General features: G+C 35.2%; 3 protein-coding genes across 4 annotated transcripts; all 3 read left to right on the top strand.

Moving 5' to 3' along the window:
• Positions 1–6,730: 6,730 nt before the first annotated feature.
• Positions 6,731–44,278, top strand: LOC138712405 (scm-like with four MBT domains protein 2). Its single transcript, XM_069844175.1, has 16 exons — positions 6,731–6,832; positions 8,278–8,353; positions 13,278–13,351; positions 13,654–13,983; positions 17,761–17,850; positions 20,428–20,551; positions 24,041–24,168; positions 24,931–25,150; positions 27,797–28,070; positions 30,155–30,292; positions 32,396–32,683; positions 33,521–33,699; positions 35,545–35,760; positions 40,995–41,262; positions 42,764–42,992; positions 43,912–44,278. Exons 2-16 carry the CDS (start codon positions 8,284–8,286, stop codon positions 44,062–44,064), a joined length of 2,781 nt encoding a protein of 926 aa, XP_069700276.1. The 5' UTR covers positions 6,731–6,832; positions 8,278–8,283; the 3' UTR covers positions 44,065–44,278.
• Positions 44,279–55,271: 10,993 nt separating this feature from the next.
• Positions 55,272–98,293, top strand: Kpc1 (Kip1 ubiquitination-promoting complex subunit 1). Its single transcript, XM_069844176.1, has 22 exons — positions 55,272–55,653; positions 61,325–61,424; positions 62,606–62,844; positions 64,968–65,063; positions 67,048–67,192; positions 70,285–70,528; positions 71,633–71,887; positions 73,632–73,813; positions 74,445–74,602; positions 75,308–75,444; positions 78,560–78,845; positions 80,983–81,260; positions 81,445–81,639; positions 84,220–84,421; positions 87,045–87,207; positions 88,518–88,708; positions 91,336–91,475; positions 91,856–92,044; positions 93,440–93,605; positions 95,211–95,351; positions 97,377–97,554; positions 97,804–98,293. Exons 2-22 carry the CDS (start codon positions 61,327–61,329, stop codon positions 97,931–97,933), a joined length of 3,813 nt encoding a protein of 1,270 aa, XP_069700277.1. The 5' UTR covers positions 55,272–55,653; positions 61,325–61,326; the 3' UTR covers positions 97,934–98,293.
• A 7,975-nt stretch (positions 98,294–106,268) lies between these two features.
• On the top strand, positions 106,269–118,554 carry mRF1 (mitochondrial translation release factor 1). Of its 2 annotated transcripts, none has more exons than XM_069844177.1 (7): positions 106,269–106,821; positions 107,328–107,413; positions 108,488–108,674; positions 111,986–112,149; positions 115,621–115,738; positions 117,461–117,597; positions 118,265–118,554. In XM_069844177.1, the coding sequence occupies exons 1-7, from the start codon at positions 106,467–106,469 to the stop codon at positions 118,469–118,471; spliced, it is 1,254 nt and encodes a 417-aa protein (XP_069700278.1). In that variant the 5' UTR covers positions 106,269–106,466; the 3' UTR covers positions 118,472–118,554. The 2 variants fall into 2 exon arrangements, with proteins under 2 accessions (XP_069700278.1, XP_069700279.1); XM_069844178.1 differs by lacking the exon at positions 106,269–106,821 and adding an exon at positions 106,840–107,053 and having other exon boundaries at positions 118,265–118,553.
• Positions 118,555–126,049: the final 7,495 nt, after the last annotated feature.

The raw sequence follows: 126,049 nt of genomic DNA on the forward strand, positions 1-126,049 counted from the left end.
GTTGTCACCACTTCACAGCTCAGACCTTAGAAATACTTTCTGAGAAACCATCCAAATATCTTAGAGCAAAAGGTTTTTTTTTCTAGCAGTGAAGTTATGGACAGGGAAGGGTGCGGAGGGCAGGGTATGGCTTAGCTTTAACCGCGTTTGAGGATGCGACCGTATATTCTTATACTACGACCCTTCTTTTTGGGTGGTGGAGACCTTGTCAGAGACTACAATACGAATTTTCAAGTAAGTTACCCTTGCAGCCTCCTTAAATGCAGTTCATTGGTGATTTTAAAAGATCAGAATAAATGAAATAATAAATAATTTAAAATGATATAATAAAAAATAAAATGAATAGAAATCAAAATTACATGAAAATAAATCAAATAAGTTATAATAAAACACAAGAATTAGCAGGACTTTCAGATGACAGGACTGCCGAAAGAATATCGAAGTTGTATTTGATCATTTAGAAGAATTTAACTGTAGCAAGGAATGAATTGCGTATGCTCTATTATTATTATTATTATTATTATTATTATTATTATTATTATCATCATCATCATCATTATTATTATTATTATTATTACTACTATTATTATTATTATTATTATTATTATTATTATTATCATTATCATCATTATTATTATTACTATTATTATTATTATTATTATTATTATTATTATTATTATTATTATTATTATTATTATTTTCTGTCTTGGTCATCAGTCATCAATCTCATATCCTACATACAAAAAATATCACGAGTCGCCACTGGTTTTGGTACGAACTTCCTATCTCTAGTCAATTTATTTTATTGGGTTATTTTACGACGCTGTATCAACATCTAGGTTATTTAGCGTCTGAATGAAATGAAGGTGATAATGCCGGTGAAATGAGTCCGGAGTCCAGCACCGAAAGTTACCCAGCATTTGCCAGTATTGGGTTGAGGGAAAACCCCGGAAAAAGCCTCAACCAGGTAACTTGTCCCGACCGGGATTCGAACCCGGGCCACCCGGTTTCGCGGCCAGGCGCTCTGACCGTTACTCCACAGGTGTGGACTCTCTAGTCAATAGGATCACAAGAGAACATTAAAGAACAAATATAACACAAATAGAAAGAAAAAAAATAGAGAATGGGGCCTAATACACGTAAAGGATAAAACTGGTAGTAGCTATGACTGATAAGCTAGTTATTACATGTAATGTGACTTAAGCCTAAGTTGTGCAGCTTAACAACTTTTTAGCAAGCAATTCCATGAAGAAGTATGTGGTTCTTTAATTTAGACAACAGTTGAAGTCCACACCTGTGGAGTAACGGTCAGCGCGTCTGGCCACGAAACCAGGTGGCCCGGGTTCGAATCCCGGTAGGGGCAAGTTACCTGGTTGAGGTTTTTTCCGGGGTTTTCCCTCAACCCAATACGAGCGAATGCTGGGTAACTTTCGGTGCTGGACTCCGGACTCATTTCACCAGCATTATCACCTTCATTTCATTCAGACGCTAAATAACCTAGATGTTGATACAGCGTCGTAAAATAACCCAATAAAAAAAAACAACAGTTGAATTTTGATATTGTCCGACAGTTTCTTAGTTTAAAATTGTAAATTATTTTAAAATAAGTTGTAAGAGGTTTTTGGGCTAGCAATTTTAGTTTAATATAGGGTCTACTAGGTGAACAATCCTCCGCGCGCCCGCTTCCACTGCTTGCGAGTCAAGCCAATAACCGCGGTGAACAGGTATCAGGAAGTCTGTAGTAAATCTAACTACAGTTTGTCTCGTAGGTTATTAGTTATTACCAGGCTTAGGATCCGAGACAACTTAAGAATGAAGTGAAATTACAGTGCAACGGAGTACAGATGGAGTGAGGTGGCGCGTTGAGTTTTGTTTACCTGTTCGTTAGTGTACAATCCGGTTCGTGATCACAGGTACAGTATTCTTCCGTCTCTCCCTATGAAACGAAATCAGGCCAACACAGTGAATTTTCAATTCATAGTGAATAATTTTTTCGAAATAGTTGCAAGTATGTACATAGTGGTTCATTGTACGCTAACGCCTTCAACGTCACCGAGGGACATGATAACTTGTGAGGTATGTATCCTACTTCATTTTCCACCGTCACTAGATTGTACTATTAACTTACTGACGCACCAAATTTTGGAAAACATTAGGTGGGCTTAAACATTCCAGATATAAGTTAAACAAATCTCATAAGTATAATGATAACACGACAAATTATTGGATGGAGAACCCCACGAGCCTATATGTTGGCGCCACTGACTATTACAGTAACAGTATAATATAACGCAGCACATTGATGTCGTCGTTTACATTCACAGTATGTCTGTCTACTATGTTCAAGGAACTCTACTGGGTGTTCATTTCAAAGTGTGTCATGACGTCACTGTTGTTGGGTCACCGATTTGAAGCGAGTTTCAGCTTATATGTTAGAGAAGTTGCCTATTATTTAAGGCGTTCTTCAATCTGAACTTGAGAACGTATAACTTGAACGTCGTAGCAACAGATGGCGGTCTGTACGGTCTGTGTGCTACCATAACCTCTTTCGAACTGTGTTTTGCGCCGGCAAGTCGTACGCAGGGTATTTGTTATCATCGGTTGCGTACGGTAACATTCCATAACACAAATCAAATGTTCCGTGTCCATGTTGACCGTCGAAGTTAATGTCAACAAATACGTAAGTAATCGTCTTAACCCTCTCCCCATATCCCGACAGTACGCATTTCCAAACAGTTCACATTCCTGCCACTACCGGCGTTACCGTACGTATCTGTACGTACTCTTCAGAATGAACGCCGTACTTGATAGGCAACTTCTCTGCCTCTTAGGTTATACACCTCTGCGGAAGTGTAGGAAGATTGAATTCTCTAGGCTCATCGGCTAGCTACATGACAGCATACAGCGAGCCATGACACATTTTGAACTGAACACCCAGTATAGTCAAGTTGTGCGTACATTGGTTGCTAAAGTGTTCCGGATCCTAAGCCAGGTTATTATTAATAAACACTTTAAAAATAAACACTAATAGACACAAAAAATCAACCTATAGTTTGTTGTAGTAAGCGAAAGGACATAACTATCTACCTACTTCTTTAAGGGAAATTTATATGTGCGTTCCTTATGCCTTAACAGAGACCGCTAAACGGAAGGAGAAAGTATTGTAGCTATATAGCTACTAGAATGGAACAACGATCGAGAAACAACGATCGGGCCTGGCAGCGCCCGCAAAGCCGAAAACCCGCACGACAATATGTATTGCTTACGTCGCATCGTTGATGTAAAGACTGCTTTTGACTGTTTCAAGACATCGGGAATGGTCGACGCTCAAACGTCAAGCAGCCTTGAATGGTCACAGTTGTTTATACCATACTGAACTTTAATCTGTTCTGGCAAATGTTTGTAAGGAAATGAATTAAGAAAGCAACTATTGTTACACCATAAACAAAATATATGTGCCCATGTGTTGTAAAAAAGATGTCAGCTCTATAGCTTCAGCAGGTTTCGAGTAAATAATTTAATATTCTGATGGTAGGAAGTTGCTCACCAACTTATATCTGGAAGTTGCTTAAAAGCATAATGCGATAAGAGTTTTGTTATGGAATATCAGTTACACTTAAAATATATACAGTACCTAGGTAACTTTGCTTTGTACTATAATATTGTTTTGATTAGTTAATTGATTAGGCCTAATTTTATAAGGCTAAATATACCATCAATATCAATTCCAAATTATCATGTCATATTCAATCCCTTTTTTTTTGGGGGGGGGGGGATATCACTTTCTTTATGAATGATGTACAGTAAAGTATAGTTGTACTACTATGGAATTTATGTGAATATTTCTTCTTAACTCTTTATTATGTTATTGACATTTAAAACATAACTGCAATATTAAGAAATTGGTATTAGTACTTTTATTTTACAGACATTATAGATATCAAACAGAAAGAAGCCATATAAAATAATGACATAAAATTTCACGTTCCGTTTGAAGTTTGTGCACCACTGTTTTCTTAATCCAACAGGTGCTTATTCCTCCTTCCATGCCTAGCGCTTGATGCCCGCACACGACGTCAAGGTAAAAAAAAAATGCGCTTGCTTTGACATCACTGGTTTAGACCATTTAAATATATTTCTGGAATATCTCCTTTTGTTATATCCAGAATAAGTACCGCATATACAGTATCTCGTCCATCCTGATATATAAATAAAAGACTAATGTGAAAAATGACAGAAAGAACTGAGTGGTTTGTGGACTGCGCTGCGTTCCGTCTTGCATTGCAACTTAATTTGAGCAAGTTAATCCATGAACAAACCCCTGCGGTGGCTGAGTGGTCAGACTCCAGCCTGTCACTCAGGGGACCCGGGTTCGAGTCTCGATCAAATCTGGGATTTTTCTTGAAAAATCCATAGTGACACTTGTGGCGGATAAGGCCGCAGTTGAGGTTTTTCTCGGAGTTCTCCTGTTTCTCCCATATTAGACATCTACATCATTCCGTCACTATTTCTCCACTTCGTCATCATTCCATAGCACGGAGGGGTTGGCCTAGGAAGGAGGGGGTTGCCTGCTCGAAGCTTGGATACGCAGCGAACTTTAGTATAGTCAGCCGGTGTGCTTTTTGGAGTGCGCCTAGCTTCAGGGTTAGCGCAGTACTGTCTTCCTCCGACGAGTTTAGCGCTCGGACCTGAGGTATAGTACTCTTGCCATCGGTGCGGGGGGGTTGCAGGTAGATTCTTTTGTTGCTACAGCCAAGCCGAGCCGAGCGGAATGGGAAGTATTAATCGTCCAAAAATATGCAGTCTTCAGTTTGTAGTAGCGTGTGAATATTTCATATACATATTGTTTACCTAGGCCTAAATGGTTTCGTTATTAATATATTAAATATGTTGTTGCAATTTTTGCTCAAACATCTCCCTGATGTTACCTATGTTAATATTATATGAATTACTCATATTGAATATTTCACCGATATAAGTAATTTTTAAGGAAACATGCTATGGAAAAGTTTTTCGTTTTATTCTGTTGGAATTTTAGAATATGTGTTATTGATATCGTGAAAAACAGATTCCTATAATGTCATGCGAAAATCATTTGTTGGTGATAACTTAAAATACAAATCAAGTAGTTTTATTTCTCAAGTGAGTTCAGCAGTACAGTATATTTAAATTGATTACACATTTAATTCAATTCTACTAAACACTAAATTGTATAGTATGATTCTTCTTTTCATTTAGGGTCAATATTATTATAGTTTTATTATGATTTTTCTTTTTATTTATTTTATTGTATTTGTATTTCTGGTGGTGTGATGGCCTTAACTTCACCAGAATAAATAAATAAATAAATAACATTTTCTACAATACTTTCCTTCTCTGAACACATAAGTCCGAATGGTTGTAACTCTATCTCGCCAAAAATACGTTAGAAAACTAATAGGCATCTGCACTCGTAAATTGGGCGAATGTTTCAGAATGATTGTACTTCCTTCCAGACTGCCGCTGTCACTGTTCCCTCCCACTCCAGTTCCGCGCTAGACTAGTCGGAACCGCATTCCTCTCAGCACTAAACTCCTCAGAGGATGACAGTAGACTAACAGGTCGCAATGCGGGGCCATAGTGCCTCCCTCCAATAAATTCCATTCCATTCCAAATCCATGAACAAGTTTGCGTGTGTGGTAGGCTTAGCGACAAGATTAGGTAGGGTTTAATGAAGAAATATATTATCTAAATTGGATCACAATAACAGTGATCAAAATGTTATTATATCTTGAAATATACTCTCGATAGAATTATGTTGTATTGAACTACACTCTTGTTAGAATTAGGTTTGTTCTTTATTATATTTTGAAATAGGGCATATTGACGTTGACATTACATATAGTACTGTTGTTCGTGGCCATAGGATGCGATCAAGCAGGCAGTGTTTTATCCATAATTGCCTTGTAAAAATTTTGATTGTCTTATGAAGCATAACAAAGTAAGTGTATGTAAATGACATTGTATAAGTAGGATAAGTCAAACGTAGGCCTATGTTTGGAAACTGGACATGTAGGTATTGCAAATTACGATAAACTTACCACAAAAATATAATAATTATATCATCCCTATTTGTGACTTTAAAAAATTCCGGTACCGGTACTTAAGAAATGAAAAAAAAATCTTTAAAAAATACGATACATTCAGTGCATCTCGTATGGGTTAAATCATCTGTTTTATTATCAAGTTTATGTCAGCGGTCGAGTTAATTTCTGAGGAAATGATATGGAGTCCGACACGTGATAAGATCTGCTCTAAAAAATATTGCCCCCCCCTCCCCGAGCAAAAACTGAAATGACGTCCTTGTTCTTGAAGCTACTAATTTTGACTTTTCTCACAGGAAATACGTGCAGAGTTCAAATGATGCATAAATACATTAAGAAATAAATTGAGCTTGCCATCCATGTTCGAAAAATAAAGTCAGGAGCAGGAGGAATTAGTAAGTTTATTCTTAGTTTCTCTAACATTATTTTTTTAGATTAACTGTGTGTAAAATTCTTGTATGATTCTAAGATAAAATTATCACGAACCGTATACAGTTACTGTATAGCGTAGGAATATCAAATCATTTCGCTCATGTGTTATACAGTAAGTTATAATAAAATTTATGTATTCGGCCGTGATTCTGCAAACCTTAACCTGCTTGCCGTTTGAGCGCTACTGTCGCGCCAGCTGTCAAACGTAGGCATACGTATGGAGTTGCTCGACTGTGCTGTACTCCGAATAGAAGAGTAACATTTATGAACGCATTCTTGAACAACAACTTTTCGTCTGCTGTGGATTTCAAAGAGAAGTAAGTGAAGATACAAATATGTTTTAACGTAAGAAATTGCTGTAATTGCAATTTTAAGGGTGATTCATCAGAATGGTAACAAAATTAATAATACGTTATGAATCTATATAATTTGGTTTATAAATGAAACGAATGAGTGCTCCTAGTCAAGTGAATATCAGTATGCGAATGTGGGGATCCGCGAATGTATATTGATATCTTTCGAATATAATTTTATTATTAATACACTTCAATCTTGCTGTGAAATAGTGATTAATTTTTTGTAACACGCAACTTTTACTAATTAGTTTTGTATTCAATATTTCATCACCTTTTGCAGAAAGCGCTATAATTTTATTAATGTAATTATTCGAGCGCATATCTATGAAAATGTCAATAGAAGTTGTAGTTTCTTCGTGTGCGTAAAATAATGTTTCAATACTCACGGAAAAATATTACTAATAGAATTGAGTAAATTTACTGTGGCACCTATTCGATTTCATCAGATACGACATACAGAAAGTTTACAATAAAGTTATTAGATTATTTGTTACCACATTTTCTGATAGGTTCCGCTTTGTGTTGGAGGGTATTCTGCAGTTTACTAGGACGATGTTTCATATTCATATTATTATTTCAATGATCCATGAGAAGTGCAATTTTCAGATAAGTCTAAATAGCCTACTTTCATTGTACCCATTTCGTTTATTATTATTATTATTATTATTATTATTATTATTATTATTATTATTAATTCTAATTACATTTATGTATTGTTATCTCTGACAATAATTCTTGTACGACTCAATGTATAGCAAAGGTTTTCTTTGCTTTTGCGATGAAATTTGCATTATAATTAATTATATATATATATATATATATATATATATATATATATATATATATACAATCTTGTGATAGCTGTGATTGTTAATTATAATCTCATCTATTTGTTTCTTTCTTTCAGATGTTTTTGTATGTTCTCATCAACTCGTTATTAGCTTTATTTCTGTATGCCTACTCGTTTATGAATGTGTTACAATTCGACAGAAGCCAGAAATAGTGTGAAATCTAATATCCAATGCTACCGATATGTCCAATCTCTTGGTACCGATTTCTAACCCTTTAAAATAAAATTGAATGACTTGTGACAATGTGGAATAGTTAGCCCACAAACTAGTCTTCTCACATTTTCAACCAGTTCTAATAAAAACTGATCTTAATGAGTGACACTACACTAAAAAGAAAAGAGATAATATTTTAAAACATGTTTGAGGGACTTTTTAATGTAATTTATTGCGCATTTTTTCATTCTTTTACTCCTGCAAACAGTGTATACTTAGTAGGCTATACATTCAGTTGATGTTAATGCAGATTGTAGAGGATAATAATGATGTTTCCTTGGAATTGTTTAAGATAAATTCGTACAATGCTATTTCTAATTACAGTATGTTTTGTTGTTCCAGGTAAAAATGGCAGGAAGTGATTCAGATGTGTTGGAGATAAATGTTGATGTAGAAGAAGAAAAGAAAAATTATGAAGGTAGCCTAAACTTCATTTCTTGGATGTACAATTATTAGGCTACAGTGGTCACGATAAGAATTTTTTCTTTTAGGTTCAATTTCTCTATATTATAAATTTGAAATTGAGGTATTCATGACTCTTTTGAAAAAATGTTCAATTGCGCAATCTTTTCAGACTTTCACTGATTCATTGGTGGACCAAGCTGGGGGGAAAATTTAAAAAATATATATTTGGAGAGAAGCACAAAAATTATTTTACAAAATGAATTTGCCTCCCCCCCCCCCAAATGAATTATTTTAAATTGATTTCCTTTGATTTAGAACAATCCTAAATATGTGTTAAATGTTTGGAATTTCAGAAAGTTATGTAATATACAATTTGAAATGTGAATTTTCTTCTTCTATTTTTTTCTTTCAGCTAGGGTGTATTTTTTTTTTCAATATTTTTTTATTTATTTCACAAAAATTGTTGGTTATGCAGTTTTGTAAATTTTCTTTGATTCAGAACACAGAGTATTTAATTTCCTTTAATTTTATGACACAGTCATTTAAGATGCTGTTTGATGAGTGTTATTGTTTTTGGAAATTAAACAAATGCATAAAAATCAATAAATGAGAAAACAAGAAACAAACTTTGAATAGATAAATTAATTGCCATCTAGTGGAAGAATTAGCAACTTTATAGTATGAGAAATATTATTTCTTCCTTAGAAATCGCGCCAAATTTAACTTATTTGTCACAGAAAAAACCTGCAAATGACAGTTGTGCACTTCCAGACAGTAACGTCCGGTTGAAGGAATTACTGCTTCCAGTTAGAAAAATGCTAATAATGGACAATTGGAGCAAGATATTATATATAAACTATATATATTTGTGAAGTGGCTGCAAAAGGGTATCTGTCGGATACAGGGGAGAGAGCCATTAATCCTTCCCATTGAAGGCTTTAAGGAACCAACCTTGACAAATACCCAATGTCCCATCCCTACCTTCCCGTGGTGCAGCTGTTAGTAAGCATAATTTTACAAGCTGAACTAAAGGGAGGGGCTACTCATCAATTAGCACTGGTCAGTTTGATGAGTTAATGACTGAATTTGGTATAATTTTCCTCTATCCAATACCTAATTCCCTCTTTACCCTTTCCTATCCAGTCCTCTGACTGAACTCTTACTTTCTTCGACCCCGACGGCATTAGAGCATTCGAGGCCAAGGAGTTCATTTCCCTTTCCTTCCTCCTCTTTCTACTTTTCTGTTCCTAGTGCTGACCTGCTATGACACTAAAATCGTCCTCCAGTGGCTTAAGGAGGGAAAGCTGGTGATCAACAAGATCTCCCAGCTAGGTCCAATGGACCCGTCGACCAACAGCAGGTGTGTCCTCCAGATATTCTGGGGGTTGTGTGTGAATGAAGTAGCCACTAAAACTTTAAAATATGGTGTTCACTTAAATCGGCTACAACTTGCCATTTTCACCCTCAAAATCTGTGCTTCAATGGCTGGTCATGATAATATCTTTGAAAAATTTTGGAGTGCAAGAGGTCAAATGACTTTATTGTCAAACGCCTGGCATTAGAAAACAACAACATATTTGTAAAGTATAAATAACAAGGAATCAGAAAATACCAAAATTGGAAAATTTAAGATTTTTACCAAAACGTTAATTTAAAGAGTCATGAATACCTTATTATATGGTTTTTTCTTTCTGCGATCATTGCAACACTAATAACAATAAAACAAAAACTCGTAAAATTTTTTATCATAATGTTTTCAAAAGAGAATGCTCTTCAACATAATCTCTCGATGCACCATAGACTTTTGTCACAGATTTGAAGGTAAGGTTATTCAGTACCAGTATCACTCTTGTCAGTACCTATTTCACAAAGCTTCATTAAGCATACAATGACAGAGTAGTGGAACGGAGAAAAATTCTTTCCAGCACCAGGATTTGAACCCGGGTTTTCAGCTCTACTTGCTGATGCTTTATCCACTAAGCCACACTGGATTCCCATCTCGGTGTCAGATTGAATTGTCTCAGTTTAACCCATATATGCCCAGAATAATTTTTTGTTTTCAAATTTAATAAAATTGAATTCCTGAGTGCATTAGCATTTATGAACGTAGAATTTTCAGAAATTTTTGTTATCGCATTTCTAGTTCCTGAGATATGATGTGTTGCGAAAACGCATCACCGGGCACATAGGGTAGCAATTATTACACACATTGTGTTTTTAATATGGTGAGTTATTAATTAAACAAGACGACATATTTTGACCTAACCTATTCTATTACCATGCACAGAATGTATTTTACATGATCTGAGATGTTATTTCTGAAAATTAAATTCTTGAAAATATTTAACACTGGAATCAACAAGATGAAAAGTTTTCATTTTATCTCATTACTTCTGAAAAAAAAAAATTCTTGGAAATATTTAACATCGAAAGCAACAACATGAAAAATTAACATTTTGCATCATTAGAGACATTATTTTTGAAAATTAAATTCTTTGCAAGCAACACCATGAAAAGTTTATATTATTTACATCGTTAGAAATTCTTGGAAGCATTTATCGTGGAAAGCAACATCACATTTTAGACATGGTTTAGTTGTCTGAGATTTACAAACAGCACACCTTGTTCTCTTTTGCTGAGTGACTATAATATGGCTCCTTTCATCAAATCGAACACTTGGTGCTACTCTGCTGCTGACAGACTAGGTCTTGACTTCGGTGTTCCTTATTGTCTCTGATAGCCCATTGTGATACTTCTACGAAATGACAGAAGATCCATGTCTTCCATATGACTGACTATAGAGAAGCGATGTGTTTTGCACACTGACACCTAACCCCCACAAAAAAAGACCACCATCACATTTTGGGACGTATATTTTTTCGATAGGTACTCACATTTTGATCCATGCGATCAGTTCCACCCATATTTATATTGTAATTTGTGATGGCTGCTGGTTGAGAAATTGCCACATTCTTTTTCTGAGAGCTGGAATTTCTTTGTACGTTACTCACTGGCAGTACACTGTCACAGTTTGACACAAAGTCACAACAGAATTGTCATTCCAGCGACATATCAGTAATTCAGAACCTTCATCGTACTGCATATAAAAGGAACCGAACCTCTCTGTTTTCTTCATATCAGCCAGATTTGTTAGTGGACACTTCTGTCCCTGTAAGGCCCATGTCTATTTCTGTGAATCTATCTACAACGTTCAGTGCATTTCTCTAAATGAGGAAAATGAAAATTATGCATAGAGTAGGCAACACTGTGAGAGAATAAATCCAGTATTGACGAGGCTATGATACTTTATTTTGGAAGACATGGACTAAAACAATTTATTCTAGGAAAGCCAATTAGGTTTGGCTACAAAGTTCACTTTCTCACATAAGTTCATCTAGAAAGGGCCTCAGCTTAGACAACCTATCGCTCTTGTCAAGTTGTGTTGCCATTTAGATGAAGGTTTCTCATTATTTCATCAAATCTATTGCGTCTCATAGCTCTGACTATTGATTAATTTCTTGCGTCACTCCTCTCTTAACTGCATATTCGATGGCTTGCGACTTTAGTATATCCACTTACAAGAAGAATCCCAAGGAATGTTTTGAAATCATTTGTGGAAAAACTAAATTTATCCCTGCCTTTCTGAACCGCATAAGCAAAACTTTGGTTTACAATATCAAGTACAAAATTTTCATGGAAAAATAGCCTAATTGAAAAATATCAATTGGCAATAAGTTCTTTTAATGTTGGGATTCGACTCACAATTTTCAATTTCCTCATTTACTTTTCTTTTCAGTTAACAGTAACTTGATAAATCACTCTTTTTCCATTTTCTTACAATAGTACCTTTATCTCCTGACAGGCTCTGATATTTCACGTATTTCTGCATCTTCTGGCATCTATTCATTCTGTGCCTGATTTTATATTATTATATATTTTTCCATATACTGAGGACCACTATCCCTTCAGTCCCCAGTTGATGACAATTTAGATTATTTATGTTTCCATTGAAGTCCTCGTCAACACTGTCTTCATCGGTATCATTTCTAGCTTCCGGTGGAGATATGAAAATATCTATAAAATCTGGCTGAATTTTTCGTTCTCTTCCATGATTGTCGTTATTTCATGTACACTCAGACCCCTTGAATATAAAACATGAATAGAATAACTATTTCGTGCGAAAAATCGAATTCCATGTGTAAATATACACAATTATTTCACTAATCTCAGAAAGACAATTATGATATTCCATGTGCCCGGTGTTGCGAAAACGAACACCAACATTCAGGCCCACATTACAGAAGTAACGTTTCATGCAATATCCAGCTACTTTTACAAGAAGTATGTTAAGAGTCTTTAGATTGTAATATATAAAAGAAAAGGTATAATAATATTATAAAAATAAGCAAAAATTACATTCCTTTATGACAAACTGCAGATATTTCAACATTTGTAATAATCACTTCTTTCCTTCTCAAGTATTGCGCCATCAATGAATCAGTTACCAAATGTTTTCAATAAACCAGGTCTACCAACATCAGTATAATAGATAATAAGTGCCATAAACTTAAAAATACTAAAAACCATATTTCACACACGTTTAATAGCAAAGAAGTAAAATGTTGCGAAAACGCATCACCGGGATAATATGGGTTAAGTTCCACCTCTTGGGTTCCCTCTAGTGGCCTGCCCGGGTTCAAATCCCAGTGCTGGAGAGAATTTTTCTCCATTCCACTACTCTTTCATCGTACAATGACGCAGAATATCTGCATGGGAACATCATATGTACTTCGATACATTAAATAATATATATTTCATTAAGCATGATAGAATGGAATATTCATTCATTTTAAACTTGTCAGTGTAAATCAACAGTGTGACTGGATGTTACATTATATTTATGTTAATTTTGCTTTTTCTTAAACCTTTCATTATAGAAGAAAATTTCACTTGGCATGATTATCTGGAAGCAACAAATACAGATGAAGTCCCACAGACATCGTTTATGCATGTAAGTATAACATAATTGTCTTGTAATGATTTGTACACAATTTGATAATTTTTTACTTTCATCTCAACCTTACGGTGGTTCTAATAGAGACAATAGAACTTTTGATATGATGATATAGCAATGACGGAATGAACATGGCAGGAGAAACTGAAGTATACTCTAAAAAAACCTACTCCAAAGAAGCATTGTTCACCACATATCTCAAGAACTAATGGAAATTCAGTATTAATCCCCTGTTATTGTTATGTGAATTATGTTATTGATGTTCCTTGTCTCTGTATTAAGCATATATTGTGTTGCAGGTTGAGCAAAGCTTACAAAGTGGTCTGCATGAGGGTATGATGCTGGAAGTACCAAACAAAAGCAACCCCAATACTTACTGGATAGCATCTATAGTGATGGCGTGCGGTCCATTGCTTAGACTCAGATTTGTTGGTCAAGAAGAGGATCGAACACAAGATTTTTGGTGTGATCTTACTAAAGTACAAGTGTATCCCTTGGGTTGGTGCAGAGATCATCATCTTCGTCTTCAGCCTCCAAGTGAACTGCTTCCAAAACTTCTCGACTATGAAGCATTTGTTCTAAGGGCACTGCAGAATGCTGAATCAGTGCCACCAGAATTGTTATCTGGTGTAAGTAGTGACATATTTGAATAATACATTATGCAATGAGCCTATAATGATAGTAATTAAGAAGCGAGTATGGATGTTTATGAAACGAGCGCAAGCGAGTTTCATAATATTCATACGAGCTTCTTAATTGCCATTATAGGCGAGTTTCATACGACTTTTTATGCTCGACCATATTTCTAACTTGAAATTATTCAGATGTATACGTTTTATTTGTATCTGACAAGATCGGAAGTGACCTTGTTCTAGGTCGTGAATTGTGAGATGTGCGCAGATGCGAAAGTATTGATTTTTTCCGAGGAACAATAATGTCATTGACCTTGATGTAATCCCGTTAAACTTGATATAACCTTGATTATTGAATTCGACATTGAAAAACGAGATGAAAAATTGAATTTATTTGAATGTTATTTACAATTAACGCTAATTATTACAGTAACAGAATATAACCTTCTGCGACAGTATAGGATTTCCAGCCTCCGTGACTTTTCGCTAATTCTCTTTCGATTGCACATCCGAGAATAATCGATACTTGCGGTTTTATAATGGTACAAAGCTGACTTCTCATTGGCTGAACACCTGTACTTTAATGACATGCATTAAAGGACTGCTACCAGGTGCATAATTACTACATTTCGGCATGATCGAGCATAAAGTAATTTATGACGTTGTTTGATTTAATAATTTTAATATAATTTTCTGTAAGTCCTTATTGTCGTGCAAGATACAAACATGTCTGATAGTTTCAGATAATTTGTCATATTGTCCACATCTGTGAAGTAACGGTTAGTGTGTCTGGCCGCGAAACCAGGTGGCCCGGGTTCGATTCCCGGTTGGGGCAAGTTACCCAGTTGAGGTTTTCCCTCAACCCAATTTGAGCAAATGCTGGGTAACTTTCGGTGCTGGACTCCAGACTCATTTCACTGGCATTATCACCTTCATCTCATTCAGATGCTAAATAACCTAAGATGTTGATAAAGCGTCGTAAAATAACCTACTACTACTACTACTACTACTAGTACTACTTTGTCATATTCTTTTAAGATGACTATAGCGAAAATATTAATGTAAGGAAGGGAAGAAAACAGGGCAAAGAGAAACAGGAAAAAATAAAGGTAAAGGAAGTTACATGGACCAATCTTTCTATTAACTTTATATTTCATAAACTTAGAATCCATGACTTTTCTCTATATCTAAATTTCATTTCAGAGATGTCTATGAATGCTTTCTGCCACATCTTTTTTTGAGAATCCCTTGTATGTCATTTTATCAAGCAGTCAACCCTTGTATGTCATTTTATCAAGCAGTCAATCTTCTTAATATACCCAGCAGCATGCTGCATAGGGTCTACTGTAGCCTAGTCCTAAAGAACACTCTTAATCTCTCTATTTGGTATTAAATAAGTTTAAATAATCTGGGTAATTGGTTTCTAGATTATCAGGTTCATCTGTTATGAAACATAAACCAAACTTACACCCATCATTAATTAATTCCTTACTGTGCATCTTGCATAGAGAGGAAACTATCACAGAAATAACTGATTAGTATGACATATTTGTATCTAGTCAGTGATGTATGCAATGGAGGAGGAAAGGAACTGGTCACTCCACCCCATTATCTCGTGGCTTAGTTGCCTCATAAGTGATGCCTTGTTGGTAACACTTGTGAGATTCAGACCTGCTTCGGACAGTTGACTAAACAACAGCAATGGCATATGTCCTGCACTATAGGACCGTGGTCTAAGGCATCATGCTTGGACTTGCATTACAGAATGAGCGCTGGTTCGAGCCCTCATGGGGAAGGAACTTTCTCATGAAATTTAGGCCAGTATATGGAATCGGTGCCCATTCAGCATCATGATGAATTTTGAGAGCTAAGATAGGTAGAAAAATCTGGTTCTAAGAACCAGCTATAATGGCTAGGGGATCATCTTGCTAACCACACAATATCCCTTACTGGTTGGATGATCATTCACCTCTTCTGAGGCATGTGAACATGAGGCCAGCTGGTGGCTGATTGGCCTTGATGCTCTATGAACTCTTGTGCCCAGGATTATTAAATATATAATAAATGTTCACTTTGGATTTATATATAATGGAGATTCAGCTATATGTGATGGGAAGAGGGTTGATAAATTGTTAGCCCAACACGAAACAAATGATAGGATTTTATTCTTATCTTCATAATCATCTTTTAATTATTCAATGCATTTACTAGGATATACAGGAATCTTTTATCCCCCTCAAAATTCAGAAATTTTTTACTAAAAGCAATTATTCATTGCTTTCTTCACATTATTATTGCTCTCGAATTTCCTGCCTTTGCTAAAATCAATCATTCATTGCTTTCATCACATTATTATTGCTCTGGAATTTCCTTCCTTTGAAGTCTTCCTTTGCTAAAACCAATCATTCACTGCTTTCATTACATCATTATTGCTCTCGATTTTCGTCCGTTTGAAATTCTTCTTTGAGTTTTGGGACCAGAAAATAGTGTGATCAAGCTAAATCTGGTGAAAATGTGGATGACACCATAAGTTTAAACCCACAGTCTTGCAATACCACTTGAATTGTAAACTTCCTGTTGAACAATGACTCCTTTGCTCAGCTTCCCTCGTTTCTTTATCTTCATTGATCTTCAGTTCTCGCATTCATCTTAGAAGGTTAGAATAATATTTGTCAGTGATTGTGATATCATGTTCCAGTAAATCAACCATTGTAATACTTTCTGCGTCTAAAGAAAAACTGAAGCCATAACTTTTTTAATTATTTCTGCATCTAAAATTTTTCAAGTAGGAAAAGAAGAATGCTTCTTATTTTCATTTATTGTTGCTTCAGAGTCGAAGTAGTCTACCCACGTTTCTCCTGTATTGACATACCTTCCCAGAAACTTCGTTTCATCTCTCTGAAAACACAGGAAAGTCTCAAGGCAATACTTCACCCTTTCTTGCTTCTGAATAGCATTTATTGCTTTTAATACTGGTTATGATACCCATTGTCATGAGCGACAGACTAAGATTTTATCAACTCCGCTTTGTATATATTTGACAACTACAGTAGGAACAGAGGCTATATCATTATAATGATATTATATTTCTCTTGTCACAAGTTATTTTAGTAATGTTAAGATCAGCTTCGTTTCTTCCGTTGATGAAATGACAATAATGGATAAATGGTAGCAAGAAAATTACACGGAAGGAAGCCCATCACTCTGCTAGCTGGTCTACCTTACGATATCTCCTGTAGGTCTAATTCTGAGCCCTTTGATCATATATGTAATATTTCCATTGTTCAGAAGAATTCTATAACTCATGCCTATAATATTGTAACAGTTGAGCCGTTCAGAGCAAAAGTGGTGTAAGTCAAAATTGGGTGATGAGGTTTAAAGTAAAGTTCTGTAAAATACAGGGCAAAGTAGCAATTAATATGGCCTTCTTGCTATCCACTGACTACTAATAGTTTAAATAAACTGAATATTAATTGCCACTTTGCACTGTATTTTACAGAATGTTTACTTTAACCCTCATTACCCATTTTTTACCCACTTCTGCTCTGAACGGCTCAGTTATTATAAATGAGTATGCTAAGCAGTATGTTTTAAAAACTTCCTTCAATATTTTTTATTATTATTTGTAGTTTCTTTGCAATAATATACAGTAATTGCAATTATTGAGAGTTTTAAGAATCAACTACATTTTTATCCCTGTTTTTTTTTATTACAAATTATAATAATTCTATATGGTGTTTTGCACATTACTATGAAGAAAATGTCCTTTTACAGGATGGTTTTACACCAGTTGACAGAATTAAACAAGGAATGAAGGTGGAAGTGCAGGATAAAATGGATCCTCATCAACTTTGGGTTGCTACAGTAAGTGCTTTTATGATGATTCCAGTAGGTTTTATTCATGTGATGTTTTCTAATGTTCTCACATTCTACAGCATACTCTTATTATAATTCGGTTTTGTGTTAAAATCCCTGCCTCAACCGTGATGTTATCTAATCCTGAGAAATGGGCGAATTATGGTAATGACTGGCAAGAGCAATTCGTACAGATACTAGTGATGCAATGAACATGTCACCTTACTTATTCAGATTTATCCGATGAGTTTCAAAATTCTAACTCTTCACACGATTAATTTGGAGCCAATGTTGCTAAAAACTTCATTGACGTTTGCATCTATAATAACTCCATCTCTTACCCGATATATGTTGTTGCAGATTTCACGTCAGTCTTGTGGAGTGACGTGATTCAGAACCAAATGTGTAATCTGATAAATTTCTTTCATTGCCAAGAATCGAACCTCTGACTGCTTAGTTGGAAAGTGTACACACTATCCACATAGTCACCATGGCAGACACTGGAATAACACAGAAACATTATTATCAATAATAATAATAATAATAATAATAATAGTAATGAAAATGACAGTGTTGTTGTTGTGATCATCGTTCAATGTTCAACTCTTCGACAAGGAAGCTATTTGCCTTCTTGTGGAACAGTATTTTTCCAAGATGTCGTTATTATTGAGGGGCTTCATAAACAGTAGGTACAGTTTACGAAATATGTAGATTTAATATATATGTAGTATATATGGTGTAATGGGTAGTGTTGCGCCTCCTATAGCCTCTCCTACCCAATTCCCAACCTCAACCTGCCCGTGGTACACCCTGCTTTTAACAGATGAGGATCTGGGGACCGAGTCACAGCGGTATAACTGTTTCATCTAAGATGGAGGAAATGCCATTTACATATGTGCTGGCCTATCACAGCACAACAGCGTCCCTCAGCGGCACATGAGGGAAAGGTCGGTGGATCTAAATAACATCTATTTAGTCCTCCCGGCTAGGTCCGAAGGACCCATTGACCAACGACAGGTGCAGTCCCCCTTGCATAATGGGGGTGTACATCGGGTGATGTAACTGCCACATTGTAAAAACTGGTGCCCGTTAAGAAAACAGTTACATGAAAGCCACACTCCAAAAAGTTAATAAGATTGTCCATCTCCAATGGATTCCAGCACACTGTGGAGTCATGGGGAATGAAACCGCAGACACACTTGCAAAGAAAGGCACAACAATAAAACAAAAGCCTAAATTTAATTTCTCATATTCCTCAATAAAACGCTTGATCACTACAAAATTTTCTCATTCATACCTACAAGAAATAGAATCAAATGCTAAAGACAAAAAATGGATTACACTACTTTCCAACCCAGATGTAATCCCCCAGAGACCAAGGAAAACAGCAGTTGCAGCCTTCAGACTATCGACAAATCATGACTGTCTAGCAAGTCATCTCTACAGAATAGGTATCTCAGCTTCACCCATATGTGTCCTGTGAAACGATCCAGCAGAAATGAATGAAGACCACTTGAAGACTTGTGAAGCATTAAGATCAGAAGAAACTACAGTTCAAAAGTATTGGAAAGCATGACTGCTAATGGCTTCATTGCCAAATGCAAGGCACTAGACAACAACAACATATATGCTGTGTCAGACAGTTATATACAATTAAAAAGATGAAAAGCTCCAGGAATTGAATAATTTCTTTATTGTTCTGGAATGTATTTTAAGTAGGCACTGAACAATATATTCCCAGGATTTACCTTTGGCTGATTCTTTAGTTTTGTTCTCAAAATTTTTTCTGAATTGTAAACAAGAGAGACTGTCCTCCAAACGAAAACAGGACTTATACTGGTTTTTATTAATAAAGTTCTTGAAATTAAAATACATTTTTATTTTATATTATACTTGTGATTTCTATCAGCACAACTGGAAAGATGTGTTACAAGAATGGATTCTAGAAGAATACCTAAATTAGTGCTGAATTATCATTTAAAAGGGAAAGTAAATTTAGGAAGCTCCCTTAAAAGTTGGAAGAATTCTGTAATGTAGTGCTCATAACAACTTAATAGGCCTAACACTAGACAAGATGATGATATGATTTCTGTCTATTTTCACTTCCTGTCTCTGAATTCTGCCTTAATCATTTCAGTAAATGTGAAAACGAAAAGCGTGGAAATCATGATTAGTGTCTAAGCGTGAATGATGAATGTGATGATTTCTTGTTCGTAGTAACTCGAAAGAAATAATAAATGGGCCTCTGTCTCTATGGTTAATATGATTACATCTGTTGTATTTTTCTCTTTCTACTTTCCCTTATTTCTCCTGCTCTTTCCTTTCTTGCTTCCCTTATCCATCTCTTATTTGTGCTTGCTTCTTCGCATTGTCTTCTCACTTTTCCTTCACTTATTCTCTAATTCTCTTACCTCTTTTAAAGAGGAGGTTATGCTTACAAATAACTTAAACTATTTCTTACGATAGTCATACATAATGATTTTCATGACATAAACTTATTTCATTTAATTTTATTGTGTATTTATTTGTTTGTTCATTCATTCTTTCATCTACTGAATTATTCATTCACTCACTCTGATGCTTCAGATAATAGAAAACGTGGGAGGACGACTACTGCTCCGTTATGACACTCCAGATTCTTCTTCTCCAGATTTCTGGCTCTTCCATAGTTCACAAAGACTTTTTCCCATGAACTGGGCTACAGAAAAAGGTAAAAATAAAATGTTATTGCTGGAGCAGTTGAGTAACATACTTAATTGGTCCAAAACTAAATCAATATGTAATACATATTATTTATGAGACAGTATTTGAGAATAGTTGAACAACTACAAAGTATGTTACCGTTTGTTTGGCCGAGAATACCTCATCATATAAAACTTTCTATGCAATATAGAAAATTACTCAATATTTTCTGAAATTATTGTTCGTGACACTTTTATAAATAGTGTATGAATCTGAAAAAGTAGAATAAAACTAAATATTTTAGAGCAATAAAAATAATTTTGGACTTATAAATAATACAGTGAGAAAAAGTTGAATATCTTGATTCAATAGGAAGACTACATTGATCTAAAAAAAAGGCAACATTATGTGAGATATCAATATAACTAAAATAGCAACTCATTAAAACTTTCTTCCGCAGATTTTCTTCATCCTTTCGAGGGATTTATCTTGTCAAGGGATGATTTATGACTCTTGTCATGACACTGAATAACAACTGTCGATATGTTCAGAGTAAATAACAAAAGCAAGCCATGAACTTTATAATTGGAAGGACTACACTGGGGGGGGGGGGGGGGGGCAGGAGAGTCGTTCCCCCCCCATTAGTGGAAACATTTCTAGATAACAAGAATTATATTTACTAAAATAAAATTTGTATCAGCTACCAGCATAGCTCAAGGATAGGCCTAATGAGTTGGACTTGTAACCCAAGGCTCTATGTTTAATCAACAGTCCGACGACTGATTGGAACATAAGTGACAAAAATAAGGCATCACTAATGAGTAGGGCAAGGCAATTAATGATTTTGCATCTTTTTCTTATGAAGGTTTAAACATTGCTAGCATATATGGAAATGTATGACATTAAAAACCGGGTTAAATAAAAGCAATTCGTTAGGGCATTTTTTTTGCATTTTCTTAACTTTTTTTATGGATATGTCATTTTTTAGCAATTTTTAGGTCATTTTGAGCATTTTTTACACTTTTCAGGAAGGCTGTGACATTATTTGTATTTGATTTGAGATTTTTATTATAATTCAATATTTTCCTTGTCAATACAATTTCTTGGAATTAAGTAGATGTTTGCTAGCTTCTACCCCTATTTTTCAAGGTATGTATATAATGAACTTGCCCACTTCTAGGAATTTTATTCAAATTCTTAGAGCGTATGCTAGCTTGTACCCCTATTTTTCAAGGCATAATGAACTTGTCCACTTTTAGGAATTTACCCACACTCCCACAGAGATTTCTTTCTCCAGGTAAACTGGCATTGTTATGCTGTTAATTGAGGTGGTCAGTTGTTTCTAGTCGTCTGTGTGAACAGGTCAAGAGCAAAATGCCTAAAGTAAAGTGCTACTGTTAAATTAAAGGCATTTGTTTCAAAATATGGAGAAAATATTTTTTCAACGGATGGTCGTATTTTATTCTGCAAGATCTGCGATGTGAGAGTGGCTGCTGAAAAAAGTTTACGATAGAACAACACATGTCACGGGAGAAACATAAACGTGGCCTGCAGAGACTTGAAAATAAATCCAGTGTAAACTTACAGCAAATGCTTCTGGGGGATACATGTTCAAAGGTTTCGGCATTTTGTGAGAAACTATGTGAAGCTTTTCTATCGGCTGATATTTCACTTCACAAACTGAATCATCCTAAGCTGCGAACTTTCTTAGAAGAGGAGACCGGAAAATTAATTCCAGATCCCAGAACTTTGAGAAGAACATACATAGCTCGGTGCTATGACAAAACTTTGAAAAAAATAAGAGAAATGATTGGAGAAAGAAATGTATTCATATCCATTGACCAGACAACAGGCTCTATGGGCCGTTATGTAGCTAATGTTATTGTTGGAGTTTTAGAAGCACACAGCCCTGGAGAACAATTTCTACTACATTGTGAGCAGCTGGACAAAGTCAACTACTCAACGATCAGCTTAGTATTTGACCATGCATTGAGAATACTTTGGCCTGATGGGATTCGAAATTCCAATGTATTGCTTTTTATAACAGATGCAGCACCCTACATGATGAAAGCAGCTGCTTTTTAAGTGCACTGTACCCAAAAATGGTACATGTGACGTGTTTAGCGCATGCATTACACCGGGTCGCGGAAGAAGTACGTGCAAATTTTCCTGAAGTGGATAAATTAATTGGATGCGTGAAGAAAGTATTCTTGAAAGCCCCCTCTCGAATTTCAGCATTCAAAACAGAAGCTCCAGAAATCCAATTGCCATTTTCACCTGTTTTGACTAGATGTAGAACATGGCTCCAAGCTTGCAGTTATTATTGCAAGAATTTCGATGTTGTGAAGAAAGTGGTTGATTCTTTTGATAATTGAGTCAGTGTCAATAAAAAAGGCGCAAGAACTGTTAGCTGATAAAGAAATTGCTGGTAAACTTTCTTACATAAATACTAATTTTGGATTCCTTCCTGATGTCATAACTGCACTGGAAAAATCCCAAGTGACATTAGTGGAACAGCTACAAATAGTGGATAAAGTGGTGAATGATTTGAGCCGTGCATGTGGTAAAGTGGGTGATGCAGTGTCAATGAAAATGAAAAACTGTCTAAGCAAGAACAGGGGGTACACAACATTGTGTTCAATTGGCAGAGCTTTGTCTGGTGAAAATTTTTCTCTTCCTGACTAAATGAGTTAAATCCAGGAGATATTGCTTGCTTTCAGTTTGCTCCAATTGTTTCCGTTGAAGTAGAGGGAAGCTTTTCCATTTATAAGTCGGTACTAGCAGACAATAGACAATCATTTTTGTTTGAAAATCTCCGCCAAGTTTTGATTGTTAACTGCAATTCAGAATTGTAAAAGTGCACTTGAAATTAATTTTCTGCAATACAAGGTACTGTAACATGTATTTTTTTAAATTTTATGTAGTTCAGTAATCAAGTGAGTACTTAACGTAATTAAAAGTATTTTTATTGCCAATGCTTTACTTTTTATTGGTCTTTTTTTTTAGGTCATTTTTTGTATTTTTAGGTCATAAATGCATTTTTTATTTTGCATTTTTTATCAATTTATAGGTCATTAAATGCCTTGCCCTACTAATGAGGCAACATGGGTTCAAATTTCTCTGGAACTAAGTTCCTGGTTGGGTTTTCTGAGATCTTCTCCGAGTGCAAGGCAAATGTCAAGAAATATCTGTTTTAAAAATTGTATCTGTTATCGTAACTTCCTGTTACATCAAATGAATGGTTAAATAAAAGGTGTTCTATTAATGTTGAGCCCCACCATGCAATGAAGTGCTAAGAAAATGAGTTATTGAAGGCCGAAGCCAATTGTCAGAGAATCATTCTGTATTACACAATAAACTTTCTGTCTGTAAAAGGATTTGTTTAAAATATGTTATAAGAAAAGCCTTATTGTTCAGTTTCACGTGTTTTAGAATACATAGGTTGCGAATTGTCTGAGACTATACACAATTACTTAAAAATGTATAAATCGATTATTTGGTAATCTTTTCTGCTTAGGTTCTCCATGGCGTCTTCATTGGCCTAGTCACATGAAAACTCATCATGGCCAGGAGGAGTGGGAGGCAGTCATGGAGATGGCAAAAGAAGATGCACGCCGAGTGCCATTACCTCCTGATCTTTTTGAGGTTTGAATGTCTAATTTTGCTTTAATGTTCATGTAATACATACTAGATTTTCGGCATGAATTGAGTTAATATCCGCATCTGGTAAAGTCTTTGCATTTTTTAAGCAATTTCGAAATCTTTCCTGTACCACTATATAGTCAATCTGATATCTGCTTTCGTCCCTTGGGCATGTCCATGTGTATCTTCGTTTATGTTGTTGGAATAATGTATTTCCAACAATCATTGGATTTCTTTTACAGAAATTCACCAAGGAATTCTCCTCTGTTATTTCTTTTTCCCAACTGTTCTTTCATCTTATCCTTCTTCTACTACTGCGTTCCAGTTGCCCATTACGATTATGCATGCTCCCTTCTTCTCCTTCTCAACTATCTCTTCTATCTTGTCATAGCTTTCTTCCGTTTTTTCGTCTGCTAATCCACTACGTTTCATGTAAATTTGCACCAAGTCTATTTTCTTCCCTAGTAGTCTCACCATTATCATCTGATCATTGTATAACACACTGATATCACTTTATCTTTCACACATGGTCCCAATAATACACCAACACTATGTCATCCTTTGCACTCACCATTAGAATAAAACAACCTAAATTCATCACTTATTAATTCACCACTATTTCTGATATTGCCATCACATCCACTTTGTTTCTTAAAAAATATGGACAATGTACTGTTTTAATTACTATAATTTAATTTTCCTGCGAAAAGAATATACAATACCCTGCAATTTAATAAGATTGTATTTTATGGTCTTCTTTTCCAGAATAATTACTACAAAATTCCTGTCCACAATTTTACTGTTGGAATGAAATTAGAAGCTGTTCATCCACACAACATGGTAGAAATCTGTCCAGCTAGTATCGTTAAAGTGTTCACCCCATATAACTTCCTTGTCCAGATTGACAGTTATGCTAAAATGGAGACTGATGAGACAGAATCATACTGGCTATGCACAGTGGAACATCCTTACATATTTCCAGTTGGTAAGTCAGTACATTATACAGTATTCTGTTTCTCTTGTAATAATGCTTTACACTCTAATTTTATTTCACTGTTGCAAAAGTTGATGATATTGAGTAGATAAGTCATTTTCATTATATAGCAGTCATTAAAAATATTTCAAAATGATGGTCCCTGCACATGTTTGAACAGTTTTCGAAATGAAATATTTATGTGCCTACATCTGGAGTTGAATTTTGTCCTCATGCTTCTTGAGAGCAGTTTTAACTAAAATCCTTCCAAGTCACTAATCAAGATCAAGGTATACAATAACACCAGTGTGCTTAATACTAAATATAAAGCTCTTGCAAAAGTGATCAATTCTAGAATTAAAGTGATAATAGTAGATACTCTGCGGCATTTTCACCTGTAATGTCATCACAAGCTTACGTTACCGTACTTCAGTTGTTTCAGGCACTGCTAATTTTGGCAATTTATTTATTTATTTGTTTATTGTTTTTGTTTGCATGCTTTCTGTTTGTTTGTTGGGCAATGATTGTTCTAATAAGTGTACGTGGAATTTTGTGTGTTCGGGTTATATACACAAATGCATTTACTTTCCTTAAAATAATATTTAATTTAACTCCTGAAGAAGTAATATTCCTAGATCTTTGTACTGTTTTCACTTTCACTTTTTGGACGAATTTTGCTTAAAATGAAACCTCCATACTAGCTGCGAATAATTAATGAACTTTACATTCAAATATGATTCACCTCTTTAATAATAAATTATGAAGAGTTTAAATCTCTGGAGCCTAGCCCTTGTTGTGTGACATTAAAAACACTTGGGTATGTAACTGAATGCTCGAAATTATGCGAATGTTAATCATCCAGGAGAAATATATTGGCACATGAGTTGGCAAAAAAAAAAAAGACGATTAATATGCAGAGCCTTCAAATAGATATTTATCTGTGAGTGTGCGGCCACACGTGGCAGCTGGAATCACGCTGTTTGCCGACAGAGTCGGATATTCATAGCTCCTTAAGTCAAACACATAGATTGCTCATGCAAATTACAATAACCACCTACCTTTGTCGTAGAAGATGTTGGAAATAATGTTCTTGTGCCACCACATATATCTCACACCTTTTAAGAAAATTTGCATTAACACACATTGATTTTTCTTCTGGAATTACTGCACTTTCCTTTCTTACATTGTCTTTCAGTTCTTCAAACATATGCGGGTTATTCTGATATGCTTTATTTTATTCATTTTTTAAGTTCCCCGTAACTAGAAATCGCATACAGTCTTACAGGAATATCCACTGTCGTTGTTTAATCAACTGTCAAAGACAGGTTGAACGTCATAAATGACACAAATAATGCATCGCTGATGAGGTAACTAAGCTAGGAGATAATAGAGTAGAGTGGCCAGTTCCTTTTCCCCCCTCCATTGCATACATCGCTGACTAGTAATTTCACTAATCAGATTTAAGATGTATACAAACAATATTGTTTTTCCACCCATACATATTGTCAAGTAAGATGTACTGCCCGATAATAGATGTACGCATCAGCCAGAATCTCAATCAGAGACTACAAGATTTCGAAATTAATGTGCCTAATAAAACATAGCTATGTACCACTTTATTTGTTCAGAAATTGCAGCTACATGATAATGTGAGTAGAGTAACTTTCTGTAATTGTCTTGTATAATGTTAATAATGGCTCTGTTGATCCACATTTAATTTTTTCACGGATGAAGCATAGTTTTATTTACATGGTCTCGTAGCAACACAGAATAACAGATACAGGAGTACAGAAAAACCCAGTCTTGTGTATGAAGTGCCATTACATGACAAAAAAGTGTGTATGGTACACAGTGAATGCTTACAGAATTATAACGCCTATATTAAAAAAAAAAATACCGTGAATGTGCAGAGGTACAGGAATAACATAATCACATCATTCCTGGAAAAATTATTTGACATTGAATGTACGTAGGTATTTTTTCAACAAGACTGTTTCAGCACATACAGCTGATCTCTTGTTAGCATTAATTGCGGAATTTTTTGAAGATATGGTCATCAGTAAGGGAATATGGCCAGAGCGATCCCAATATCTTAATGTATGCAATTTCTATTTATGGAGGAACTTAAAAAATAAAGTGTATCGGAATAACACCTGCATACTTTCGAAGTACTGAAAGACGATATAAGAAGAGAATTTGCAGCAATTTCAGAAGAACTAATGCGTGTTAATGTAAATATCCTTAAAAAGGTGTGGGAGGTGTGTGACAGTACAAGGACAACATTTCCAACACCTTCCATGAAAAAGGTAGGTGGTTAATTTGCATGAGAAATCTATGTGCTTGACTTAAGGGGCTATGAATATCTAACTCTGCCAGCAAACAGCTTTCTTTCAGTTGTCACATCTGGCCGCACATCCACAGATGAATGTCTATTTGAAGACTGTGTAGAATTTTGGCAATATAATCTAATTTAATGGTATTAAATAGCAAACAATGCTTAGCAGAAATTATGATAGTCAAGATTTCACTATATGTGCAATGTCTCGACAGGTGTCTAGTTTTATAGTATTCTGTAAGTAATACTAGTATATTTTTCTTATGAGTGGTTTGATAAAATTTTTAATTCTTTAACCTAGATTGTTATTATTCTACCTGCAGGTTGGGCACAGGAACATGAACAACAACTGACTCATCCTCGAGGATGGACAACAAGTAAAGAGGAATTTGATTGGTCAGAATATTTAGAAGTGACAAAATCAGTTTCTGCACCAATTACATGTTTCCCACATCGAAAGTCAGCCACGGAACTGGGATTTTCCCAAGGAATGAAATTGGAAGCTGTTAATCCAGAGAACCAGCATCAGATTTGTGCTGCATCAATTAGCAAAATTATTGATCATCTTCTCTGGATACACCTAGAGTCTAATGACAGGTATAATCATTGAAGATTGCTGCTGTTAACAATAATTAGGAGAAGCTAATGAGTTGTAAACAAATCCCTTATATTGTATTTTCTATTAAGGAATTTTCGTTTATTTTTATATTTTATCTCATAATTCGATGTTGCTATTAATTAACTAAAATTGCCAATAATTGGCATTTTGTGTGTGTGTGTGTGCGTGCGCGCGCGCGCGCGCGCATTCCCCCCTCCCACATACACCTGTCACTTATGTTTAATGAAATTCAGATACATAAAATCGGTACTGATAAAAAGAAAAACTCTCAAAGTTTTAATACCTTGCCTCACAAATGTTCAATATGAGCCCCCTTGATAACTTGACACACATAAAGCCTATAGCCAAATTCCTCCCAGGCACATTGTAGCATAGCAATATCGATTGATGTGCTGACTCCTGTGATGTGTGCTCATAGATCAAGCATGATCTGTGGTAAAGGTGGCACATAGACTCAGTCTTTAACATACCTCCACATCATAAATCAAAAGGGGTTAGGTCTGGGGAACGTAGAGACCAATGTAGAAGTTCACTATCATTACAATCAGCACAGCAGATCCACCTATTTGGTAGTCAGTTATTTAGCTCACTTTTGACTTTGTTGTGAACGAGTGTGGGTGCGCCATCCTGTTGGAGGATAAAACCAGAATGTCCTCTTCCAGCTGCAACAGGAGCCATTGGTGTATCAGGTTCAGGTACTGAATTCCATTAATTGTTTGTTCAGTGGGAAAGACGGGACCATACACTTTCTCTTGGCTTATAGCACAGAACACATTCACCTTAGAGGAGTCGCACTTATGCTCCATGTAGTAGGGATGCGAATTTTCTGATCCACAGATTATGACGTTATTGTATCTTTGCTTTACCGAAAAATAGAATGTGGCTTCGTCAGTAAACACTAAGGATTCGACAAAATCATAGGTTTCCATGATAGTTTGTATACTCCTGCAGAAAGCACATCACAGCATTTTGTCCTCCGGTTTTAGGGCCTGCAGCAACTGTAGTCAGTACAATTGAAATCGAAACTGCTTGTGCAGAATCTTCTACGCAGTCAACTTCGGGATTTGCAGCTCTCTGCTGGCTCTGGTAATAGACTTTTGCTGATTACGTGAGAAGCTTGCGTGGACCTGTTGCACTGTCTCCTTGTTTTATTGGTGGGTGTCGATTTCCTCTTATACTCATAAATTCATCCCCTTACCTTATAATCGGACTATGACTTGCAAATTGTAGGCCCACTGGGTGGGTCTGCAATAGATTTTGTTCGGAAATATGTTTGGACCTAATAACAGACTGATCATCATCATCATCATCATCATCATCATCATCATCGTCCTTGCAGGTATTAGGCCTAGTGACCTGTTACAGTCTCCGTCCATCTTTTCAGGGGGCGTCCCAAAGATCGTCTTCCCTGTGGTATATAGCGGAGAATTTGTCTTGGAAGTCTGGAATGGTCCATTCTATTGACATGGTTAAGCCAATTTTGTCTATAATGGTTGAGATGTTCATAAATAGGTGTAATTTTCAATTCTTTTGTAATTAGTTCATTCCATTTGTGGTTAAGCAAGCTGTAGCCAGCAGTCCTCCTTAGAAATCTCATTTCCGCAGTTGTTAGGCATTGAACATCTGAGTTTCGGACAGTCCAGGCCTCACTACCATACATGAGGACAGGTCTTGCTAGAACTTTATATGCTTTTAACCTGGTATGTTTTTGGGGTTTCGTGGTTGTGAAAACCTGGTTGATGGTAACAGACTGATTAACATAAAAATCTTGGATACAAAATGCTCTTCTGTCCTCTACAGCAGCCATTTCGTCTCAACAATGAATAGTACAGCAGTGTTACCATGATGTACTAGAAGAAAAACGAAATAAAAAAAAACTTTGAGAGTTTTTCTTTCTGTCAGTACCAATTTTATGTATCCTAGTTTCATTAAACATAAGTTGCATATGTTTAAAACTCAATAGATTATTTGTGATAAGATTCCATATTTATTAATAAATCACCTTAATTATGAAAATTTATTAAGTTCTTAAAAATAAAATATGTATGCTCTTTTTATGTAGCTTTCATCCTAATCATATAGTCGACATGGACTCTCATGAGATATTTCCTGTTGGATGGTGTGAGAGCAACTCTTATCCTTTGAAGCCACCACGTTCCTATCGAAAATCAATAAAGCATCAGAAAAACGAAGTAGGCGTGTAAGTATAACATAATGCTAATGCAACTATCTGCCTTTATATTTTGATTTCAATTAGTATAACTTATAATGGAAATTTAATTCAGCATTTATTTATGTTTAAATTCAGTGGTGTTTGAGTTATTTTTTTGTGCTAATGGAGTTTTGTTCGCCAGGTGAATATACAAGTTAAATTTTATAGCTGGATGTGTAAAAAACAAAATAATACTAGCATATGATATGTTTTATCTGTGTAGAAAATTATTTGCAATAAGGATCCAAAGTTTATTTTCATTTATCTCAAAACACTTTTTTTATGACTTACTTCCATCGAATTTTTATTTTTTTCCTTCTATTTACAGAATATTATTTCCGTTATCAAGAAACATGTGATATATATTGGTTAATCCTTCTAAGTAAAATAAGTAAACTGAAATGACATCTTTAATTTTTTTTCAACATTTCATAATGATTAAGTGGACAATAGATATGTATTGAAAAGTACAAATTATGATATTTTTGTAAACTGACCATAGGTGCAGTGTATATTTATATATTTACTTTTACTATGTCGTATGTGTAATTTGGGATTCTGGAGACAACATCAAACCTGCTACTTAATTATCGTTATTTATTTACATGTTTAAAAAGAAGTTTCATACTGTTCAATTGGCGAATTCTCCATTGCATTCTAGATTCATGAGGGGAAAATTGACGGGAGGAAAGAAAATATAGAAGGTACAAATAATGTTCGAATACTATGCAAGGGTTCTCGAGACTGTTGAAATGCCTTTACTTTATCCTAGTTCTTTTGGTAGGACATGTAAACAAGCGATCCAGTGAAATGGTTGAAAAGTAAAAAAAAGTGGGCAGAATAGTTATTGACCCCCTGCATTTGCAGTGGAGGGAGTGGAGTAAGATTATCAGAATTTCAGTACTATCTGTTTCAAGAGTTGCGACTGTGAATGTTTAATGTTCTGTTTTTACTGTATTGTATAATGAATTAGTAGGAATGTAGACAATTTATATTTTATCATCATCATCATCATCATCATCATCATCATTTTTGAGGTCTTTGGGTCTATGAATGAAGAGCCTTATTTTGTCTCCATTGTCCCAGATTTCATCCTCAATTTTTCCTCCCCTTTTTTCCACGTCTTCCTTTATCTGATTTATCCATCTAGATCTTGGTCTTCTCCTTCGTCTCTTTCCATTTACAAAGTTCCAGGACTATTTTTTTATTTTTTTATGTGAGCAAACTTTTTTAATTTTAATCTGGAAGGGATAATAAAAATACATCTTCATTACCAACCTTGAATAAGATGAATTCTATTCAAAATCTTATAATTAATACAGTTAAGAAGCTAAATTATAAACTTTTCAAAATATTGAACCAAGAATCTTAAAACTTCAACAATGAGGCAATGAAATACTTAAGTATGAAAACATGCAATAATGAGATACTATTTAGGATATACACTTCTACATGCATACATGATTTATCTATCTATCTATCTATCTGTCTGTCTGTCTGTCTGTCTACCTACCTACCTACCTACCTACCTACCTATCTATCTATCTATCTATTTTCATTAATTATCTACTATGCTACTTCCATAATTTATCATTTTGTTCCTAATGGACTGTTGGCTTATCATTGTGAAAAATTTCAAAACAGCAGCTGTAATACATTCTAAAAAAAATATGTGTATATATTTAAAAAAATGTGTTTTTTACAAAGCTTTCAAGAAATACCTCGTGCTACTTTGCTGTATGTAAGTGTCCGTTAAGTTCAAAATGTAACTGCGAAAAATAAAAAATTATATTCATAAGTTTTTATGACTTGCTCCTCTGTAAAATGTTTAATATAACGTAAAACTAATTTCACTACTTATGGAATAACGGAAGATGTCTTACAATATAGCATTATCTGTGCATATGTGTATATGTTCCAGTTGAATAATTTCGTTTGAACACATTAGAAATTTAATGTATTGTAGTACCTCACATCTAGTATTTTATAATTTCATATTTGCAGTTAGTAAGGTATAATACTGGATATAATCTTAATTTATATATTTTACTTTATATTTCATTAATATTGCATTTTATGTATCTTTTGTAGAAGTGATAAGAAAGAGACAAGCACCACATCAAGTCCTCCACAACAGCAGCGATCATTTTGGTGTCCTAAAATCTACTTTAACCATAAATGTTTCTCTGGACCGTACCTTAGCAAAGGTAAACTGGCAGGACTGCCCAAAGCTGTTGGCCCTGGTCCTGTTACACTTGTGATGCGAGAAGTACTTTCTATGCTGATATCTGTGGCGTATAAGTCTAGCAGGGTGCTCAAGGAACTGCAAGCAGATGGAAAACCAGAACCAGGCATGCATCTAGAAGTTCTGAAAGCAAAGTAAGACTATCGAATATTGTATATAGACACATGCACATACATTACTTGTACGCAAATATGAATCTATTATAGCATAATTCTTTGACTTTTGTTCTTAAAAACAATTACGATTTTCGACTTACCTTACAGTAACAAATAACTGAAATAGTCTGTAACTGATTATATGGTGATACTATTAAATGGAGTGAGAATAGGGCAGACAGTTCAAGTAATTTAAATTAGGCAATAGCAATATTTTTTTGATTAATGTATCATGTTCCATTGACCTTGCTCATGATTGTAATCCTTGCATGTAGACATCGGATTTATATGCAGGTGCATGTTTTGTTTGCTATCACATACTACTTGCAAGGTGCAACCTAAGTGTGTTTCACATTCTTTTAAATCCGAATGCGAAGTTTTATAGTGCATATATTTGCATTTTCGGCGGTTGTGGTGCTGCTGTGCTTTCATATGTGGCTGCAGGAACTTGTCACCGCACGAATTAAGGAGGAAGGTTGTATATAATGCTCATGCCTTGTACTTGTTTAATCGTTTCAAAATCATTGTGTTGTTTGAAATTTTGGGGTGTAATACTATTCTTAAAGGCATGCATTTTTTAAGTATCTTTTAAATTGGAAAGAATGGTCGTGGCACGACAACACAACCATACAATTCTAGGAAACTGGCCTGTACAGCTGTTTGTTATACATTACGTAAAGTATTTTTAAAATAGAAAAACCGAAGGTAGCTTCTCCTGATACTAATGAAATAGCTTGTTTCATGAAGTGTGCACATTAACTGTCAGCATAGGAAAGTAATTTGTTGTCCTTTAATATAAATTCTATTTATTTACAGGTATAAAAACAATACCTACCGTGCCAGTGTTGCTCTTGTTACATCTGCTGATGAAGTACAAGCTTTCTGTAAAAAAATATGTCTGAAGCTTCAAGTATGTCCATTTCTGTTTGGACCCATATCTATAGCAGATAGCAATTGCCCAGAGAAATGCAATACTCTCTCCAAAACTCGATTCAGTAAGTCATTCTTTGCACATACGTACAAATTTCGCTGATGTTCAGTAATCATAAATTCATTAATATTCTTCCAACAGAAACAATATTTGTGAAAGATTAAGTATTTGACTTCCATTCTATTTTTCTATCTTCATTGTTTACTTTCCGTCTTTCTGTTTTCATTCTTTCTGTTCTTCTTTTTCTCCATTCTTTTTCTTTCTCATATTTCCGTTATTTTCCTTTTCCTTCTTTACTTTCAATCGTGCATTTAATCAAAAAAACTTAGCTTGCTTTCTTTAGATTATGTTACGCAAATATCATACAGGTTACATATTAAATTCTCTAGCACATGTCAAAACTAAAAATACCTTCAGCAAAATCTCATATCATATATATATATATATATATATATTTTTTATTGTTGTTGTTGTTGTTGTTGCTATTGTTATTATTATTATTATTATTATTATTATTATTATTATTATTATTATTATTATTATATACTTAAAAGGACAAAGAGCTGGCAACACTGCAATAAAAGAGCTGCACTTCAGAGCACAAGCATCCTTAACAAAACGTTGCAACACAACTGGCTGATTAAATCAATGAGAAGAGCGGTGGAATGGAAAAGAATTGAACTGGAAAGCCCAGGGTTCAATCTCGCTCAGGCCCATTTTTTTTTTTATTTTTGTGTTTTTTTTAATTTATTTATGTACAGTATTTTACTTGTTTTTTTTTTTATTTTTTATTGCAGTATTTACTTTTTACTAAGGCCTAATTTTCTTTTTTATGTTGATTTCTTACTTTTTATCTCATACTTGGTCGACTCTGACAGTAAATTGGTCTACACAACTGGCTTCATATAGCTGAATGACAAACAGTCAAGTATCTGCCATTAGTTAAAAAAAAAACTCATAACAAAATTACAATCATTAAATTTCACAAAAATACGAACAATACAATGTACCATCTCATTTTAAATGTAGATTGTTCAGCAGGAAGCAGTATAAATACTCTTCTGGAAAACATTTCTTTAGAGAAGATGGTCAAAGTGACTGTCTTGCATTTCCAAACATTTGTTGACTTGTTGGATCATGCTTCTTAGAGCTCCTCTATTGTATCTGCATCCACCATTACAAAACCAGTGTGTGCGAGTTGAATGATACTAACCAAAAGGCATCCAGTGTGATGTGGTTGGTTATTGCTGTCATGTAACATTAGTAACCAAATACTCTTTGTAAATTGCCAGAAAAAAAACATAAAAGGAATTTAAAAGAAATTAAGCATGGACAGGACTAGAGATCCTGCCTCGTTGATTTATCATTTTCATAATTCAGCAATCTACTCACTAACAAGCTAATGGGGCAGTTTGCTTATAACATTGTGATTAAAGATAGTACTTATGCTCCGAAATTCTCCATGCTGTTACAATGTTGCCAGCTCGTCATTCTTTTATGTCTATTTTAAAAATGCATGTATTGACATTTTGCTGAAGGAATTTTAGTTTTGAAAATTGATGAATATTCACATGGTGAAGTTCGAGTGCGTCATTTTTTCCTTCACTCTGTACAATACATACCTAAATATATCTTATGATATGATCTACCAGTCTTAACATGAAATCACGAGAGACTGAAGCTTAAATAAAGGTTTTGCACTGCCATTAATCGAGGGGAAATGCGAGAGATGCCACATAACAGGGTGTGGAAAAAGAGATAAATCAATGATAGAATACAACAGAGAGTAAATGTAGACACTAAACTTGTACATTCGTGTGCACTTTCTTCATATGTTAAGCGAAGAAACTTACATTACTTCATCTAGGCCTATAAAAGTCTTATTTAAATTTTTTCTTAATGTATTCAGCACAGTATTGGATGCATGGAAAACGCAAGATAGGACGTCCAAAAGGAGAAGCAAGTAATATGGTACCTCGACCTAAAAAGAAACGTGGACGCAAACGGCTTTTTGCTAACACGAAAATGGATGTCGAAAATGAACCAGTTCCAGAGGAAGTCCTAATGGAAACAAGTGAAGATGTTAATTATCCATTACATCACAATTTGACATCGCATGCTTTAGGTATGTAAATCTTTTCGTTTTCTTATAGAGTTTAGTATAAATTTACTTGTAACATTTTAATTCTCCATGTTTGAAGTACCGTATTTAATGTTTTCAATTAGTTACAGTTGAGGAGACAAGACCTGTTATGTGACATTATCGTGCATCATGGTTACATCACCAGTGGTTACGGACGGGGAAGATAAAATTCTGGTCTGAGATGAATTTCTGTGTCTGTAGATTCGTGTAATATTAACCATTCTGAAACAAATTCTCTTTCTGATCACCCAGTCTTTCCTCTCTCGTGAACTCTCATTTCTGGTCTTGCTTCCTGATCTGTAGCTGGTGATTTTTCATCAGTAAATGTACGGTCACACATCGATACTTTTGCAGTGCAACTTTTGTACTGCAGCTGCAAAAGTTGCATGTCGTGTTCACACGTAAGCCAAAAGTAGCGCGCTGCATGCTACTTTTCATGCTGCGCAACCCGAGTGCTGCGAAAGTTGCAACTGGAGGTTGCGAGTCTGTTCACACACAAGGCGCTACTTTTGCAGCCGCAGTCATGCTGCAGGTTTCCATCTCCATGTTGACTTCTCAATATACATTTTGTGGTTATGTTCACATTATTAAGAAACTCATGCGAAAGCTTCCTTATCTATTATTTGCTTTTCTGTCGTATCTAGTATTCAGAAATTGACATTATTTTTACTATAAAGCTTTTAAAAACGCCTATATACTTAAATGATAACCAACAGTATATTCACGTAATTAATGTTGGTAACCCTCCTGTTTGGAACTACGCTACGGAAAATTTAAAAAATGAATTATATCGTCAGCAATTATGTTCAGACTGTGTTGTGTATTTAATAACTGTTACAAATAATTTATTTTCATCACATTTAACATTAAAATATATCCAAACAATAAAAGTATCATTGGCACATTTGGGTGGTAACACTGGTTGCAACCGCAGCGAAAGTTTCAACAAAACCGATATCAAAAATGCTGCGGCTGCAACCCTGAGAACCCTGTTCACACGTCGCTACTTTTAAGCTGCACGCAGCATGAAAAAGTAGCGAGCAGCAGGTTCGGCAGCCGCTACTTTTCGAGTTGCACCGTTGTTCACACGTTGCAGTACAAGAGTTGCGCAGTTTTTTGTACTGCATCGCTGCAAAAGTAGCGACGTGTGACCGTACCTTAAGACTGATGTGTAGGTCCTCTCACCTCTTGTAAGATTTGTGATCAGTGACGGATTACTTACTAGGCCAACCCATGCCATAGTCTAGGTTGATGGCCTCTGGTGGTGTCGCACAATGTGGGCATAGCACAGTTCCGAGTTCCGAAATTGGGGAAATTTTCCCAGTTAACTTTATCAGTATTGTAATAGATACCATGTTCTGTTTACATCTAGGTTCCTCGTGATGCAAACATCACGTTAGAAGTTACAAACTCTATAACTTGCTGCTGAGTCCAGAGGGAGGAGTGAGTTGCGGACTATGTGAAACAAAATACTACTTAAACTGGTCATTGTTTTAAAGAAGCCTGCCAGTTGACAATCTAAAATTTTTGTAAGAAATGCTACTTTTGTAAAAGAACTCGACTTCGAAGATGCTGTTATAGACCAGTGTTGTGGAAGCATTCCAAATGAACGTATACAAAAAGGACCCAATTATAAATTTTGTGATAGTATTGTATTACAAATTATAATTTTAAAACTTGTATGTCTAATTTCAACAAAGATAATTAAATTTACTTCTGCCTTTTTTCTTTTCATTTAAAATAAGTTATTATTGCTGAGTCATTATCAATTTACTAGTTTTATTTGAGAGCAAGTAACATATTGCTCTTTCACTCAGTGTTTTTAAAATTATGATGAAGCACTTCTGTAAAAATTTTAATGAAGGGTGTATAAAACCTAATATTGATAATACACGATTTGATGGGTGGAATGAGGGAGCCTCCAAGCCTCAATATGTTAAGATTACCCCCACTGTTTGTGATAAGCAGTGCAGGCTTGCTCGGAATAGTATCACTTCATTATCAGTTATTGACTTAAAAGTAATGTTAAATAAGTGATTAAATTATAAAATACGACGTTTCTACAGCATCTCAAAATAGTGCACGATCACTCGAATTTTATTCAAGAGAATTGTCTCAACCACCTTTCTTTGTGACTCGGTTATATATATATATATATATATATATATATATATATATATATATATATAGAGAGAGAGAGAGAGAGAGAGAGAGACACACTACCGGCACAGTCTACTATATGCAGTCGCGAAGCTCAATACGTAGTAAATATACAAACATTAGATAGTTGCTCACCACTAGGATCGCTAATATCGCCTCATTACAGGCAATGCAAAATAGAACCGTCACAGTCTATTGTTTCTAGCACCCTCAAAACTCAAGCTTCGTGACTGTATATAGTAGACTGTGCTACCAGTCAAAAGTTTTCGATCACCTATCACAACTATGGATTTGTGGTTAAAACAGGGATTTCGTTTTCAATATTCTATCATATCATAATGATAGAGAGAGAAAATATTTATTTTGTTGGTCTATTTAGTTTTTCCAATGTGTTTGTACATTGAAATAAAGTATATAGTTGTTTTCATAGCTGATCGAAAACTTTTGACCGGTAGTGTGTGTATATATATATATATATATACTTACTTACTGGCTTTTAAGGAACCCGGAGGTTCATTGCCGCCCTCACATAAGCCCACCATTGATCCCTATCCATTGAGCAAGATTAATCCAGTCTCTATCATCATATCCCACCTCCCTCAAATCCATTTTAATATCTTCCCATCTATGTCTCGGCCTCCCCAAAGGTCTTTTTCCCTCCAGCCTCCCAACTAACACTCTATATGCATTTCTGGATTCGCTCATACGTGCTACATGCCCTGCCCATCTCAAACGTCTGGATTTAATGTCCCTAGTGTGTGTGTGTGTGTGTGCGTGCGTGCGTGCGCTACTTTATACATCCTTCAAAATCAAAGGAAAATTTGAACTAATTCCTCTTGCTTTTTGATGAAATTGTGTGTTTGTAAAGACCTGACTCAATATTGGAATCAAACTCTTGTTCCAGGAATTTGGTTGTAGGCCTATATATAGAAGTTATGGTGCACGGTATATACTTGATGTTTTAAAATGCATTGTCGATTTCAAAAACTTCCAGTAAACCTCATATCTCAATATAAATTTAAAAGATAACGGACAATTTATTACGGTAATAACCGAATTAAATTCAAACATGAAGTCAGTGTTAACTTGATTCCTTATTGGCTGTCGATATAAAAACAACTGAACTATTGTCATTGCCTTAAGGTAAGTTGAATTGGTAAGTCAGTGAAGATTTTTGTGGTTATTGAAATATATACTTCCTGTGACTTGAACTTTCAATTCTAACACTGACAAAAGAAATTCTTCGACTGTGATCACTGAATGGTACATGTTAAACAGTGACCCTAAATTGTCTTATGACAACATTATCGCCGAAATTGTGCAATGACAGTTGGAGAACTTTCCTTGTTAGTGGGAGAGTAGATATTAAGACACATCCTCTGATGGTGGGAAGATAGTTGAACCTAGATGTGTTGTGTGATTCCTAAGGTCACCATATTTAAAAATGAAAAATCGGGGGGTTTTTCATACATGCTTTATTTTAACAAAAATTATAAACATTCATTTGAATATCATTCACTTTTTCAGAAAAGAATAAGCCTACTTCTCGCTCCCTTGAACCTTCTGATGAAACTCATTTCTAGATCTGATGCTGTCAAAGAACTGAGAATAAGTGACATCTTTACAATTTATAGGAGACAGTCAGCAAATTCATGATACATTCTGTAGATAGCCTATTTCTTTCATCTGTCCAATGAACATTTAAGAAGGAAAATATTCTTTCCACAGATGCATTATGGGCTGGGATTGCAAAAAAAAAAAAAAAACTGTACAGTTTTCAACAATTCAGTGAATTTGTTTTCAGAGTGCCTGCTCATGAAAGTACACCACCTATCCTTCTCTAAAAATTTTACTCTATTTTCTGTTCCTAGCTGTTCACATACGAACCTTTTCAGATCATGGATCATTTCATCTAACAGTGCACTGTTTCTTACTCAAGTATAGTCCTGAGCCGTGGCATCGTGGTCTAAGGCATCCTGCCTAGGACTCGCGTTTCAGAATGCACGCTGGTTCAAGTCCTCATGGGGGAAGAAATTTTCTCATGAAATTTCAGCCAGTGTATGGGACTGGTGCCCATCCAGCATCGTGATGTGACTCCTACAATAGGTATCGAAATCCGGTTAGGCAAACCAGCTATAATGGCAGGGGGGGGGGGGCGACTCATCGTACTAACCACACGATACCTCCATTCTGGGTAGATGATCGTCCACCTCTACTTCGGCATGTGGCCGTGAGGCCAGCAGCCGGCTGGTTGGTCTTGGCCCTTCGTGGGTTGTAGTGCCAAGGATTATTATTATTATTACTCAAGTATATCATACAATTTTTCTACTCAGGTATTTTATAGAGAGTTAACCAATTGAACACTGTTAATTCGTGAGTGGGGAAAAAATTGTCATACATTTTTTTTAAAGCAACAGTGCCGAGAGATATGCGAATTTCATTTTACATCCCTTTTTTCAAGAGTTATCTAAGATGGAACAAAATAATGCATTCTTTCAACAAGATTCTACCACCACTTACACAGCAAATATTTTCCTACAAGAAATTAATGAAGTGTTCCAGGACAGAGTCATTAGTGTTAGACTGTAGCCCTCTGTGAGTCTTTGTGATTTTTATATTTGTGGTTCATTAAAAGATAAAAGTATAGCCTACAGAACAAATGCATGCACCTTAGAAGATCTTGGGCATAATATCCATCAGGAGATAACCTCTGTTTCTCGAAGAAACTTGAGTGAGTGATGGAGAACGTGTTAAGTAAGAGCCAAAAATGTATTAAAAAAAGGACAGTGGACACTTTTCAGCATATTTTGTTTAATCTGGTTGAATACATATCACCTTATCAGTATGCCACATGCCTGATAGGTGTATCGTTTCTGTGCGTGCAAAAGCCACAACGTGAGTAGAGCACATTAGACTGAGAATTTTACTTGCTTTACAGTATGAGTATAACACTCTGACAAAATTGAAGGAAATAATCTCAGGTACAAGTATTTCACAGGGGTGGAGTCATGTTCGTTCCTTGGGCACTTATAAAACTTGTATGATTTTCATTATAGGGAATGATAGCGATGCTAGTCAAGATATGGCAGACGCCTTAAGATCTACTGGAGTTTCCCCAGCAGGAAGTGTAGGCAGTAGTGGTAGTGGAGGCAGGCGCAAATATCGCAAGAAGGAATTTCCACGTTCGGAAATAAAGACAAGAGGAGCGAAGTTACCAAACTTTGCTCTTCAAATGCGTGCCGGCCACTGGACTCGAAAACAATGGAAAACAAATTCAAGTGAAACACCGTATATGGACATGAGGAAAAATATTTCAGCTCATAGGTATAGTACTCTTACTAAAAATGTGTGTGCAGTTAGCCTCTGTTTCTGTTTCTGAACACTTATTTCCTTTTATGTATGTAGGACAACATTCCATAGTTATGTAATTAAAATTTGAGTACAGAGAAAATTATTCAATTTAGCTACCCAGAATGTTTACTTCCTCCTACTTCATAGAACATCTCGTTATTCATCATCTTTTACAGTATCCACCTCGCAACAATGGAATTTCCTGTCACAAAGTATTAGGGGCTGCAAGACAATAAACACTTTTAAAAATAGCTTAAAAGATAACCTTCTTAGCATTTCACTCCAATCATACTGACTTAAACTATCACTGTCTACATTGTTACTCCTTCCTTTAGACATGCATCCTGATAGTGCTGTATTTTCAAAATTGTCTCATAATAATCTCTTTCTATTATCTAACATTATGTGAAATATATTAACATTCTATGTATTTAGCTTAATTCTGCTACATAGTTTGTATTTCAGTGTTTAATTAATAGTTCATAGTATTTTGTTGTTTAATTCGTAAATAAGTCTTGTATACATGTAGCTCTTATCTAAATCAAATTGTTGAATTCTTTGTAAGTTCATACATACCTATGTATGTATACTTCTTGCTGGTTGAGTGGAAGAGAAGGGCTTACAGCCTTAACTCTGCCAGCTAAAATAAATCATTATTATTATTATTTATTATTATTATTATTATTATTATTATTATTATTATTATTATACCAAGTACAAAAAGGTACTGTGTTGTTGAGAAAATCTATTTCGAGATTTTCACGGAAATACACATTTTCAATAATTTTTTTCTGATACTGCAAAAGCTCCATACCTATGGAGTAACGGCTAGCGCATCTGGCCGCGAAACCAGGTGGCCTGGGTTCGATTCCCGGTTGGGGCGAATTACCTGGTTGAGGTTTTTCCGAGATTTTCGCTCAACCCAATATGACAAATGCTGTGTAACTATCACCTTCATCTCATTCAGATGCTAAATAACCTAAGATGTTGATAAAGCATCGTAAAATAACCTACTAAAAAAAAAAGATACTGCAAAAGAGCTTTATGACATGTTGTCTTTCTGAGCAGCCTACAGAGATTTCTTCTGAACGATTGAAGCATTTTTATCAGAGTCAATATCTACAAGTCAATTCGTATGGAAAATACACACACAATATAATCATTTTCAAGTGGAAAATTAATATGTCTTCATTTAAAATAACACAGAATCGCCATTTACACAAAAATGGATCTTTTTTTTTTTCGTAGGATAAAATGACAAATGAAGAAACAATTGGTTATATGTCTCCAAAATTGTTTATTCTAGAGAAATTAAATATTATCTGCTGGGGAAAAAGAGCAAGCAGTGTCATAAACATAACGCGAAATGTATGTCAATTCTGCAGTGAAGTCCACTTGCTTTGGTTCAGACTGTCATGATGAAGATTGGCAAATGTGTAATTTAGTTCGTTTTTCTTTATCCCATTTGTTACAGCACTGTGACACTGAAATCATTCTCTGAAAAGCAGCAGGACTCTCTGGACAGCACACACGAATCTGACAGATTAAATGGGATTGTGTCATTGCGCACTAGACATTCCCCTCAGCAAGAGGATCTGCTTGAGCTTGATTCTAATCCTCTCCTTTGGACACAAGATGATGTCTATCAGTATCTAATTAAAACTGACGATTGTGCTGAAGTGGCACAAAAATGTAAAGACGAGGTATGTTATTTTATTCCTGCATTACACATCCTCCCACATGATAAGTCAACAACAGATAAATGTTACTGATCCTGGAGCCGATGAGTTCTCTTAAATCCTACTACTGCATGTTCAGTTCAAAGTGTGTCATGGTTCGCTGTATGCCGTCATGTGGCTAGCCGATGAGCCTAGAGAATTCAATCTTCCTACATTTCCGCAGAGGAGTATTACCCATGTGCCAGAGAAGTTGCCTGGCAAGTACGGCGTTCATTCTGAAGAGTATATACCGATACGTACGGTAACGCTGGTAGTGGCAGAAATGTGAACTGTTTGGAAACACGTACAGGTGAGTTTTTTTCTTACTGTCGGGATATGGGGAGAGGGTTAAGACGATTACTTCCGTATTTGTTGACATTAACTTCGACGGTCAACATGGACACGGAGCATTTGATTTGTGTTGTGGGATGTTGCGGTACGCAACCGATAACAAATACCCTGTGTACGACTTGCCCGCGCAAAACACAGTTGGAAAGAGGTTATGGTAGCACACAGACCGCCATCTGTTGCTACGACGTTCAAGTTATACCGTACATTTTCTCAAGTTCAGATTGAACGCCTTGAATAATAGGCAACTTCTCTGACACATAAGCTGAAACTCACTTCAAATCGCTGACTCAACAACAGTGACGTCATGACACACTTTGAAATGAACACCCAGAAGTTTATCTTATTGGTTTGTTGTAAAATTTTGACATTATGAACTTCAAATCAAGAGGTGTGGACATTTGCTCTGTATTTAGGTTAAACGAGTCTACTGCTTTCATTTGTGAATATGTATATGAAAATACATTCCCAAGGTTTCATGTTTCATTAAATTCTCTCATTATAATATTAAAATATACATTTTATAGCTAAGCGTTGTTATTTTTCTCTTTTTCAGCTCATCGATGGACAGGCATTTATGATGCTTAATTATCCCACTCTTAGAGAAAATTTATATCTCGGATTAAAGCAAGCTGTTAGACTTTGTAAACATATAGAAAGAATCAAACTTGCATTTTATCTGCAATACGTGACAGGAAGTGAACCGTAAAAATTGAATGTAAATTGTTCTCACTGTTTTCTGTCCTGTTAAAATATTCAACAGTATTCGTACTTTGTGCTAAAAGCACTAACAAAGAAAACAATAATTGTCAGAAAAGATACCATAATTAAATTAGTGAGAGCGGAAGAGGTGTGGATTCTTTCATCTACTAAAGTATGTCACCACATCTTGCCACTAATGATAGAACTGACACCCTAAGTTCTTATGTTTTAAGTGCAATGCATTTTAATCTGATGCTGTGTTCTTATTTTGTAGGCATGCAAATGTTTAAATTTGTTTAAAGAAATTATGATTTACAATTTTATTACAGTCAAACCTCACGTTCCAATTTTCAGGAGACAGAAAAAATTGTAAATTGAGCTAAGTGATATATACATGTGAGTGATAATGTGGAAACTACATTTAATAAGCCAAAGTTACTGTAATAATTTCTATGTAAGCCGAAGTTACTGTGATAAACTTCTGTGTTTATCAGATCTGGGTAATGTTCAAAGTGGTCAGAAACTACTGCATAAGCGTAACATGGATGACACGCTAGTAATTATAAATTGAGAATGGGTACCTATTTCCTGAGATAATCAGATAATGAGAGAAATGTGTGACAATATGGGGTAAAGATGAAACTGAAGTTAAAAGTAAATTTATTAAGTAGAACAGAGAAAGCAAGAATGGTAATAAGCATCTATGAAAGGTATTCGTAAGTCGTCCTTGCATCTTGATATAGCAGAAAATATCTTACTAAACCCGACACAAATGTCACCTATTACTAAAGTAATGGTTCCATGAACACTACTCTGTTTACTGGCTCTCAGTAACCAAGATACTGCTCCACCTCTACCAATTCATCTTTGGAAACACTCTGTCGAGTTCTTTTCTTGTTTAGTAGTAAGGAAGACATTTTCGTTGTGCAGATACGGCAGAAGACAAGATTACATTTCGAAGAAAGCCTATATACGGATTGAGATTCCTTACATACCAACTTGGTACCAAGGATATCGAACTACATTGGCGCTTCATTGCAGCCAGGGCTGGGAAAAATACTGACATCCAAGTATTTCAAATACAAATACAAAATACTTCAAAGAATAGTATTTGAAATACAAATACAAAATACTTAAAAAAAAAATAACCAAAATACATTTGTATTTCAAATACTCAAAATACATTTGTATTTCAAATACCTGATACAATATATAAAGAAATAAGAATATTACCGAAAATCTAAAATTTATATTAACATTAAAATTGTTTTTATCTCGAAGTTTTATATAAACACTGTAACTGAACATTCTTCCTTTTCCCAGTCAACAATGAAATTGTGCTACATATGAATAATTACTGCTCCCTTTCAAAAAAGCCAGTTTCTCAAAAAGTTCATCGGGTAAGGATCCCCTTACTGGTGAATGAATAAATCCTGCAAAACAAAACAGTCTTTTTACAGGCGTAGAGGAACACAAACTTGTATTATACTTTATAAAAGCTTGTTTCACTGTTGGGTAATTATAAAAGCTTGTTTCACTGTTGGGTAATTCTCTAGAAAACACAGGGTTGTCCCTTTGCCATTGAAGAATTGTATGAGCTCATACTCCGCAGTAGAAAAGTTCTTTTCTTTTTGCTTTTCAAAGTCTGTTGTACTTGAGTTGAAAACATAAAAATTGTTTTCAGCGTTTGAACTGACCAAAGGTGTAGCCAGAACTGCTCAGCTGATTTCACACACATATTCTGTATCCTCTTCTTATCATTTGGTGAGGCAGTGTCAGGCAGCCATCTCATCTTAAATGATGGGTGGAAACAAGCTGCCAAAATAGCTCAATTTGCTTCTAGGGTCAGATCAAACATCACTTTAAATCTTGATGAAAGCGAACTCATTAGGATTGGAGTTACTTGGAATAGATGGTGTAAATTACTAGATAACATAATATGTAATCTGTTTTTGAGGGAAATTAATGTGGATAGAAGTTGGCCATAGTAGCACGTTTTCTCATTTTGCATTAAATCAAGGGCTACGGCAATGGGTTTCAGAACTACACACTATTCTTCAAGGTACTGAAACTCAGCATCTTCGAAGGTTGGCTTTCCCAATTTTTCACATATACTGTTTATATCACGTTTGAATTGCAATATTTGAGAGACTGAGCCATAAAGAGAATTCCATCGAGTTGTGCAAGGAAACTTTAATGAATATTTCAAGACATCTGACATAATTTCTGAGGATTTGGGTCTCCTAGACCCATTCCATAATGCTGAACACTTAGCAAGTGTTGGGTGATGGATCCTTGATGCTGTTGGAGATTTCTTTACGGCATTAAGGAAATCAGTTGTGGCAAGAAAACTAAGTGTATGGCTAGCACATCTGAAATGGGTAGGCAAATAAGGCAGAAGTTCATTCTTCAAATACAAATCCAAAACTTAAACAAGAAGAAGAAGAAGAAGAAGAAGAAAGTATCTTGAGTATTTGAAATACAAAATACATCAATTTTATGTATTTAAATACGAAATACAAAATACTTTCTAAAATAATTGCAAATTACAAAATACAAATGTATTTCAAATACTGCCCAGCCCTGATTGCAGCTAGTGTTACATATGGATTGTCATGGTGTCACACAAAATTATTGTGGGAACTGAAGCTGCCTTGACGAATCAGCAATGCTTCGTCATCTGTCTAAAGAAAAAAAAAAATACTTTTAAATTTTTTACGCCAAACTCTTTGTCACATTACACCCAGCAAAACAATCATGAGATATACTACTGATACCAGTACCTATTCTAATTGTTCCTGGTTTACACATAATTTAACCATTTGGTGAGTTTCTGCATCACTTTCTGGCCATTCTGGATACAGTACAGTAGTCCTCAATTCAAAATATCACTCGTCAATATAGCCATTAGTATGGAAGAAACATTTGATATAAAACAGGTAGGGTATTGGAAATTACAAATTTCACTTTGAAAGGTTTATATTGGAAATGTGGAAGGACATAGAACTAGTTATATATTGGTGTTAGTTATGCGTAGCTCAGTGTCTTTTAATAAGTTAAATTGACCTAAGCTCAGAATTAAAAATATTTGAAGTCTCCCTACTGCAAATACATACTACGAAATAAAAATAACATTGTGAACATAGAAAACTAAAGCAACTAAATAATATATAAATTGTGAAAATGTGGAAGTGGGGTATAACTGTATATAGTTCTATAATATTCATTCTTTCCTCTGTTATGATCTGTATGTAGAATTACGTCTGCTATGTATTTAATAACTTCACAACCAAAATTATCATTCATATTTATATCACCTAACTGTAAAATATCAATCATATAAAACAAAAAAATTAATAATCTTGAAACTATACTGTTTCTTCGTAACATGTTATTTAATTCTGATTCAATTTGTTTAAAAATGAACTTTATATCATGCTACATACCTTTAACACTTCAAAGGCAAAATAATATTAATTTATCTTAATACTCATAGTTAAATATGCAGATCAGATCATAAGTGTTAAAAATAATAATTCCATATTAATAGAAAGCCTGTTCTATATAATCATTATTTATTAAATTAAATAATAATTCATGAAACATTTATGAAAGTGTGAATATATACCTTGTTTTTAATTCGTCATGCTTTAACCAGAACATTTGTGCACATTAATTTATCGTATATTGAGTAGTTACTGCATTAATTTATTCACTGTTCTAAAGATTTATTTAAGAAAAGAAGAGGTTATTACCTTAGAATTATCTTTCATTTCTGTTACATTTTGTACTTTCAATAACAAAAATATTTTGGAATAATATTAACTGGTTTCTGATTTTTCTCTGGAGAAATTAATGTATTATATTGTTATTATTTTAACTCCTTTATAAAGATATATTTCCTGCAACTGTTGTATGTAATATAATTTCTGTAATGTTACATAAGTCTCCTATAGAAGTGAGAATGGAAATAATACCATTTCTGAAGTTCATACTACTTCCGCATATAGTATACTTACCAGCTTTATTGACTTCTTAACGAGAAAAAACACACTTGTAACAATTTACTGTCTGTCATTCCATAATGCTTTAAACAATATGTCAGTTTTGATATAGATAACTTACTGTGGATATTGTACCAATTTTATATAATGGTTATTTGATTCTTTCTGACATTTTTATTGTTCAGAAACAATCATGACTTAGTTTTACAGTTTGAATTCGATTCTAGGATTGACCAAAAGTAAAGTACACATTGGTTATAATTACATATCCATTTCTGTGAACAATAGAAGAAGCTGTGTAAAGTGAAATAGTGTTACAACAACAAAACTCTCGTCCTTTATAATTTTTTTATCTGTATTGCAATGGACTTAATGTTTCAGTATATGAACACAATAATAAAGAAATTATTTTCCACTTCTTCCTCCTCTTCTGCAAGATCCACACATCTTTTCCAATCCATCCCTCCACATCACATCGATATTAGGGTTGTGAAAACAACAAGTTTAAGTAATTGATTAACTAGCGGACTTACTTGTGTTAATTATGTAAGTTTGTGCGGCTTACAGCTGTTTCGGTGCTTATCACACCATCTTCAGAGCCTACTAGATCTCGGCGTCATCTCGAACTTCTCTGCCTGTTATGTGGGTGCTTTTGATTGTTGAAAGGTGTTGAAAAGTGGAGTCAAATATTGTGTGTGTACTGAAATTGATCTGTGTGTTGAGAATTTGATTGGGGTGTGTTTTAGTGTGTTTGTATATTTCGTATTGTTCTAGTGTGTTGAGTTTTTGGTTCTTGGGTTGTATGTGTAGGATTTCCATGTCCGCATTACAAACACACTAAAACACACCCCAATCAAATTCTCAACACACAGATCAATTTCAGTACACACACAATATTTGACTCCACTTTTCAACACCTTTCAACAATCAAACGCACCCACATAACAGGCAGAGAAGTTCGAGATGACGCCGAGATCTAGTAGGCTCTGAGGATGGTGTGATAAGCACCGAAACAGCTGTAAGCCGCACAAACTTACATAATTAACACGAGTAAGTCCGCTAGTTAATCAATTACTTATATTCAAGGGTTAAAAGTAGTGTACGCAAGAATCAAAATGGATTAATAAGTTTAAGTACAACAACCCATGTGGGTATTATAAGTTACTTTGAAAGAGTGTGGTTTATTAATCTTTATAAGAGAATACTGTATATTATTGTAGCATTAGGGTTACTATTAACCGTAAGACATGAAGAGTAGGTGGTAACCTATGTTCTAGTCTTCCTGGATTTTCTGCGGTAATTTTTAATGCACTAACATAACTTGCAAACAACAACAAAAGAAATTATGTAAGAATTGAATTGAATTTAATGGAGAGGGGCACTATGGCCTAGCACTGCGACCTGTTAAGGTCTATTGCGCTAATCCTCTGGTGACGCATTCCGAAACCCACACCAGCTGACCACACTAAGGTTCTCTGTGTGCCCAGGTTTCGAGCAGGCAACCCCACTCGTCCCTAGGCCAGCACCCTCCATGCGTCGCCAGCTGGCATTCGGGGAATGATAAAGAAATGGTGACAGAATGATGTAAATGCCTAATTTGGGGGAAAAATGGGAGAACTCCGGGAAAAACTCCCAACTGCGACCTTGTCCGCCACAAGTAAATCCCAGACCTAACCGGGAACCGAACCCGGGCCACCTGTGTGACAGTCTGAAGGTCTGACCATTCAGCCACTGCAGAGGTCAATTATGTAAGAGATAAGAATATTTAGCATATTATTTAAAAATATCTATGGCACTGATCATTTTTGTATTTGTTTGAATATTTACATTTAAAGCTGTAAAATATCTTGCAATTTACTAGAGTACTGTATATGTTGTTACAGCTAACTTCGAGTTAGGTTATAACTAAGTATAACATTTTAAAACAATTGAATTGGTTATTTGAGAAACTACATAAGTCAATTTTTCACCACAATGAGTTAAGAGCGTATTCGTATTCTACAGTACCGGTAACATATGCACTGTTTCCTGCAATAATTATATATGTCAGGCTTCATCTGTGTTATTACATAAGGCATTGATTTTTTGTGTTCCTTTGAGTGACTTGTGTTATTTCTCTAGTAAACAGTGGTAAACAGCTGATCGTTTCACTACATATTCCTCCATTTGTTTCTCCATGTCTTCACAATAACAGGTGGCTTATGTAGGCTGTGAATGTAATTGAGGCAATTTCATTATAGTTTACATGTGATTTTATGCATTTAGCAGAGTTTGAAAATATTGTCTGTGAAATGGATATGTCGGAAGTTGCTGTAACTACAAAAACTATCGACAAGTCATCCCCAGGTTGACATATGCTCCACATTTGAAGAACTTTCGATTAAATTAAAAACCATATTCTTAAATGACACAGCAAAGACAGTGCATGCAGGAGAGGAGATAACATTCATCTTCACTGTGCTAAAAATGTTTTTAATAAAATTGGAGAAGTAAGAGCCCAGACAAAATCTAATAAGGAAGTAGGGGGTCTCTTTATTGACTATATGATAAATTTGCAACTACCCACCATACCTATTCCAGACACTTTCTACCTTCACCAGCTGACTGTGAGTGTATTTTGTATTCACAATCCAAAATATGACCATAGGGCTGTAGCAACCAAGAGTCCATCTGAAATATCTCCAGGAGACCTCCAGTATGAATGATGTTGAACATTTACACATTTTTTCAGATGGGCGTGGAGGCCAAAGTAAAAATCACTTTCAGTTTAGGTTGGCAAATGACCTTGTGACATCAGCTAGTAAGGCATACCCTATTCGTTTTCTCCTCATAAATGACAAGAAAATGGAGGACACAAGAGAATTTAAACCGTATATACCAGAAGTAGAAGTTGTCCAACTCTTATACGAAGAGATTTTTGCATGGCCAACTATTCATAAGGAATCTGCTACAGCGAATGAGATGTTAGGTTGATAATAAAGATGTACTGTACTATTCGAGAAAACAGCGTGTTGTTCAGCAACAAACAGGATAAAATGCTCTTTAGTATTTACTGTACTACTTGAAACCCATCCGTTAACTTGAAAAACACCATATGTCAATATCTTGAAACTCGATTTTCTCTTAAGCAATGCACATATCACACTCTGTTTTATACAGTAGAGTTAGCTATAATACCAGGCAGGAGGGATAGTTGAGTGCACTTTCTCTTTCACTTTCACACCTTCATTTCAAACAGTAGAAATAACGAAAATGCTCTTTCAATTAATATCACTCAATAAAAGAATTGTATTCCAATGGATACCATCCCATTGTGGACTCCTGGGAAACGAGAATGCGGATGCACTAGCAAAGAAGGGCAGCACTGCTACTTACAGACCTGTTACTAAATCTGCATATTACTCTGTGAAAAGATTTATTAAATCTACATACATAGACTTCAACAAACAAAATTTGATAACATAATCTCAAGGAAAAAAATGGAACTCTCTGCATCATAATCCACAGTTAATTCCCGATTTACCACGAAAATCGTCTGTAGCTGCATTTAGATTGGCAACAGGCCATGATTGTTTGGCCAAACACCTGCATATAATTGGAATATATCAGTCCCCTAACTGCTCATTGTGCAACTCAAACCAAGAAGTGGATTCGGAACACCTCAAAATCTGTGCTTCAGTGGCTGGCCATGATAATATATCTTTGAAAAATATTGGAGTACAAGAGGTCAAATGACTTTATTGTCAGACGCCTGGCATTAGAAAATAACAACTTTCTCTTTTTTCAATAACTGAATGTATAGTCATTAATTGTGTTCCGCACATTCCAAATGCTATAAAGTAATAAAGCAACCCCCGATCACACCACTAAATATGATGGCCTGTTATGGTGCACCCTGGGCAACGACTCTGTCGGTAAATTGATCTACATAACTGGCTTCATACGGGTGAATGTCGATCAGCCAATGACCAATGACGAGAATTTAAAAAACAAAATCCATATAAACTGAAAAATGTAGGGACAAAACATGCTAAATAGGCATTTTGATTCTATAAAAGTACCAATTTCAGACATAGTTTTCTATAGCTGTGGCAGACTAGCTTGTAACTCGCTGGTAGTAGTCGTCCAGTAGCACAGTGTGAACTTCGACTATTGCCAGGCAACATTCAAAACAGTGCTTCTGTTCTTGAGCAGCACATGACATCATTGTTCCACACCCCTGACTGATAACGAGAGACAGAGGTGTGACAGAGAGGTAGGCCATTTTACATTTTAAGATTGACCTAAAATACGCTAATGTAGTAGGAATAGAACAATTCTATATTACGCTATCTAGAGTAAACTTCACAGAAGCATATTTGTACTCTTCCAAGAGATTCATGACAAAAGACTTCAACACCACTCCAGTCTGACTGATAGGAGCATTTAATTTCTGGGCACTTTGAAATGTAGTTGTCCACACCTGTGGAGCAACGGTCAGTGCGTCTGGCCATGAAACCAGGTGGCCCGGGTTTGAATCCCGGTCGGGGCAAGTTACCTGGTTGAGGTTTTTTCCGGGGTTTTCCCTTAACCCAATACGAGCAAATGCTGGGTAACTTTCGGTGCTGGACCCTGGACTCATTTCACCGGCATTATCACCTTCATTTCATTCAGACGCTAAATAACCTAGATGTTGATAGAGCGTCGTAAAATAACCCAATAAAATAAAATAAATAAATGTAATTGCCTGGCTATAGACAGCTGCTTCTTACCAGCTGACGAGTAATTTACCAGCAGCTGGTATAGTAGTGCATGTTCGACTTCGCCAGCAACTGACTCATCACGTGACTCCCTTCTCACTGCTAGCAGCGCCCCATCAGCCTAGTTTGAATCATCTGGTTAAAGGCAGTAGCTGGTTGTAGCTCCATGTGGTTCTTGTTTAAGTCCAATTTGGGTTTTTTTATATCGTGTTTTTCCCTGTGTTTCTGTTGTGTTGTATGTGTATTGTGATTTGCAATGTCAGAACTCAAGTGGACTGGCAATCAGTTTTTTTTTTTAAATATAGGCCTATATCGGCAGCTGGGTAGCTCAGTTGATAGAGCAGCTGGCTATGGACTGGAAGGTCCGGGGTACGATCGCAGATGGTGACAGGATTTTTTCTCGTTGCCAAACTTTCAGAACGGCCCCGAGGTTCACTCAGCCTCCTATAAAATTGAGTACCGGGTCTTTCCCGGGGGTGAAAGGTGGTCAGAGCGTGGTGCCGACCACACCACCTCATTCTAGTGCCGAGGTCATGGAAAGCATGGGGCTCTACCTCCACGCCCCCCATGTGCCTTCATGGCATGTTACGGGGATACCTTTACCTTTTATAGGCCTATATCAAAACCGTGAGTGCCTGTGCATCTCTGTGGTGAGCTGGTGGCTGAGTGATCAGACCTTCAGCCTATCACGCAGGCGGTCTGGGTTCGAGTTCTGATCATGCCTGGGATTTTTCATTAAAAAGTCTATAGTAGACAGATAGTAACACTTGTGGCAGGCAAGGTCGCAGTTGAGTTTTTCTTGGGATTCTCCTGTTTCCTCATATTAGACATCTACCATACAGTCGACCTGGTTGACGAGTTGGTATAGCGCTGGCCTTCTATGCCCAAGGTTGCGGGTTCGATCCCAGGGTAGGTTGATGGCATTTAAGTATGCTTAAATGCGACAGGCTCATGTCAGTAGATTTACTGGCATGTAAAAGAACTCCTGTGGGACAACATTCCGGCACATCCGGCGATGCTGATATAACCTCTGCAGTTACGAGCGTAGTTAAATAAAACATAACATTTAACATTCTACCACTGTCTACTATATACAGTCACGAAGCTTGAGTTTTGAGGGTGCTAGAAACAACCGATTGTGACGGTACTATTTTGCATTGCCTGTAATGAGGCGATATTAGCGACCCTAGTGGTGAGCAACTACCTAATGTTTGCATATTTACTACGTATTGAGCTTCGCGACTGTATATACTAGACTGTGATTCTACCATTCATCATTCCGTTACTATTACTTATATAGCATTACCCGAATGCCGGCTGGCGACGCAAGGAGAGGAACTGGCTAGGAACGAGTGGAATTGCCTGCGCGATATCTGGGTACATAGCAAACCTTATAGTGCAGTCAGCCGGTGTGGGTTTGGGAATGCACCTATAGTCAATGTAGCAGGTATAGATTATCGCATTGCTGGTTATTTAAATACGATAATGCTATGTACGGTAACATTGAAAGTAATACATAAATAACCAATTATTTTCGCTGTCTAGTTTGATATTAGCTTTAAACTGTAAACAACCCGACAGCATTACTCACTAATCGCTGCTATTAATAATTTCATCGTAAACATTATGCATTCATCTATTTTAAAATCAGATTTTAAGGATGTCGGGACATAGAAGTGGGTTCCAGTATGATCTGAAAAATCCGGGACGTTTAACAACCGATAGTAGGTAGCCTAGGTATCAGAGAGCTGTGAACGTTTATTTCCGTAAATATTTCGAAATCTGTTTTTACAGCATCACATGTTCAAGGCACCTTACTCTTGTGGATATTTCCGCTTGTAAAATTATAGGCTCTTTTTTTCTCTCTCTTGTACAGAGGAGGGACCCGAAGGCTTACACTGCAGCCTGATGCTTATTGTGCATACCACTCCTATTCTTGTGAATGATTAGGTAGCCGAACGGCCGCGCTCTTGTACAAGTACAGCACACTGCACCGTGAACTTAACTCGGGCTATTGTATGGATGATGATATGTGAATTAATGATGGCGAAATGAGCCCGAAGTCCAACGCCTAAAGTTACCCAGCAATTCTGCTTCAATTGGTTGAGGGAAAACCCGGGGAAAAACCTCAACCAGGATTTAAACCCGGGCCCGCTCGTTTCATAACCAGACGTGCTGACCATTACTCCACAGCGGTAAACATAGGTCTATGCTAAACCAATTAACACGAAAATATTACCGGTAATCCTTCCCCCCCCCCCATATTACGCACCAAAGACTGTGCTGTAGATTTCAAAATCACATTTCTATTCATATTTCTTATCAGTATTATTTTCCTCTCTTCGTCAATTTTGCACATATTTCAGAATCGAGCGGGACGTTTCCCATGAAACGTTTGCTCACATTATATTAAATGTTACAGTATAGTCTATCTGTTATATTAAAAAAATATCTGTTTACGGCGCAATAATCGAATTCCTATGATAAAGTACAATCCATTTAAACCTCCGTGAATCCGTGATACAGAAGTGATCAAATATCAGCCAAATATGGCGCCTGAAGAAATTTGGTTGAGAAGTAGGCGTGGCTGTTATTTTGATAAAAATGGACTAATGAAGCAGTGAATTAAAGTTAAATTGTGTATTTCAAAATTTTAGTAATCAAATTTTATAGTACCATGCCATAGAGTTTGGTCAGCGTTGGCCAGTACTAAATTCCAGTGCTGTATCTGCTATGACTGCTAACAGCTGGTAGGCCTAAATTTAGTATTGAAATGTCTGGTTATAATACTTTTGATTGAACTGTCATAAGAAGACGTCATTGACCATTGCTGCCTTGGATGACTTTATGAAGGCAAGTATTTAAAATTGAATTGAATTTACACATTAAATAATTTTTAGTAGGCCTAAATTATTTAACGATGACAGGTTAGGATATTTTGCTTTATGTGTCAACATTTTTTTAGGTCACAGGAATGTTTTGTATAAAGATGGATAAAAACATTACAGACACTTGGTTTCTACGTATGGTTTGTATTATAACGAATTCGTATTTTGTAATAATAGGATTTATAACTAGCAGGTGAATGAATGCAAGCTGCATTTCAACAAGCTAAGGGTAGTAAGACAATGTACTGGCTAACAGCAGACCTAAACATTTGCAGATAAACTCAAAATCATTTCTATATTTCTTTGCTGTATAAAAAATAGAAATGTATAATAAGTTAGCTACTCGCCAAAAATTGGAATTTAGTAAAAATGGTGTTGATTAATTTAAAACTAATTTGACATAGCCTAATTAATATTTTAAGGATTGCCTTAAGAGTTTAGGCAAACAAATGTTCCATCATCTGACAAAGGTTCGTGTGGAGTTTTATATGCCCTTGAAATACATGGAGATTTTATCAGAGAAACAGTTTCTGTCTTAAGTTTTAACTTAAGCTGGAGATAATTTTGATTTTCTTCTTCGTGGGATGAATGTAATATTGTTAGGTCTGTGCCTTATTTTGCTTATTCTGGTGTGTATATATATATATATATATATATATATATATATATATATATATATATATAATAGAGAGAGAGATAGAGCGGACTATGACATCCTCTACAATACTCAGTGGCAAGTGAGCCCTGTGTCAGCTGACACTGGTTCCGCTTGCCGCCGAGTGCCATAGAGAATGTCATAGACCGCTCTGTATTATACCGGTACTTGAGGTCTTCTCAGGTGCTTAGGTTTTTCCTATACACTTTATCCTTCAAAAGATAAAAATCACATGGAGTCAAGTTGGAGAATCAAAGGGGCCACAAATTAACACAAATGACTCTGTCCAGAATACTTGATTAATTTCTTGCAGGGAAAAGTACTCTGTATGAGAAGTGGTGGAATTCTATTGAAAGAATGCGTAATTTCGTTCCATTTCGGCCAACTCGTGAAAAAATGAATATAAAATCAGATTCACGTACTGTTGTCGTACCACGGGATGGCAGAGAAATATTCGAGGTGGGATAGGGGTAAGTTATGGAGTACTGCTACTATGCGCATGTGCCATGGCTTCCCATGCCCCACCTAGAACATTTCTCTGCCATCTCGTAGCATGACAGCTGTACATACCTGTCAACATTAATTGTTTCTTGAAAAAATAAGTCCGATAATTCTTTCCACACTCATGGCATACCATACAATATCTTTCTCGTCATAAAGGAGAACTCTTGAATTATGTCTGGATGTGAACCAGTAGAGGTAATTTCGTGAATTTTCGTAGCTGTGAGGATGGAACCAAGCCTTGTTGGAGAAGGAAATAAGATACCTATTTGTCTATTTCTCCATCATGCACTTTATTCGCAACCCATCCACAAAATGTCTGCCTGGTTGTAGCTCATGACACACAACGAGAAATTCCCAGAATGGATATTTTAGAGGAATTTTTCGTTTAGTAACCAATGTTACCAATGTTTGATGGTTTGTCAGCCCACTTTGAGGTATGTGGATATAAAGGAAAAAGTTGAGTTGTTGTCTGGTAGAGTTCCTGGGTAGCTCAGTCGGTGGAGCGTTGGTGCGCTTAGCCAAAGATTCCAGGTTCGATACCCAGCACCGGAACAATTTTTTCCTTGAAATTATTGAAATCAGCTTCACAGGGAGCTATACCTGAAAGCTAGATTTGCAATGTTATCCAACATTTCTTCTGTCAAAATTCTTTTGTACTTTTTGTGCCAGAATACAATTGGTTGTTGACTTACAAGAAATAAGTGCAACGTATAAATCCAGAATAATTATGGAACGAATATCTCTTCAATGTAATGAAGTAGATTTTTTCGTTCAGTATCGTCCATATTTGTTTCTATTATTTCTTTTTTTCAATTTTATTTCTTCATCATTTTGGGCTTCCCTATAACGTAGTTGATCAGCCAAGCACTCCAGGGTTCTCTTTCTGGCAGTTCCTTGGATGTTTTAATTGAACAAAGTGGCTACGAGTAGATGTTCTCTGACTTCAATTTCTGCAATCTTTCTCTGAGTTTTGTTGCTCCCTTTACATCATAGCTATCAAATGAATGTTGTATGAAGTTAATTTTAAAGTTAGTATTAAATATGCACTGTATTTTCTTTATGAAATGGCTATATGTGTACTCTTTCCACACATCCTTGTCATTTTTGCTATGTTATGTACCTAAATTGGTTGGTAAGCTACATTTTATTTTTATTAGATAATAGATATTAGATATTATGCACAGTTGCACGTATTTCTAACATGTTTTAGGGCGAAATGAAAATCTGCACGAGATGAGGGAATATTATTTTTCATTTCTTTGTAATCTGAAAAAAAAAACACTGAATTGATATTGAGCTAGTTCGATTAGATTAGATTAGATTATGAAGGGGTATCAGTAAATGATTTCGTATATCATGACTATCAATATCTATTGTGCTTTCCCTGAACACTAGCATAGCAGTACTGTGTTCAACGGAGTTTACTATTTTGTTTATTGAAACTTGATAACCTATCACCTCAAAGTATTCAGTTAGTAGACAAACACATTTCAGGCATTTTGTGCTGAGTGTAAGCAGTTTGGAAGACCTACTCTAATTTGGTTCTTTATTTAGAACTTATGAGTAGCTGTAATCTTCAGTAATTCTCTAGTACTTTTTTTTTTCTAATACTGGTAGCTCAATTCTATCTGCACAACATCCAATCTCGGAAAATTATCATCTGACGAATTTGTAGAATACTAAGGCGACTTGAGGTACATTACATCTCCACCTTACAACGTCCTATTAGTATCTTCCCAGCTTACTGTCACGTATCCTCTGCGATATGGATGCTAGTTGGAAGTTGAGAGGCGAAAGTATTATTATTATTATTATTATTATTATTATTAATTTTATATGAAAATATTTGCTCTCTACATTTTTTATAAGAAAGGAGAATATCACGTTAATTTCATATCGGTTTAGGTATAACGCAAATATTTTACAATAAATTATTGATAATCCATTTTGAATCTTGCGTACACTACTTTTAACACTTGAATATAAGTAATTGATTAACTAGTGGACTTACTCGTGTTAATTATGTAAGTCACTAGCAACACTAGCATCTTTCGATATCACTAACTTATACACTAACATACCAATACAAGACACATTACAGATACTAAAACAAATGCTCATAGACAACAACACACCACAAGAACACATCGAAGAAATCATCGAAATCACAGACATCATAACAAAGCAACAACAACAACAAATACTACACCCAAACAGAAGGATTGCCAATGGGATCACCCATATCCAGCATACTAGCAGAGATATTTTTACACAACATAGAACAAACATACGTACTCAACAATGAACACAACAAATATGCAGACAACATAATATACTGGCACAGATACGTAGACGACATACTCATACTATACAAAGGAAACAAAAGACAAATACACAAACTACACCAATACATAAACAAATTACACCTAAAACTTCAATACACACTGGAACTTGAAAACAACAACTCCATAAATTTCCTACACATCACCATAACAAAAATTGACAACAAACACACCTTCAAAATATACAGAAAACCAACTACCACCAGCACACACATACACAACATATCTAACCACCCCATACAACACAAACATGCCGCATTCAGGACAATGGTACACAGATTACTCAACATACCCATGAGCCAACAACACTACAATGAAGAAGTGAACACAATCAAATACATAGCACAAGAAAACGGTTACAATCCAAACATAATAGACTACATCATAAGAAAGACAAAACAAAAACTTAACAAACATAAAAACACGCAAAACACAACACAAACACAAGAACACAAGAAATATATCACACTAACATATGAAAACAAAAGCACACATAAGATCGCATCTTCATTCAGAAAGCAGAAATACAACATAGCATACAGAACAGAAAACACACTACAAAGACATCTCAACACACAAAAAACACAAACAAATAAATACGACCACACAGGTGTATACAAACTCACATGTAATAGTTGCGACAAGTTCTACATTGGACAGACAGGCAGATCATTCCAAACACGCTACAAAGAACACATTAAAGCAATAACCAGAGGACACAATACATCTACATACGCCAATCACATAACCAATGCTAACCATACATACAACAACATAAATGCGGACATGGAAATCCTACACACTAAAACACACCCTGATCAAATTCTCAACACACAGATCAATTTCAGTACACACACACTATTTGACTCCACTATTCAACGCCTTTCAACAATCAAACGCACCCACATAACAGGCAGAGAAGTTCGAGATGACACCGAGATCTAGTAGGCTCTGAAGATGGTGTGATGACGCACCGAAACAGCTGTAAGCCGCACAGACTTACATAATTAATACTAGTAAGTCCACTAGTTAATCAGTTACTGATAAATTATTATATTCAATATTAATTTAACAGTGGGACATGCAAAAAGGAATCATGAATTTGATTAGAAATAAGTCTTTATTCTCTATGGTTACCAGTACTAGAAATGCTGTTCTATTTACCTGTAAATTTTATGATATATGATATATATTTCGTCACAGCATTTCTTACATGTAATACTGGACCTCACATCTTCATGTATATGGTGCCACCAATAACAGTAATTACAAATAACACTTCTTTCCAGTCCACTTTATTAAAAATACCCTATTCCTACACGTTATCTCCCCCCTTACTGCTCAGTCTATCATCTATTTAATACTTAATCCTACCTTTATTTTGCCATTCATTATTTATTCACTAGTTCACATATATTTTACCAGTTCACTTCTGTAGCCGATTTATTATCAGTTCATTATTTACTATAACAACTTATTCCCATCATCTATAATTCCTACTATTCACACCTTCGTTACTCTAATGCTTTGATATTACGGTAATCTAATTCAGTACCACTATACAGTTCCTACTACTCTTTTCCTGATCTTTTGCTAGTTCACTAATATTGGTCACTCATTTACTCTAAAAATACTATTCACTAGTTAGTAAATTTTATGATAATGAAATAAATACCTGTACCTACATGTAATTTATTCGTTTTATGTTCACAGTCTGTTAGGATGTTAAATTTTCATACCTTCTTTTCAAGTAATCCTACAGTTTTTTAACATTAAATACTAATTAATTGGTTTTAATGTTTTAAAGATGAGCAAGAGCAATGGAAATATGAATGAATCAATGGATTTATCAGTCATGCAGTTTATACAGTCGCCAGTTCCTTTCCCAAATTACTAGTGATCCCTTAATGGTTCTCAGTTCAGGACTTGCTGAGATACAGTGTAATATAATGGAACCTAATATTTAGTAAAAGTACTCATTCATTTCAGTTCTCAGAATTGAAATGGGTGAGCCTAATTTGTAATAAAACATATAACAAAATTGTATTTCATTTTTGTTTTATTTCCAGTGGTTGCATTTTTTCCTTCATTTGTAATACACTGAATGAAAAGTAAGTATTTTTTTTATTTCACAGCCATGGAAGTGGATGAAATAATACGTCATATTTTCGGGAGAGAAATAGACACTTCTAGAATATGTGAACCGGATCCTACATCATCCTCACCTCCATCCAAGTAAGTTATCTGTTACATTAGATACCTTTACAAAAGGTAATGTAGAGAAATTCTTTATAAAAGTCACTAGCTGCCACTTCTGGCATGGCTGCTCTCTCCTATACAAGGCACACCAATCTGATGACAGACAATCAATAAATAATTATGCCTCTGAATAGCTCCATTCCATGGTGCCTGCCTGTAGAAGACTGATCTGTGCAGTGCAAGTTTAAAGTTATGCTATGCTTAAGAAATGCTTAATGATACATTAGGGAAATGAAACAAAACTGTGCTATAATGTATTGCAATACCTTATTATGCCTATAATTAAGTAAAAAAAAGGGTACACTGTACATGTAATTACTGTATTAAGTTTATTTCATTTGTTTTTGAAAATGTTTGTTGTATGAATTCAAGTACAGAAAAACATTGCTTCGGTTTCTGTGTAGGCCCTAATATCTTTTAATACTAAGGATGACAACAATTTATTTTAATATATTTGAGACATAGAAGTTGGGAAAGATATCCATTATCCATGGATACTGTACGAAGCATTAAAAAGCAACAGTCCTTTTAATGCCCCAAATGTCAATGTCATTCAAGTGTTCTCCTACTATTCTGTGGTACAAAACACCGCTTGTAGCAGTGGAATTGGCATTACACAGGAACCATTGAGAGCTGTATTTTATGTACCATACGCCAACTTGTGTAGCCTATATTACGTAAGCAGTGATTTAAAGTTACCTGACCCGAAACATATTTTGTGTAATTTTTGACAAAATTTGATAATTACACACTGTTAAAATTCTGAAATGATGAACTTACCCATTTCAATTGCAGCACACTTATGCATATCACACGTGTAAAGTCATCTGTTATTGTTTATGAAACGTATAGTTTCGGATATAACAGAAAGCATTGGAGCACAGATATCTGTCCAGGAATTGTTTGATTTTGAATTTTGACTGTACAATTATATATAGTCATTGTTTAAAGTTCACGTTAACACTTTGTTTGTTAAAAACATAAAATTACTTAGTCATACGTTAAAAAGTGTTAATTTTTTTTTTTTAAGTATATACCTTTGACAAACGGCCCATTTCGACATGATGTCACGTCTTCCTCAGTGTCTCCTGAACTTTTTAACGTATGACTAAGTAATTATATATAGTATAGTGATTATTTTGTGTATTCTGTTTTAGGAAGTCAAAATGCCTGGAAACTGTGCACCACTGGGTGAACAAAGTAATGGAAGAGTTGGACCCTCCACTTGATAAACAAGCATGGCCAGTCGACACTAGAGAAGGAAGACTAGGAACTGCTACAGTCCGTTTTGATACCAATTCACATGTTGGCTTGTTTGTTATTGGTACAGATCGTCTGAGCCTCAATTCTCAAAGTAATTTCAGCACTATTCGAGCTAATGTTTGTCTTTACAAAGGTAAGAAAAGTACAGCACTGTTTTGGGAAACGTGTCTTTTTTTTTAGTCTGTCACAAGAGTTTGTTAGTTGTAGTGGTAATTCAGATTTAAAAAATAATTAGATAAAATATTTTTCTGGTATACTTACACAAAGTTCAGTTAAGGGAAAAATAATATCTTTAAGATGTATTATATACTGTATCTCGTATAATACTGGGTGTTCAGTTCAAAATGTGTCATAGCTCGCTGTATGTCGTCATGTGGCTAGCCGATGAGCCTAGAGAATTCAATCTTCCTACACTTCCGCAGAGGCGTATTACCTAAATGCGAGAGAAGTTGCCTAGCAAGCACGGCGTTCATTCTGAAGATTACTTACCGGTACGTAGGGTAACGCCAGTAGTGGCAAGAATGTGAACTGTTTGGAAACACGTACTGAAGTGAGTTTTTTTTCTACTGTCGGGATATGGGGAGAGGGTTAAGACGATTACTTACGTATTTGTTAACTTGGACGGTCAACATGGACATGGAGCATTTGATTTGTGTTGTGGAATGTTGCCGTACGCAACAGATGATAACAAATACCCTGCATACGACTTGCCCGCGCAAAACACAGTTCGAAAGAGTTTATGGTAGCACACAGACTTTACAGACCGCCATCTGTTGCTATGACATTCAAGTTATACCGTACACGTTCTCAAGTTCAGATTGAACGCCTTGATTAATAGGCAACTTCTCTGACATAAAAGCTGAAACTCGCTTCAAATCGCTGACTCACAACAGTGACGTCATGACACACTTTGAAATGAACACCCAGTAGATGAGTGACAGTGGTTGAACCTTTATAGAGGCAAATTGAAATCTCATAATCTATATGCCTCTTATTGAATCTGCAACCAGCAAAACAATATTGTTAGTGAATGGTCACTGTACCAAGGTATATTGCAGTATAGAATTTTAATTTCTCATCAACATAAGAAGTAATAGTAATAGTAATTTATTCACCATAAAGATCTTTACAAATCATGGCTTCGTCAATCTTATTTCTAAGTCTTAATCTAGTTTCTGATTATACTATAGACATATTTATGAATTTGTAGCTTTGTTATTGCAGGACATCTGCTGACATGATACAATTACACATTAGTAGGCACTTTCTGCAAGGTCTAAAGACATAAATTCCTCTACAGTATATGGCATATGATGCAGCAGCATCCTGTTGACCATGCTTTTAAACTTCTTTTGTTTACTACTTATTATGGAGCTTGGAATTTTATTATACATATTTATGCCTCTATGTAAAATACTTTTAAGACTTGTGGTTATTCTATGGGTGGACAGATGGATATGACTTGATGTTCTTGTTTGATACATGTGGTATTCTGAATTCAATTTGAATTTTGCTTTGTTTTTATGAATGAAAGACACTGTTTCTAGAATGTATATACAAGGTACTGACAGAATTTTGAGTTCCCTAAAAATTTCTTTACTTTGCGACCTTATAGGTGCTTGTTTCATAATTTATATAATTTTTTTTTCTGTAACTTAAAAATTTCCGTAATTTTGCTTGTTGCGCCCCATAATGGTGTGCTATACTGAATCTGGTAATGTACATAGCCAAAATACATAGATCTGAGAACTTCATTAGAGGTTGTTTTGTTTAATATTCTGAAAGCATATACATAGCGGTTCAATTTTTCTATAGTCTTCTCAACATGATAGTTCCAGGTTAAAGCAAAGTCGATCCAGATGCCTAGAAATTTTGTATTTTTAACTTCCATTATGTCTTTATCATTTATTTTGATAGGAGTAAAATTTTGATCGCTGCTATTGTTAAAAAGAGTATGTAAACAGTCTTACTAATATTCAGTTGTAACTTATTTTGCTGAAGTCAGTTTTGGAGGTGGCCATTGCTCTGATTGACTGTACTTAGCATGGACATGATTTTTTAAGCCCAGTGTGTGGGTGAGAATAAATAAGTTATCTATTGCAATTGAATGTCTCTTGTAAATTTTTTAGTTTTTATACGTGAGCTGTCTGTAATAAATCCGTTGAAATGGTAAAATGTTTACTCGTTATTTACTTTGGATACTGTGTATTTATCTGCGTTGTATTGTAATTTAATATTTAATTTTACGTTTTTCAGGTAAATGGCAGTACGAAGTTCAGTTGGGATCAAAAGGTGTCATGCAGATTGGTTGGGCTACAACTGATTGTAAATTCTCACAAGAAACTGGTGTTGGTGAGTTATAACTTGATCATTGAAAACTGAAAGGCATATGTGTATAAAAATAATACACATCAACAGAAAGATCACACAAAGAGGTAAAAAGAAAGTCTCTAAAATAGTCATGGAAGTGCCATTGTGCAACAGTCCATAATCCGCCTGTGAAAATAAAATTAATAAATAAGTTGAACTGGACAAATAAATGGAAAAAGCTGACCCTGTAACCAATAAGCCACTTATCGGAATTTCAGTAATAAACATCCACATCAGGCAACTGAACTCTTTAAACATTAAGCATTTCACTTAGGAATCCAGAAAATCTTGATCTTTCATTGACCTGCCATGGATTACTGTAAGTGAATGGATGATAATAATAATAATAATAATAATAATAATAATAATAATAATAATAATAATAATAATCTCAAACGTTTGGATTTAGTGTTCCTAATTATGTCAGGTGAAGAATACAATGCATGCAGTTCTGCATTGTGTAACTTTCTCCATTCTCCTGTAACTTCATCCCTCTTAGCCTAGCCCCAGAACTGCATATAAGCATCAACGCTTAGGACAGTACAGAGGAAGAAAATGCCACTACACTCATTGCCATGGCAACCATGGCGTGGTTTCGTTGTAGAGAAACTGTGCCCCTTTGCAAACATCACACGCATGGAGCAAAGCACTATACTAGAGATGAATGGCTATACACTGCAGTGTGCTCCTGCATTAACCAATAATCAGGCATCTTTACAGAGTATTAACTTACGCAGTTGTCGTTATTACTCATTAAGGATCCTAATTATATGTATATAAAATAATAATAATAATAATAATAATAATAATAATAATAATAATAATTATTATTATTATTATTATTATTATTATTATTATTATTATTGTTATTATTATTATTAATTTTTTCAAGCCTCATTTGTACTATACTTTCTTTATTAAAATGTATTACATAAATTGTTTATTATTATTGTTTAGTCAACTGTCCAAAGACAGGTCTGAACCTCACAAATGATACCAACAAGGCACCACTTATGAGGCAAGTAGGCCAGGAAATAATGAAGTAGGGTGGCCAGTTCGTTTCCTCTCCATTGCATACATCGCTGATTAGCTACATATTGTTACACTAATGAGACTTAAGATATATACAAACAATAAAATTGTTCTTCCTCTGACACATTATCTTCAAGTGAGATGCACTGTCTAATAATAGATGTACATATCAGCCAGAACCTCATTCAGAGGCGATATTTATTATTATTATTATTAACAACAGTTAATTTCAATTGGGAACCACTGATGTAGCTCAGTCGGCTGCAGCACTTGCCTGATGATCCAGAGTTGCACTCGGGTGTGATTCCCGCTTGGGCAGATTACCTGGTTGGGGTTTTTTCTAGATTTTCCCCAACCATAAGGCGAATGTCAGGTAATCTATGGCGAGTCCTCGGCCTCATCTTGCACAAATGTCATCTCGCCATCACAAACCCCATCAGTGCTAAATAACTGAGTAGTTGATACAGCGGCGTTAAATAACCAACTATAAAAATTCAATTGGACAGCTTTCTGCGTAAGTGTGTTTGATTGTATATATTTTTTTATATTACAGAGCATCAAGATCTTAGCTTATGCTATATTCTATTTTTAATCTGTTGTAGTAATTGTTTGCCTTACATAATTTCGTATCAAAGTAATATCCTTAATGTTGAACGTGATATATTTATGTACGTTTTACTGTGGTTAGTAGTATTTGTTTCATACAGAAAAATCACATAAGTTTGAAGTACAGAGCAAGAGGGACATTAGTGTAATGTTTAAATTTATCATTAATTTTAAATATCGACAAACAACCGAACTTTGTTTTATATCCACGTTTCTTTCTGCTTGCTGTGTCATTTACACTGTTTTAACAATATTTGCATGAAAAGTTACAGTATAAAATTATTCTTATTTCGTTGTTGCAATTTATGTTGTTTGTTTAATGTTGTAGGAGATACAATAAATTCATATGCATATGATGGCAACCGTGTTCGCAAGTGGAATGTGTCCACATATAAATATGGAGAGCCATGGCTTAGTGGGGACATAATTGGGTGTACAATTGATCTTGATTCTGGAATATTAGAATTTTATAGGTGAGTATTGTTTAGTGATAAGTATAAAAAAATTAAATTCATTGGTGTTGGGGTAAAGGGGGTTAAGTCATTGTTTGTGAAAATGGAGTTTTGTTCCCCAGGGGAATGCACAAGTTAAATTCTACAAGTGGGTGTGCGAAAAATAAAATAATACTAGCATTTGATGTTTTTATTTGTGTAGAAAATGATTTGCAATAAGGTTCCAATGTTTAATTTTCATTTAACTCAAAACTCATTTTTATGACATCTCCCTTTACCAAAACACCATCGAATTAATGTATACTGTAAGTTTATGACTATATAAATTAATGGGAGTTAGAGGAAGCGCAAAGAAAGCTTGCCCATTTGACTGATGTGCAGAGGACGATATTCGGTCCTCGTGCCGCCATGCTCGTTACAGGGCTGCTATGAATCACCTAATGCTGATTACAGGGCGCATTCGAAAGCGCGGTCTTGAGCTGTTCGTATCGTGGAGTGTATTGTGCAGAGCAGGTAGAAGCCAGCGTGTGCGTTACATTTTCTGCGTTTTATCCCTGATATCAGTAGTTTTATGTAGTTCAAAGTGTGTTTGTTAAATAACAGAGTTCTGTATAACATTCTATGTACTTAACAATGCCCCTGTTTCGCTCTAAATTAGGAAGTGCTAATAAAACGTTACACAGTCAAACTAGGGAATTATTTATAAATTTATGAAAAACAAAACAGGCTCCGATCGTAACATAAGGAGTATATACAGACTAAATAAACCGACCATAGTACCCTAGTTATAGGAACATTTTAATAAAGTCACACAGTATTAGTGTTTTATTACAACGTCAAATATCAATTATTACACGATTACTTATTTCCTATGATATCTTTGTCATTTCATTCAGTGATTTTATGTGTAAGAAAATTCGTGCTTCTGTATTTTCAACAATGTTATGTTACTAGTTACTCTGCAACAAGGTTTAGGTTACGTTACACGCGCTGTGATAAATCTCACTCCAAACATCAAGCCAGCAGACGACTGAGAACTGCCAATCGAATCGAAGCGAGGTCGAGTGCACCCGAACGTTTCCGAAAGTTCACGCAGTTTTCCGTGGCAAGCTCTTCTTGCGTCACCTCTACTCATGTAATATCTTGTTGTTAGTTCTAAGTGCTGCAAAATATATTTTTGATAAAATTATTTGCATAGTCAACAAATTGTAATCATATTTAAGAGGCAAATTGTTTCATTACTTAATGGATAAATTATATTATTCTTTCTTTTTTTTTAGCATATTCCAGTTTAAAGCTGTTTACTAACTTCAGATACACAACAACGAATTTTACTTTTAAATGTTTTTTTCGTCATTTCTACCTTCCATTCCTTCTCCTCTTCAAACTCAACTTTCTCCTCTTCTATATCCTCTTTCACTCCAGATCCCTCTCCTCTTTTTTTTCCTCCACAGTCTCTTATGTTCTCCTCATATTTCTTCCTCAATCACCACCACCACCACCACCACTGCTGCCGCCACTATGCCTGCTTCCCCCACCATCACCACACTTATCTTCGCCATTGTTATCATTACTACACAGCCATCATCACAGCCACTGCAACTATTCAAGATTCAATCCTATAGTCACCTCTATTCTTACTTCTGTAAGCTTCGTGGACCAATAAACATCCACCAACATTGTGAGGTCACACTTATTCCTGGCTGTTGTGCTTATGAGGATTCTAAGTTTAAGAACTATTAATAATGGAATTCCTCAAGGATCAATATTAGGTACCCTAATAAAAGATGTAGATCATCCCATATTATTTGTAGATGACACAAGTATAGTAATTATAGCCAATAACTCCAACACATTCCAATCTTCAACAGAGGAAATTCTCTTCAAAATATGTGATTGGTTCTCAGTCAATAAATTGGTATTAAATTGTAACAAAACTAACATAATTCAATTTAAATCCTGTGCAAATTCAACCTCGCAAATTTCTAGCGCAATAATTAACAATAGATCCCTGTTAGAAACAACAACAACCAAATTTCTTGGCTTAAAAATCGATAATGTGTTAAACTGGAAAAATCATATTAAAGAAATTACCCCCAAACTAAATTCAGCTTGTTTTGCTATTAGATCTATGCAAAAGATAGTAAATATCAATACCTTAAAAACAATATACTTTGCATACTTCCACTCGATAATGAGTTTTGGAATAATATTCTGGGGAAATTCCACAGATAGTAACAGTATATTTCTATTACAAAAAAGAGTAATTAGAATAATGGTAGGTGCCAAATCTAGGGAATTGTGTAGGACTATTTAAAAAAAACTACAAATAATGCCCATGGCTTGTCAGTATATCTTTTCATTAATAATCTTCCTCGTATGTAATCGTGAAAACTTTGTAACTAATTCAACAGTTCATAGCATAAATACACGTCAAAAAAATGACTTTCATACTTCATCGGCAAGTCTATCGTGCTATCAAAAAGGAGTGCATTATATGGCAGTAAAAATTTTTAATAGCCTCCCTATTGGTATAAAAAATGAAACGCAAAACATAAGATTATTCAGGGCCAAATTAAAGAAGTACCTAATTTCTCACGCCTTCTATTCTGTAGGTGAATTCATGACATTCAATAACACTTCATGAAATTGATACTAAAACTTTGTGTTGTACTAGTAGACTATATTGTAAATCTCATCTATATATATTTCATCTAGACTGTGACTATGAATTAAGATTTTATAATAGTATTAAGTTTTTTGACTTGTTCCATATTCTAGCTGTAAAGCAATGTATGAATATCATGGAATGTTAATAAATACAATACAATACAATGCAAGAGGAATGTTACTAGCGACTGATGCACAGTCATCAGAACGAGGGCAGCAATCATGCCAATTTCCGTCTCACTCATAGCAAGATCTCACGTTCTCCTTCCCTCGTCACTGTCATCATGATCATCGTGACCACCATTGGCACTGCCACCATCATCACACCCCCGCCCTATCCTGCCCCCCATCACCACTACTACAACCACCACCACTCAGTACATAGTCCTATTTTTGGTCTGGACTTACGAAGTAGATTAGAGGAATTATATCTTTCTGTGCAGGAATGGCAGATCTATGGGGAAAGCATTTGACAATATCCAGATGGGACCTGGAATGGCTTATTTCCCTGCTGTCAGTTTGGCTTTCACAGAAAACTTGGTAGCAAACTTCGGCTCTACACCAATGAGATATCCTGTACCAGGCTTCCAGCCCATCCAGGAAGCTCCATTTCGTAATGTGGCTAAAGCAGAACAACTCTGTAATTGGTTATCACAACTTCTTATGTTGTTTGACCGCAAATATGAGGTTAGTTGTTGTTAATTGTTACTTAATGTTCATGACTGGAAAAGGTATGACACACATGCACATACACACACAAAAAAAAGATCACCTCCATATTCGAAAGTGAATAAACTTTAACCACTTCTGGTAAGTTAGAACATACAGCGAAAAGAAAACTAAGGCAGGTAGTATTACTTTGTAATTGGACATGTTGTGGGAAGGAAAAAACACACACACACATACACACAGTAAATTAAATTTTAGTTAACTGCCCACTTTTGGGAACATAATAATAAAGTAGTTTGGTTGGGAGGCCGGAGGGAATAAGACCTTTGGGGGGGGGGGGGCCGAGGCATAGATGGGAGGATAATATTAAAATGGATTTGAGGGAGATGGGATATGATGGTAGAGACTGGATTAATCTTGCTCAGTATAGGGACCTATGACGGGCTTATGTGAGGGTGGCAATGAACCTCTGGGTTCCTTAAAAACCATAAGTGTGTATAACTATGTAATAATAAAGTAGTTAAACTAAATGGCCATTTTTGTAGATTCGAGATATCACTTCTTAGCCATTGATATGATATACAGTTGAAGAAGATAATAGTCACCATTAGCAGTAATTGAAGAATTAACATGGTGCTTTTAGAAAATAATGTCCTGTTTCCGTGAATGTTTCAGAGAAGCATATTACTCTCTTTCTTTTGGGACACATTGTAAAAGACATCTAGTAAAGAAATTGGTAATTTTTCTGAGATTTTTGTAAAAAATAGAACAGTTTTATCAATAACATATTTTTTGGAACAATGGATATGCTATTTGGATATACCAATAATTTTTAGTAGCAATCTAATTTGAACACATTCTTGTATTTTGATTTTGTGTCTGTATTCAGTAAATAGATAAGGCGAACAGACTGTGAACAGATAGATAGTCGTCATTTATGAGTATATTAAGACACAGTTATCACAACCTTCATAATTAATGTGATTCAGTTTGAAATTTCTGTTCAGTTTATGTTTTCATGTTGCAGCAAGTCAAACTCGGTACATTAAAGATATGACGTGTTTATTTCTCTCCAGGCACTGTATTGGCAGCGGATCCTTCATGCTTTGTCTCTCTTGTCAGATGCTAGGGCAGGATGTATCCCAGTCTGATGAACCCATATCGAATCAGGCCCTGTTGATGGGGCTTGCTGGGATCTTCCTCCACCCCTTGGCTCCCTTGCTTCTGTCTCCTTACATCGCTGAGGCCTGCCTTGTTCCATTCCTCGAGAGCCTCTGCAATCTGTCGTCAGTCTCAGGGCGTTCCAAGAACAAGACACCGAGTGGAAAGAAGCGTAGGCTCATGCTTTTCTTGGATTTGATGTGGGCCTTCCTGGAGGTAAATATTAATCACACTATGCGTATCTGAAGAGACGAATGAAATAGGTATGGTCGACTATATATATAGCATTTTTCAAAAGTAAAAGATAATTTTAATTGCTTATATTTTTGTCATTTTCTATATTATAATCTTAAAAATTCTGACACTGCCTCATTACACAAGAAATGGGATTACCAGAACACAGAGTTTGTTTGTTTTGTGCATGCAGTAATATTCTCAGTTTCACAATTTCATCAGATTAATTAAAGTGAAAGGATTTTCGGTAATTTATATTTATATCTAAATTTAACAGAAGAAATACTGAAATCAGAAGTAAACACTGAAATAATAAAACAATTGTCTTATCAATATTGTTATAAATAAATCAAATGGTGGTAAATATACAAGTTTGTTTCCGTAGAATAACTCTTCTCGGGTTCTCAGCCAGGTGAGTTGCTCCTGATTGGCTACCGCTTCCACCAACCAGAATAGGCCTGGCAGTCGGGACTAGGAACTAGCTCCTGATTGGCCCGCAGCGGGAAGCCCTACTACTGCATATATACCGGCTAGACATGGTCCACACATCATTTCATTCCCTGAAGAAGATGGCAGAGCTAGCCGTTGAAAGCTTAGAAGCAAATCTCCAACTCACCTGGCTGAGAACCTGAGAAGAGTTATTCTACATCAAACGCCAGGAAAGCCTCAAGTTATACAAGTTTGTTTCCATTGTTACCAAATGTGATCAATTAAGATCTTCCTGATCTCGGCTATTCTGATAGCATCGAATTTCTGGGTAATGACGGTGGTGGTAGAATTGAACTTTGTTGCAGGCAAGAATTGACCAATAAATTTTGTCTGAAGCTGTCCCAATCAGAGACAAGATTCTATTGATGTGCTGTAAATATTTGAAAGGACACCCACATTATCCTCTTTTGACAGAAGTCATGCTGATGACTCTCTTCATCTTTAAAAATTCATCTCCCTTGGCTGCATTTCAAGCCACAAACTTGGGATCTAATTCTGTGGCCGGGAGGAAAAAGGTCTTAAGTCAATTTTTTGTTAAAATGAGATTTTTATATATTCTGAAAGCGGAAACAATTCTCTACACTCTGGTAAAACGGTTAAAGTCAAATAAGACTTCTGACTGGATTTATAGAGCGTTACCAAATGTCCTAAGTACTTTTTGAATCGAGCACACACAGAATAAAGGACTTAAGAATATTTAATACTTTATTCCTTACAAACCATCACATGTTTACTTTCCATGCTTCCCTGTTAAAAAGGTCTAACTTGTATTTTAGTAATTTTATCACATACTGATGCCCTTTCCTTTTAAAACTCTAAGCACCAGGGTAAACAGCCCTATAATTATTTAAGATCCATTTTGCATTCCTAATAATTTACATTTCTCATTTATTTTGACATGAAAAAGGTCTTATGTTTAAATAGTCCCTTCTACTCAGTTTGGGTTCTAGTCTTAAAAGGGCTTAAGTGCGGCTATTTTTGGAAATAATCAAGAAAATTGTTAAATGAGCAACCTTACCTATTTTAGAAGAAATATAACAAATAATAACCAGCAAAAACTTCTTAGTTAAACTCTATAATTGAAACCAATTTCAATCTTTCTACTGCTCTCCTGAAAAGTATAAAATTTTTACTTAAGACCTTTTTCCTCCCAACCACAGAATTGATACTGTAGCATGGTAATCGCTCTGCAGCAGTAGTATTAGCCACTCATTTGATAATGCTGTCATTGTTTTAGGAACACGAGTTGAGAAAGTGCCTGGAGAGTATTGTAACATGTTTGTTAGCGGGATTTCGTCACGTTTCCTTTGTCCTGGATTATCCACATCAGAAGCAAAGTCTTTTACTATTGACCTTCCTCATGCAGCACCCAAGAACCAGACAGCATCTGCTCGAGAACGTGCTGTTTGACAAAGTGAGGTAACTATCACATTATATTTGACAGTCTGGCAATACATATTAAAACTGGCCCACAATAAATAACACCGAGAACGAGAATGGAAAAATTGTTAAAATAAATACGAGTATATTTAAATATGAGAATTCACAATTAACAAGAATCTTGCCAGAACCCGGGAACGGTAACGTGAGAGTTGGCCAAGTGTTAACTTTGCTGTTCTTATGATGAAAGATGAGTGAAACGGAGAAAAATTCTCTCCGGCACTGGGATTTGAACCCGGGTTTTCAATTCTACGTCCTGATGCTCTGTCCACTAAGCCACGCCGGATTCCCATCCTGCTACCATTACTACTTCCTTTACCTTTATTTATTTAGTTATTTATTTGTTTGTTTATTTATTTACTTCTTTTCTTTTTTCTTCTTCTTCAAGTATTGGACTCTGTTGCTTTCTCTTTCTCTCTCGTCTGACATTTATTCAGCCCATTGATATACTCGTAATTATAATTAAGAATTTTCATCAAATATCACTTTACATGCTTTCTGTAATAATTTATTTTCTTATTTTATTTAAACTTTTTGATACAATAAATAGAATATTTATTTTGATGTTGCTTGTTTATTGAATTGCAGTGATATGTGAATTACTTTACAGATTTGCCAACTTTGTTCACGTAAAACCTCTAGATGAAGGTGGTTTAACGGAAGTTGTAAGTCAAGCCTGGTGGGAAAGCAACAGCTACGATCAAAAAGTGGAAGAGAATAAAGCTGCTTATTTTGTATCATGCCAGAAAATCAAGGAAGCTATAGCAAGTAATAATTCAATACTTCACTTACATTTATCAAATTCTAACATTGTACTATCAAAATTGAATTAATAGTGGGATTAATCTGTAAACAGAACATCAGTTAACGTGTGAAATAAAATAATTTGCATGTGTAAGTGAAATGTTACAATTAATAGGCCTACATTGAGAAAGAATTCAGAATAACAATTTTGGAAATGCAACAACGAAAAATTTTGCCTTTTCTCAATATAAATGTATTTAGTAATAGCAGTCTAGTATATACAGTCACGAAGCTCAATATGTAGGGAATATGCATCCATAGATAGTTGCTAACTACTAAGATCACTACTATCGCCTCATCACAGACAGTGCGAAATAATACCGGCACAGTCTATTGTTCCTAGTACCCTCAACAACTCAAGCTTCGTGACTGTATATACTAGACTGTGGTGATAGCCTGTTTACAACTATGCATTTAGGGACAGTGACATACTTCATGTACAAAGTCTTGATGTGGTAATATTACGAGAATTGCCATTACTTAATTGCTAATTAATGAACGTCCGTATATTATTTGTACATGAACACTTTTATGAGAAAGTTTTCTTAGAAAATGGTCTATACATCATTGAAAAATTTGTGTTTTAAAGGTTGGCTTTCATGCTCTTGTAACATTATTTTTTATTTTTAAATTAAACACAAACTTATTTTATGTTTATATTTGCAACAGGTGTGGAAACATTGCAGGTGGATCTCTTGAAGACAGTTCTGGATAACACTGATGGTACACCTTTACAACCATCATCCAGAAAAATCTTCTTGCACAAATTTCGAAACTTTCTGCAAGAGAACCTTTTATCTAGTCGGGTAAGTTATAATATATTCAGTTCTTCAGCCAAAAAAAAAAAAAAAATGTAAATACACCATGTCCCAAAATAGTGTTTACATCCTCTGAACATTAATAACTAGAACACAAATAACAAAACACATAAACTTTTTAGGTCATAAACCTTTAAAGTTACAAGTGTTCAAAATGACCACCATTGATAGCAATTACATCGTCTGCAATGCTAGTCACAAATTGTGTCTCTCATGGCATCCAGTATCGGTAGCTTTGTGGCATATACCAGTGGTGTGTGGTGTCTGCTGCCTTAGGGTAGGCTCTTCTTTTAGAGATAACTAATATCACTACTACCCAGCAATATTTTCTAATTCAGCTTAAAAGCTTATTATGTGTTATAGTCATCAGTCTAGCAGATTTCGACAACAAGCACGAAACCAATAAAGAAATAACAAACAATTTTAAAGAAATCATATCTTGTTTACTTGGAGGAAAACTCCGTTCTTTTCTCTTGCTTCGTAAACTCATTGATAATGTTACTGTAAAATGTTGGAGAATTTTTAAGTTCTTGTAGCTTCTTCTTCTCTATTGACATCAAGGCTAGGTTGTTCGATCTCTCTTACCCTTGAGTCAATCGTTCAAGTGATGTCATTCATTTAAGGACAGAAATGATCTTTCGACCAATGCTGGTGTGCTGGATATGAACAAAACAAGTGATGTCAAATCATACAGTTCAGAGATTGGTGTGTGTGTAACCACTTAAATTTCAGATGTGTAACTAGTTCATGAGGGTATTTACCATGAATAATTTGTTTCATATTCATTTATATTAAAATATCGAAAATATCCCTCCCTCCTTTTTTATGTTTGAATTTCATATTCGTGAGCTCTGGTGTAGGCCTTCCCGCAGTTACAGTTCCACTTTTTCACTGAAATATCGGCAATCAAACAACTTTTTCCGAATTTCCTCTATTGTGCACTTATACAATTCATTGCTATATTAAAATAGTCTGGGTAGGCGCAGCATACCTAGCCTTCCTGAACGGACGTCACTGCCGTACATATTGTTTTTCAAAGTTCCCCACAGGTAGAAATCTAATAGTATTATATCTGGAGATCTGGGTGGATAATGACACTTTCTCGTTGACCTATCCACCTCCCAACAAATGTTTCATCCAGAAGTGCCTGTACATCTCAATGGTAATGTGGTGGTGCACTGTCCTGCTGGAAAAAGCAATCTTCATCTGGGTAGAATTGGTGAATAGTTGGTACAATCCTTTTCTGCGACATGGTAAGATGTATTTCACCTGTCACTGTTCCTTCAAAGAAGACTGGTCCCACAAGTTCTATGGCACATATACCACACCGTACTGTTAACACAGGAAGATTAATTGCTTGTTCGCCCACAATATGGGGATTTGCATTGGTGATTGACGGTTTTATTCAGTTTAAAAGTTGTCTTATCAGATCAAAATATCAAATCAGTAAAATGTTCATTGTTACTCATGGTGTTCACCAAACCACTAAAAAATTTTGAGACATCTATCTGGGTCGTTCTCATTCATAGTGTGAAGCAACCTGGTAATGTAGGGCCTCCATTTTGACTGCATTAAAATGTGGTGGATATTTGATTTACTTATACCTGACTCACACAAAGCTTGTCATGCTGACTTCCTTGTGGCGATCTTGTGAAAGTCTGCAGCATCGCTTCCATACTTATCTTGTCTGTCTTCGTTCTCTTCATGCCATACTGTCTCTTCTTCACATCACACATACCTAATTCCTTCCCTTTCAGATTTGTCCCATAATCTCGTAACTGTTACATGTGACGTGGCACAGTATTGAATTCTGTCCTCCTTCGTCTCTGCAGCTCATGTTCTCACATTCCCAAAAATACTTTAAAATCCACTTATGTTGTTCCAAAGAAAACTTGTTCCCCGCAGTCATTTTGTCTATACTAATGCCTGCCACCCAAAGGGCTGCAGTTGAACTAAAAACAGCACATGCTAGCCCACGTACTGTAGTCATTACAGTTTCAAATACAAACAGTCCAATCAGGTTGTCTTCAATACTTTCCCTGTTATTAACTTCAAAGAGGATAAGCATTATTTTTGGACAATCTGCATTAGAATTTAAATGAAACAAACTATTTCTCACTCCTTTTGGATGATTACTTCTTACTCTTGGTATATTGTAATTAATTAAGTTAAGCCCTAAATCCCCAATGGAGCAAGACCTCCTGTCATCAGGGGAAACTTGCAAGATACTGTTAGCACCAAACACTGCAGGTCAAAAAGCACTTCATATGAGCATTCTGAGGTTATCAAACACATCTTAAGCCTGGTTCACAGTAAACCGAGGACGGAAACGACAACGGGAACGAGAACGGAAATATTGTTAAAATAAATGTACTTAAATGTCAGCATTCACAATTAACTATTGTGAATGCACACATTTAAATAAATTTATTTTAACAATATTTCCGTTCTCAATGTCGTTGTCATTTCCGTTCTCGATTTATTGTGAACCAGCCCTTAATCCTACATAATTGATGATTGTTTTTTCTTACATAAATGATGTCACTGCGTGACTCTTATTAAGTTACACTGTAATTACTGTACTTGGAAAAAATTAATGTGAGATTGCCATTCAAGATAAAAATGGAGAGTGGGGTAATACCTGCCACATTGGCAATTCTGTTGTGAAGTAAGAGCCACTTCTTCTATAAAGATGTCAAACCGTATTAATAATTAACATTTGAAATCTGAGGATATCTGGAAAAAATTATTAAATCCAGGGATGAATTTTGTCCGGGAACAGAAAACAAAATTCGGGAACTGTCTCCAGGAAATGAAGACATCTGGTAACCTTAGTCTATTGGGTAACTTTAAGGAATAATACAAAATTTTTAAATGAACTTAAATTATTATGGGAGAACTTCGTAACATTTCATGCAAAGAACTCCACCAATTCGCAAGATGTGAGTGTTCATGCTGATTATCACCACTTTATCTGATATCACAAACTGGTTTAAAATTATTTAGCAGACAGTTAATTTCTGTAAGTTACCACGAAAGAGGCTGGAACCAGTACCTCCCTGCAAGTAATAAAAAGTGTGTTGATATGTTTCTTTAATTTCAGACATTACCACTTCTTCAAACTCCACTTCCAATAACTTTATGTTGTTTTCATCGCCTGCTGGTTACTTTCCGAGCCCTGTGGGAGCGGGAAGTGGGAGAATACCCCATTGTGATTCCTGCAAGAACCTTTTATGATGGCTCAATAAATTACTATAACATCGATCGCCTGGGTGGCGTTGTATCACATCTTAATAAGACTCTTTCAGCTGACCTTACCAAGACACTAGGTCCAGAACACCCTGTGATTGTAGCCATGAAGAATCCTCCAAGCCAGTCTCTAGACATGGGTGAGCTATGTTTACATGTTGTTCAAAGTGTCTTGTCATTGGATTCGAGATTCAAACACAACTGATTCATTGAATTTTAAGAGTGATAAAATAATTATCATGATATCGTTCCCTGCAAGGCAGAGTATCGTAAGCACCATTTTGATAACTGTACAGGAGAGGCGGTTACAATATTTATCCAACATGGTGGTGAATACGATAGTCAAGGTTTAAACCAGCTTATCAGAGGAAAAAAATTGTTGAGGCTCACGGAACTTTTACAGTCGATGCGCAGTGCTGGACAATTTATTCTAAGCACCATAACTCATTTTCGGTAAAAGTGGCACTAAAGGTACGATCACACGTCGCTACTTTTGCAGCGATGCAGTACAAAAAACTGCGCAACTCTTGTACTGCGACATGTGAACAACGGTGCAACCCGAAAAGTAGCAGCTGCCGAACCTGCTGCCCGCTACTTTTCCATGCTGCGCGCAACTTAAAAGTAGCGACGTGTGAACGGTTCTCAGGGTTGCAGCCGCAGCATTTTTGATATCGGTTGAAACTTTTGCTGCGGTTGCAACCAGTGTCACCACCCAAATGTGTCAATGATACTTTTATTGTTTGGATATATTTTAATGTTAAATGTGATGAAAATAAATTATTTGTAACAGTTATTAAATACACAACACAGTCTGAGCATAATTGCTGACGATATAATTCATTTTTTAAATTTTCTGTAGCATAGTTCCAAACAGGAGGGTTGCCAACATTGATTACATGAATATACTGTTGGTTATCATTTAAGTATATAGGCGTTTTTAAAAGCTTTATAGTAAAAATAATGTCAATTTCTGAATACTAGATACGACAGAAAGCAAATAATAGATAAGGAAGCTTTCGCATGAGTTTCTTAATAATGCGAACATAACCACAAAATGTATATTGAGAAGTCAACACGGAGATGGGAACCTGCAGCATGACTGCGGCTGCAAAAGTAGCGCCTTGCATGTGAACAGACTCGCAACCTCCAGTTGCAACTTTTGCAGCACTCGGGTTGCGCAGCACGAAAAGTAGCGTGCAGCACACTACTTTTGGCTTACGTGTGAACACGACACGCAACTTTTGCAGCTGCAGTATAAAAGTAGCGCTGCAGAAGTAGTGACGTGTGACCGTACCTTTACGATACTTTGCCTTGCAGGGGACGATATATTACTTTCTCATTATATGAAGTATAAGACTGCTGCAAAGGCGGTATTATAGTGCTACAAAAAGATGATCCGATATTTTCACGAAAATACACTTTTCAGAATCCCTGATACTGAAATGTGATTTTGAGAATTCAATTTGTCTGTATATAGCGATTGCAAAATTATTAGTTGATGTTCATTATCTATAAGTCAAATTTTCTGGAAATTATGTACATGAAATACCATTTAAGTAACAGATTAATAGGTCTTTATTTTAAATAAAAAAGCACAGCATGGCTATCCAGTTTGGATTAGAATCATCAGTTTTATTTCTGACTTTGTCATATGAGTGTTTGTAAAATTTATTACATAATCTTTATTTTGTTTGTTTTTCCACGTATTTTCCAAAATTGTGTTTGGTGATTCTATTGGTTACAACTTTTGTCGAGTCCACACCTGTGGAGTAATGGTTAGCGCGAAACCAGGTGGCCTGGGTTCGATTCCCGGTCGGGATAAGTTACCTGGTTGAGGTTATTTCCAGGATTTTCCCTCAACCCAATATGAGCAAATGCTGGGTAACTTTCGGTGCTGGACCCCAGACTCATTTCACCGGCATTATCACCTTCATTTCATTCAGACGCTAAATATCCTAAGATGATAAAGTGTCGTAAAATAACCTAAAATAAAAAAAAATATATAAAAAAAATAATAAAAAAAAAAGAAACTTCTGTCGAATAATGTTGAATTTCTCTGAAACTTGTTCTTTTATTTCATTCTTTATTTTAGCCTTTTATTTTTGCCACAGTATTTTGTAGTTTTTTATATTTTCATTCTAATCATGACATAGTTCATTAATGAAAATAATTGCTTGAAAAAAATGCATAAGTAATGAATTCATAGAAATTATGTTATGAAGTCTAATTAAGTTTATTTAGTTGTAACTAACATGGAGATAATTAAACATGTTACAGGTAGTGAGAATAATGCAACATTTATCTCAGGGCCGTCTATGAGTGTGAGAGCACAGTTTACAGATGGACATGCTAATATCATGATCCCTGTCTTGGCACGTATGTTGACACAACAACAACCATCATCTGGGCCAATGTTAGTAGAACGAATCCAAGGAAGTCATCTGCGAGAGGAAAAAGTAAAGGGTGGTTCTATGGATGCAGCAGGCTCACTTCTTGAACTATTGGATGGCCTAGTTCTGTTTTACCATGTTGCAGCTCACAAGCAGCTGGCCAAGGTATAAGGGTTTTTTTAAGTTATTTCTAATGCCTGTGTTATTTGTGTTGAAGATTTTATACACACTAATGTCACGGTTAAAAAGTCATTAAAGTGCCGGGGGTTTCTGTTTATAGAGCTACATGGTCAGAACTATCTGGCAACAATATATTTGAGAGTAACATTCTTGCTATTTGTGTAAACAGGTGAGCATGCTACGGGAGAGCATGGGGGAGTATGTAGTGGCTCTCAACAACATCAACACTCGCCTCAAGACCTACAGAAATCCACCCCCAAATGCTCCACTTGAAACCAATTCTTCTGATGTTATAAGAGAATTGGAGCGATCGTGTGATGTGTTTGAGCAGAAGCTATGTGAGCAGGCCCGCCATATGGCTTGGGTAGGTATTCATGTCTTTTTCCTGTATTTTACTTATGGCTTGGGTAGGTATTCATGTCTTTTTCCTGTATTTTACTTATGGCTTGGGTAGGTATTCATGTCTTTTTCCTGTATTTTACTTATGGCTTGGGTAGGTATTCATGTCTTTTTCCTGTATTTTACTTATGGCTTGGGTAGGTATTCATGTCTTTTTCCTGTATTTTACTTATGGCTTGGGTAGGTATTCATGTCTTTTTCCTGTATTTTACTTATGGCTTGGGTAGGTATTCATGTCTTTTTCCTGTATTTTACTTATGGCTTGGGTAGGTATTCATGTCTTTTTCCTGTATTTTACTTATGGCTTGGGTAGGTATTCATGTCTTTTTCCTGTATTTTACTTATGGCTTGGGTAGGTATTCATGTCTTTTTCCTGTATTTTACTTATGGCTTGGGTAGGTATTCATGTGTTTTTCCTGTATTTTACTTATGGCTTGGGTAGGTATTCATGTCTTTTTCCTGTATTTTACTTATGGCTTGGGTAGGTATTCATGTCTTTTTCCTGTATTTTACTTATGGCTTGGGTAAGTATTCATGTGTTTTTCCTGTATTTTACTTATGGCTTGGGTAGGTATTCATGTCTTTTTCCTGTATTTTACTTATGGCTTGGGTAGGTATTCATGTGTTTTTCCTGTATTTTACTTATGGCTTGGGTAGGTATTCATGTCTTTTTCCTGTATTTTACTTATGGCTTGGGTAGGTATTCATGTCTTTTTCCTGTATTTTACTTATGGCTTGGGTAGGTATTCATGTCTTTTTCCTGTATTTTACTTATGGCTTGGGTAGGTATTCATGTCTTTTTCCTGTATTTTACTTATGGCTTGGGTAGGTATTCATGTGTTTTTCCTGTATTTTACTTATGGCTTGGGTAGGTATTCATGTCTTTTTCCTGTATTTTACTTATGGCTTGGGTAGGTATTCATGTCTTTTTCCTGTATTTTACTTTACATTACAAATCCACTAGCCACAAGACAAATGACTGCATGTGTATACAACGGCTCCTAAATAGAAAAACATGGGCCCACTGGAGCCGGAATTCATTGCCGACTGTTCTCTACCTATCTCACTCTAGCTAGCAACCATACACCTTTTGATGGAGAAGTAAGAGCCATATGTACTGCTGTGAAACAACCGTTGTGCAGGTCCTTCCCATTTCCAAACTTTGCCCTCCTCAGTGACTCCAAAGCAGCGATATCTGCAATTGGAAACTACTTATTACAACCAGCTAATGATGACATTCAACAATGCAGAGAAGATATCAAGAAACTAAATAAAATTATACATCTGCAATGGATACCTTCTCCCTGCGGTATTGCCGGGAATGAAGCAGCAGACTTTCTGGCAAAGAAAGGAACAACTATCCCCCTTTCATATCCTAACATGCTGCCATTCCATAGAGCATCTACAAATATAAGAAGTCGAGTGAGACAATATTTCCATAAGAGTTTGGAGGAACAAATTGAAGATAAACACTGGAAGGACGCACTAAACTCCCTTCTCCCCGAATGGCCAAGAAGAGAAGCTGTTACGACGTTCTGCACCGCAGTAGGTCATGATTGTCTGGCTAATCACCTCTACCGCCTGGGTGTACTATGCAGCCCCCATTGCATGCTCTGTGGATAATCAGACAACATGGACTCAAACCACATTAAGACTTGTCCAGCGCTTTCATCTGTCAGCTTTGTGGATAGATACTGGGAGGCCAGAGAAAAAAATGCAGCAATGCCGACATCCCCTCCTTCGTAGTTTCACTTGCACATTGTTCACTTTATTTTGTTTTCTATCTTTCATTTTAGTTTTAATCGCCATTGTACGGCCAATGACTCCAGTCAAGTGCCACTGCATTGAATAAAAAAAAAAAACTTTATCAGGTACTAAATGGAGAAGCTCTAGAACAACATTTAATACAACTTATAATGTGTACATAAAACTGGTTTTAAAATATTGTGGTGAAATTTTAATAACATCGTCTAAAACAAATAAAGAATTTACTTGAACACACTCAAAATTTACCTTTACATCTGATAATAGGCGCAGTTAAAACTACACCAGTTATATTATTACAAGCTATTGGGTTGGTGTATAAGTTCATAGCGTTTTTCGTTGCTGAGGTAGTTGTGTCACTTTAGTATTATTAAATGAATGGATGAAAGTACAGAAAAACGCTTCGAACTTATGCAGCAATCCAATATAACAGCCACCAAACGAATTATATTAGAACTAAAGACTCAAAGCCTGTTGACTAATGAAAAATTAATAAGACTTTCAGATCTGAAAAGTGGAACAAATATATGTCATAGATTTACTGTCTGTACAGTAAAATTACTCTGTACATGATAAAGAACTGAGGAAAAATTTGTCGGCCATTTTTCACCTATATTTAATTTTGACACTGAATAATGTTCGTAGTTGAAAACATCATGAAATAAAATACTACTACTGCTGCATCACCACTGCTTTCTCTACCTGTATAATTATTGTGCACGTTGGTAATGAAGTTTTTTAAGAGTTCATTTCAGAACTGAATATGGGTATCTGTTTACAGGTCCGTGCTGCTGTGTATTCAGCTGATAAACAGAGCCATCTGGCATGGCTGTTACGAGTAGTCCTACAGACAGTAAAGCTGGCCTCGCAGGAGGGACAACTTTTTGCATATGTACCTGATTTTTACTTAGATTCTCTTGTTGAATTATGTGCTGCTCTGCGCACCTATGTACATCCGACTGCTCCTTTAGAAAATATAGAAGGTTAGCATTACATCCTAATCTTACGCACGTGAAATAACTTTTTAGATTTTTTATAGATGCATGTACTTATCTTATAAGAACATCATGATCATGAAAATAACATTACTTTACTGTTGTTAATTAATGCTAGTCAAAACTATTTAGATAAGAATATATTAGATAAACCAGATTGAATTGACTAAACTAAACTAAACTCAATAAAAGAATTATATTCCAATGGATACCATCCCATTGTGGAATCCTGGGAAACGAGAATGCGGATGCTTTAGCAAAGAAGGGCAGCACTGCTACTTACAGACCTGTTACTAAATCTACGTATTACTCTGTGAAAAGATTTATTAAATCTACATACTTAGACTTCAACAAACAAAATATGATAACACAATCTCAAGGGAAAAAATGGAACTCTCTGCATCAAAATCCACAGTTAGTTCCCGATTTACCACGAAAATCGTCTGTAGCTGCATTTAGATTGGCAACAGGCCATGATTGTTTGGCCAAGCATCTGCATAGAATTGGAATATATCAGTCCCCTAACTGACCATTGTGCAACTCAAACCAAGAAATAGATTCGGAACACTCAAAATCTGTGCTTCAGTGGCTGGCCATGATAATATCTTTGAAAAATATTGGAGTGCAAGAGGTCAAATGACTTTATTGTCAAACGCCTGGCATTAGAAAACAACAACAACATATTGGATTAGACTAGATTACATTGATTAGAAGAGACTGCACAAGACGAGAATTTACTTCATAGAATAACTAGACTAGACGGCATACAATACATTATCCTATCATATACAACACTACACTAATGTGTGGCATATTACATTGGTAATTTCATTTTGTTGAAGTTTTGACCGATAAGCAAAGTACAATAGGTTAGGATTGAATTGGACCATCTAATGCTTATCTATTAATAGACTAGATTAGATAGATTAGATTTTATTAGAAGAGATTGTACACTGGGCTGCAAATAAATGCCAATACGAAGTTATATAATTTTCCGAAAACTTTAGTAAACATGGCGAGGTGGAAAACTATTTTTCTGAGATTAGTTTTTTTTTAAAACATGTAAATACGACGTTTATAACATGTTCACGATATTATTTAATATGAATTGATTTTAAATTATTCATCTACTTTTATTTTAGAACATTAATAAGAATACTACACGAAAATAGTCAAGCTTCAGTTTATGTGATATTCCACAGCCTGCCTTATTATCCATGGATGCTGTCATTGATACAATCGATATATACGACCAGTTACGTTTCTTATTGTATTAACAAAAAAAAAGTATCAATTTTATTATAAATATGAATATATATATATATATATATATATATATATTTTTTTTTTTGAAGACATACACGAGTAAAGGCTGGTTCACAATAAACTGGGAACGAGAACCAGAATGAAAACGAGAAGCAGAGGACGTGAATATGAAAATTTTTGATTCACAATAAACCGAGAACGTAGACGACTATGCATATCAATATGTATGTCAATAACGATATGTAAAGTCGATATTACGCATTCTGATGTTATTTGTGTATAAATGACCAATGGTGTTCTCTCATGAGTACAAGGCAGCCAACATAAACACAGGTTAACCAACTTCGAAATTTCAACTGAAACATTTCATTAGGTACGGTACTATAAATATGCCCATGCATCTTTATTATTACAACCTATTTTAAGTTTACCATCACGTAAAATAATTATAGAAGAAACATTTGTAATAGAACAAAAATGAACACAACAGTAGTTATTGAATTGAAGCATGAATATGTAGTGTGTAATACAACCAATACAGTAATAAAATATGATTCACTGACGATCGGTGTTCAAAGATGCAGCTATTGAAAGCCACGTATTCTCCTTCATTTTCTCATCTTTATACGAGGCGCACCGCTTATCGTAAACGTGAGGATTTTCCTCAACACTCAATATTAGAATCTCATCATGCTCCATGATGCATAGCACAGAACAAAATAATGCATAGGTTATGTCACAGTCTTCTTGCTACAAAATATACGACGACAAAATAGCTTTTAGATGCCAATAGAATGAATCTAGTGGGCTGTGATCGGAAACATGAACGTCAAAGTTGAAACTTGGCTAACTCTCTGTTCCCGATCCCGGGCTCCGGCAAGCTTTTCGTCAATTGTGAATGCCCACATTTAAAATTACACATTTTAACAATTTTACCGTTTTCATTCCGATTCTCCTTTCCGGTTTATTGTGAACCAGCCTTAAGCTGAATGATGTAATGATAACAGAACAGTAGTAGAGTTTATATGCAATGCCTTCTGTGTATCTCTATTTCTGGTGAACTTCTCGTAACACGATAATATTTCAAATCGATAGCGACTTCAACTCGGCATGACATTATGCTTGACTAGATTAGATTTGACTGGACTGTTGTGCGATATACCGGTAATACGCTGAATTGGATTGGTCTGGATGAGACGAGACAGACCAGATTACACTAGACCGGACCGGACCGGATCAGAGAACATTACACTTTTAAGTATATTATAGTAGGCTATGTACTGTAGGTACATAACATAATTTTTTAATAATTTTTAATTATTAATGTTTTTTGTCCTTGTTACAGGGTATGAAGACTTACTTATTGAGGTGTCTGAGTTTTTGTGTGACCATTTCTCAGATCCAAGGATTGTACATGCAAATTCCAAAGACACATTGATTCAAGCTTTGGCCAGTTTTGTGTGCAGTCCAACTACACTGTTGTCTCTGGAGAGAGTTCCATATGCCAGGTAAGCAAGTAACATCTGTGTTCACTACTTTTGTCTTAATTGACGTTCTTGGACTGGCCAATGCTGAGTTACCACCAAAGTGGAAGAAGTTCATTTCCTCACATACAAGATTTGTGATGAACAAGGTGGAAGAGCAACAGATCTCACAGACTCTGAATAACCTCTATACTCCGTTCACTAATGGATCCTAATGTAAACAAACATATTGTATCCATCCACGAACAACCAGACCAATAAGAATGTTTTCCATTTGTACATGGATTTAGACTACACTACTTCTCAATGGTCCCGTGCCATGGCGTCGCGGTCTAAGGCATCTTGCCTAGGACTCGCATTACGGAATGCGTGCTGGTTCGAGTCCTCATGGGGGAAGAAATTTTCTCATGAAATTTCGGCCAGTGTATGGGATTGGTATCCACTCAGCATCGTGATGCACTTGGGGAGCTACGCTAGGTAGTGAAATCCGGTTGCGAATACCAGCTATAACGGCTGGGGGGGATCATCATGCTAACCACACGATACCTCCATTCTGGTTGGATGATCGTCCACCTCTGCTTCGGCATGTGGGTGTGAAGCCAGCAGCCGGCTGGTTGTTCTAGGCCCTTCATGGGCTGTAGCACCACGGATTATTATTATTACTTCTCAATGAGTTGTCATGTGGTTACTGGCACATGGTTAATGTTTACATTTGGACCCAAACTAAGAGCAGACAGACTATAGTTTGAATTACTTTACATCCTTTAACGTGTAACATTTCGTCTTCAAATGTTTCTGGGATATGTTTATGACGAGAAAAACAAAAACTGAATAGACTACAGTGGACTATAGTGGACTTTATGTTGTCAGCAAACAGCTAGATACATTAAGAAGATTAATTGATTGATGTTTATGACGACATTTTCGTTTTTTGGAAAATCGCGGGTTCGATTCCCGATGGCATCATGGATTTTCTGTATTGATCTAATCCTTTCAGCCGCATTATAACTCTCGAGTTCACTCACTCTCTAACAGAAAATAAATGAGTACCAGAGGTATTTCCCACTTACTTGCCTCTTTTACCCCGCAAATACGACTAAAATCTCTTCTGCTACTAATGTCTCTTGTTTGCAAAGGTGAAAACTTTACCTCATATACCGATACATTATGGGCCTCTGTGACCTGTAATAAAGATAACTTACCTTTTAACACACTTTTTTTTATAATGAACACCGTAAAAATAAACAAACTTTTGTCACGACTTCATGTCTCTTCACAGTTTGTTACTGTTGACTCATTTATATTAATTTAATCCTCATTCATTTTGATTCTAGTCGTATGAATATGGTTCGAGCATTACTGCGTCCATATGAAAACCGGGCCTGGGCTCAGAGCAACTGGGTTCTAGTCAGAATTTGGCAAGGCTGTGGCTTTGCCTTCCGATACCACAAGTCACCACATCTCCTCAGGAAACTTGGTCCCAAATCTCTTCAAGCAGATTCTAGTCTCATCAGCCAATCCATAAGTATGTATTGTTGTGTAGGAATTTTGTTTTGATGTTGACAAATCCAAATTAGAGCAGAATGCTATTATAATACATTAAGATTTTTTTTTATTTTAATAATTAGTGATTTAAGAAGAAACACTGTTGTCATCACGAATGTTGAACTTTTATTTTAATATTTCCTAATAATTTCGGTTGAAATTTTTTAAAAACTTCTATGTCCTAGCTGTTTTGTGTGATTGACCATATGTGTTGAAAGAGCAATGAATTTGGACAGTCTTCTTGACTTACATAGGTCCAACTCGAGAAAAATTGAAGTGTGTGACCGAACAACGGGACAAATGCCACTGAGAAAATTGTACAGGAGAGGCGATTTTAATAGTACATTATGCAACGAGCCTATAATGGTAGTAATTAAGACGCGAGTATGTTTATGAAACGAGCGCAAGTGAGTTTCATAATTTTCATACGAGCGTCTTAATTACCATTATAGTCAAGTTTCATACGACTTCTTATGCTCGACCATATTGATTTTTTTCCGGCAACTGGTGAAATGAATTTGCGGGAATGTGCTTTGTGAAAGGCTGGAAGATGACAGTGAATTGATGTTAATTTGTGTGTTGTTTTTTCCGACTGAGTTCAATATTGTCTAATCTCGCGCTAGTTGTCTTTCGATTGCATATCCGATAATAATCGATACTTGCGCTTTCATATTGTTACAATGGTATTTTCTGATTGGTGGAACACCTGAACTTTAATGAGGTCCATTAAAGAGCTGCTACCAAGTGTATAATTACTACATTTCGGCATGGTCGAACATAATAACACTTTAGCTCATGCTGCAGCACTACACAAAAGGAAACGGGCCTCCCGCGGATTTTTCGCTGAAACAGACCATGTGTCACAATAGAAGAGGCCTCAATCTCGATGGTCGATTAAAAATTCTGGCTTTGCTCAAGTTGGCACTTGTCCTGTTGTTTCGTCGCATGCTTCAATTTCACTTTACATATATTACCCTACTCCTGAAGACGTCTTTTCAGCATTGAGATGGATTAAATCCAAATCAACTAGTGTAGATAGCATTAGCATTATTCTAGTAAACAAAATTTTGCGTATAATGTTACCTATGCTGACACATATTTTTAATACCTCTGTTACGACTGCAACATTCCCCAATACTTGAAAAAAACTCTATTTACATCCCCTTCCTAAAGTCAAAACCCCAACAGTACCTCGTGATTACCGTCTTATCAGTATTTTACCTGCCCTATCGAAGGCACTGGAACGAATCATTCACAAGCACTTTCTGATTGTCTGAACGAGCACAATCTTTTGGGTCCTTATCAATCTGGCTTCCGTTCAGAACATCGTACTGCTACTGACATTGTCGAAGTAACTGAAAACATTCGTGAAGCAATGGACAATAGTAAGGTAACTGTCATGACACGTCTAGACTTTATGAATGTATTTGTTCCGTGAACATAGACTTGCTCGTCTTGCAAACTCAGAGCCCTACACCTTTCTGACAATGCGATTAACTGGTTCTTCTCCTATCTTTATGACCACCAGCAGTGTGTAATTTTTAATAACCAGTATTCAACATCACATGCTGTAAAGACGGGGATCCATGTTAGGGTCTCTTCTATTTGCAGTCTACATAAATGACATACCTCAGACTCTGAAACGTAGTAAATACATACTCTGTGCTGATGAAGCTGTTATAAGTGCACATATGCGACCTTAAACTCTAAATGACACAACAGACAAATTGAACAGTAACTTAAACCCAATATCAGCATGCTCTACAAAATTCGACTTAACTTTAAATCAAAATAAGTTGCAGGAAATTCTAATCCGGCAACAACGGCTTTTATGCACTTTAAATTCTGTTATTATAAATCCTGTAAAATTAAATGAATCTATAATCTCGTTCAGTCCCTCTGTTAAATATCTAGGTGTGTACATGGTTAAGAATCTCAAGTCCTTAAAAGTGACATTAATTATTGTCAATCTTTCTTAAACAGTGTCAGCTTTCGTATTCCTATGAAGGACATGAGACATCACAAACTCTTCTATATTTGAAATTCTAAATCTTTCTCTCTGTTCTCCAGATGTATTAAAAATGCTAACTTACATGTAGGCGATTTCGATCCATTCAATGTATAGAAGTATTAGAACATGGCAATGTCTTTGCTTAATATTATTTGCATAATCTTTCTACACAAATTGGTAATACTTTCTGTAAGAATTAACTCCTTTCCTAACATAATATTATAATAGTATTAATTCTTGTAAATTATTATTTTAATCTTTGTTTTTCATTTTTTGTTATTATCTTAATTATTTAATTTGTACCGTAGTTCATTTTATTATCACTGTGCTGGACTTTTATTGGCCAATGACTGTTGTCCAGCACATAAATATCAATAAATAAATTAGTATTATTATTTTAATTACACGTAATTTAGTTCCTCAGTAAAAAGAAAACATTGGAATATCTTTACACAGGATTTAATGTCATTTGAAAAAATTCATTTAGATTTTATATGCTTTAGTTTACATATTACAAAAAGGATTTAGTAAATCTTGCCTTGATACTTGAAAGAATAAATTGTAAATTTATTTTTGTACATTGGTATTTGTTGCAGAACCTTGTCCATCTCGTCTATTCCAAGGTCATGTAAAGGAAGTAATGATGTCTGACGAAGCTTTAACGACAGCATTCCTCAACTCTTTGTTGAATCAGCTGAACTGGGCATTTTCAGAGTTCATAGGCATGTTGCAAGAGGTAAAATATATTTTTTTAGTAGTCACCTTATTAAGTGGCCATCATTCTCTAGAATGAACTGTTATTACGATAAGAGAGTTAGAATCAGAAAAAAAATTGGGATTACTGAATAAAAGATGATGGGAACAATTCTGAGGAATTGAATTAAATCGATTGCACCATCACTTTATACAGTTGATTAATGTTCACTTTATTGAGGTTTTATACACTTGAGATTTAAATATTTTGAAAGTCATCAGTAAACTCGATTACGTATTTTAGATTCTATATTTGAAGGCTGGTATGCATGAAAATAATTGGAGAACGATTCGTAATGCTGCTATAAATATTAATTTTATTTACACATATTCGTTTGTGCATTTATTTATTCTTTATTGTAGATTCAAAATGTATCAAGCCGTCCGGAGCTGGTTTTCATCGAATCAAGACAGTTAAAAATTTGTGCTACATGCTTTGACCTTGCATTAGCATTATTACGGGTACTAGAAATGGTTGCAAGTATTGCACCAGAAATCTTCACCGACTCATCAAGAGGTTCCTCAGAACTACTGTTAGCTCGACTTTGTCAGGTATGCGTGAAATCTGTGTAGAAAGTCTACATTCAATTGCTCTATGAAAAGAGAAGATTTCAAATAAAGATGATACTAATATTAAGTGTAATGTATCTCTCAGGAACAAATGTAAGTATGTTGCAAACTGTTATACAGGGTAGCAGGATGTCCATAGCTTACCTTTATGTTCCTGGAATTATTTTGAGTGAAAAAGTTCTAATCAACATGGGTCCGAATTGCAATGGTTTCTACAGAAAACACAATTCCAAATTAATAATTTTATTACTTGTGATTGACTTGGCAATTTTGTTTTGAGGAATACACATTCTGATTTTTCATATTTGAGGTTCGAAATGACCAACAAGGTTGTCGAGCCATCTTTGAGCTCTGTCTATAAGAGAGTTTATCGCTCTCATTACAACACCGCCATCATTTCTTGAGTCTTCGTCACACTCCATTATTAGTAAAAGGTAAAGGTATCCCCGTAACATGCCATGAAGGCACTTGGGGGGCATGGAGGTAGAACCCCATGCTTTCCATGACCTCGGCACTAGAATGAGGTGGTGTGGTCGGCACCACGCTCTGACCACCTTTTACCCCCGGGAAAGACCCGGTACTCAATTTTATAGGAGGCTGAGCGAACCTCGGGGCCGTTCTGAAAGTTTGGCAACGAGAAAAAATCCTGTCACCACTTGGGATCGAACCCCGGACCTTTCAGTCCGTAGCCAGCTGCTCTACCAACTGAGCTACCCGGCCGCCCCTCTATTATTAGTATCATCTTTATTTGAAATCTTCTCTTTTCTTAAAATTATTAACTTCATTACACTATTGTTTAACAGATATCAATAACTGAAGGATGCAACTCAGAATTTACAGTAATAGAAGAATACTGCCATTTTTATAGTATTCTTTCATAATTTTCTCTCTGTTTTAAACACCATCTTACATATAGGTATTTCTCTTACATTCAAGAGAGTTTGTTTTAAACGTAACTTTTATGCATTGATGACACAGAAAGATATTTAATCACAGCTTTTTCTATTCATAACTATACTTAAGCGAAAATTAAGGAGTATATTATTGTAAAACTATAATTATTTGGAATTGGACTGAAGTTCACGTGAAGTATTTTACTCAAATCATTCCATCCGTAAGCTCTGTAAGTGCCAGTATAATTTCATGAATCGTTCTGGTATTGAATTTAATGTTGCCAAATAATTTGTAATAATGAAAAACCGTAGCAGTATTGATTAAATGGAAAGAATAAGTAGCCAGTAAGAACTAATATATATGTAGTTACAGTAGGTAACTCTTCATAATCATAAAGTTGCATAAAATGAAAGAAATGCCTAAATACTTTGCACGAATATATTTCACTGCAAGAATAACTTCAAAGTTGTGTTCTGCTTACAGCTGCTGTGTCAGGTGCTGAATCGTGTAAGCTCACAAGCTGGCTGCTTCCAGCATGTTGTGGTGCTAAATATTTCTGATTTGGAGACAGTAGACCATTTCCCAATTCTGGCTGCTGTTGTTGGCATTTTACTAGCTCTTCTGAATAATGAAATTGAAACATATGATGGTTAGTTGGTAAATAAACAGAATTTGCTTTCTTACTTATACTGTAGAGCAGTGGTGAGCATCTCGTGCCCTTTGTGCAAGAGCACTCTTCATTGCAGTATGCAAGAGCAGATCACCACACTCTAATAGTTAATATCAGCTTAGACCGCTAACCGTGTGTTTGTTGTTTGCCACACTAATTGGGATAGGTCAGTATATTTATATCTCTTCTCCCGTATGTTGCTGCAACAAAGACGAAACCCAAGTTGCGTGTTAAAAAATATTTTGACTATATGAGTGCAAGTGATAACGTACAGAGCTCTTTGTCTGTATTGTCCACATAATTACACACACGGCTTGCTTGAAATGCCAGTGTTGCTCTTTTTTATGTGTGAGTGCACACACTGCTTCATAAGAGCGGGTTAGTTAGTCACCACTGCTGTACAGTGATTTCTGATATGATTGTATGGAAAAATATTTATTTATGCTAAATATTCGAAACTCTGGCAGTTATACTTCATGCAAAAAAATCAAATACAGTTATGGATAAGAACCACTTGGTTCATTATGATGCATTAAGGGGACATGCTACTGAGTTTTCGTCAATTTTGGTCAATGTTAAAAGTTTATTTTTTTTTACTGATGAACTGTATTGACTAGGAACACACCCATGCACCATTTCATTGTAGGTAGTCTTAGCGTCATGTTAAAAGTTTAAGAAACAAATTATGTTTATATGAGACCCAGATATTTGTTTACTAAAATTATAAACACTTTTTTATATTTTATTTTTTTTCCGAGTACATTTTTCAACATAAAATTTTGAAAATAATTGTGCATCAACATCTATTCGATTTTAAAATTTCAAAAACTTAAATCAAAATTGTGGAGATTAGAAATCTCAGTAGCGTGTCCTCTTAAACGGGATGGAAAGGACTTTTTATCCGTTTATAGAATAACATAATTCCACTTGCTTGTTACCATTGGGAGTTAGGTAGAAATTACATGTTGTAACACATCGCTTTTCCGGAGGAACAACATACAATGTTTTTCAGTAGAAACAAAAACAGAATCTTATTTATTACTCGACCAAGGCGAGTAGAGCCACGGGTGTAATGTGAACTATTGCGATGCGGTATTATGAATGCAGGAGCAGTAGCGCCATGGCTACGGCCTGCAGGACTCCACTGGCCTCAGTCGAGTAATACATGTAAATACATATATAAATAAATAATAAATATTGGAAAAAAATATTATGACAATCGAAATGAAGCAAAATATTATAATTTTTTGTTACTTTTAAGTAGTACTAATTGGAAAGGAGTGTTTTTAATATTCACCCAATGTACATGGTTGTGTTTTGCTTCTGTGAACCTTACCAAAGGATTGAGACAAAATTCCATATCTTTGTTAGAAATTATATTTGCATGTATTAAAATCATCAGTGGCATCATTTAAAACATTTTTGTGAATTTTATGATCGACTTGTAACACATTTTCCCTCTTTATGTTTGTAATGTAAATAAATTTCTTTGTTATTCTAGTAGGATTCTTATACATTGTAGGAATGTATCTGTTTTAATTATCTCAGATCACTGTATGTTATTTCTATTAATTTTTGTTTCAGCGAAAGCCAGTAAAGTGCCAAAGGTTACTAAAGCTCTTCTCACCGAGCCAAGTTTCCAGTTGGAATCATTAAATTTCGTCCTTGGCGATTTACAGAAAGGATCTAAACTTAAAGAAACGAAAACATTTTCCTTCTATAATTGTAAGTATTGCAAAAGGAGTACTGCCTTAGTGATTTAAAGTTTCAGGTGTCAGTGTACCAATTTAAAATGTTGTAGTAACAATTTTCATATTCATTAAATTTAAAATTCCACTGGCGTAGCTCGGTCAGCTAAGGTGCTTGCTTGCCGATCTGGAGTTGCGCTCAGGTACAGGTTCGATTCCCGCTTGAGCTGATTACCTGGTTGAGCTTTTTCCGAGGTTTTCTCCATGCCGATGGCTACCCCCAAATAATTCGAAGAGAGATTCTTCGTGTTAAAAAAAGAAAGAATTAATTTCTTTGAAAGATGAACTATGACATAAATCAAAATTGATTATTCCAAATCCATAGAGATGGCCAGCTACCGCAATGAATATGTTTGTTATGCAGCTCACAACCCCTTTCGTTTCTTTCCTCCTGATTTGGGATAGGTGAAACACATGATGCTACAATGACTATACTTCTTTGTTTATGGTTCATATTTTTTTCAGAAATCTGTGCTTCATTGGCTGACCATGATAATATCTTTGAAAAATATTGGAGTGCAAGAGGTCAAATGACTTTATTGTCAAACGTCTGGTATTAGAAAATAACATTTTTTCAGATGATTTCAAATTTTTCGACTGTTGTAATCAAACAGTAATGGTCATAAGTATTACCAAATGGAAATATAATACAGAATTAGCAGTTCAAATTAACAGTGTATTTGACTGTACTTTTACCTAATATTAGTTAACAGATTATTATTAATGTTCAACATTTTTCATAAACAATTTCATTTGTTTCGAAATTTAAAAGTAACCGCTATCAGCATTCAGTTTCAGTGATTGTTTTTTCATGGATATGAGCTTAGCGATTGCGATGTAACCACTATTGATAATGGATAAATTCTTAATAAAGAAAACTGTCCAAAATAAAACTGCAATGAATGGAAACAGAATGATAAATTGGGTTCATTATCGCTGCAGTTAAAGTTTTCTTAGACTTTTGTATAGAGTTCTGCTCCCCTCTCCCCCCAATATTTCAAAGAAGTGGGTGTCTATTTGGAGGAAGTATTGTTTTAGAATTGCAATTTTGTAGTTGTTATACATGCATGTATATGTATTGTTGGTATTCCCAGTTTGCATTCGTGAGGACCTTCCTTTGTAAACTGTCTTTTGGCTGTTTCTTCTGATATCCAGCTTATAATTTTATGCGACTATCTGTTTGGTACCATTCGTGATTGTGCCACATTAACTAGTTATTTATATCGTTGACCTGTGTTAACATGGCCACTCTATCGTATTTCATCTTTTGATTTCTATATACTCATGAACATGAAGTTTATCACTAGGGCGCATATTTATGATAAATTTGAATAAGGTCTCTTATCTATTATATATAAACATATTGATTCTGTGATAACGCCATAAATTTTCTTATTTGTTTAGTAATTTTACAAGACTCGGTAACTCATTGTGTAGCATAGCATGTCTTCCTTTTTTACTCTGGTTGGTTCCTTACTTGATTGTTTCTGATGCCAAGCACTTGACTTAGTGATATACATTTTCTACTTGTACACCTGGTATATATACAGTATTTTGATGGGATTGTTGCATATAAAAGGCATGTTTTAGTGAAATTATGAGTTCACATTCCCACTCTCGTCTGTCAGAGATCCTCAAATTTAATATGGTGAAATGAGTGCAATGATTGGCCTGGATATAGAATTTTGTCTTTATTCATCTCTCTTCATGAATAAAGGGATCTTACGGGGACAATGGCTTAATTTTCTCATCTGATGAAATACAGTAATAACTGGTGTATAGGGAATATGCTATTAAGATGACTAAAAAATCTTGCTATTATTGATACTAATTCCTCTTTGGAACTGTAGTCTTATATTGACAGAATGCATATGTTCATATATCACTGTATTTATTTACGTTGTTAGCAAAGTAATTAACTTTATCTCTTTGGTTGCAAAATAAGTGTTTGCAATGTAGAAGAACACTTTATTTTAAGTATTTTATTGCCTCATGTTTTCAGATTCGGATGATGTGAGTGCAGCAGAAATTGAGGAGGTAAAGAAAATGATTCAACTGCTGAGCTTTTACCAGGGAAGACAATCAGAAGTTAAGATTTTGTCAGAAGATGAACTATGTACTATTTGCTATGCATATCCTATCTCAGCTACGTTCCAACCATGTAGCCATCAATCTTGCAGGTAAGTAATGTATTTTTTTTAGTTAGTACGAATTGTGATACAAAGAATAGTCATAAACAGTATGTGTGAAAATCTTAATTTACAAATTTTTTATCTTAACACCGTCTGTATTATATTAATCCTTTTGAGTTTTGGTTAGGTTACTGTTTTGTAAGAATTTTTTTTTTTTGTATATAAAATATGATTAATTTAAAACAAAGCCAAGGTATTTCAGGTCCATGTGATGACATTTAGTGATATTGATTCCAGAACCTGTATTGCACATCACCTGATGAATTCAAGAGACTGTTTTTTCTGCAAGGCACCAATTCAATTCGTAGTGGATCTGGATAATAAAGTGCTTCATGACTTAACAAAACTTGATAATCCAGCTAGTTAAAAGTTTTGTGAGATCACTTTGAAAGATATTGCACAGTTCGGCTTTCAGTGAATGATATATCATAAACATAATATATACATATTTTGTCACAAAGAATTAAGTTATTTTAAGCATAAGTTGCAGTTAAGTATGTTCCTTTAAATTAATTCTGAAACAAAGTAGATATTTTCTATTATTTTGATGTTATAATGTTAACTTCAGAATTATTAAATAACTTACATATTTTATTGGTTGCTAGAAAATGGTAAAATAATATAATTTTTTTTAACATAAATAAATAATCAGATTCATTCAATATTGTTGTATCTTTGGTATTGCCTAAGGAGGCCTTGGAAGTAAAATATACGCATCTGTATTTTATAGATGGCTCTGTCAGCATATCATAAATAGAGTTTCTCGATAATAATTTAATATAAGAGTTGAGACCACTGCCTGCAGCTATAGACATAAGTTGAGACACAGAATCCAAGGTCCAAACATCACCTATCTTGTTGCGTATTCCAGTAATCACGACTTTTATTTTATTATATACTAGTTAACAGGTTTTTTCTTATTGGACAGTGATAAATTGGTAGTAATAATGTATGTATTATGTATAATAAATTATATTATAAAATAATATAATTTATTATAAAATTATTTATCAAATTTATTATCTGTTTCCAATATATAGGCCTATGGTTTTGCTTCTCATAGGAATTTTTTTTTTCTATGTTCAGTCCACCGCCTGCGTGAACACATCTGATGGCTGCTTATACTGCCTTCTCATAAACCATTCTAACAATGCTTTTGCTGAAATGGTAGAGGCAACACCAATTATTTTACTATATTCATCCGTATGTCTGCTTCAAACTATGAAAAAAAAAAATCTATTTATTTTGTGCCAGTGTGACATTTTGAAGTGTGTTAGAAATAATAACCATCAGAAATTTGTGTCAGAAACTCTTGTGGATAAATTCGTAAAACTTATACTTAATAATGTAGGGAAGTTCCACACAGAAAACGTTTTCTTGTTTTTTGAAGAGCAAAGAATATATGGCTTAACAAAGAGGAAGAAGAAGCTATTAGAGTCGCAAAACAAAGTAATATTTTAAAGTTAGGCACTCACTTGCCAGAAAAAATCCGTTCGGTGCATTTGGATTTTTATTATAGTATCTTCCACTTGTCCGCATTTTCGAATGAATCATCAAATAGGCCTACTGTTGTAATTTACCGCTAGAATGCATTATTTCATTCTAGTGTTCTGAACTGAACCTGGAAACAAAACGAATAGCTCTGTAACTTAAACTGTGAAGAACATACCTGCTTAATTTAGTATTTTCCCAATCTCATCCTATATATTCTTTCTCCATATTACATTGCTTTAATTCTAATTTCATAAATTGTAAAGCTCTTGTTGGACTTAATAAAATAAGCTTTGCGTCATCCAGATACCGTAAATATTACCGTGATTGGAGGCCTTGAATCGATATATTTGCCAAGACATTCATTATTTGGATCTTGGACCATACGGAAATCTGTTTAGAATTTTCTGGACGGAATGCAGTCATGCTGACAGAGGCGATATGGCCAAGTGTGCGATGCTACATTTAAAATAATACAAAGAATAAAAATCTGAATGCACCAATTCAATCCGTTCTGGTAAGTGAGGGCCTACCTTAACACATACTACAAACATATCCACAAGCAACTTCACTGGCTGGTAGGACCTGCCATCTATACTAAAAGCCAGGTTATGAACCGACTAAACAGGAAGTAGTTGGCAGGGCGAGAGGATAGTGCGGGTTAGAGGGGTAGCCTGTGCAGTGATGACACGTTGAGTGTGGGAGGGGTTGGAGGGGAAAAGGAGAACGGAGCTTTTCATTGGACCTCGCGTGAAAATGTCGTCTGCTAACGAAAATCTGGCAACGGAATCACGGAGACAGTGTAGCCAAACTTCCCAGTACATTTGCAGTACCACGTGCATTACAAGTCACATTTTGTACCAGCGTCATTAGCTCATGCTTTCTTAAAAACAATCATTTTAATTACTAATATTGTTGATAGTGTTATCGAGAACTATATACAGTAGTTATTTTAAACATATCGGTGGCAAACGCTGAATACGCTTTGAATCTCGCGTCACTATGTGGCAACAGAGCTCAGAAAGAGAGCAACAGAACGTTGCTTCCGGTTTAGTCGGTTCATAACCTGGCTTTTAGTATAGCGACAATTTTTTCCTATTCATGTTACATGTTTGACCATTGAATGAGCAGGCAGAATAAGCACCCATCAGATGCGTTCGAGCAGGCGGTGTTTCAGTCCTGTCACTCATTACATATTTTAATTATTGTTGATTTAATCAACGTCGCAACTCTCATTATAAAGGAACATAACAGATAATGAGGGTTTTATTTTTGAGTACATATGTGTACCTAGATTTATTAATTGTATCTTAATGGAAGTCCAACCAATCAGAAGGAGTATGCTCATTATCTCAACTCTCACAATTAATTATTATCGAGGGACCCTAATCATAATTAATATACACTGAAGCTTGGATTTTATTTTCAGAAGTAGTTGTATAAGAGTGTAATTTGTGGTTGTGTGTACGAATCTCCATAAAGTGTGTATTTACCATCATTGATATACTAAATTTGGAGCATTTAAGCAATATAAAACTATACATTGGCCATGTATGTTAAGGGGTGTGATGTACATAGATTGTAGAATTTGTGTGATTTTTGCTGATATAATTACAGTGAAGAAGCCTGAGTCAGTGGTTAAAATACCTTGAGAGCTATTTTGCTTTTGGCAAAGTATAGTATATACGAAGTAATTATTTTTTCAAGTAATTTTGCTAGTTCACACTTGTTCCTACTTCCTTATCCACCACAACACGTAACTTATGTTACATACATTTTTAAGAAACAAACCAAACGTCATACAGAGTATTACATTAACTACCTTTTAGGGGCATTTGAAAGGTTTTTACCTGCTTGAAGTGTGCTGATATTTATGCCTGTATATAGCAAATACAGTCTGTCTTTTACAAGCTGTTTTGAAATGAAATGTATTAGTACCCATATGTATTTCCTAAGCAGATATTTGCATCTTTGAGAACTGCATTAATCAAGGGTTGTATTATATCAGTATGTAAGATTGTCTTTTCTTTGTCGAAAGAGTTTGAGTGACAATTCGTACAATAATTTTATTTTGTGTGATGTATTTTTTTAAGGACTTTTTTTGTGAAATGAAATCTTATTTGATGAAGATTTCCCTCCTACCACTCGAGTGCACTATTTTAAGAACTTTATTTATAGGTTACTGTTTTTTTTTTTTGTTGTTGTTGTTGAGATTAACTAAAACTTTTTACAAATCTATGTAATATATTTCTGTGCCTCTTGCTTGTAATTTTATTTGCAGTTCTATGTCTACTTAAGTTTAAGTACTGATAACAATTAAGGTAACTAGCACATAACCCTCTTGCTGTAAGGAAAGCAATTGCAATCATAAATTACAAGCATGATGCCCTAATTTCGTTTTTAAATAAATGGATCAAGAATTTGCACATATTATGTTCTCATTATATAATAGAATTCATTCACGAATGAAACGTTATACATCCATTTTGAATCTTGCGTACACTACTTTTAACACTTGAATGTAAGTAATTAATTAACTAGCGGACTTACTCGTGTTAATTATGTAAGTTTGTGCGGCTTACAGCTGTTTCGGTGCTTCATCGCACCATCCTCAGAGCCTACTAGATCTCGCGTCATCTCGAACTTCTCTGCCTGTTATGTGGGTGCGTTTGATTGTTGAAAGGTGTTGAAATGTTATATTTCTGAATACTGCAGTGTGGTTCAACTATGGCAGTTTTTGTTGGGTCCATAAGCAGAGCATAGTTTTTCTGCTACTATCTTGCCAGCAGAAGTTATAAGGCCATACTGAAGTAACAAGTGAAAAAAAAAAAAAAAAAAAGAAAACTGCAAGAAATAAACAAGACTTACTCATCATTATTTTTATGTTGAAAATATTCCCTTCCTCGTCTATACATAGTTGACAACGATTCAGATAACTTTACTATATACTTTCATACTCTGTCAGTGATATGTCCTTCATTGTTAATGTTATTCCTAGTTTGAAATCCATTATGGCTCGAGGATTTTTTATGCTATTTTTGTGTCAAGTTTATCCCCAAGTAAATATCTATCACATATGCTTGAATCTCGGAAACAGGGTGATCATAATCGTTGGCTGATTATTCTGTCATAAAAATTTTGCGAAGGATTTCCATCAAAAGATGAGAAATGTAAGCCATTGCAGAGCCTTGTAGGAAGCAACTGTGCTTTTTCCATTGAAGCAGGATCGTCAAATATATTAAGTATTCAGTGTCATAAAATATCAGACCAACTGTCTTGTAGACTCTGATAGCACATCAAATCTCTCATTTTTTTCTTCATGCAAAGTCGCGAAATTTGAGAGTGGACTTTATCAGTGAAATGTAACTAGTCTTCGACACCAATTAAACAATATTGGACCAAACATGCTATCAAAGAGAGACTGAAGTATCATCCATCAGCAGAAACTAAGTCCTTTCTCGTAATGGAAAGGCTACTATGTGTATACTACAGAGATTTTGTGTGGGTAAAATTTTAAGCTTTTAAATCCTCTTGAAAATATGTTCGTGAAATATCGCACTCCTGACCTAAACAGAAACTGAAATCATTGCGGAATACTTAGAAAATAATTTCGAAAATCTTTTGCACACCCAGATTATAATATTGTAAATCAAGAGACAGCCAGACAAGTTAAAACAATCTTAAACAAGCCACATAACAGTACAATTCAGAATACTACTCCCTCTGAAGTGGAATCAATAACAAATCGTTAAAATCTTTCAGTACTCCAGGCCCTGATAAAATAAACAACTTAGCCTCTGAAGAATCTTCTTCAAAAGGCGATATGTCATATCATTAAACTATTTAACATAGCAATGAGTCTGGAATATTTCCCACAGTATGGAAACATGCTTATATCATAACTATTCTTAAACCAAATAAACCACCTAATTTTCCTCAAAACAAACGTCCTATCAGCCTAATAGATACACACGGAAAAAATATAAGAGAAAATTTATCCTTAAACGACTTAGTCCATTCACAGAGAAGATTTTACCTCCTTGGCAAACAGTATTCCAGAAAGGAAGATCTTTAAATCACTGTAACTTATACTTTCTTTAGATGAAGACGTAATGAAGGGATTTAACTCATTATACACAGCCGCCATATTTATGGATGTCAAGGTAGCTTTTGACTGTGTCTGGCACTGTGGTCTTTTGTATAAAATTAATTAATATCTGCCTCTTTCTTGAAATTAATAGCCAGTTATCTACATAATGAGATATTCCAAGCAAAAATCAATGGTTCAACTCATCATACAGCTGCTGGTGTTCCTTAAAGATCAGTTTTATGCCCTGTTCTATACTATTTATATATGGCAATCCCATTTCAAGTTAATAATTCTTATTATGCTGATTATACTACTATTTATCACACAAGCTATTGCCCTACAAATGCTGTAACAACACTTCAAAGTCACATTAACTCTATATTGGAATGTTGTAAAATATGGCGTGTTTCAATTAATTCAGAAAAATGTCAAACAGTATTATCCACCAAATGTAGATGTGTAACATATAATTTATTACTCATAAACTGTTAAGTTATTTGAATAAATAACTTGTTGATTATATAAGTGTTAAAAAAGTGTATTCAAGAATGAAGAACGATAATTTATCAGTCAACAGCCAAGAAATTCCTTTTAATGATAATGTAAAATACCTAGGAGTATATGCAGATAAGAGTCTACTGTTTCATAAACTTATTGAAATCACCAAATCTAAAGGAAATGGAAGGATATCACATCTATTTTCCCTTTTGAAGTCTCCAGTGCTTAGTCCAAAAAAGGAAGTGTGTACTGTATAAAATGTTAATACTACCTATATTTGCATATGCAGCACAAGTCTAGTGTCACATACCCAAAAGTGTTCTTAAACCACTACAAACTGTTCAGAATAGAGCTCTAAATATAATTCACTCATCTCACTCGTACACTAGAATTTTACAGATGATGACTACCAGACTTTTTATAACAATTGTCATGATACTTCTTCAATAAAGAGATGCCTATAAAAAACGTATATTACAACTCATTAGATCCTTATTTACTTCGGTTTTTCAATTTAGTTGTAGTTGTGTTTTACCATCTACGAGTATTTTTATATATAAGTGCCTAATCTGTTATAATTGACCAATGTTAATTAAATTTGAAATCTGTGCACCTACTCAGATCATGATACAAGGATACAGAGGAATGGAAAAAACATTTATTGGTAATAGACTATGACTAAGCCATACTACAGTCTACTATATACAGTCACGAAGCTTGAGTTTTGAGGGTGCTAGAAACAATAGACTGTGACGGTACTATTTTGCATTGCCCGTAATGAGGCAATATTAGTGATCCTAGTGGTGAGCAACTATCTAATGTTTGCATATTTACTACGTATTGAGCTTCGCGACTATATATACTAGACTGTGGTCATACTTTGCTAATTCTTGTTTTCTTTGATGTAAGGGAGGTTATTCCTTTAATCTGTGCAAGTTTCATTTCCAAATGCACCAAATCAAGTTCTATAATTGGTGCGTTTCGGAAATAATTTTGTTAGGAGATTAAAGCTGTTTTTACTCCTATGCCACTTGCATTAACGTTGGGTGTTTTAACGGATGCCACATAACCCTGGTTAGCAATTTTACAGTGCATCGACCTCAGTTGGCACATAAACAGGAGGTTAACCGTAGTATAGACCATTCATTATCTCGAGAAATCTACCTCTATCAAGAGAAGAAGAAATTGGACTGAGAAGTTTCCCTTCTTTGCTATGCTTCCTCTTGCAACTAGATAGTTCACTTATTCCCAGCATAAAGTCTGGTTCCCATTGTGGGTTTTTCTGTGATTGATTGATGCTGGAAGCAGTTCTGCATGCTAGCTGCTTTGCTAACTACCATGCTGGATTTTGAGATTAGATTTCTTATTTTTCGTTTGGCTTGTATGCTGGAACCAGTACGTTGTTTTCCAACTAATCTTTTTTTTTAATGTACCGGTATTCTTTAGTTTCTAAGAATAGTAATTAAATATAGGACTTTAGCTGTTTTAACTTCTGGTTTAATTAGTTTATTAGAATAGTTGTTATTGTTAATGCAGGACTTCAGTTGTTTTCCACTCATGGTATAGTTTCTTCGTCATGAGTGTTGGCAATATATGATTTTACTTATTTGAATTGTGAAAAGAGCCAGCTGTGTATGAATCAGGTATGAATAGTAACCTACACTGTAACAAAAACAGGAGCCAGCACCATATCCATCACAGCACCAAGCTTGTTGGTTAGCTCTGATCACATGCATCTTAATTGAACGTTCGTTTTCAACTTTATTCTTTCATTATTCTCCCCAGATTGCATTCGTACAGATCTTTCATTATATCTCTGCCTCTGTGCGACGTCACGTTTGCAGAAGGGAGGAGGAGAGATAAGTTTGCAATGCTTTTTAATGTTCTGTGACACTCACGAGTAAGATAAACCATTTGAAATTTACCAATCTCTCAGTAGTGGCTCTGTTAGGAGGGTCTCACTACAGGAAGAACCTTGCTGTGAAATCAATCCGCGCATGCGCGGACTTTTCATGCGGTGTTAGCGTGATCCTTCTCTGGATTTATTTTCGCGTGCACATTTTAGATCAAATCAAGAAATTAACCTTTGTACTCCGGTTACATATCTTGCATATACGAAGGTTAGGTTTGGTTAGTTTAGGTTTTTATTAAAGTCCGCGCATGCGCAGTTTGATCTCAGCCAAAGTCTTCCTGTCGTGAGAGGCATGTGTTCACTGTACAGGGTTGTACGGGTGAATTGGTTTTTATATTGCAGATAGGCCTATATCACAGACTAGTATATACCTGTACAGTCACGAAGCTCAATACATAGTAAATATGCATCCGTAGGTAGTTGCTTACCACTAGGATCGCTAATATCGCCTCATTACAGACAATGCGCCTCTTGCTATTCTGTTTACTTCATATTACTCAGTGTTGCCACTTTAGTGATTATATCGCTAAATCTAGTGATTTTTAACTTTTTCGGCGACAATTTCTTGTATCTTTTCTATTGCTTAAATAGAGATTTTGAAAGCTTTTTCAATACCTTCTAGCACCAAAAATAATCTAATGCTAAGAAATCTAGCGACTTTTCCACTACTGTTTGGCGATTTTCCGGGCCTTCAGTTGGCAACAGTGATCTTACTCTACGCTCGTGAAGTGCGGAGCAGGCATGGTTCTGTGTAGGGTGTATAATAAATTTGCTGGCGTGACATGTCTGTAATGGAGTTGGAATGGTTTTGTGTAACATGTAATCGTATTGTTCATTGATTTAATTGTATTTAAAATGTTGAATAAACTACCATCATATTTTTTTGTGCTGGTGATTTGAGAAATCTTCATGATGAGTGTCTTTCTGAACTCTCTTAGGAACCGCAATTCTTTTCTGGAATTGCTGAAAAAAATACCAAGCTATGCATCTCTACCGTGTTCAAAATACGAGTACACATTAAGAACGTTGAGGAAATGTTCAATCGTGAGAGCATACTCTACAGATAATAACATTAATTTTGAAAGTCTAGCGGTTCAGAAATACCTAGAAAAAATACTAAAAGAATATGAGACACTCAAAACAGAAAGTTATATCGAAAGTGAAAAAAAGGAGAGACTGCTTGAAATACAACCAGTAATTGATATAGTTGAAGAAAGGAAGACAATTACAGAAAGCTTAGAGTCGTTAAAAGAATTGATTGCAGGTCAGAACACAAACAGTCACGTACATTTTCATACAGAATTTGATTCAATAACATGCAAGTTGGGTTAGGGACCAGTTTCATGCGTATAAAACTAAGGGTGTGAAACTACGCTCTCAGCGGAGTTGCTGTAATATGATCCACTTTAAAAATTAAAGGGTTGCACTGCTGTTCATTCAAGATCATCAACATCCATCTGAGGCTTCATGATTCAGATATTTTGTATTAGATAATTGTGAGTGATAATATCTTAAAGTAGGCAGGAGCCTTATAAACATTGATTTTAATATAAGTAGGCCTAATATTTTCATAAGCAGTTTTAAAGACATGCCAATGTTTTAAATGTTGAGCTCTACGTCTTACAAATGTTATTTTAACTTAACAGTAATGGTATAAGTACATGTATTAATGTCTCTTTAACTTTTTTCTTATATACTTTTTCCCAAAATGTTAATGAGTATAAAATACATTGCTTGTGAAAAAAATGGGGAATCATTTTAATATTTCAGATGATACCAAAGACAAGGCCTTTGAAAGGGCTGTAGAGGAAGAGAGACATTTATATCAACAAAGAATTAAAGAACTAGAATCAATGGTGAGTAAGTCTATGAATATGCCTAGGCCTAGTACCCATAATTGATTAGTTGGTTGATGGTGCCTAATTTGGGTACTGGTACAGTGAGATGTTTGGGTAGACCTATAATCTAAAATAAGCTACAATTGCTTTAATTTTTTGGTAATTCGGTAGAAAACGTTGGTCAGTATGACGGAGAACAGTGACAGGTTATGTTTGGTTTGTTGAGGTTTTTGGTGTACATTGCATAGGTACGTTTTTTGGTAGGCATACCAAAAGTCTAAACAACCAAGCCTAACCTGTCATTGATACGCGATAATGTCACTAATGTTCGTCATTGACCAAACTCTTTTTTTTTTTTTTGGGCATGTTATTCAATTTATATTTAATTTGAAAGAAACAGTTTTATATAAAATGTCTCTTGGTTTTTTTGACATGATTACTGCAAGTCTTTCTCTTCCTGAGATGGACTTTCTCATTGTGATATCTTGGAACTGCAAACTATCTTTTAATAGCTTGTACAGCACATGAAATGTTTCAATGTAATTTTTAGGATATTGGACCAATTCATCATACAAAACAGCATATGTACCAAGGTCCTGTTTTGTACAGATCAATAAATGATCCCATGGCATCCTTTTCCTTTTTTTCTTTGCTGTTTTTAGTTTTTTACTGATGTAAATCCCTAGACGAACATACTTCATTTTTTCATAAACTAATCACAGACTGACTAATCTGTGAGCTTCATAGAGAGAATTGTGGAAAAACGTGGCTTTGAAAGTGGTGGAGAACTGTGGTTCAGAGTGACAGCGTGAAGTGGACAAGAAGTGGACCATGTGAATAGAGGGTTTAAAGTAAAAAAATCAAGATGTTTACACAGTAATTTCGTTGTTCTATTTTATTCTTACTACTTTAGAAATTCTATTTTCAAATATTCTTAAGCTATATAGCCTAAGCTACTGCAAAAAATAAATATATTGGAGAAAAAGACTGATGTAATATTTAAAAACAAACCGTACCGTTCTGCAACGTGCTTTATTTTGTCTTTATGAAGTGAATATATGTATAGCCTACATTTTTTTTTTTTTTGTGTAGGTGATGGTGGCTCTTTTACCTAACGAAGCTGAAGATAAATGCAGTGATGTTATGTTAGAAGTGTCTGCAGGTGTTGGTGGGCAAGAAGCCATGCTTTTTGCAAGGGAATTATTTGATATGTATTGTAATTATATTAATCATAAAGACTGGGATATGCAAGTTGCTCAGTTGGAATTTTCAGATTTAGGTAAGTTGAAACTACAGTATACTTAAACATAAATTTTAAATACCTTAAGCCAAATTTTCACCATCATAATTTAAGTTTGCAACATTTAAGTATGTTATATGACCAATCCAATCAACCAAAACTTGAGGATAAGTGTTCTCATGATTAATTTGAAAGCCATTGCACGTGAATGGACTTTCCTGTGTGAAAATAATTTTGTGTTTTAAATTTGTACAAGGTCTCGTTGAATATAAAAAAAATGGCTGTTAATATTTAAGTTCGCAATTGATGTCGTGTGATGATATTTTCTGTCTGTGATTTTCAATTGATGGAATAACATAAGTTGTTGGAAGAGATAAGGCAGAGAGAGAGAGAGAGAGAGAGAGAGAGGAATAACGAGGGGAGGGTAAGGAAAAAAGAGAATAGGAGGGACAGAGAAGGGGGTGAAAGAAGACGAAGTAAGGGGAAAGGAGAGGAAGAGCGGGGATAGGTAATTTGAATCAAATGAAATAATTTTTGTGGCAATATAAAGAAATATTGTTACCATGGAATCGTCTAGAGTCGACCTGGGGGTCTAGATTCTACCACTGTGTACACTTTCTAATTTCACGTGTTTATTCCAATAGAATTGCCTACTAGCCGCCACTGCTTGCTTCCAGCTGACTGATAACACTTCCCCTTTCAATCTCGCAAGGTAGTGCCAAACGTATTTTGCGTCCTTGATTATGTAAAATTCATTGTTGCCAATAGCAAAAATAGTAACAAAAAAGTACTCTGTCTAACTTTTAAAAATTTAGTCTTGTTTCACTGTAATGCAATACAAAATAACTGTATTTCTGTAATCAGATTTTAAGCTTAACAACATATTACAACAAAAAATATTTTTCCATATTATTGAGAGATGTCAGAAGTTGAAGTTGTATTCCAGTACAGAATCGACCATGCAGGCCTGTGGAATTAATCCATTCCAGCCACAAAGAGTCCTTAATAAACTACCATAATCCGGTTTGACAGAGTCTCCAGAATCTCAGTCCACACCGGCACTGGTGGGAGAAGCGGTCATCAAAGTGCTCCAGGGCATGAGATATGAAAAATAATTAGCTGCCAAGAAAAGGAAAAGGAAAATTGAAATTGAACCAGGAAAAAATATTGTATCAGTAGGCCTACTGAAGGCGGAATATCTCAGTCAAATGAAGAAATCTCTCATCCTGTCTCAACTGAGAAGACCAGAAAAAGAGAAGCCAAGAAAACCACCAAGAAAAGAAAACAGAGAGGATACCAGGAGTCCAGTGATAGTGATGAAGACGGACGACATTCCACTAAAGATTCGTCAGATGAGTGGGTTGAAGTGGAAGATAACAATGATAATGACAATTTCGATGACCCTAAATCAGGGGATCAGCTTTTAGTGAATATCCCAACTAAAAAGACAATTAAATTTTATGTCGGTTGCATTGAAGAACTGGTTCCAGGAAAAGAACTTGAACTTCGTTTTGTTAGAAATTTGGGTGGATTCCAGTTCAAATATCCTGAGGTTGAGGATGTGAGTCTTATTGACTATGTTCAGGTAGAAAGAAAACTAAGTGCTTCTGTCCCTATGAAGGAAAAGGAATTCGTAAAATTTGGTGTTGATTTTCAGGGTTATGATATTAATTAGGAGATGGAAACCGTATTTTCTGTATTTTTCAGGACTATTTTATTAATTAGTACATTAACAATGTGATAATGTGTGTAGTTTGACGTAATTTTATGTCTGCTAATTAATTAAATATTTCCTATTAAATTTATGAGCCTTAACCTATTTAATGTATGCACATTAAAATAACTGTATTAAAGTTCGCATTTTTCTATCCCAAATAAATAGAAAATAAAAAACAGAAAAGTGAATAATAATGAAAGGATCCAAAAGGAGGTCGATATCGACCGGAATGAGAGCAAACGTTCATTTACATGTATTTTTAATATGGTGGTCGACTTAACACCAAGTACAGGGTTGAGTCGACCGGCGTTTAAAATTTGTTTTTGTCAGTGACCGTGGAAGTTCATAAAATGAAAATAACAGAAAACAATCCCTGAGTTGTGCGCTATAACATAACTTTTCAGTGAAATAGTAGATCGCATTGTCTGTGAAATAGCGTTAAAAATACGAAAAAAAGTGGTCGACTCTAGACGGTTTGACGGTACGTAATATATATAGATTGCATGGACTTCTGTTTCATGTTTTGGGGCCAGTTTTTTCTCAAATGTGCTCTGTGTATTTTTTAACAAATTGCCATATTTATTATTGAACTTCTTTGAAGAACAGATTTAATATTTAAGTTATTTTCTTTTTGTTTTCAGTTTTCACTTTCATAACTGAAACCAAGTCTTTAATTGGTTAATAGTAACATACTTACCTTTCGACATTTATTGAAGTATACTGTATACTTGTTGCTGTTATTTGCAAAATGTTTAAAACTCGCTGTAAGAGCAGCACAAATTGAGCTGGTGCCGAACATTGACCTTGGCCTTGAGCAGAATTTGTTTGCTTGGTTGGGGAACCTAGAACAGCAAGTGACTGGCACAAATCTGACTGGGACACTATAAAAATACACATGATAGCATTAACAGAGTACAATGGAAATGTAAAATATTCCAGCTAAATTGTAAATTCCCTATCTGAATGCATGTTGTTCATTTAATTTTTCATCAATACTTTTAATTAATTTATTAACTAGTATTCTTTCATACATTTTAAAACATGGACTAAGTAATATGATTGGCCTGTAATTGCAGCATTTCTTTTTGTCTCCTTTTTTAAAATCAGGCACCATAACCCCTTTTCTCAATCTTCTGAAATCTTACCTTCATCCCAAATTAACAATACAGACCTACCTCTTCATCACGAGAGAAACATTTCTCTTCTACTTTAATTTTGATAGTGAATATTGCTCCTATTTTATTTTCCTTATGCTATTTTAAAGCTTTGTTCATTGAAGGTTTGTTAATATCTCACTTTAACACGTTATAATATAAAATGAAATAATAGAAATCACCCTTTATCCGAACATTATCAATTCAGTCTTTGTAACTGTTCCTTGTAAGGATTTGGAGAAGGTAAAAATTAATAAAATGGCAAAGATACTCTGTGCTCTTAAATATGCAGAATGAAATAAAATATGAATTTATGACAAAAACCTCAAATTATGAAAAATTAACCTGGTTTTATTTGAACCTATAAGACATTATCGGCGAAGACATATCAAGTATTAAGATATATCCACAATAAATAAAAATATGCTTTTGCATAAACTTCCTGAGTCTACTGATGAATCGTATGTTTCTTTAACCAGGTGGTTTGCGCCATGCTAGTGTTCTTGTGTCTGGAGAAGATGCTTTCCAATATTTAAAATATGAAGCAGGAGTTCATAGGGTGCAAAGGGTACCAACGACAGAGAAATCAGGACGTATACATACTAGCACAGTTTCTGTTGCTGTCCTTCCACAACCAGATGAGGTATAGAGGTATTTTGATGCACACATTCAATATTCAACTTCTACACATGCTTCTAATATTGTTATCTAATATAATAAGCCTACTTGTTATTGGCTCTTATATATGAAGTCAAGCTGTCAAGAACAAAAATTTTATGTGGCTAATGCGTATATTTTTTGTACATTTATTTACTTATTTATTCATTCATTCATTTATTTACTTATTACTTATTTATTTATTTAGGAGTTAACAATGTCATTTTCCCTTTGGCCGCCCAGTATAAGCTGACAAAACCCTGTATATTTAAACATTTACATTGTATTTATATATATATATATATATATATATATATATATATATATATTTTTTTTTGTATAGTGCATGTAGGCCTTCCTGTAGAGCTGATATTGGATGTTTAACATGTCAGAATTCTAATTATCTAATTATGGTTTATTTATGCTCGCAACTGCAGAGGTTATATCAGCGTTGCCGGTGTGCCAGAATTTTGTCCTGCAGGAGTTCTTTTACATGCCAGTAAATCTACTGACATGAGTCTGTCGCATTTAAACACACTTAAATGCCATCGACCTGGGCCGGGATTGAACCCGCAACCTCGAGCATAGAAGGCCAGCGCTATATCGACTATGCTACCAAGGCTGATTGTCAAAATTCATTGGTACAAATTTTAGAACCTTGCCTTGAACCCATACTTCTAGAGTGTAGTATGACTTTTTTTTACTAATGGTAGATACTTGGCTCTTCGTCATTCACGCATATGAAGCTGGTTTTGTAGATCAATTTACCGATAGAGTCATTGCTCAGGGTGTGCCTAGGTGACTGGTCTATGCTACACCCGCGATGAGACGATGATCGAGATTTTTTGGAATGTCACAGAAGGGAACTGGAGCACACAGAAAAACCTCTGAGTTATCTGGATTACGAACGTGACAAAGACAAGTTATAAATCAGGGGTATGCAGGGATCGAACCCGGTTCTACAGGATTATAACTCCAATACTCTAGCCACTGGACCATTGTTGCGGCAAATGATTGCACTATGATTCCCATCAGTATAGTTTGTATAATTTTATTTTATAAAATATAGATTTTATTTACGTGAACCTTGTGTTTGGGATCTTTTCAACGATGCTGCATAGTGGTTAGTTTCCAATGCTGAGCACTTGGTAACAAAATCATTGACTCTTTGTCTCTGTCTTGGCTTATCCATTTTATATTTGTGCACCTGATGTGTGTGTGTCAGAGAAAATTATCGCATGAAATCTGTGGAACAGTGTGACATTTTGAATTGACATGTTCCCAACATTTTTCGATCAGAAACATCCACAGTTTTATCTTCATGATAGAGAGAAGATGAGTTATTTGCCCAAATTGACAAAGGAACGACGACATTTTTTTTACTATTTGTCTAGAATTTAGTAATGGCGAACATAGACTTGAATTTTTATTTCGTCTTTGTTCACGAACAGAAATTTGTTTTAGGAGAGTTAATTTGTTATCTGAAACCAGTGGCTTTACTTTCTCATTCACTGGAAGCTAAAATTGATATTTTTTTTTACTTAAAAATCCATCATCCTTGACTGGAAATTATTCCACAATATTTTAATCCAGAAGCAAACATATGTAACCATTACACTATAAAGAATATTGTATTTTCTCTAATACCCCACGCCCTCAAATAAGCTGTGCACCCCCTTTTGAAAGACCAAAGAAATAAATAAATAAATAAAAATTAAAAAAAATTACAAATTACAAATATAAAACTTCGAACAATATATTCACGACAAATTAAAAATAATTAAATACAAATTCAGTTCAGTTAACAATAAATAAATGAATAAATAAATTTTATACTGGAACAGGACGCATTTTAAACCCATGTTATGTGCATGCACTGCACGCATGTCAGTTATCTTGCTTAATCACCATTTACATGATATCTTACAAAATTATAGTCCCATCGCTCTAATTTCCGGCAGCCAATCACGTTGCAGGTCTGCTACATTTAAACGTGTGCATCTTGTGATTTGCTGAAGAAGACATTATTCATTTCTTAAGGCTCGATAAATACTTAATATAATCGCCGCCATTTTAGCTCTTTCGTTGGCGTTCACAGAAAGCACACGAGGACATTATTTGCCATTCAATTATTTGCTGAAGTACAGTGTGTTTGATTTATTATCATAGGAGCTACGACATGGTAATGTTTAACATGTGGCAAATAGATTCCTTGTATGATAGCTCGGCAATGAAAGAACAAAAATGGCGAATGATACTACCTACCTAGACTTTATAGAGCCTTCACTTACTAAGACGTAAGCAAAGAGGAGGAGTCACGCCGGCAATAACAGCGTTGCGACTATAATAGCACACATCACGATTTCCATGTTCCTCTGCATCTTTGATAAGTTCTTCGCTGCAAGTAAAGGATCCCAGTCTCATACCTTGAGTGGTACTCATTTTCAGAATTGAAAATACAAGATGCACAAACTATACTATACACTTATCTCACTTGAACTTGATTCTGACACATTTACTGCTAATCCAAAGGCCATTAAACAATGTTTGTTAACAATTGAAATATTCACGCAGAAAGATAATGGCATGTGCTACCACCTTAGGAGTTGCATGGGAGGAAAAGTGGGCAATGTTGCTAACTTCATTTTGAATAAACCACGCACCCATATTTTTACTTGTATATTTCAGAAAAAAGTGTGCGGAGTAGTCGAGAAAATACGATATTTCACTAACAATAGAAGTCGAAATGCGAGATTCTTGGGTTTTTGCACTATGTCATAGATGCAGAAACATGCAGTGTTTCAGGGCAACTTACTGACTCTATCATATAAGAATGTCAGGAAAGGTAAAGATACCTGTTGGACCTGATACATCTATTGGGAGAATTGATTTTAGTAACATTTTGAACATAAAGTTTCCCCTTTCTTTATCTTTCTTGATGACGGAACCAGTCATACAGTGCAAACACAAAAAATCTCGTACCATGTAAACATTGTTCTCAGTGACCTTCAGGTCTTAGTTTTTTTAGAATAAACAAAATACTGTTCATGATATTGGGGCTGTTATTAAAACTCTTTTCTATAATTTTTTTTTTTGTACATGCATTTTATAAAATGGAATATTCTATAGTTATGGTGAACTAGAAAGCATTTGTGAAAGATAGAAATATTGAAGTGTTTTTGATGGGCAGGACATGTAGCACATATGGGCGAATCCAGAAATGCGTATAGAGTGGTAGTTGGGAGGCCGGAGGGAATAAGACCTTTGGGGAGGCCGAGACGTAGATGGGAGGATAATATTAAAATGGATTTGAGGGAGGTAGGATATGATGATAAAGACTGGATTAATCTTGCTTAGAATAGGGACTGATGGCGGGCTTATGTGAGGGTGGCAGTGAACCTCCAGGTTCCTTGAAAGCCATAAGTAAGAAATATTGAAGTGATAATTTTTCTTTCAGATTGAAATTGTCCTACACAGTAAAGATTTGAATATTGAAACAAAGCGAGCGAGTGGAGCTGGTGGGCAACATGTGAACAAAACTGAAAGTGCAGTAAGAATCACACATCTTCCAACAGGTAGGATGAGGTTAATAGTGACTTCTTTCTATGCTCAAATTTTCAGTTTTGTGAATTTTCCTGTGGAGACCTGAATAAGATTTCAATATTATATCACACACTTGAAGGTTGCTTTTGGGAAACCCAATATCTCTGTGAAACCCATACTGCATTGTGTGGTTTGAAGAATAGATCCAAACACGCCTGGATTATAGGCATAGGTAGTGAGTCATTTTTCCAAAGTCTACTTTTTGTTATTGTAGCCAGGTTTCATGACTCATTTGCAATATATTTGCTGGAGGTTGGTTTAGAGTCAGGTTTGCAATATTCACACTTATTTGTCCATTTTTTTTTTTTGTTATTTTCTACTATTTAATATTTGTTTCATTCATTAATATACTGACGGATCCTTGATCTCGAGAGAACAAGGTGCCGGTGCAGGTGTTACGTGCTGTCTCTTCTCACTTTATAGATCTCTTGGATATGGAACAACAAGTTTTGATGGAGAAATCATTGCAATAAGTGAAAGTCTCAGGAATCTTCTATTTCACATCAATAAATTTAAGAATGCAGTTATATTGTCAGACTCCAAAGCAGCTATTCTATCAATAGTCTCTAAACACACACCTTCATCTCAAACAGCAGAAATAACTAAAATGCTCTCTCAATTAATATCACTCAATAAAAGAATTGTATTCCAATGGATACCAACCCATTGTGGAATCCTGGGAAACGAGAATGCGGATGCACTAGCAAAGAAGGGCAGCACTGCTACTTACAGACCTGTTACTAAATCTATGTATTACTCTGTGAAAAGATTTATTAAATCTACATACTTAGACTTCAACAAACAAAATTTGATAACACAATCTCAAGGGAAAAAATGGAACTCTCTGCATCATAATCCACAGTTAATTCCCGATTTACCACGAAAATCGTCTGTAGCTGCATTTAGATTGGCAACAGGCCATGATTGTTTGGCCAAACACCTGCATAGAATTGAATATATCAGTCCCCTAACTGCCCATTGTGCAACTCAAACCAAGAAATGGATTCGGAACACCTCAAAATCTGTGCTTCATTGGCTGACAATGATAATATCTTTGAAAAATATTGGAGTGCAAGAGGTCAAATGACTTTATTGTCAAATGCCTGGCATTAGAAAACAACAACAACATATTTGTTTCATTATTGTTATATTGATGCCGTTTTATTGGCTTACATGTATGTTTAAATATATTTCTTGCTTATACCAACCTGTGGAACTCTTAGTTTATTAATCTACATTGCTATTTGTTCAGCTACGGTGACTGCTGGATAGCCATGGGCTCTGGTGACACAACTTCAAAAATCACTTTCTAACCATTTATGTCTACTCATCAAACCGTACAATTTAGTATAGGTTTCATTAAAATAGGAGTTTTGTGTTAGCATACTTCCCTTATGAGACAATTTATTGCCGCTGGAAAATTGTAATTTAATTTACAATACAAGTAGTGAAACATTTTATATATAAAGTTCTTTGGTCTATTAGTGTATTCTTTTCTGTAAGAGCAAATTTGTTAAGACTGTTGAAATTTAAAATCTTTCTTAGCCTTTTTCTTTTCATGAAAGTAAGAGGCGAAATTAATCTTACTTCACTATTACACAATGTAACAAATTATTGACACTAAAATGCAAATTTTCATATCTTGTATAATTTTAGGAATAATAAAATACAAAAACATTATTTCCATTTTAAAGGGATTAGTGCAGAATGTCAGGTTGATAGATCACAGATCAAGAACCGAGAGATTGCCATGCGGACATTGAAAGCTCGCATCTATCAACAACAGCTTGCAGAACAACTTTCTAGGACAAATACAACAAGAAAACAACAGGTATTTTCTTTATTAAGAATAGATTCCAGACATTAACTGTCTTGTCTAATTGAAATATTTATGAATTTATATGAGGGTCATTTCATGTCATGGCAACTATGTTATACCTTCTGAATAACTGAAAATGTGGTTAGTTCAGTATATACATTTGAAAGCCTATTGTACACTGTATGGGATGCCACCGTCAGATTGCGTCTAGTATGCTAGAGGCTGTGCTCCAAGATGGATGTAAGTAAAGTTGAACAGCGGTCATATGTGAAAATTGCAGTTCTTCATGGCAAAAATGCTCGTCAGTGTCATTCTGAGCTACGAGAAGCATTGGGTGATAGTGCGTTGGAACATCCTCCCTACTTACCTGATCTCAGTCCATGCAACTTTGATCTCATTCCGCATTTGAAGAAGCCGCTGTGTGGGGAATTGCCATGACATGCATGACATTACCTGAGTAGTGTCACTGCACACAATAAGAGTGGAATGCTGCCAGAGACAGTTCTTGCCTGGGGACATTTTCTCATAAAGCATACTACGACATTTGTAAACTATCTCTATAAATAAGTATATACTGGTAATTCTAAATAACAAATCAATAGTAGATGTAAAAAAAAATTGTTTTAGGGATTTTTTTCATATAAAATATTTCACAAAAATTTGTACACATTTGTTTCAGGTTGGCTGTAGTATGCGTTCTGAAAAAATTCGAACTTATAATTTCAATCAAGATCGCATCACTGACCATCGCTTGGGCTGCAGTTACCACAATATGGAAAGTTTTCTGCTGGGTGGAGATCAACTGAATAGTCTTATTCATCAATTAAAGGAAATGAGAAATAGGGAAAGATTATTGCAGATTCTTTCTGATGTTCAATCTCATTAATGTCAGTGTCCTGTAAACGCACTTTAATGTGAATATATTGTAAATTGTAACATATATATATATATATATATATATATACTCGTATTTGTAATAAAAATATTTTATTGTAAAATTTAAATTAGTTCTTTCATTTGCAGCCTTTCATTACGAAATTTCTAAACCAAATTTAACAATATTGTTTGTTGTTTATTATATTATACAATAGGCCCTCGATTCAATGGACTTGAGATTTAATGGACATATTTTAAAATCTCTATTTCTAGACTATTTTAGGCAGTTTTGATCTTTAGTAATAAAGAAACAACATGCAATTGGAAAGCAACTGAAGATCGATGCTTTCTCCATTCAGCCTACTAGTTCACAGCAACCTTTTACCAGTAATTAAGTGCTTGCATATTCTCTTAGACTATCAGTGACCAGCTGAAAGGGATTTTTTTATCACTAAAACAGTCTGTAAAATGTTTTTTTATTACTGTACTGTATTTATAATCAGACCCTAATACTGTATAATGTCTCATATTAAATAGTACATTAATACATTGTACTGTACTGTAGTGAATGTTAAAATTTTAGTGTTGTATTATAAAATATTACCCTTTAAAAAATTCGCGATGTAACAGACATCCCTTAGTCCCTATTAGTCCGTTAAATGAAGGGCCTGCTGAATTATGTTATCTTATAGTTTATTTTTTCAGTTATATTGTTTAGATTAACAGTTTCTTCCCCATTGGTCCAGAGTTCAATTTGTAGTAGAGCGGCTGTGAATATAATTTTACTGATTAAATTTCTTACTTCTTTATTGTGTTAAAATTGGAGTTTAACTTGCTTGAGTAGTTTCGAAATCTTGTGTTTCATTGTCCAATGCACAGGATCTCCACTAGACTTTGGACAATGAAGCACAAGACTTCGAAACTAGTCAAGCAAGGTAAACTCCAATTTTAACACAGTAAAGAAGTAAGAAATGTAATCAGTGATATATAAGTGTTAAAAGTGTACGTCAAAAATGAAAAAAAAAATAAATAAAAAAAAATAATAATATAAATTTTACCAAGTACTATTGTTTCTTATCATTCACCTTTTACCATTATACCAATTTTACCATATTAACTTGTAATTGATTCTAAATAGCCCCTAGGGCTTATAGTTGATGTTAATGTGAATAAATATTCGTAACTTTAATGGCACTGGTGTGAAGAAATTTATTTTTAAACTTCTGTGCTTATTGTTAGTACTATATTCCTTGTAATTTTGTGTGTATTTGTGTTTCTATGCACTATATTTTAAATAAATATAGCTTTATTACATGTGACTGACACCATGTTTGGACATCTTGTCTCATTGTGACAAGAATGTTATTTTAGAATGATTCTGCTGTCTGGAAGTGGCATTAGATAGATAGGCTGTTAAACCCTGTAAGAATGGCATACATTACTTATTTTCATTAGCTATGCTAAGCTACTGTCAGTTTTCTGTTTCTGGGAATTTTCAACTTCTGTGTCATTGTCCCAAGCACCAAACTGTTTAGTCCACGCTTGGCCACTGGCGTGGTCTACAGGTTAATAAGCAGGGCTCGTGATTTGAAGAATGCTCGGATGTGATTCCTAATTCCACTTGGGTCGATTACCAACTTGACTTTTTTTTCCCCAAGGTTTGCCTGAAATTTAAGGTGATTGTCAGATAATCTCATAACAAATCCTCAGACTTATCTCGTCAAGATACCATCTCTCTTATCACCAATTTCACTGATTGTAGGGAAGTGTGGTTGATAAGGTGTCATTACATAACTGCTAGAAAAATGCATGTCATGATATTGTTAGTTTCTGCTCTCGACACTCATTCTATTATTTGTGTAATTTTATTTGTTAGTGTGAACTGAATACGTGAGTTTTAAATGAACATTCTTATGCAAATCTGGCTTTCAGGTAATAGCTCCCTGTAAAGCAGGTTTGAATAATTTCAAGGAAAAATTGTTCTGGGTAGCTCAGTCAGGAGAGCAATTGTGCGCTAAGCGAAGGGTCCCAGGATCGATACCCTGCCCCAGAGCAATTTTTCCTTGAAATTATTCAAACCTACTTTACAGGGAGCTACTACCTTAAAGCCAGATTTGCATAATATATTCTTTACTGGAGGTACGTTAACAGGAAGCCACAATTTAAGTCACACAGAATTTGTGTGCACTCAAAGTTGGGTTCTGGCGTCTTGTCAGCCCATTTGAGTTGTGTGGATATAAAGGAAAAATTGTGATGGTGTCGTGTATAGTTCCTGGAGTAGCTCAGTCGGAAGAGCATTTGTGCGCTAAACGAAGGGTCCCGGGATTGATACCCAGCCCTGGAACAATTTTTCTTTGAAATTATTCAAACATTCTTATTATTTCATCATCACTTGCCCTACAGCCCGAGATGAGCCTTGGCATCGTCAACAATTCTTCATGTCTCTCACTCCTGTGCTTTCCTTCTCCAATTCTGATCCTTACCAAATCTTCCGTTACTTCGTCCAAGCATCTAAGTCTCGGTCTTCCTTGTTTTCTGTATCCCCCTGCTTCATTCAATAAAAGTTTTTTGGTGTTTCTCTTTCATCCATCCTCATAACATGTCCCAGCCATCTAATTCTTGAGGATTTTATGGTGGCATTTATACAGTAAAAATCCCTAGTTACCGGCACCCAAATAACCAGCAATACCAAAACAATGGTACTTTTGGCTGGGCAAAAAAAAAAAAGTTTAAATCTGGCACATTGCCACAGTCTGGGTTAGTTTTGCCACATTAGGAAATTCGCACGAACTTCCATTTTCAGTGAATATTCGAACCTAACAGTGTATTATTTGTGTTGTGTGATGTGTTTTAATAAAGAAAAGCCACACAGTGTTTATGTTTATTTAGTTATGTTCGGACTGTCAGTGTTGCCACATTAGAAGTTCGCACGAACTTCCATTTTCAGTGAATATTCGAACCTAACATTAGTGTATTATTTGTGTTGTGTGATGTGTTTTAATGAAGAAAAGCCACACAGTTTTATGTTTATTTAGTTATGTTCGGACTGTCAGTGTTGCCACATTAGAAGTTCGCACGAACTTCCATTTTCAATGAATTTTCGAACCTAACAGTGTATTATTTGTGTTGTGTGTTGTGTCCACACAGTTTTTACGTTTATTCAGTTATGAGCAAGTGATAGAGAAATAAGCTTCACATGGCTGCAGTTTCAACATTTGACTCCATGAAATACGAACTTTCTTTTTTATATACCAGTATCCGGTATTTATTCAATTCTCCGGCAATATCTCTTATCCAGAACTAGCCTGGCCCCTTTGGTGCCGGTTAAGAGAGATTCTACTGTATCATAGTCTAAAAACATTTCGTATAGTCCGTAATTATATATCCTTGTCCAGTTACCTCTATCATTAACTGGGCCATAAATTCGTCTAGTATCTTTTTTCAAAAGATGCAAGAGAATTTTCATTAGATTTTAATGTTGTCCAAGTTTCTGCACCATAACTCGATACTAGACAAATCAAGGTTTTATACAAGCTGATTTTGAGTTTTGCAAAAGGAACTCGATTTTAGAAGTTTTAACAACCCAAAATAACTTCTATTCGCTGTTACCAGTCTTGCATTTATCTCTGGGGAAATGCTATTACACTGAAGTCAGGCTCTTGGAAACTAGATCTACAGCGCAAGGCTCTGATAACATAAGCATTGTTTTTATTAATAAATTAATCGATATCGTGCTTCCTGTGATAATACTTATTTTTAATTCTTCCATCATTACTTCTACCTACTCAAATCTTTGGAAAACGGCTTTAGTGCATCCAATACCTAAAGTAAACACACCTACATCTTCTAAAGACTATAGGCCAATCTGCCTTCTTCCTGTTCTATCAAAGGCTCTTGAATGTATTTTCCATGAGCAATTAAGCAAATATCTGATCGAATTTAATATTATCGACCCTTTCCAATCTGGACTCAGAAGTGGGCGTAGTACTTCCACTGCTTTATTGAAATTAACTGAAGATATACGGGAGGCTATGGATAAATTACTAGCTCTGTCTATGACAGAGTAGAGATGAGACAAATGTCGTTATGAAATATGAAGTCGAACTAAACAGTAACATAGTATTTGTAATTACTATTCTGGATGGGTGCTGGGTGGACATCTAATCGTGCATGCATTAAAATCTTATTTTTTTAATCACTACACAATTTGCTGAAAAAATTAGTTTTGTTTCTTCAAGGCTTGAACCTGACAAGCATAAGAGAATTTCAGTGGCGTATGCTGAACTTTGAGTTTGGGTGTTCTGTTAAAAATATATAGTTGGTCTATCTCGCACAATTATTATAGGCCTAAGTGAAATATCGGGTCAACATTAACTGCCATTTTTAATATATAATTTAGTATTATCTATAAATAACTATGGGCCGGATGTTGGATGACCTAAAAATCTACTTGAAATGATCATTAAAATGCCCTTAAACTAAAGGAAAAATGACAAAAAATTAAAAGAAAATGACATTTAAATATTATTCAAAGTACTCGCACCACAACTTCTTAAAAATTAATCACCTTGTTTCAGTGACTGCCCTGCAAATCCCGGAGAAAGGAGGCAACTACAAATAACGTTATTCAAAATTGCATTGTTTATGATCAAACAATAACCATGGCCAGCAAAATAACCTGTTTGAAGTTCCACACCCCGCTAACTATACTACAATTTCATATTGTGAAATAGAAAAATGTCTAGTGTATTGTTCGCTTTTTGTTTTATATTGTTGCACTAAATTCGGAAGTGGTGGGGTAGGCCTACCCTTATTCACTATATGTAATTTCTCTCCTAGTGGGCGAGAAGAGAATGGCTTTTGCAAAAGATCTTTTACAGTGTACATTTCCAAGTGCTATTATCATTAAATAAGTAATTTAAATTGTTCACCTGCGCTGGCACACAACTATGAACCTTAGTAAAACCTAAACACAGTAAATTCACTCACACAAACAGTAAACACACACGTCAAACACAATATTTTGTAACGCTACAATTGACAAGTTGAGTCGTCCTGTATACAGGACGACCTGCGAGCTTGAGAGAAGCGAGTATCCCCACCATGCCACCTTGCGCGCGCAGAGAATTATAGCAGTAACTCTCACCAGGGGATGTTCTTTTGTACGGACAGGACAACCAGACCAGAACTCATCCCACTTCGTCAAGCAGAGCCATTCTGGGGATGGTGTGCACATTCAATCAGCAGGCATTTAAAATATTTAAATGGTAATAAATTAAAATTAGTCTTGAACCAGGGGCGGCCCGTCCTTATGTGCTACAGTGCTACAGCACAATGATAATTTTTGCTTAAATAATGTATTTGCAATACCATAGTATTCAATCTGTCATTTGACAATTTCCCGTGGTTATGTTCATGATGCGTTATAAAGTGTTTAGTCTTCGTTCTTTGGTGCCTCAGGGGGTTTGTTGTGCTACTCAGAACTGTACATGAGAATGTAGATAATTATTGTGCATGTGCGAAGCTGAAATCACTGCTCTGATTGGCTATTTTATGCGGAGAAGTGCTGTAGTCAGCTTCAGCACAACACAACTTGAATGCTTGTTTGTGGAAGAACTCGGAACTATGTACAATGTATTTTGTAATTCAAGTGTCCAACCGCTGCTGCCATCTACCAGTTTTTTGAGGTTCCTCCTGAATCAGTCCGCAAGCAACGGAAAATGGAATCCGAAAATTGAAGCCAAGGAAGTATGTGACCGTATAATTCAGGAAACTACTCATCGTTTCCAGTCTTTAAGCTACCTAGACGCAACAAAATTGTTAAACAGCAAATTTTTTTGAAAATTTTTTGCATAATTTTCCTGAACGCGAACTTGGAAGTTGCTGTCAACAGCTATACTGTACTGAACAAAAGAATGTTAAAGACACAACTTGGGGTTCTATATGGAAGACTCGACTTCCGAAATATAAATGGAGCTGTTCAATTGTTACAATACATAGCCTCCAACAATTCACAGGATCCATTCTGTGAAGTAACGAAGTTGTTAAATATTTTTGGTACAACACCAATGACCACTGCTGAGCCAGAAAGATGTTTTTCTTGCTTGAAACGCGAGTTTTTAAGGAACACTATGTCCCAGGATCACCTCACTGCTCTTACAATACTGTCAATAGAAAAGAGTATAATGTCCAAGATGGAGGGGTTTAACATTTAACACCAGGGTAATTCGTCACTAGGCGAGACTCAAATTAAGATAAATACATATGCTGTAAGTGTATACAGTAGGCCGATATAGAGATTGTAGCACACTCATTATTTTGACCACCAGCCGCTACTGTCTTGAACTATATACGTCAACTTCCAATGAGATTACCACGCATTTAAATTATGATAAATTAAAATTGTTGTTGCATTATATAAAACAACTTAAAATAAAAAAATGAGATTACCGAATTTACAGGGTGTCCAGCGCACACCTTGAACATCCGCAATATATGCCCCTGGAGAATTTCAACCTGAGCCCAGCCTGCCGAGCCTAGGCACACCAAGTCCGTGCAGAGCTTTACTGTGACCTGGCATCCAGATGAGTTTCACTTCATTCTGTTCTGTTAGGGCATGAGTAGGGAATGTATTTCTAGGTGCTAAAAAAGAGAGGTATAGAACTTTATAAAATCCAATTTAGGACTTTTAGGAGTTTATTAAAATTAAAATATTAATTTTATATAAATATTCCATTTTAGGTGGAATTATGTACAAAGAACTGGTGCTGATAATGAGTGCAACTGAACTGAAGACTCAGATTATATCAGCGAAATAGACTGATTGCTGATTGGTTAGTTTCATTTTGCATAACAAGGGTACATTGGCGTGAAAACTAATTTGTGAGCTCTCGCCTAACATGAACAACCTACTACCCCTTGTATGCTAGGATGAACTTTTCCAAAGAAACTTCGGTTCTAGGAAATTAGGTAAAATCTTCTTCCCTCCCCTTCTAAGACCTATACAGGACGAACTTGCCAGACCAGTGTTCATCTGTAAGAGAATTTTGTTTTTCATTTTAAATGTAGACCTACTTAAAATACTAAAATGGCGCTTTTCGGACACAAACATAAGGTTTTAAGCATTTATAGGAGTTTATGGTTCATTTTAGGTCCCCTAGAATTTTAATAGGGGGATCCTGTGTACATTAAATTCAGAGATGTCTGAATAAAATAGTTCAGGATGTAGCAAACAAAATAGGTACCGAACTAGAAATTCGTTACCTAATCATGAGTTTATTCAGACAGTTTAAAATCAGTCCTGATGATATGATTACTAAGAGCCATAAGTGCAGTCTGGCTATCCAAGAAGATAAGAATCTGTTTACATGAGTAACCTCGCCATATATTTTCATGAATGCACTGAATGATTGCATATAGCTAAGGAAAGCTATGGACGAACGTAAAATTACAATACTTACACAACTAGACTTCAGTAAAGCGTTTGACACTGTAAATATCGACTTACTACAAGAAAATTACGATCACTCCAACTATCAGAAAGCACAGTTTCTTGGTTCTCCTCTTATCTCAGCGAACGTCAGCAGTG

Source organism: Periplaneta americana, chromosome 13, assembly GCF_040183065.1.
Source record: "Periplaneta americana isolate PAMFEO1 chromosome 13, P.americana_PAMFEO1_priV1, whole genome shotgun sequence".
NCBI classification, from domain to species: Eukaryota; Metazoa; Arthropoda; class Insecta; order Blattodea; family Blattidae; genus Periplaneta; species Periplaneta americana.

What these genes read in the sequence shown, in the direction of transcription:
- LOC138712405 (XM_069844175.1), top strand. Translation starts at nt 8,284, where the DNA reads ATGGCAGGAAGTGATTCAGATGTGTTGGAGATAAATGTTGATGTAGAA. An exon ending in CACAGACATCGTTTATGCAT is followed by an intron (nt 13,352 to 13,653) that starts GTAAGTATAACA and finishes ATTGTGTTGCAG; the next exon opens with GTTGAGCAAAGCTTACAAAG. An exon ending in TCTCTCCAAAACTCGATTCA is followed by an intron (nt 33,700 to 35,544) that starts GTAAGTCATTCT and finishes TAATGTATTCAG; the next exon opens with CACAGTATTGGATGCATGGA.
- Kpc1 (XM_069844176.1), top strand. Translation starts at nt 61,327, where the DNA reads ATGGAAGTGGATGAAATAATACGTCATATTTTCGGGAGAGAAATAGAC. An exon ending in GGAATATTAGAATTTTATAG is followed by an intron (nt 67,193 to 70,284) that starts GTGAGTATTGTT and finishes CTTTCTGTGCAG; the next exon opens with GAATGGCAGATCTATGGGGA. An exon ending in TCATAGGCATGTTGCAAGAG is followed by an intron (nt 91,476 to 91,855) that starts GTAAAATATATT and finishes TCTTTATTGTAG; the next exon opens with ATTCAAAATGTATCAAGCCG.
- mRF1 (XM_069844177.1), top strand. Translation starts at nt 106,467, where the DNA reads ATGATGAGTGTCTTTCTGAACTCTCTTAGGAACCGCAATTCTTTTCTG. An exon ending in TTAAAGAACTAGAATCAATG is followed by an intron (nt 107,414 to 108,487) that starts GTGAGTAAGTCT and finishes TTTTTTGTGTAG; the next exon opens with GTGATGGTGGCTCTTTTACC. An exon ending in AATCACACATCTTCCAACAG is followed by an intron (nt 115,739 to 117,460) that starts GTAGGATGAGGT and finishes TCCATTTTAAAG; the next exon opens with GGATTAGTGCAGAATGTCAG.